At 44.7% G+C, this 143546-nt stretch overlaps 3 protein-coding genes and 2 pseudogenes across 11 annotated transcripts; 3 read left to right on the top strand and 2 right to left on the bottom strand.

Moving 5' to 3' along the window:
* The first annotated feature begins 9021 nt into the window (after window positions 1-9021).
* LOC150000558 (protein Shroom1-like) lies at window positions 9022-13415 on the top strand (annotated as a pseudogene). Its single transcript, XR_016513717.1, has 9 exons — window positions 9022-9176; window positions 9280-10241; window positions 10332-10387; window positions 10542-10741; window positions 10940-11048; window positions 11082-11503; window positions 11606-11738; window positions 11839-12104; window positions 12185-13415. The product of XR_016513717.1 is annotated as a protein Shroom1-like (transcript).
* A 17782-nt stretch (window positions 13416-31197) lies between these two features.
* Window positions 31198-58693, bottom strand: LOC150000557 (ankyrin repeat domain-containing protein SOWAHA-like; annotated as a pseudogene).
* A 368-nt stretch (window positions 58694-59061) lies between these two features.
* SEPTIN8 (septin 8) lies at window positions 59062-84588 on the top strand. Of its 7 annotated transcripts, none has more exons than XM_090288047.1 (10): window positions 59062-59347; window positions 69855-69975; window positions 71008-71203; window positions 71484-71670; window positions 72641-72802; window positions 73326-73422; window positions 73603-73771; window positions 73948-74080; window positions 74192-74382; window positions 83247-84588. In XM_090288047.1, the coding sequence occupies exons 1-10, from the start codon at window positions 59318-59320 to the stop codon at window positions 83410-83412; spliced, it is 1452 nt and encodes a 483-aa protein (XP_090144173.1). In that variant the 5' UTR covers window positions 59062-59317; the 3' UTR covers window positions 83413-84588. The 7 variants fall into 7 exon arrangements, with proteins under 7 accessions (XP_090144173.1, XP_090144176.1, XP_090144175.1 ...); XM_090288050.1 differs by having other exon boundaries at window positions 69852-69975; window positions 71490-71670; XM_090288049.1 differs by having other exon boundaries at window positions 69852-69975; window positions 83250-84588.
* Window positions 84150-87026, bottom strand: CCNI2 (cyclin I family member 2). The gene is given in 6 exon segments (XM_090290237.1): window positions 84150-84544; window positions 85923-85990; window positions 86531-86569; window positions 86572-86619; window positions 86622-86702; window positions 86849-87026. Coding segments are annotated over 6 exon segments (588 nt in total). The 3' UTR covers window positions 84150-84370.
* A 3959-nt stretch (window positions 87027-90985) lies between these two features.
* On the top strand, window positions 90986-135839 carry KIF3A (kinesin family member 3A). 2 transcript variants are annotated; one of them, XM_090288044.1, is made up of 18 exons: window positions 90986-91128; window positions 93549-93822; window positions 100516-100660; window positions 100802-100886; window positions 106958-107063; window positions 111911-112050; window positions 112415-112612; window positions 112925-113099; window positions 117019-117117; window positions 119408-119479; window positions 129519-129675; window positions 130072-130252; window positions 130449-130559; window positions 130905-131030; window positions 132785-132838; window positions 133165-133233; window positions 133785-133909; window positions 135732-135839. In XM_090288044.1, exons 1-18 carry the CDS (start codon window positions 91123-91125, stop codon window positions 135778-135780), a joined length of 2172 nt encoding a protein of 723 aa, XP_090144170.1. In that variant the 5' UTR covers window positions 90986-91122; the 3' UTR covers window positions 135781-135839. The 2 variants fall into 2 exon arrangements, with proteins under 2 accessions (XP_090144170.1, XP_090144171.1); XM_090288045.1 differs by lacking the exon at window positions 119408-119479.
* Window positions 135840-143546: the final 7707 nt, after the last annotated feature.

The following is a 143546-nucleotide window of genomic DNA, read 5'->3' as shown; positions in this document are numbered from 1 at the left end:
TGAATATATGTATTGATATGCAGTGAAAGTATAGATGAATATAGGAAATAATAAACAGAAAATTCAATTTGCTGATTTATTCTGGTAAGGTTGGTGAGGGAGTTATGATCTAGTGGGGTAAGATCTTGGATATCGGTCAATACCTATATTATAGTGTATAGCTACATTATAAAAATACTTTAGACCAATTAATCACCTTTTTCTTAATAGGGTGCTATATGTAAAAATGTTAATAATTTTTACAACTTCACTGTGTTGTATATAGTTACTATCCTTCGTTCCTAATGTAGATATTTACCCAATTTTGGATGTAAGACACATCATGTAAGAATGAAGAACATGTTATTAAAATGTTAATTATATGATAAGTTTATGCTTTCTCTCTCTGTTTTACAAATAGTGTGTAACCTATATAGTCATCCTCTTAAAAGCTTGCACCAAAGAGTATCTTCCAGTATGTGCAACCAATGGCCGAACCTATTGCAACAAGTATGTTTTCTGTCTTACCATGAAGTAAGACCCCAGTAGTAAGTATGTGCTCTTCCTCAGAAATAAACAATTGATTACAAAACCTTAGTACATCCATGTTGTTGATACACTTAAGCATAAAATACACAGGAAATAACTAATGTTGCTGTAAAAAACAAATGAACCTGTGTACCTTTCCTGGAAATTGCAATTTCTGAATGTTGTTTGTATTTAAGCTCTCAGAATATAACCACACTGAGTGTTCTACAGACATAGATCTCAATGCTTAGTAATTCATAATCAATTATTGCAACCAACACGATGTAATTCTAAAGCCCTGATGCTAAACAGATCTCTGCTATACTCTGAAAACCTCAATGAGCACACTCATGCTAGAAAGAAATGCCTGTGATGATCAACTCTGTCCCCTGCACTCCATGACAACCTTCCAGACCTTTCTGAGACTGCAGAGCATTCTAGGACACCTGCACCAAAACTTACTTCCTTCCCTCCTTCATCCATAAGACATTGTGGTCTGATGGCTCTGCCAGGCTTCCCTGCCTTACCCACACTTTTTTCTTGTAGATGTTTCCTCTCATAAAATCTTTACATCTGTGATCCCCGTCTGCCAAATCTTTCACAATTACTAATTCTCTCCTTTCTCAGGCCTGGGCAGGTCCCAGCCATTCAATGCACAGTTGAGCAAGTAAGAAGGGTCAAGGATTCCCACAGTGGGAGACGTGAGATGTGCAGGGCCTGAGAGCAGGGGGACCCAGCTGCTTATGGTAGCGTCCCTTCATCATGTCCCTCATTCTAATCATCTGCATTAAGAAGCACTTCGTACATTTCTAGGGAGGTTAATGGGTTTGTGTAGTAATTTTTCTTTCTCTGTTTCTCGGCAGAGAGAGTTGTGGCAAATTTAATTTGGCTCATTATGGTAAATGCTGACTTTAGATGGAGTTATATTCATAGGCATTTACTGTGATCCCATTTTCCCATAATTCTACAGCCAAGTAAGACTTTTGCAATCAGGATCTTATATTTCTACAAAACCCAGGTGATCCCTAATATTGGACACAAGATGGAATATTGGACATTCAAGATTCTTTCCAATTCTAAGATGTTGGAATATCAGGGGTTTTATTATCTATGATAAATTACTCAAAGACAGTTTGAAAAAGTATGTTTGCTAAGATTAAACTTAATGCAACTTACAATCCTAAATATTTTGTTTAATAAAATGTTACATGTTATTACCTTATTACAATCTTCTTTATTTCTTTGGTTGAGTAGTGGGTTAATACAAATGCATACTTTTGGTAATGAGATTTTTTAATTTAAAGAATTAATTTCAAAATATTGCATTACTTGGATATTTATTAAAAGTACAGATGCATGAGCTTTCCTCCTTCCTGAAGAGTCAGAAAATCCAGTTGTTAAGCTCAAGAACTTGAATTTCTAACAAGCACATCAGATTAATGTTATGATCATTATCCTGACAATATTGATTTATGGGGGAGGACCCAAAGGAAACCCAAAATTTATTTTTTAAATTTGTGTATTTATTCATACATGTTTAAACTTACTTACCTTCAAAGTAGTCTCCATCTGATGCAATTCACCTATCGAGACATTTTTTACACTGCCTTTTTTACACTGCCTTTTTTACACTGCCCAAAACAGGTTTTGAACCCGTTGATTTTTATGCCTTCTCATGCTTCTGTTGTTTTTTGTTTAACCTCTTCCACACTGGCAAATGTTTCCCTCTTAGGACCTTTTTCATCCAGGGAAAAAAAAAGAGTCACTTGGGGCAAGATTGGGTGAATAGGGAGGATGGTGCATTTTTTGGTCAAAAACTGCTGAACACAGGTGCACTTGTAAATCACCCATCATGAAATGGACAAATGCGTTCAAAGAGTCGTCAAAGAAAATTCACTGAATCTGAACGCAGCCTCTGATACATGGATAGAGATGGATTCCTAGAACACTCACCTAGTGGGAGAAGCCAGTACTACAAGGGGCCCACCATCTAGAAAATAATTACATTTTGGGGGGTCCCCCCTGATATGCCTAAAATTAAATGGATTGCAGAGCTTATACAAAGATAATGTTAGATTTATAAGGTTTGGAGAAAAAAAATTTTAAGTTAAATTTATTGGGGTGACTTTGGCTAATAATGTCACATAGGTTTCAAGTGTACATTTCTCTGATACGTGATCTACGTATTGTATTGTGTGCCCACCACCCAAAGTCAAATAATCTCCTGTTACCATATGTTGGGCCCCCTTTACTCTTTACTATCCCCCCACTTCTCTCTTGTAACTATCATCATGTTGCCTGTGTCTATAAGTCTCAGTTTTATATCCCACATAAGAGTGAAGCCATATGGTTCTTAGCTTTTTCTGACTGATTTATTTCAGCATAATATTCTCGAGGTCCATCGATACTATTGCAAATGGCAAGTGCCCTGACTGGGAATTGAACTGGCGACCCTTTGGTTCTCAGGCTGGTGCTCAGTCCACTGAGCCACACCAGCCAGGGCTAGAAGGCTCTTTAAAAGAACTCTCCCAAGCCTAGGAAAATACTGAGATAGGGAGATGCACAGGCATCTGTCTTCTTATGTAGTAGAGAAATGTGATACATATGCACATATCTCCATCTTCCCCATGGCCAATAAAGGAGACTCCTCTGGCCATGCAGCAGTTTCTTCCCCTTCCTCTCCAAGATTCTTTGGACTTCTGTAATAAAGGGACATGAAATGCCAATGTCCTCCAGGCAAAAACCACCAGGAAGACACTTGCAGTTGACCAAATTGTATTTATCGCCTGTTGCAATGAGGGGAAGCATGGGCCATCTTGATAAGAGAGCCCTGGAAAGCGCTTACAGGATTTGGGTTTGTGTTAGTGGATTTGGAGAGTTAAGGAAGCAGAGCTTTTCTCAGTGTTGGATGCTGTCAGGAAGCAAGAGCAATTCCACGACTGGGTATCTTAACAAATCTTATCTAGGAAGACAAATGGCTAGAGCAAAGCTAAAGCTATAGTTGGTAAAGAAACAGCAGTCACCCCTACTAACCGGGACAGAAAGATGTTTGGTCATTTTTGTGGCATGGAGAATGTTCATGGTTTATCTGTGGCCAGATCTGATCACAGAGTGGTTTTGTTTTTTGTCTTGAACCACCCTGGTTACAGAGGGCCTTGTCTGGTGTTAATGTCCTGTGAAATTGTTTAGGTGTAACAGAACACCAGAGCCTTGACAATGCATGTCAAGGGAGCTCCTAGCAACACCGAGGTCTAGGGGTAGCACTGGGCCAACTTCCAGAAGTCAGGTGCAGCTTTTCTCTTTCTCAGAAGAGAAGGGGGCAGGAGAGAAGTGTTGGGAAGGATTTCTGTTTTCCAGGAGTTGGGCAGAGGTTCTGCAGCCATGTGCAAGAGAAGTAAGGACAGTAAGGTGGACTGGGTTAATAAAAATGACTGGACACTGTCCACTTAATGGGTTTCACAAATATGTTTCTTTTTAATATAAAATTTAAAATAGGAATTAAAAACGAGTAGTTTTAAATCGACTTTTAGTTGCTGGGTTGTGTTCCTTCTCTTGTGATACTGCTCTGAAACCAACTATGTGGGTCTCAAAAGGGCAAGCTCTCAAAGCCAAGCGCTTCTGAGCCACTGTCGCAGAGCCCAGAGCTCCAGCTGAAGCGGATGCTTGGGTCAGGATGGCGTTGGAAGAAGGAGCAGAACCAGAAGGGCACCAATCAGAATCCAGGCTCGGATGCCTGCTGCCTCCACCTGAGGAGATCCAAGAAGAGTCCCCCAGGCTCCCAGAAAGCAGCAGCCTTGAGCCCTGGTCTGAGTTCTGGGTCCCAGTTATTCCTACCAACAAATTTTATCATCTAAGCATGCCAATATGAGGGACCTGGCCCCTGTCTCCAAGGCGTGCTGATTCTGTGGGAGAGTGAGGGCAGCTCACACCAACAGCAGAGAGACCTGGGAGCTGAAGGGGCTCAGCAAAGAGCCCCCAACCCCCTTCCAAGGAGGGCGCATTTCTTGGCAGAGTCAGTATTCATAGGATAGAGGTGTGCAGAGTGGGGATGGGAGAGACAGAGGACTTGGGAGGGAGGTGCGTGGAGCAGAATAGCAGACAAATGCAGAGCATCCTTTGAAGATAGAGGTGCCCAAAGGCCAGGACCTTGAGACCCAGACTCCGCCCAGCCTGTGACCCCTACCCAGGCCATAGGGCAGACATCTGCATACGTCCAGCACCTGAAGGACCCACCGAGCGCAGCAGGAGTGAACACACAAGTCAGCAGTCCCCGCTCTGGCCCCGGTGGTTGGCCAGGAGCGCCTAGACAACGCAGCGTGCTTAGTGAAAGAAATGAAAAGAAAGAGGGCAAAAACGAGGCAGGAAAGGAGGGGCGGAGCCTGCGGTGGGAGTCCAAAAGCTGGAAGAGTTTTGGAAATAGGGCATCTGCAGAGCTGGTCAAGGGATGCGTTACCATCCGAACAGAACTGTGCTCAGGGCCAGAGGCAAGAGTCCCAGGCGGCTCTGTTTTCTTAGCCATGTTTGAAAAGAAGGGGGTGGCAGTCCGGCGGCCTTGGGGCTCAGCCTGGGCCTCCCCGCAGAGGGGCTGGAGCGGCGGGTGGGGGTGGGGAGGGCCCAGGGATGAGGTCCGCGCGCCACGGGCGCTGACGGAGCGGGCAGGCCAGCGCTGTGGTTGCCCTTCCTCCCCCAGCGCTCCTGCTTCTCCGGCTCAGAGCAAGAGACCTGTGGCCGGCGAGGAACTAGTGCCCACCCACCCCCAAGCCCGGGCTAGACACTACGAAGGCGCGGGCGGCTCCCCGGGCAGCGCGGTCGCTTCGAGCTCCCGCCCCGGGTGGCTGGACATGGCGCCTCCCCCGCGGCGACCGGAGCCTGGAGGTGGGGTCCGGAGCCAGAACCCGGGGCTCTGATGTCGCTGCGCGGCCGCTGGCCCCCAGGAGCACCTCCCCGGCTGGAGCTCAGGTACGCGGCGAGGACGGGGGCCGGGGGGCGGGATCGCGCGGCGGCGGGGTCGGCCTCCCGCTTGCCGGAAGGCACGGTGAGCCCCACTGCGAGGAGAGACTAGGGGGCCACGGTAGCTGCCCGGCCGCTGGGCAGTCGGTGCGACACTGGGTACGGAGGGTTGGATTCCGCGCGTCCACTGGGGCCCTGTGCTGGTGCTCTTCGCAAAAGGCTAGGGGCGGAGATGAGACCTGACAGGAAGCGAGGGGGGATGGAACGGGCTGGGGGGCACTGGAGCGTTTGGGAGGCCAAAGACGGCTCCAGCCCCTCGGCCGGGGGGCCACCGGAGAATCCCGCTGCCCCCCAGCTTACCTTTCTGAGTCCTCCCTCCCCGACGGCAAACCTAACAGAAAAGGCCGAGCAATGAGCCGGACAGCAGCCAGCCGCTCTCCCAGCGTCACTGGTACCCCAGTCCGCCGCCGCACCGCGTGACTCTGCCGCCTGCTGTGGCCGCCAGTCCTGAGCCACTGTCTTTCCTCGCGTGCCTGGACTCAAAGCTTGAAGCCTCAGGTATGTGGTCCGACCACACCAGGACCTACTGCCCCAGATGCCATCAGCATCCCGAATTTCCTGCGAGGCACTGAGCGGGAGTCTCTGGAAGAGTAGGGAAGGGGCGCTGGGGAATGGGAGAGCCTTGGGACTTTCCAGAATGACTGCCCGGCCAGACCTAGTCTGGGGTGCTTGGATTCAAGACACTGCGAGGGACCCAGAAACTCAGTCTGGCAGGGAGACTGCCTTGCAGGAGTGTCCCCTCAGTGAGCCTAGTACTGGAGAAGGCCATCGGGAGGGGCGGCCTGGAGGACATCTCTAGAGAGGTCGAATGTGAGGTGGGCTTTGAGAGAAGTGCCACTTAATTCCTGACCATTGTTGGTCATGTGAGACTATGGGCCTTTCTGGCCCCCTTGCCTGGATCTGCCTTCATATGGTTTTACCCAGAGGAAGCTGTCTTCATCTGTTTCCCCAGCAACCTCTAACTGAAAACCTGGGCCAGCCTGTTGGCCTGGTCCAACCTCTCCCTGAAGCCCCAACCCACAGCCCAACTTCTCAACTGCCAGACTTGCCAGGGACACTGCAAAGCCCACAGGCCCCAGACTGAGTGAGCACTGGGCCCCTCCGCAGGTCCCATGTCAGCTTCCTCCTTCCTGAGCCTGGCACTGCACCTCCCAGGCCCCAACGCTGCACACTGAAGTCCTCTCTCTCTCCTTCCTCTCTTGCTCTTTCATTCAGGTGACACATTGCACAAGCCCTCCCCCATACCTCACAGGACCCCAGCTGGGTGGCTTTCTGGCAGGGCTTTCATGCTGCTGCCCTGCTCTGGTGAGGCTTTGGCAAGAGAGGTCTTTGAGCCGCAGCCTCTGGGCTTCATTGCAGGCCCTGGCTCTGCAGCCCAGCCCACAGCTGGCACTAACGCTGGTGCTGGGGCTCTTGGGTTGGGGCTGCCCCCAGCCACAGGCACTGACTGCACAAGAGGCTCCCTGCAGCCAGACAAGTGTGAAAACTCCTTACTCTTTGTGCTGAGGCTCCAAAACATAGTGAAGGAGCTGGACTCTTCTGGCGTGGTAGGTTCTGCAAAGGTGTGAGCCTCCTGCATGGGTATCAGCCCTCTGGGACCACCCCTGCAAAAGCATCCAGGGGATAAGTCAAGGGCCATAAGAAAATAGATACAAACCATATTTTCATTATCTATTCAATCTGTTTTTATTTGGTGAACTCGGAGTTCTGTCAACACAGTGGCTCACAAGTAAGAGAATTTACAAGGTCTTTCTTGAGGAAACATCTTTGTATTTGAACAGTCACCCATACTTGTAGATGCAGCAAGCTGACTGACCTGTGCAGGCATTGATGGTGTGAGCCAAGGTGACTGATGCTCCCAAGCTGGGGTCAGAAGGGTCAGAAGAGAGAAGACTAGTCTCTGGGCAGCTAGGATGGGTTTCCTAGAGGAGATAACTGTCCTCACAGGGCAGAGCTGCTACTTAGAATAGCTTGTCTTCCTGAAGTCAAGAGTGGAAGCCCTCTGTGAATGAGGTCCCCAAGCCTCAGTGTGAGGTCCAACCTGCACAGCTGGACTTAATGGGCATAAAGATGCCTGCAGGGGGTTGAGGTCAAGGTGGTCTGGTCCCAAGATGGTCAGCTGAGAGCCTCTCCAGGGAACATTGCAGGTACTGCCTCTCCCTTTAGGAAATGCTGTATCCTCTTACCTCTAATCTCCCTACCTGCCCTACCCAGCAATCTGTAGCATGTGGGGTCACAGGGAAGGGGGAGGGAGGGTGATCCTGAGCTCCAAATAGTGTCTGAGAGGCTCAGATGAGCCTGCTTTTCAGTTCCTGTACCAGCTGGGGGCACCTTCTTCTGCACTCCCCACCCAGCAGCTCACAGATGGCTGGCCCTCCTCCCAAGTCCCCATACCCCATTGGGAGCCCCAGTTTTCCAAGACTCAAAGCTGCTCTTACCCCTGACCCAGCCAGGTACACCCACTCAACTCTTACTCCCCTTCCCCCAGCACTGGGGAAGCAGAGACTTTTGGCCAGTCCTGCTCAAAGCTGTGCTTGCCTGCTTTTTTGGTTCCTAATAAAGCATGAGTATGCCTCACCCAGTCTGCCCACTTCCGCAGAAAAGACAAATAGGGAAGAGAGAAGAGGGGACAGAAGCCAAGGAGCCCTCTTCCTTCTCCCCCATCTACTCCTTACAAGTTGGCTCCTTCCCTTGCCATTCAACAAGCATTTCTTTAGCATCTACTACAGGCTGGGTACTCAGGGTCCAGAAATGAGTGAGCAGGGGGCCTGTCTTCAGGAAGCCCCAGGTGGGAATGGGAAGAAGGAATCACAGGCAAGCCAACAATTCCAACACAGGGTGACGAGGGCTGTGATGGGGGTAGTTTGGGACACTGTAGGAGATCCAGAAGGTCAGGAGACCTCTAAGCTGGGCTCTAGTAGAGGAGCAAGAGTAGCAGGACAAAGCGGGGTTGAGTTTGTCATTACCAGACAAAAAGCAGTCTCCAGAAGCAGGGACCGTGTTGTACTGGAATCTGCCAGTAGTTTGAGGGAAGGTGGGGGCAATTGTTTCCCACAGTGGAGTTTGGGCTGTGTTGGAGGCTTTGGGCAGTTGGGGGACCTGGGGGGTGGAGGGCACTGCCTTTCAGCAGGGTTTGCTTCTAGGAAATTGGTTCTAGCTGCAGTAAGACTGGAGGCAGGCCCAGATTCCAGGCAGGGCTCTGCTCCTACCAGCTGTGTGCCCCTGGGCACATCACTCCTCCCTCAGAACCTCAGTGTCCTCATCTGTAGCATGCAGATAGCAGTAGGGAAGAGCAAGGTAAATATTTATATAAATCATATAAGGCTGGAGCACGGCTTTGAAGCTGCCCCTGCCCCCTGCCCTGGCTCTTTCCCTCCACTTTCATGGCTCCCCAGTGATCTCAGAACGTTCTTGACCATTGTTTATCAGCTAAAGATCACATGGAGAAGCTAACAAAGCGCCTGGAAGAAACCAGGGTGGGACAGGGCTGGGGCTGTAAGGAACATGGGTACGTTCCCAGTGCTCCAGGGGATACCAGCCAGGAGAGTCCCAGCAGGGAATGAGCCGGGGGCCAGTTCCTTGCCCAAAGCTGAGGCCCTCAACCTCCAGAATTGCTCCCTGGGGTTGGCCCTATTGCCCACGTTATCCCTGATCTGGAGGTAATGCCAGCGCTTGAGACAATGTGACTAGAGAGGGGCAGTGTAAGCAGGCTGTCCTCTTACTCTGAGCTTCTCACCCATCGCACCATCTATGTTCTTTAAGGCCCCACGGAGTCAGCCTGCCCAGCGCTCATCCACGCAGCCATGGAGGCCCTGACCGCGCCTCCCCAGTCTCATCCACACGGAGCCTGGACCTGCAGCGGCTGTCCGTGCACGCCAACTCGGCCTGCAGCTCCTTTTCCGAGGCCTCGGGCGGTGCCGAGACGCACAAGCCATCCCCGGGGAGCGACCTCCTTCCGCACCTAGACTGGGACTACCTGCACTTGGTGTGGGGCGGCCCAGCCCTCCCGGAACAATGCAGCCCTGCACGTCTCCACGCAGCCCCGGCCCGCGGCCGCTGCACGCAGTGGGTCGTGTCCCCCACAGGTGCAGGGGGCCCCGGGGGCGCTCAGCAGGCAGGCCACCCACTGCTGTAGGTGCTGGTGGCCGAGGCGCAGGTCGCAGCGCGGTCCGCCGAGCCTCCCAGCCCTCCGGCTTCGCGGGCCGCCTACCGCCGGCGGCTGCGGGGCGCACAGCGTCGAGTCCTCCGGCAGACGTCCTTCCAGCGCAAGGAGCTCCGCAAGAGTCTGCTGAGCCCCGGCGGCGCGCCCGCGATCTGCTTCGCTTCGGCCACCCTAGTGGTGAAGGGGAGCCAGCGCGCTCCCGGGGTCCCGCGCCAGGCACCGCCGACCGGGGCCGCCTCGCCAACCAGCAGCAGAATTGGTGCTTCTCTGAGCCAGGAAAGCGGGATCCTGTGGGTCAGGGAGGTGAGATGGCTGGGTAATGCTCGGGTGGGGTCTGCTCCAGTTTTGGCCTCGCCAGGCCCGAGCCCCAGGAATTGCAGCATCCTGCGTTGGCAGAGTTCGAAGGTCACCAGATCAGATGGCTGCCCCGAGGCACAGGGGACCCAGAAACCCGGTCCTTGAAGCTCGACCACGCCTACAGGCCTCCTCACAGGAGACAGAGAGCTTCAGGGGAAGCTTCGTGTCCCCGGGGAGGCCGGGAGTGGTCATGCCCATTGTCCAGGTACGGAAGAGAAGGGCTGCAGGCTTGGGGTGGGGGTATCTGGGAGACTGAAAACTTGAGCCACATTTTATCCAACCTCTGCCTTTTCAGGCTGTTCCTCAAGGAGCAGAACCCCGCAGACCGTTATTTCAGACCAGACATTTCAGGTGAGAAACATGGATCACTCTTCGGACAAGGCATCTTTCATTGCTCTTGCCCAAGAGAGCAGAGCGCCTCATTCTGATGCTGTCTTTTGCAAACCAAATCCCCAACTTCCTTCCTTCCTGGTCACTGTGGTCAGTGTGGGGTATCTGCCTCCAGATTCTTGACTCAGAAGGAAGCTACAGTGGTGTGTCCTGCAAAGGGTCCCCAGAGCAGTCCCACTGACTGTGAGCACAGGGTCCCAGAGACCTGCATGGTGTCTGCCTGGCTCCCCTCCCTTCCTGATGATGATGTCTTCCTGGAAGAAGCCCCGCTGGTCAGGAGATTGCCTCTAGACTCCCACACACCCCCCGGAGCTCCCAACCATGTGAGTTCTCTTTTGCTTGTGGGCAGAGTGAGACACCTGCTTCCCACGCATAGTTACAAAATGCTGGAGGGGCACGGAACCATCTCCTAGCAGGAGCCCAGGAGCCTGGGTGAAGGGGTGAGGACCAGTGGCCCTTGGAGACCACCACTGGTCTTCAGCCAGAGCTTTTTCTAATTCAGTGTCTCTTCCACTTCCAGTGTCCATGCCTCCGACCTGCAGTGTGAAGCTGGTCAGGCTACAATCCTCCCAGAGCCCCTCCTCCACAAGTGCCCAGAGAATGCAGCAGCAGATGACCACTGGCAGGGGGTAAATGGTTCTGTAGGTGTCTCCAGGCCCACATGCTATAGCCCCCCTGGGACTGCAAATGGTGACATTCCAGCCATTGATTCCACTGTACTGCTGATGACTGACTTCCCTGCAGCTGCACAGAGTGACCTCCTCAAACCTCTCCCAGTGGATGCCCTGGGACCTCCAGGTAATGATACCCGAGAGTCTCCTGATGACACTGCCCTGGCTTGGGGCACTGACCAGTCTGGTTCCTGGCCAACAGGGCCTAGTCCCTGCCTGGAGGAGCTGGTTTAGGAGCTGGCCAGCCTGGATCCCTCTCTGAGTGACACTTTCACCCCCTATTTCAGCCCAGAGCCACCTCTGGATCTGCTGGATGGACTGATTCCTCTAGCTGAGGTCTGGGCTGCAGTGAGGCCAGCCTGTGGCAAGACTGGAGAGAGGAGGCTGCTGATACTTCTGAGCCAAGGTGAGTGAGGGGCACCAAGGATGCAGGAGATTCTGAGCCCCTGCAGTCAGGGGCATGACAACCTAGAAGGTCTGGCTTTATCCCTACATCCTACCTATCCAGCTCCACCCAGCTCCTGCCAACTTCTCAGAAGGAAACAAGGCCTGAAAACCTTACCACCCACCCTGTGCCTGACCAGCCATGTGGTGAGGATCTCCCTGAGCCAAATAGCAGCATCCAAGCTAGGAAAGTGAGTGTGGCGGGGCTGGTGGAAACTGGGTGGGGCAAGAGACCGGAGTTTGGCCTAAGAATCTGACCCCAGATTTTAAGAACCCACGCTCTCCCTGCAAGTGGAGCTAGCGGACCTCCTCCAAAAGATGCTGCAGAGCCTTCAGGCTGAGCAGGAGCAGCTGTAGGGGGCAGCCCCAACCTGGGCCAGGCGGGGGCTGCGCTGGAGGCCACGGTAGGCCAGGGCTGTGCATCCCGCGAGCTAGAGCGGTTCAGCCGATTCATAGCCGACCTAGAGCGTGTGCTTTGTCTTCTGCTGCTACTGGGCAATCGCCTGGCTCGCGTGCACCACGCACTGGCCCGGACGGGGACAGACAGCGACCCTGATGAGCAGGTAAAGGGTTCAGGCTGCGGTAGAGAGGGGCGGCGAGGCATGCTCGCCCCGCTCACGGTACCTCTCCCCGTGGGCTCCAGGCCTCTCTGTTACAGTGACTTGGGCTCCTGCAATGGCAGCAGGAGGATGCCGGGGAGCTGAATGAGCATGTGGCGCTGCGCGAGCGGGCCCTGCACGAGGTTCGGAGGCGGGCACTGCCCTCTGGGAGCTGCGCGCCTACAAGGGTGCCGTCCTGGCCCAGCAGCGCAGCTTGGACGAGCGGGTGCGGCTCGTTGAGGACCAACTGGACGCCATCAGAAGCAGCCTTGGCCATTGACCCCTATCTTCCAGGCCGGCCTCCCTCCCAGGGACCTGTCCTCCCGATAAATCGCTCTTCCCCGCTCTGCTTATTTAGTTACAGCGGTGGAGATGGGGAGCGCTGGCCCTGCTGCTGTTCACCCACGCTGCTGCTGATGACACTGGTTTCTTGGGTGCTTCTCCCTCCGGGTAGGGATGACCTAGACTGGGCCCTTCCCGGATGCTTCTTCCAAGTATTATCATGTGGCCTTACCCAAGTTTTGTGGATTATTTGGTAATTAATTTATGGATTTTGTAAACTGCAATATTCGCCCTTCTTGTGATGAGAGAGGGGCTTGATCAGAGTGGAGACGAGTCAGAATCTCAGCTGAAAATGCAAAACAGCCTCTTTTCCCTCTCAATAAAAATTGATGTGGGAAGTGTGTATGCCACCTGGAACGTATTTGGGAGGAAGGATCTTGTTTACTGATTACAGACACCAACCCTTTGGGACTACAGCAGGAGGAGGATTTGTTGGAGGGTTTCAGTGAGGTCTGGAAATCTATAGGAAGACTGGAGAACCAGGTTTACAAACAGTTGGGACCAGGGTATGCTGGGCCCTCAACTCCACTGTCACCAGTGATCCCTCGCTGTTCTGGTGACTGCATCACCACCAAAGCCAGGACTGATTGGCTGAGTCCAGGTGTCCTTGGCTGGTTTTACCCAAGCCCCCAACCTCAGTGGTGGCAGTGGGGTACTGCCTCCCTTCAACACTCAATGGAAAAATCCCCAAATGGAAAATGGGTTCAGATGCTTTACTGCCTAAGAACCCTGACAAATGCTCAGTACACTTGGACATTTGGGGACATTCATTTCAAGAGCTTTCTTCCCCTCCCACTTGTGTTACCAAAATTGAATTTATCCTGCTCTCCTTTGGAGACTCCCCTGGGTCAGCCAGGCTTGAGGAGGGCATTGAGGGATGGGAGAAGGAGGTGAGGCATGGGGGGCATGGAGACCTACCATGTGATGGCTCAGGACCTGGAGAAGCAGCTCAACCATCTGGGGGTGGGTTGGGGTTGGAAAGGAGGAGTTAGGGGCTGAAGCAAAGGACATGCACTCTCCTCTATTTGTGCATCAGCCCCATGTGCACAGAACCAATGTTAAGTTCTCAAATATACATGAGAAATTCTGCTTCAGTATTTATAGCTGCAAATGCCAAGGAGAAGAACATTGTTCATGCAAACCTTCAGCATATTTTTGGAACTTGGGCACATTAAAAGCCATGTGTATGTGTATTTAAAGCCAACTGACCCCAAAGTGAGAAATCTCTGCTTCTGGGCTTGTTTTCTGATTCGTATTGTCAGTAAGTGCAACTGACTGGGAATTTTAAATGGTCGTATTCATAGCAAATGCATTAGTTATAACAGTCGTGCCATTGAGCACAGAACAATGCTCACATTGTGCCTTTTTATAAAAAACATATGGGGCTCCTGCTGAGGCCGTTGTGGGTTCTAACATTATGCTTTGAACACTGGGCAGCGCCTCTGCTCCAAGGCCTTCTGTCTAGCAGGGCAGCTGGCTTCTAGATGCATTCTGGAGGGAATCTACTTATTTCTGACTTTTGCCCTGTACAGGCGCCATTGCATTCTCTGGTTGTGATATTCTTAGAAACACACTTAACAGGATCCATTAGGTCAATGGAAATGGTGTATTTCAGACAAAGCATTCCCAGGCCATCATGGGCCTGGGGGCCAGGGGAGCAGCATCTGCCATTGTCCAGTTAGATTGCACTTTGGCTCTGTGTTGAGTTTTTCCATGGAGAAATACAACGCTTCTCTGCTTGTCCCTACCATATCAGGGGAACCACTAAAGTAGATGGACACCAACTGCGCCATCCTTTCATGTTGCCTCTGTCTGCTTCCTGCCCCAGTTTATCTCCCTCCCACACAGTTATTCCTTCGAACGGACGGCAAGAATGAGCCACCCTAGGTGTTCGGTGTTGGTACCACAGACCAAGACTCGCAGGGCCCCAGGAACCCGATGAATTTCACCCTCCAGGACACCGCCAGCAGAGGGCACTGTTCTCACGATGAAAGCTGCTACCTACATTTGACCACGTGCAGCTCCCCCATCTACCAGGCTCTCTGGGGTAGCCACTGGGACTTTGGCTGGCCCTGCAAAGCATCATGGCTGCTGGGCCTGAAAGCTGGGGATGGGCCTTTTTACTTAAGTCGGAAAGCAATTCTGGCTAGGCAGCCCTGGGAAGGCTGGCTCACTTTGCTTTGTTGCTGGTTAATGAGAAGTGAGGGGGAGGGAAGCCGGGGTTGTTGATCTCGAGTATCAGTATCGGGAAGACTCTTAACTTAGTCCCCCAGGGTGGAACAGTGGGTTTCACGGTTCTCAATTGGGGTTTCTGACCCCACCTTTTGATATCCCTGCGTCCCCCGTCTGCTTGTCCTGCCCCCGCCGCGCTGCGGGCGGTGGTGCCTCCGGGCTCTGCCCTGGGCCAGCAGAGGCTGGGGTTGTTGCTAGGCAACAGGCAGCCCCGCGACCGCCTCCGCTGCTCGCCTCCGCAGCCCTCGCTGCTGCTACCAATACGGATGTGATTAGTGTAGTTTTACCTTCAGACTGCAAATTGGAAATGGAGTAGGGAAGTAATGTTCCGCGTGCCCCAAAGCGGCGCGCAATCTGCCTTGAACAGCGGGTTCCAAACACCACGTACCTCCTCGAGCGGCTGGCGAGAACCTAGGGGATCCTCACCCCTCAAGATCTCGGTGGTGTCCATTCACATGTAAATCGGAGGCTTAAGAGGGAATTTCGGCCAACTGTTGTTGAGGGCCGAAGAGGGGGGAGGTGAAAGGGGACTTTGGGGCTGGGAGGGGGGGGAGGCAATTGCTATAAAGTAACCTTAACCATCCTGCAGTTATTGTCACAGTTTGACCGCAGTTTAGACGGTCACGTCGGAGAGTTTACCTGTTGTCTTTGAAATTTAAATCAGCATCAACTCCCTACTAGGAGTTTTTTTTTCTGTTGTCTGTGTGTGTGTGTGTGCGTGTGTGTGTGCCTTGCTCTCCCACTCCCCCGTTCTCTTTCCCCAACCCCCCACCTTTCCCTCCCCTCCTCCCTTTCTTTCTCCCTCTTCCTTCTTTCCTCTTCCCAGTAGTCACACCTGAGGCCACCTCTGCTTCAAGGTTCAAGTGCAGAGGTGTGGCAATTCTGGAATGCCAAGGCAGGACAGAGGTCCAAGGCAAAAAAGCTATCTGGAGAGCAATAGGGTTTATTTATGGAACCATTTTAAATGGTCAAATAATTTCTTCCAGAAAAAGGCCCAAAAGAGGAGAGAGTGCATGTCCTGGGGGTGCCTAGCTTTATAACTGTGTGCTGGGGGCTGAACCGCGACTGTCTAGTTCTGGAAGGTGGGGGTAGGGATTCTAGAGGGATGTGAATTAAGAAAGACATTGTTATAGCTATTTTAACTAAGTGGATATTACATAAAGAATATGGAATAATTTCCCTTTGTGGGAATACGTTTTTCCTAGAAAAGTCGATTGTTATTTAGGTAGACATTTATTAACACGATAAAAGAATGGTGAAGTAAAGCCACCGATCAGCTATTTTGTTTTGGAGTGTAGCCAGATACCCCTGTGGGACCAGCTTGGCAGCCTGGTAATATTTCAGGTTGGTTTCCAGTTCACAAAGAGCTCTACCTACTCATTTCCTATGCAACTCTCCCCACAGTCTAGCATAGGTACTGCCAGTCTTACGTCCCACAGAAAAGGGTGATGGAGTTTGGAAAATTGGGTGACTTGCCTGAGGTCACTAAATGAGTAAAGGGCTGAAACTGAGACCACCTTGCTTTTCTATAATAGGACATTGTAATGGGAAGAGCACAGGTGCCATCCCTGACTCTGATCCTTACCTAGCTGTGAGGCCTGAAAAAATCATTTACAATTTCTCTAGCCTTTGGTTTCCTCACTTTAAAATCAAGATGCTAACAGTACCTACATTCAAGGTTGTGGTTAGTACCTGCAAAGTGTTCAGAACTGTGCCTGACACTTAATAAACACAGGTCATATATGCATTACCCACACCCTGGTCTTCATTAGGTAAGCAAGACACGCTCAACCACAACCTCCAACCTTCTGCAAAGGAAATATAAAACTTCATTAAAAAGCTTGCTCCAGACATGCCTCATGCATCTATTGCACATCAACAATTCTCCCCATTAAAAAGAGTGATTCTCTGCCCTGTGAGAATTCTAACCAGCTCAATTGCCTTAACTTATAAACAATTATTTGTGTGTGTGTCAGTTGGAAATACCCTTCCATAGGCGTACCTCCTGCTAGGCAACATATGTTTCTTGAAAACTTCTCATATGCACACCAATCCATAGTTTCCTGCTGACTTACCTTACAGTTGCAGAAAGTCTTGGCCTGCAATGAAAAAGCTGTGGTTTCTGACACCTGAGTTTTAGGTTTATTGATCCTAAACTCTTGCCAAATGTTTTAAATCATTGAGAAGGCTACCAGCACACCCTTGGCAACACAAAGATTTTTCTGGCAGTTTGAGTGACCCACCCCTGATTTCAGTGTTCAATAAACATTAGTTATTGTTATTACTACCCTACCGGTTTAGAGTTTGATCTTTCTCAAGGTGGTTCATAACTGTGTTTGTGACCTTTGTTACCCTGTCTTAGTCAAGTCAAGCCTCTCTTTTACCATGGAAAAACACTAATATTTTATTGTCTTCTAGACTTTCAGTCACTCAGATTGCTATAATTATTGCCTCCCACAATTTTACTGTAGAGGCAAAATATTTCATTTGCATTTTAAAATAATTTATGCAGATTAGATAGAGTTCCAGGCAAGGGAAATGGGAAGGGGCAGATCAGAGCTTACATTTATCTACAGTTTTGGCTACTATATCCACATGTGGTTGACTCCTTTTATTTTGCAGAGCTATTCAAACTCAGCAATAGAATGCTTGAAAGTGGCAGAAGAAAGATGAGGAGAGAAGGAAGAAATTAAGTAGATAAAAGGAGAATAAAAGAAAAATACAGTGGCAAAAGGGGGTGGGGGGAGCTGGAAAAAGATATGAGGGAGTGAATGTTAATGGATGGAGACTTGACTTGGGGTGGTGAACACACAGTACAATGTACAGATGATGTGTTGTGGGATTTTGCACCTGAAACCTACATAATTTTGTTAATCAATGTCACCCAAATAAATTCAATAAAAAGGAAAAATAATCATAAAAAGAAAAATACAGTGAGTGGCAAGAGCTGTCGAAGAGTCAGGGGAAGTATATCATCACACAAACAAACAAAATGGGAGATTGTTTATTTCATTGCTTAAATGAAAATATTCTTTGAAGGACTGCCTTAAATAATTTCAGAAGCCTCACTGATATATATATTCATATATGGCAGGGGAGCTCCACTACCCTGTGCCACAAAAGCTATTTGATGTAACCAATGATATGCAAACACAATTTGCAAAAGCAGAGCATTACCACCATTTGATATTTTAAAAAATTGAGCAAATAGATTCCACATCTTTACAATATAAAAAAAGCCAGCTTCTTGAACCTGGGAAATCTTGGCAATACCTACAAAACCTTGCAAAGGTCCAGAGACATTAATTCACCCTCTAAGATCACTAAGCAAAGAGATTTTGCATTTACTGTTTTGGAATAAATTGCTTGCTTTCAGATGGCTTTTAAAAATGGATATTGTGTGCTTTCTATTTGTATAGAACTTTCATGTAAAACAGTTGGTCCTTAATTGTATTCATTACTATTTTACCAGTTATTTTTCTGGTGTAATGCTATAACTTTTTTTTTTTTTAATGGTGGCCCCAATTTGAATATTCATCTACTTCACTGAAAGGCTCAGCCAGATTTGAAAAAAGCCACAGATTCAGAAACATGGTATGACAGTGCCAGTCACATAAATCACACTTAAACCAATTAAATATCCATCCCAAATCAAAATAGCCACCCACCGGTGCCAAAGACAGGTGTTTATATTTCACCAAAAAGAAAACCACTAATTAAAAGTATTTGCCCAAATATCTCTTTTCTCTTGCTGTTAAATCACCTTTATGTAGGGGACCGCCCTGTGTGGTTTTGGGAATTATAGCCCAGCTGCAAGCTAAGCCCCCCTGGGAGGTCTATAAGTCTTGACCAGAAGACTGTGAAGGCTGGAGAGGGACATGACCCAAAAGCCCATTCAGAGGGTTCCCATGGGAATTGGATTTAAAGAGTGCATATTCTGCTTTGAAGTTTGCTGTTTTTCTCATCTCTTAAGTTAGCTATAGACCCTGTGTGACATCAAGTACCGGAAGATATATAAAGCTTTGCACCTGATGTCCACATAGTGCCAGGATGCCTAATAGACAGTGATCCAGAATGCTCACTGTGTTCCTTATATTGTTATTGGTAATCAGTTTGAAATTTATTGATGATTTGTGTATACTGACTCTATATCCCCTGGATACCCTCCTTAATAAAAGGAGCTTGGGAGGTATGATCGGGGCTCTTTTCCCCTAGAGAGATCAGCTGCCTTTCTTCCTCCCAGACAAAATACAGTATTTAGGTTACTTATTGTCTCTCATCTGCAATCCTGAGACCACTGCTGGACAGTGAGTTTCCACTGAGCGGAGGGCGTTGGGGGCAACCCACCTCATCTGGCATCTGAACAGGGACCCTTAGAAGAAAGCAACACCTGTATCGGCTGTGGGGCTACGAGCCACGATTGTGGACAGCCATATCAAAACAGATGGGAATTTTGGTGCTTCGTATCCCATGGTAAGGGACAGCAGCACCAGGCTCTTTCTGGTCAAGTCATCGATCTAAGATAAAGGAGGGAGGATCTTTATTTCTACTGCCACATTTTGTGGTGGGGTTTTGGTTCCAGCTTCGTCTCCTCTCGCTCACTAAGGACCTCTTTGGCTTCTCTCATTTGCTAAATCGCCACAAAACTGCAGGCATGGGTCAAGCACTTAAAAGCCAATAGGGCGCTCACCACTGAAAGTTTGCCATGACAGGATAAGCTGGTTCATGGCTGGGTTAGAGTGCTAGGCTCCTGCCAGCTGCAAGAGAAAGTCCGTGCAATGGTAGGGACATGGTCATAAGTATTCACTGCCCAATCCCTGTGGCATCTCCCACTGGATAGGATTTTAAAGGAACGAGAGAAGCACCAAGCTAGAGACAGGGTTTTCTGTCTATGAGGGCTCTGACGATGACCGAGCTCCAAAGATAAGAGGCACTTCCACCCTCTGGCCTGAATTCTCTGGTGCCCTACCTGAGTTGGGACCCAGCAGAGGTGTCTGGGATCAATCCCCAAGATGCTCAGGGACCTCATAGGGAACTCCACTCACTGTAATATAATTCTTGGCTCATCTGGGGACGTGTGATATAAGGGTTGGTCACCTAGCACTCTGAGCCCTCCCAGTTGTTTTAGATGACCAGGAGAGAAACCAAGCCATGTAAGAGAGGTTGGGATGACCAAGGGGTTACACCCTTGGGAGTCCTCCTCACAAGCAGCACATTTTGATCCAGTACTGTTACTACCCACTAGTTTAGACATAAAAATAGTTGGTTCATTTGAAAAAAGGAGAGCTGGAACAAAACAAAACCAAAAAGAAAACCCATAGCCTGTGAAAGAATGGAGTCAAGGTTATCTAAAGAACAGGAACTTTACTTTTGGTTGTTACAACAGTTTATTAAGAGAACAGGATGTCAGATCAAAGAAAGGCATCTAATCAATTTATTACAAACTATCAAGGAATACCGCCCCTGGTTTCCCAATAAAGGCACATTAGACTTGCAGACCTGGGAAAAGGTTAGAGAAAAATTGAAATGGTTACAAGAGAATAGAACTCCTATGGGGTCCCAGAACTTATTAACTTGGAGCACAGTAAGAACAGCTCTAGTTCCTACTCATATTCAAAAGCCTCTGGCCCAAGAGGAGTTTGATTCAGAAGGGGAGTCCCCTGATCAAAAGGAAGAGGCAGAAGATAGTAAAACTAAAAATAGACCCAGTTTACCCTCAGGGGCTCCCTCGGAAGACAATTTGCTGAGGGACCTCTTTCACACCCCACCGCTCCCTCTGGCACCATTATGCACTCCTGTACAACTGGTTGATCAAGTTTTCTCCAATACTACCACTTCTATGCAACATTGCCTTAGGCAGGCAGCCAAGGCTAGAGACCTAGAGGCTTTATCTGCCTTTCCCATTGTCACTAGGAACCACGAGCAACGGCACCATAAACCAGTGCCTTTTGAACTATATAAAGATTTAAGCAGAGTATTAGAGACAATGGCCTTCATTCCCCATACGCAATGGGGCTGTTAACCACTATGACAGAAGGATATTGGATGGCCCTTTGTGATTGGCAGGCTTTAGCAAGAACTGTCCTCACGCCTGCACAATTCACTGTTTGGCATTCTGAGTACTCCAACAGATGTCGATGACAGGTAGCAAAAAATAATAGAACTGGAAACCCAGTAAATCTTAACATGCTTCTGGGAGTAAACCAATATGAAACTGCCAACCAACAAGCAGCATTAAATCCTCAATCTTTTATGCAGTGCTCTCAGGTGGCTCTTAAGGCTCTATGTGCTGTGCCTGAGGCAAAAGCAAGAGGTCAAAGTTCCTTTGTTAATATACATCAAGGAGCCACTGAGCCTTATTTAGATTTTATTGACAGGTTACAAGAGGTTATTCAAAAACAGATAGAAGATAAACAAAATTGACAAGCCTTTAACCAGGCTCATCAAGAAAAAAAGAGAGAGGACCCAAATAAATAAAATCAGAAACAAAAGAGAAATCACAACCGATACCACAGAAATACAAAGGATTGTAAGAAATTATTACGAACAACTCTATGGCAAAGAATTAGACAACCTAAAGGAAATGGACAAATTCCTGGAAACATATAGTCTTCCAAAACTGAATCAAGAAGAAGCAGAAAGCCTGAATAGACTAATAACAACTAGTGAAATTGAAGCAGTAATCAAAAAACTCCTGGCACACAAAAGCCCTGGACTGGATGGCTTCACAGGTGAATTCTATAAAACCTTTAGGAAAGAACTAACTCCTATCCTCCTCAGACTATTTCAAAAAATCCAAGAAGAGGGAAGACTCCCAAACTCGTTCTATGAAGCCAGTATTACCCTAATTCCAAAACCAGGTCAAGACACAACAAAGAAAGAAAACTACCAGCCAATATCGCTGATGAACATAGATGCTAAAATCCTCAACAAAATATTGCCAAACCGAATCCAGCAACACATTAGAAAGATCATACACCACGATCAAGTGGGATTCATCCCAGGGATGCAAGGATGGTTTAATATTCACAAATCAATAAACATAATACACCACATAAACAAAATGAAAGACAAAAACCACATGATCATATCAAGAGATGCAGAAAAAGCATTTGATAAAGTACAACACCCATTTATGATGAAAACTCTCAGCAAAATGGGAACAGAGAGAGCATACCTCAACATAATAAAGGCCATATACAAGAAACCTGAAGCCAACATCATTCTCAATGGGCAAAAACTGAGAGCATTCCCCCTGAGGTCAGGAACAAGACAAGGATGTCTACTCTCTCCACTCCTATTCAACATAGTCTTGGAAGTTCTAGTCACAGCAATCAGACAAGAAAGAGAAATAAAAGGCATCCAAATTGGAAAAGAGGAAGTAAGACTGTCATTATTTGCAGATGACATGATAGTGTACATAGAAAACCCTAAGACTCCACAAAAAAACTACTCGACCTAATAAGTGAATTCAGCAAAATAACAGGGTACAAAGTCAATATTCAGAAATCGAAAGCATTTCTGCACACCAACAATAAAATCTCAGAGATAGAAACTAAAAGAAAAATCCCATTTACCATAGCAACAAGAAAAATAAAGTACCTAGGAATAAACTTAACCAAGGAGGTAAAAGACTTGTACTCAGGAAACTACATAACACTGAAGAAAGAAATTAAGGAAGATACAAATAAATGGAAGCATATACCATGCTCATGGATGGGAAGAATCAACATTATTAAAATTTCCATACTACCCCAAGCAATTTATAGATTCAATGCAATCCCTATTAAAATACCAATGACATTTTTCACAAACCTAGAACAAATACTTCAAAAATTTATATGGAACCAAAAAAGAGCCCAAATAGCCACAGCAATTTTGAGGAAGAAGAACACAGTAGGAGGAATTACAAACCTTATATCAAACTATACTACAAGGCCACGGTAATCAAAACAATCTGGTGCTGGCATAAGAACAGACATATAGATCAATGGAACAGAATAGAGAGCCCAGAAATAAACCCAGGTCTATATGGTCAACTAATATTTGACAAAGGGGGAAGGAACATCAAATGGAGTGAGAAGAGCCTCTTCAACAAATGGTGTTGGGAAAACTGGACAGGGACATGCAAAAAAACGAAACTAGACCACCAACTTACACCATACACCAGAATAAACTCAAAATGGATCAAAGACTTAAATGTAAGCCGTGGTACCGTAAAAGTCCTAGAGGAAAAAATAGGCAGGAAAATTTCAGATATCCCACATAGCAACATTTTCACTGATATATCTCCTAAGGCAAGGGAAATAAAGGAAAGAATTAACAAATGGGACTACATCGAACTAAAGAGTTTCTGCTCAGCAAAAGTAAACATCAGCAGATGAAAAGGAAAACAACCATATGGGAAAATATATTTGCCAATGATACCTCAGACAAGGGATTGATCTCCAAAATATATAAAGAACTCATATGACTCAACACCAAGAAGACAAGCAACCCAATTAAAAAATGAGCAAAGGACCTGAACAAACACTTCTCCAAAGAGGACATACAGAGGGTCCATAGACATATGAAAGAATGCTCAACATCACTAGCCATCAGAGAGATGCAAATAAAAACCACAATGAGATACCACCTCACACCGGTCAGAATGGCCATCATCAACAAACAACTTGTGCTGGAGAGGATGCGGAGAAATGGGAACCCTGGTGCATTGCTGGTGGGAATGCAGACTGGTGCAGCCACTATGGAAAACAGTATGGAATTTCCTCAAAAAACTAAAAATGGAACTGCATTTTGAACCAGCAATTCCATTTCTAGGATTATATCCGAAAAATCCTGAAACACCAATTCAAAAGAACCTATGCACCCCTATGTTCATAGCAGCACTATTTACAATAGCCAAGTGCTGGAAACAACCTAAGTGCCCATCTGTAGATAAGTGGATCAAAAAACTGTGATACATTTACACAATGGAGTACTATGTAGCAGAAAGAAAGAAAGAACGTCTACCATTTGCAACAACATGGATGGAACTAGAGAGAATTATGCTGAGTGAAATAAGCCAGGCAACAAAAGAAAAATACCTTATGCTGTCACCTATTACAGGAAACTAATGAACAACACAAACAAATGAGCAAAATTGAACCAGAGAATACAACAAGGATGCCAGCCTGTTAAACCAAGCATGCCGTTGTCCGGGGACAGCCAACTGACCTAGAGTCTGCATGATCCTTCCCCATGTGGTAAGACCACCCTCCCCTTCACACCCTCACTCTTATTAGGGATTTCTGGACCCAAGGGTAGGTAGGACAACCACCATGTCCAGCTTGAAGCAGCTAGAGGAGCTCGAGACCTTCGCCCATTGTCCTTTATAAGATTATAAAGGGTCTTAAGTCTGAGAGGAAGGGATTGTTATTTTTTATTGTTAAAATAATTAATTAATCATTTATTTATTTAAAAAAAAGAAGAAGAATATATGAAAGGGTGAAGTGGGAGAGCTTGTATGTACAACCCATGGGCATGGACTTGGGAGGGGATTGCTCGGGGAGGGGGGTGCTGAGTGGAGGGGAGCAAAGGGGAAAAAATTGGAAATATTGTAACAATATAATCAATAAAATATACTTTAAAAAAATTGAAACAGAAAAAAAAAAACAAATAGAGTCCTGAGGCAGCAGAGTCCTTAGTACTCCAATTGGCCTTTGAAATGCTAATGAAGATTGCAAACCAGTCTTGGGCCCTCTCAAGCAAAACTTCCAAAACATCAGTGAGTTCATACAGGCTTGTCAAAATGTTGGCACTGAAAATCACAGGGCATTTTTACTTGCCGCAGCTATTACCAAGGCAACTACTAAAGCCCAAAAGGAAATCAAATGTTACGGCTGCAGCAAGGCTGGCCACCTTAAAAAGGACTGTAGTAGAAATCAAAAAGGAAACTCTAAGCCCCCAGAAAAGGATTGTCCACACTATGGCAAAGGGAAGCACTGGGCAAATTAATGTAAATCAAAATTTGATAAGAATGGTAAACAACTCCCTCCACCAGACAATCAGAGAAACTGGCAAAGGGGCGCAAGCTCCAGTGCCCCTAAGAACAACACGACCTCCCAAGGTGTCAGCAATCAAATGTTCTGGACTCAGGAAAATGCTGTGTCTCAAATTTACATGCCACCACAAGGGGGAGCGCAGAGCTGGACTTGGTCACCAGCCAGCAATTAATTCTTAAGGAGCAAAATCATATATATCTTGCTCCCACAGAAGTATGGGGGCCATTGCCTGAAGGACATGTAGGTCTTAATAATTGACTGATCTAGTCTAACCTCTAAGGGCATCATCACTCAGCCTGGAATCATAGACTGACTTCGATGGAAAAATTAAAATTATGATACAGGCCACTGGCTATTATATAATACCTGCCAATACCTGCATAGTTCAGCGTCTACTTGTTCCTCATATTGTCCCAGGAACCCAAAATATAAAGAGGTAATATAGGTTTGGCAGTAATGACAACCAATCCATCTTTTGGACTGTCTCTATTAAGCTACAAAAACCTCTGCTTGAAATAAAAATTAAGGATAAAACTTTTCAAGGACTCCTAGACACCAGAGCTGATGTTTCTGTTATATCCACCCAGTTTTGGCCACCTGAATGGCCTATTACTGAAGAAGACTTAATAATAAGAGGAATAGGGGGAGTGTCCCAACCTAAGCAAAGTGTATGGACACTCCATTGCTACGGCCCTGATGGCTAGGGAGGAAAAATTCAGCCTTATGTCTTACCGGACCCCCCTTAATATTTGGGGCTGAAATTTATTCATTTAATGGGGTATAACCATCAACCTGCCTCCTTTTCCCTAATGGCCACTGCTCAAATATCACCTCTTCCCTTCACTTGGCTTTCTAACACTCCCATGTGGGTTAGTCAGTGGCCATTGAAAGGGGAGAAATTAACACAGCCTCAAAAGCTAGTACAGGCACAATTAGATGCGGGACATATAGAACCATCCCATAGTCTGTGGAATACACCCCTTTTTGTAGTTCCAAAATAATCTGGCAAATGGAGAATTATACATGACCTCAGAAAAATAAATGAAATTACACAGTCCATAGGGGCACTCCAACCAGGAGTTCCTAATCCAGTCTATGTCCCCAAAGACTGGCCCTAATTAGTTATTGATTTAAAAGCTTGTTTCTTTACTATCCCCTTAGTAGAAAAGGACTGAAAGCGGTTTGCATTCTCTGTCCCAGTGATCAATAATTCCCAACCTCTTCAGAGATATCAATGGAAAGTTTTACCCCAAAGGATCCTAAACAGCCCAACCATTTGTCAATATGGATGACATTTTAATTGGTGCCTCTTCCCAAGAGCAGCTAGCAAACACTTTTAGACTTTTACAAGAAATTATTCCTCAAACAGGGTTACAAATTGCTCTGGAAAAAAATCCAACAATGTCAGCCTTAGCAGTATTTAAGCTATACCTTATTTAATAGAATTATAAGACTTCAGACTGTAGAGCAGCAGTTCTCAACCTGTGGATCGCAACCCCTTTGGGGGTCGAACGACCCTTTCAGAGGGGTCGCCTAAGACCATCAGAAAACACATATATAATTACATAGTTCTGTGATTAATCGCTATGCTTTAATTATGTTCAATTTGTAGCAATGAAAATACATCCTGCATATCAGATATTTACATTGCAATTCATAACAGTAGCAAAATTGCAGTTATGAAGTAGCAACGAAAATAATTTTATGGTTGGGGGTCACCACAACATGAGGAACTGTATTAAAGGGTCGCGGCACTAGGAAGGTTGAGAACCACTGCTGTAGAGGTTGTTCCTCCTACCCCTTTAACTCTTAATAATCTCCAGCAACAACTAGGTGTTATCAATTGGATATGACCCACTTCAACAGCTCACTCATCTTTTTAATACTCATAAAGGGGACCCAGACTTAAACTCAGTCCATACCTTATCCCTCCAGGCTTTAAAGGAATTAGAAATAGTAAATCAACACATCAGAACTAGACAATTAGAAAGAATCGATCCATCCTACCCAGTCAAACTTTTCTGTTTTCCTACATTATAGTCCCCTACATGTCTTCTTGGACAATTACAACTGCAGCTTATGGTTATTTCTCTCTCATCAGCCTCAAAAAATAATAACCACCTATGTCTCTACCCTCTGTCAATTAAAAATTAAGGGGTGAGATAGAGCTCAACAGTTGCTTTGGTATGGTCCCGAATATATTCACTTGTCCCTAACTCAAGTCTACCTGCAACAGCTTATTAGCCAGTCCCTAGACTTTCAATGTGCAGTAGCTGATTATATCAGAAAATTAAACATCAGTCTACCCTCAGATAAGTTTCTATAAAATATTCCTCAGCTAAATCTACATATCAAAAATTAAATTAGTCAAACCCCTATATCTGGGGCAAAAACCATTTTTATAGATGGGTCATGAAAAACAGGAAAAGTGGCTATAGCCTGGAAAGAAGGACAAAGTTGGAAAAATTGTATAACTCACAATCACTCCTCTACTCAGAAGGCCAAACTCTCTGGGGCCATTAGGGTCCTTCAGCAATGGCTGCAGGAACCCCTATACCTAGCCTGTGACTCTGGCTATCCTGTCTATACCATTCTCCATATTGACCAGGCACTTTGTAAGGAATCTATAGACCCTCAATTACTTAGTCTGTTCTTAACCCTTCAAAGTCTAATTGATAGGAGGACACACCCTCTATTTGTTACTCATATTTGCTCTCACTTGGGCCTCCCAGGCCCTATGACAGAAGGCAATGAAAGGGCAGCCGCTTTAGTCAGTATAGTAACAGCATTTCAGCAGGCAATTAGCTCTCACCAATTCTATCATCAAAATTCTCATGTGCTTCACTGTGAGTTTGGCATTCCCTGTTCTCAAGCAAAACAAATTATTAGAGAATGTCCTGATTGTCAAGCAGTAGGCAAAGCACCACCTAGCAGTGGCACTAATCCTTGAGGATTGGCTCCTCGATTAATTTGGAAAACAGATGTTACTCATTATCCTTCTTTTGGAAAGTTTAAATATCTCCATATTTCTATAAATATTTATTCTGGGGCATTACATGCCTCAGCACTCACAGGAGAATCAACAAAACATATTCGAGCACACTGGCTTGAAGCATTTAGTTTTTTAGGATGCCCCCAACAAATTAAAACTGATAATGGGCCAGGTTATATAGCCTGATATACTCAAGAATTCTTACAAAGATGGAACATCAAGCATAAAACAGGAATTCCTTATAACCCAACAGGTGAAGCCATAGTTGAGTGAACCTACCATACCTTTAAGAACCTTCTTAAAAAACAAAAAAGGGAGCGTATGGAATCCTCCCCAAAGAATCTAATCTAGCAATCTATACTTATAATTTTTTAAATTGTGATGACTTTCTTACTACTCCAATTGAAAGGCATTTTTGCCATCATGGGCCAGAAGGTAGGGAGCCCACCCTTTAGTACTATACCAGGACCCCCAAGGAACACAGAATTGGGAAGGCCTCGTTGATCTGCTAACCTGGAGGAGGGGATATGCCTGTGTTTCTACCTCCTCAGGACCTTCATGGCTACCAGCAAAAAGAGTGAAGCGGTATCATGGATGGCCCGCGCCTGTGGATCACCCAGTCGGATCACATCAGGTGACTAGAGGACCTGACCTACCAGCTATCACAAATGGCAATAAATGAGTGCCGACGCCAGAACCCAACTCGTTGCCGTCACCAGAGGGAGTGAGCAAGGGAGATGGGGGGAAATTCAACTCCTCAGGAATCTAGGAAAATAACCTGGGGAGACCTAAAAGCCCTTGAGAAATGCTGGGGCACAAGACACCCCTGAAAATCGTTTTTATCTTACTTATCTGTAGTATCCTCCAATTCTGTAAGAACATTTACCATCTTATTAATACTAAGCTGTCTTGGAGGTCTCGGCCTATCTACTGAACTAGAATATATATATTGGAGCCACATACTTGATCCACCAATTTTCAAGCTCCATATGTGGTAGAACTCTAAGCCTCCTCTGTCCAAAAATGATACCAATTTACTGGGGTCACCTGGCTTCCACCTGATGGACCCTTAGAGAAAAATCAGCACTGGCTACCTGGACCTGCCAATACTATGTATGTGTCTGAGCATTGACCTGTTTGCTTCTCTACTTTACCAGACACCTTGTGTCTACCCTTAATAAATACATTTTATGCTCATGCTATTAATAAAAGAGGAAGTAAGACCAACATGTCTATGGTTGGAACTATAGGACTTCTTAAGGAGCACCGGGATTCATCTAGCACGACCCCAGATTTGCCCCCTTTTGTGCCAGTTGATGGCCCCTCAAGAACCATTAAGTGGTCTCTATGCCAGAGCAAGGAGACCTCAGTTGCCTGAATCCCTGGCACCCCTTTTAGAGTAGAAAACTGCGGTGCTCATTGGGAAATTGAGGGCAACACTAGTCATGGCCTTGTCCCAGCCTTACCATATGATATCTATCTCAAGGTAGTGTGGTTCGGGGTTGGCACTGAGGCCCCAATTATTCACATTGTGTTTCAAAATCATAGTAGTCATTGGCACGTAAATACATGGAAAATAGGACCCCCTTTTACAGACAGACTCATTAGATCACTTACTGCCAATGAAGATCCTAAGTCAGGCAGAGGCAATTATTTATTATATTTGGTTCTTAAATAGAGCCTGGGTTACTGTCTGCACCTCCCATCCCTACCTATTTCTAGCTGTCCCTGGAATTCCTCAACTTAGTTATAATGCTTCCCATAATGTATATAATCTTCATGTTACTGCCGGCTCTATATATGCCAGCTGTCTTACGCAAACCAATGTTACAGAACTCAATTTAACAGCTGTCTTTATGATGCAAAGGCAGTCAGAAATGTGGCTGCCCATAAATGTCACCAAAGAATGGCAGGACCCTTGGGGTCTTGCCATGCTTAATCAAGCGCAAGCTGAAATTAGGGTTAAATGCTTTATACGCACTCTTATTGCTTGTATTATCTCTGCTATTGTTCTTGCCACAGCAGCCACTGCCACAATGGCCCTTGCGAGTCTGTCCAGACTGCTTATATTATAGGAGTCTTGTTTACTAATACCACCCAGGAGATGATTCAACAAACACATCGACCAGAAAATTTTAGCTCAACTCTTCACTACTGAATCTGCTGTCCTCTGGTTAGGAGACTGGCAGGATGCCCTAGTCACTAGACAACAGCTAACCTGCAATCCTGGATTCTCAAGACTGTGTGTCACCCTGTTAAAATGGAACTCTAGTCAACACTCCTGGGCTGATGTACAACATCATTTGCAAGGAGCTTTCTCCATCAATTTGAGAGGTCAAATTGATCGGCTACAGTTTGAGCTTCATCAACAACTTACAGACATTAAGCAGCTTACGGAACAAAAGGTGTTCCAAACCCTTGGTGATAATCTCTAATGGCTCAATCCTAAAAATTGGTTTCAAAGATTAAAGTTACGCATTTAAATAATAGGAGCCACTGAATGTTTATTGATTATTATTATAATTTGTGTCCTTCGCTGTTTTTTACAAATTATTCTTTTGTGATCATATACAGGGAAAGCAAGTAGCAAGCTTTGTAGGACTCTATCATTAGCTTTCTAAATAACAAAAAAGGGGGAAATTTAGGGGACCATCCTGTGTGGTTTTGGGAATTGTAGTCCGGCCGCAAGCTAGGGCCCCCCCAGGAAGTCTATAAGTCTTGATGGGAAGACTGGGAAGGCTGGAGATGGACATGACCCAAAAGCCCATTCAGGGGGTTCCCGTGGGAATCGGATATAAAGAGTGCATATTCTGCTCTGTTTTTCTCATCTCTTAAGTTAGCTATAGACCCTGTGTGACATCAAATACCCGGAAGATGTATAAAGCTTTGCACCTGATGTCCACATAGTGCCAGGATGCCTTATAGACCGTGATCCAAAATGCTCACTGTGCTCTTTATGTTGTTATCAGTAATCAGTGATTGTTAACAGTAATCCAAGTGTTTAAAACTTATTGATGATTTGTGTATACTGACTCTGTATCCCCTGGATACCCTCCTTAATAGAAGGAGCTTGGAAGGCATGATCAGGGCTCTTTTCCCCTAGAGAGATCAGCCACCTTTCCTCCACCCAGACAAAATACAGTATTTAGGTTACTTATTGTCTCTCATCTGCAATCCTGAGACCACTGCTGGACAGTGAGTTTCCACCAAGCCGAGGGCATTGGGGGCAACCCGCCTCACCTTTACTCCCAAGATGCACTCGTTTTCTAATACTTAGCATTCACAGTACAAGTAAAATTAATGACATTTACAATGGTTGTATTCTGTGTTCAAGACTCTCTGGAATCTTCATTGCCTAAAACGAGGTAGATAAACATTTATGGGTTTTGTTGGTTGAGGCTAATTTCCTTTTGATCTATTTTTTTTTAATTTTTTAAATTTATTTGTTTATTTATTTAGAGCGGAAGGGAGGGAGATAGAGAGGGAGGGAAACATCGATTGATTGCCCCTCATAAGGCCCAGCTGGGGACCTGGGCCACAACCCAGTCATATGCCCTGACAGCAACATTTTGCTTCCCCAGATGATGCTCAACCCACACCACCCAGAGCAATTTCCTTTAAATCTTGATCATTATTTTTTAATAGAATTCCAAAATCTTTACCAAAGATTGAAAATGTCCAAGCATTTTGCTTAAAAAATGGAAAAAATATAATTTCAAAAGGTTATTACAAAGTTGTTTTACCTCATTTCAATTTAAAAGTGGGATAAAAGTACCAATTACAAAACCGCTAGTATCTTAAAGCTGACAAACCATCCAGCCTCACACAACACTTAAAGAGACCCTTGAGACTAGTTCTGGCTCCAGAGTGTATAGATGCAAAGGCACTGGATTAGCTCATTAGGGGGCCAGACCAGCTGCTGCCCCTTAACCTTGAATCCTAAATTTCAGGTCTCCCTCAAAGTTTAAGCCTGACTTCTGGCGTTCTTCATAGGAAGCTCACTGAGATCTTGAATCCCATCTCTGGAGACAGGTCAAGCTTCAGGCAGAAGCTGGAGGCATAGGCTCACCTGAGTAAAACAGACTGCAGTGGGCAAGGTTGGAAATCGGATCGAGTCGAAAGTGTTGGGCCGCCGTCATGGGCAAGCTTAGACTGTGATGGGCAGGCCCAGTTAGATCAACCTCAGGGGCTGTCAGGCGGTGGGGGGCAGGCTGGGCATTAGACCAGCGAAGGGCCCCGGACAGGATCGAGGATAGATTTCTGAAAAGGCCGGCAAGCCACTGCGGATCTTTTTCTTTTTACTAGGAGCTATGGGCAAGGCACCCAAGAACTTGGTGAAGGAACCCGACTTCCTCAAGCCTCGAGCCAGGTTCTGGAGCATCAGGTCGTCGGCCAGGACGCCCAGAAACGCGCTGGTGGTGGAACTTAGGATGGTGGCGGCCACCTGCACTGGGCGCCGGGCCGCAAGGCTGCCACATCGCGTTCGGCAGAGCCTTGCAGGCCGGGGTCGCCCAGTAGACGGCGCAGCGCAGGTACTGGTAGGCCCGCCGCCCGCTGTGGTCACGCACGTGCACCTGTGCACCCAGGCCCACCAGCAGCACCGCGGCATCCTCGTGGCCGTGCAGAGCCGCCAGCTGCAGTGGCGTGTAGCCGCCCTGTGAGCGCGCGTTCAGGTTGACTGGCACGCCCCCCCGCTGCGACACCTCCACCAGCTGCAGAGCCATCTCGCGGTCGCCACTCTTGGCGGGCCAATGTAGGGCGGTGAAACCAGACATGAAGTCACGCTTGGCGGCCAGGCCACCGTCGCGTAGCAGCAGCCCGTGCAGCTGGTGGGTCCAGCGGCCACTGGCCACCCGCACGAGCCACTCGTGCTCAGCCGGCTCCAGGGGCACGGCAGACGGCGGAGGCGCGACGGGCACCTCCTCTGTGTCGGGGCTCTGCAGGCGCGGGCCGGCCCGCGACAGGCGCCTCAGGTGCGGGGAGCGGCCCGGGTCCAGGCCGAGGCCCAGGCCGGACGCCTCCACCGAGAGCCGCCGGAGCAGCGGCGGGCAGCTCCGCGGGCTCGGCTCCTCCGACAGCTGCCGGCGCGGCCCTGCCCCTCCTCTCGGGGCCGAGGCGCCGCGGGGCCCGGGACGCAGCGCACCGGCAGCATGCAGGGCTTCTGCGGAGGCGCGCGGCGAGGGGGCGTTGGCGGCCTCCGACGGTGCCCTAGACGGTGCAGCCACGTCTGCAGGGAGGCCCTCGGGAGGCGGGCCGGCCCCAAGGCTGGGAGCCCTGGGTCGGAGGGCCCCCCTGACTGCTGGGTCGGGGGGCGTAACAACGGCTCCCCAGTCCGCTGAGTGAGCTCAGAAGCGGGAGCCCCACGGCTGTCCCGTGGCTCCGATGGCGAGGCCGGGTCCTCAGGTGCTTCCGCCGACGGCTGCGCCGAGGCCAGGCACGCAGCCCCCGAGGCAGCGGCTTCCACGTGTGAGCGGGACGTGATCTTGGATGGCGGGGCGAGTCGCTCGGCGGCGCTGGGGAGGCAGGAGGGCAGCGGATCTGGTCCCTCTCTGGGCCTCGGCTTCCTCAGCACCACGAACTTGACGCCGTCGAACTCCCTCACCCTCGCCACGTCGTTGACGAACTGCTTGAAGCGGTCCCTGCGGGCGGCGCGGCCGCGCGGGTCGCCGCCATCCAGCAGCGGCTTGAAGCGGCTCAGCAGCTCCGAGGTGCGCGGCTTCCCGCCGTGCTCGTGCAGGAAGCCCAGCACCGCCGCCTGGCTCACCCTGGCGGCCGCAGCGAGGGCCAAGGTCAGTGCTGCCCGGCCGCCACCCCCCAGCCCCCCGCCACCTCCGGCCTCCGTTCCCGGCTGCTGGGGCAGGTGGACGGCCCGGCGCCCGCTGCTACGTGCCGAAGCCGGGGTTCCGGGAGTCACGTCCGCCTCGGCCAGGCTCACCTGATCGTGTCCACCGAGGCTGGACGGGCGTGTCCCCGCAACTGGACCGCGGTCAAGTCAGAGCCCAGCGCCTGGGCGTCTCCGGGAGCAAGGTACTGGGGACCGCGGCGCGCCCCAACGCCGCCGGCCCGCCGGCCCGCAGTCTCCGGGGTAGGTTTCTGCCTTTATATTTTGTCCAGTGGGCACTGGGCTCCATCCGCCGCGTTCGGTGCTAGTTTTACAGGTGACAGCTGCCACGAAGGCCTTGGGGGAGGGGGGCGGGGGGGCGCGGAAATTCTCCACCACCGCCCCACCCCAACGCAGGGATTAAAGGCGCAGTGCCATGCTGCAGCTCGGCTCCAGTTGCTAGGTGGGTGTGTTCCCCAGGGATGCCGCGGTCGACCCACGAGGCAAGGTTTTATTCCTTTAAGAAATATTTAACCACCGCAAAATACCGGGAGATTACTTAAAAGCAGTCATATCTTTAAAGACCATCAGTTGAATGCTTTTCATACTGGCTTCATGCAATTTACAGCGAAGATGATTTGCTGTGCATGGTAATGTATGTTACCCGAGGTTTAGAAAAGACGGTTTAAAAAGCAATTTTCTCATGATAAAACAATACATTTTCACATCGGAATAAAACCACAGGAAAACATAAAGAAGAAAAAAATCACTTGAAAATACCATTAACATTGTTTTCTTTTCTAATGTCTTTCTCTTTTTTTTTAATTTATTTATTTGTTTATTTATTTTTAGAGAGAGGGGGAAGGAGAAAGAGAGGGAGAAAAACAGCACTGTGTGGTTGTCTCTCATTCGTGCCCCCAACTGGGGGCCTGACGTGCAACCTAGTCATGTGCCCTGACTGGGAATCGAACCATTGACACTTGGCTCGCAGGCCAACGCTGCCATTAACACTTTGAAATATTTTTATTCTCCCCATACATATTACACACGTATATGCTTTAAAATAACGTAAAATTTGAATCATGCTATGTTTTAAAAACTTCACTTAATCCACAAATATTTGTTGAGTAACTTGTTTAAGCCAGTACCTTTTCAGGTCGTGATACATCAGTTAGCAAGGCAGATAAAAACCCCTGACCTAGGGGAGCTCACAGTTGGGGGGCTGGGAGGCAGCAGTAATATGGTGAATCTGAAAATTGCATAATATGCTAGATTTATACTGTGGAAACAATAAAGCAGGCTAAAACAGAGGAGGGGCAGGGTGCAATTTGGAACCTTGTGTTCAGGGTAGGACTCATTGTGAAAGTCACAATTAAGCAAGAACTTGAAGTGATCGGGAAGTTATACAGCTAGGCAGGAGAAGAAGGCACCACGAGGACAAAGGTGAGATTGATTTCTTAATTTACAAACACAATACTACAAATATATAACCATAGGCACCATACCTTAGTACTATAGTTAGAGCAAGACTCTGGAGGCAAAATTCCACACCTGAATCCTTGCTCTACTGTAGGCTACCAGCTTGACTTCTCTGTACCTCAGTTTTCCCCTCTGTAAAGGGGGATGATGATAATAATATAGTACTTACCTCATTAGGCAGTTGTAAGAATTAATTGAGAAAATAAACATGAAACACCTAGAACAGTGCTTGGCCCAGAGTAAACATTCAAATTATTATCAGAAGTATAGCCACTACTATTATTATTACTTGTTGAAAAGAAAAAGAGAATGGTAAAATGAGAACGATCCCCCCTTTCCCTAATTCCCAGAGGCCATTTCTGTCTTCAGCCCTGTTTCTAGAATGCATAGGATACCATCTTTTCCCCTCACTTTAATATTTTATTACAAACATTTCCCCCATGACAATATTCTTTTAAAAATTGTGATTTTTAATGATAGCATCACATAAACATAGTATCATACTTTGTTTTCTTATAGTGGATAATGTATAATGTTTTTAGTTTTTAATTCTTATGAACAGTGCTGCTCATATATAAAACCTTGTGCACATTTTAAAAATCAATTCCTTAGGATAGAATCCTATTAGTAGAATTACTGGGTCAAATGGAATTAATTATTTTAAAAACTATTGATACACATTGCTAAATTGTTTTCCAGAAAAGTTACAACCCTATGAAAATACCTTGCACCAAGTAGTATTTTTTAATTGGTCAATTTGAAAGATAAAAAAATGTTATCTTACCCTCATTTCTATAAAAAGTTAAGCTTTTTTCCCTCTTATTGTCTATTTGGCTTTGTTCCTTTGTTAATTGCTCATTTATTAATAGTTTCTTATAGTTTGGAAATTATTGAGAATTGGGAAAACAATATGTGCTACTAATCCTTTATTATTTGTGTTGTAAATATTTCCCAATTCATTATTTGTCTTTTAATTTTGTTTTCTGATAATGCTTTCATTTTCACACAACCAGTTTTTCATTGTCAATACTGTGTCCTTTTAGCTTAAGTATGTTAAGTATAAAATGAGAAGTTACATTTCTCATTTAAAGGAGAATATTTATGATCGATTTACCCTGTAATATTAAGCCATCTGCGTCTGAACGATGGCAATGCTCTTGCAAGAAGTCCTTGTGTCTTTAACATACAATGATTACTGCCAGCTGTCATTTCTGTCTAAATATTACCCCTTCTTTAAGCCCAGTTCAGATCCCACCCCTGTAAAGTGTTCTGCACCTGCACCAGGTATATCATCCTCTTTACTTCTGTACGTAATTTATTTCCACAAACATCTGCTGACTATCTTTGGGCACAAGGCAGTGAGCTAGGTACCCCGGGAAGAAGACACCTGTCTTTGAAGAGCTTACCATTTAGTGAAAGAGAGAAAAACACAATTAACTGTTAAGTGTCCAAATGAAATTAATGCTGCATGCACTTGCAGCGGGTCGATTCTAAGAGAGGCATGTGGGGAAGTCTTTGAGAGGCAAGTGTGAGAACAGGATGAGCAAGGAAGCTGGACTGTGAAGGCTGAATTCAGGGTAAACAGTGGCTAGTGTGTTTTCAGTTGAGGGTATGTGTCAGAGATACAGAAGAAGATCATGTTGGACAAGTTATCTGGGGTCATAGGTGGTAGACTTCAAATGCCAGGTTGGACTTTATCATGTTTGCGGTTGAATACCATTGAAAGCTTGCTTTCTTCTTTTTAATAAGTAACTTTAGTTATATTCTGATTATAAAATTAATAATGATATTTCCCCAATTCTCACTAGCTTCCAAACTATAAAAAGAATGGATCACATGTTATGGGACCCCTCTTAATATTGTGGGTTTATTCTATGAGGTTTTCTGTATGCATCCAGAGAGATAAACACAGCCATGAATACTGTTCTACACAGATGGAAGGGGACCATGCATTGCTTCATAACCCACACTTCTTTACTGCCTGCTGTAACCAGTTCCGGGGTGACTAGATGGAGGAGGGAGCCCTGGAGGACCTGATGGCGGGGTCCCCATGAGAGTTGCGGAGGGTCATTGAGCTAGGGCAGTGGGGGCAGAAAGACAGGGATGAGTGCCAAAGATGTTTCAGAAGTAGAATTTGTATTATATTGCCTGTTTTCATTTTTAAAACCACATTTCCTTCATTGCAATTTTCATTTCAATAGCCACTTTTTAAATATATTTTCTTAGCTATTTTAGGACAAATTGCTCAGTTCCTTGGAAAATGGTTTCCATGAATTCATAGGTAGTGGAGCCTCCATCAACTTGGAATTTTGTTGCTGTCCCCTCTCTCCAATGGGGTGCAGTGGGGTGACAATTCCCCTGTTCAAGATCATTATTGGTTTATGTGGTTTGATTCATTTTGACTGTGATCACTAAAAATAAACAAGGGATAAAATACTAATTGACAAGGAATTGCTGGTACAAGCAAAGTACATTGACAATGCTTAACAGCCTTCAGGCTCTGAGCTACACAAAGAATTGAGCCCAAGGTCACAGTTAATTGGCTGAGCCCAAACTAGCACCAGGCTCATTCCAAAGCTTGTGCTCATTTACTAGGTAAATGAGATCACCGATTACTTAAAATTGATGTTCTGAAAGTTAATAAATAAAGGGAAAAGCTCCTCAAGTTGAAATCTAGCTTAAACCTTTATACTTTGGCATCTGAACATACTGTGTTTTAATATTTTCAGTGATTGGTTTATTGTTTGAGCAACCATTAGGGCAAGGGCGCCAATGGCATTCAGTTCCCCGGGCTGCTTTTAAATTTGGTGCCCTGCTGTCATTGAGGCCATTGAATCAATTCGTCCAATGACCTGCAGTTGGCCATAAACTTTGGAAAAGTCAAATACAAAATGCATATTTCTGGCAAGGATTGAAGTTTATAATGTGTTAAGTATGGGAGACAGCAATTGGAAAGCCATTGTTCCTAGTTCAGTATCTTAAATTTGGAGGTGATCAGGGTAGAAGGTACTTATTTTTTTTTTAATCCTCACCCAAGGATATTATTGACTTTAGAGAGAGCGGAAGGGAGGAGGAGACATAGGGGGAGAGAGAGAGAGAGAGAGGCATCAATGTGAGAGAGAAACTGATTGGTTGCCACCCATATGTGCCTGACCAGGGATGGAATCCGTGGCCTAGGTATGTGCCCTGACCAGGAATCGAACTGCAACCTTTTTTTGGGGGGGTGGGGGGCGGGGAACAGGGGGCAATGTATGGGACAATGCTCCAACCAAAGGAGCCACTCAACCAAGCCACCCAACCAGGGGGGCATTCTGTATTTTTAAATGTCATATTATTCAATAAATATAAAACTAACCCTCCATAATCTGTTGTGTTATGTTATGCTATGTTATGTTATGTTACACTGTTACGTTGTTATATGGCATTGCCTATTCCAACCCACACTACCCTGTGAACCCCACAGAGAACCATAGTGGATGCCTATTGCTAGTGACTGTCCTGTCTTGTGCTGTCACAACAACATGAATGGTCTTCTTCCATTAGGCTTAATCCACCACAGTCTGGCTCCTCTGTCACCTGGTGTCTCACCAAAGCACTGTCATCAGTAAAGAAGACTAGTGTCTGGAGCCCCAGTAGGCCGGAGATCTAGGGACATGATGGGGATGGGCTCCCCAGAAGTGGCTGTAAAGGGACTTTGCTCAGATACCGAGTTTGCATTCAGGACTTCCGGAACGAATCAGACTTTGTTCCTGCTTACCAGCCAGGGGAAGGAGCAGAGCCTCTTCTTTCTCATGCCTGCGACTTTCTGAGGTCAAAGGGACTTTATTTCTAAATTTCAGTGACAAATATCAGATCCTTTGCCTCTGTAGTAAGCGGAGTTTTTCTATGTGTGATTGACTTTCTACATGGCTGCTCTGATTCCCCCAACCAGCTTGGTGACGGCAGGGAGCCAGTTGGCCTGGTCCACAGAGACATGGGGGGGGGGGGGGCTGTGTCCCGACGAAGGGAGCGGTAGCCAATGGCGCCCTTTGCTGCCTTCTGTTATCCCTTCTTGGCCCACTTTATTCTTAGAGATGAGTTTTGACTCAAAAGATTTTTTCCCCACACTAAGAGGGACATTTTGAGATTCCATTTTTCTTTCATGTGGGTCGGCATCTAAATTAGGAGAGCTTAGTTGGAGAGGCCTGCAAAGTGCTATTTTGACCTGCTCTTCAATTGTACAGTGGAATCCCTGCTTGGGTTGGGTGGGAAAATTGGGAACCCAGAGGCCAGACTTGCATTTCGTTATGGAGCATCCATGCAGGTGGGCTTAGGAATGACAGCACAATGTCTGGAAATAGAGGTCCACCAACAGCATCTGGCCTTACAGCTAGACAGGTGGAAATAGCTCAACTCTTCCCTCAGCTCTTGTACTAGCATACCTGTAGGTTTAACCTGCCTTCTGGTTGGCCACGTGGATAAAGGTGGGAAGAGTTCCTAGACACCAGCTTCTCCAGCTTCCTATTCAATGGTTCTAAGAGAACTAATGGTTCTCATTAACAGAGAGCTCAAACTAAAATTTAAACTAAGTTATAGCCCTGACCAGTGTGGCTCAGTTGGTTGGGCATCATCCAGCAAAACAAAAGGTCTCCAGTTTATTTCCCAGTCAGGTCACATGCCTGGGTTGTGGGTTCAGTCCCCAATCAGGGTGCATTCAAGAGGCAACCAATCGATGTTTCTCTCTCACATCCATGTTTCTTTCCCTCTTTTTCTCCCTCCCTCCCCCCTCTCTAAAAAATAAACAAATAAAACCTTTATAATGAGTTATATTAGAAGATTGAAAGTTACATGTTGATTGAGACCCTCCCTCCCAGAGAGAATGTGTTGGGGGAGGAGTCAAGTTTAAGTCATAGTTGGAGAAACCGAAGGAGGTGGAAGGTGAGGCGGAGGGGCTGCCAAAGGTTAGTTCCCAAAAGATACACTTGCCTGCTGCTTTGCATCTATTAGCTATGTAAACAAGGATCAGTTTTAATAACAGGCATCTGAGCAGTAATTTGTGACATTGAACAGTGAGCAAGAAACAGGAAGACTAGGAGTGGGGAAATCATCCTGAGTGGTACTACTTTGGCCTATCTGACTAAGCATCAATGAAACATTGGCAGTTTGAAATGAAAACAAGGACAATATAGGTCTCTTTCCAGGTACCTATCCCCAACGTGGCTCACGTACCCACGAGCAAGGTCCTCATCAGTTGGGATATATTTCTAAATGTTCAATAAATATTAATAATGATGAAGTGGCAAAAATTTGTTGCATAATAATGACCTTCATTGCTTTGATTTTTCTTTTTCAAGTGGGGTCACAGGGCATCATTGTCAATAACTATTCAATAGTTAACAAATGTGTTCAACAATTACTGATAATAATAGAATAGTAATAATTTGTTCTTTTTTATAATGGAGTCAGGAAAAAATAAGAAACAAAAAAAAAGCAAAAAGAAAAAATAAAACGGGGTCAAAGTTTTCTGTCTACATGCCTCTAATCTGAGTCAGTAAACAACCTGGCTATGTTACAATAGGTTAACATAGTTCAACAATTTTAAACCTCACCTGAGGATATGTTTATTGATTTTAGAGAAACAGAAACATCTATGTGAGAGAGAAACATCGATTGGTTGCCTCCTGTACACACCCTGGTGAGGGATCAAACCTGCAACCTGGGTATGTGCCCTGACCGGAGGAGAGTCAACCTGCAACCTGCTGGTGTACGGGATGCTCCAACCAACTGAACCACTGGGCCAAGGCCATAGTTCAAGAATTTTAAAATTCAAGAGGGAGACCATGGAGAGGGTTGCTTTTCTGGAATTTTCTGAATGTAAACTTCTGCTTACCTTCTTGGACATTAATTGGATGGAGGGGAGCATAGCATAGTCAGCAACATAAACATCTGTACTAACCCTGCAGGACTTCCAGGTAGAATGACTACAGTAAGAGCAGGGAACAAATATACAGAGGTGCCTGTGGGGCTTGACAAGAGTAAAGGCTCAGGGTCTCCATCTGGCTCCATACGATCACCGTTGGTGCACTGTCCCAGGGGGAGCAGGCTGGAAGTGGCAGCATGGCTCTTTCTGTGTGGCACCCTGGTCCTTTCTCTCTTCCTCCTTCTCCAATCTTTCTCGTCTTTAACAGTCATGACAGAATTTACTGGGCAAAATAATCCTTTCTTTTTTAACTGGAAAATTTTGTCAAAATGTCACAATGTTCTAATGTCCTCCGAGCTCAACATAACTGGGCCTTAGAAGCTTTCCAGGAAGAGACAATAAGACCACAGTCTACACAGAGCGTGTGTGTGTGTGTGTGTGTGTGTGTGTGTGTGTGTGACAGCAACGACAAAAACAATCATACTGATGTTGTTGGGGAGGGCTGGGCTTTTTCCTGCTGCTTCTTTGCAGTAGTTGTTCACTGTTCAGTCTAAATTTTTAAAGAACATTGCTTGTGTCTCCATTAAGAGGAATTGTTTAAGCCTCAAAGTTAACAAGTCCTATGTCCTTCTTGTCATTTTCCATCTAGAAGGTGTAGTAGGCTGAATGATGGGAATGCCATCTTATCTGGAAAAGGATCTTTGCAGATATAGTTAAATTAAGGGTTTCAAGATGAACACAGTCTGGATTATCCAGGTGGGTGCTAAATCTAATGACAAGTGTCCTTATAAAAGACAGAAGGTAAGGCACAGAAAAGGAGAAGCCAGGTGACAATGGAGGCCAAGAGTGGAGCAAGGCAGCTCAGGAACAGACACCTGGAGCCACCAGAAGCCGGTGGAGCTGGGAAGTTTCTCCCCTAGAGCCTTTAGAGAGAGTGCAGTCTGCCGACACCTTGATTTTGCACTTCTGGCCCCCAGGACTGTGAGAGAACACATTTCTGTGGTTTAAAGTGACCCAGTTTGTGGTAATTTGTTAAGGTAGATATAGGAAACAAATACAGAATGCTAGAAAGAAATGGGGGATTTATCCAAAATCACTAACCTGGAAGATTCCATCCTGAAATGGCTTTCCTCAGGTCCTAGGACTCGGATGGCCCAGGGCGGTGAAATCGGCCCTGGCATGTCTCAGCCAAAAGCCATGGTGTGGCTCCATGGTACAGAGTCCTGATGTGCAAGCCAGATGTTCAGAGCAAAAATCCCCTGACAGTGTAAGGTATCTAGACCCAGAGGTAGGCTCCCCATTCCATGTGACGAGATGGCAGGTTAGCCAAGCACTTGCACTTTGCGTAGGAGGGTGTTTGTTCTTTTCTTCCTTTCCTTTTTAATCTCCACCAGAGGATATGCTTATTTATTTTAGAGTGAGAGGAAGGGAGGAAGAGAAACTCTGATTGTTTTCCTTCCATATGCACTCAGGCTCAGGATCGAACTGTGAATGGAACCCACAACCTTTTGTTCCATGGCACAACGTCCCGTCCCCACCAACTAAGCCATTGGCCAGGGCAGGAGAGGTGTTGCTCGTTAGCTCATTTGCTGACCTGCTGGTCTGTGACTCCTCCTCCACCCACAACAAACTTGCACTTTCCCAGCACAGCACTCCACCACCACCTCTCCTTGCACTACCCAGCACCCCTCCCAAACTGTCTGCAGCATGGTGTTCCAGGTAGCTGTCCCAAGCTGAGAGCATTGACAGACAAGATTGCATATCTTTCGACTTCCAGTATAAAGAACCATAGGCAGCGGTTCTGATCCTCTGCATGATAAAACAGTCCCATGGCTGGGAAGACAGCTCTATCAACAGAGCAGGGTGGGAGGGTGTGTCTTGAGCCAGACAGAGATGTGTCTTGTGCTGGGGAGCCCAGAGGAGGCAGCACTTCCCCTTGGGAGGCTGCAAGCTTTCTGGGAGACAAAATCCTGGAGGTGGGTAATAAGCTGAGCTCTTCAGGCTGAGGAGGGAGGGGAAAGGCTCCTCCATGAGCAAAGGCATATACGTGGTATGTTTGTAGAAGAGCAGGAAGCTCCAGGTCATGGTAGAACAGGAGTGAGGCTGGGGAGTGAGTAAGCCCAGAAACAGGTTGGAGAAGGTGCTTGGTGCCAGGCTAATAAGGGCCACACACATCCTCAATGACTCAAACTGAACGTGTACAAACTGAACTGGTTCTCTTCTTGAACCTCCTCTTCCTCCTGCTCACGAAAGGGATCATCACCTACCCAGCTGGCAGAGACCTGGGTACCAGGTATGATATTTCGTCACCCTCTTTGGTACTTCTGGAATCCATCCAGCTCTCACCATTCCTATGCCAAGCCATTATCATCGCCAGCCTGGCAGTGTGCGGTGGTCCTCCCATGCCTCCCACCCCCTCGCTCCAGTCTTCTTGCTCCCAGTGTGACTGCACTCCATTCCTACCTGCAGCCAGTGGTCTGTTCAGAACACACGTCTAATCAAAGCACTGCCTGTCTGTGTCTGTGTAACCCTCTATTTTAAGTGGCTCACAAGACCCTTATAATACAGCCTCTTATTTAAAAAAATAAAAATTAAATTAAAAAAAAATATATATATATACATATATATGTATAGCTTATAATAGGATGCAGTAGTGCCCAGACATTCCCCATCCACAGGCTTTCTCCCTATAGAACTTCTTTGGGCCAGTTTTGGGTTTTGGTACTTCTGGTGGCTACCTCCATATCCCCAATATTATGCTTGTACTGAAGTTTCTTGATTTCTCAATCTTGAATATCCTAGTAAAAAAAATAAGGGTTTAGTTGACTTCTATTACTTTTTGTCTCTCTTTCCCATCCCCAGACTATGTTTAGTTCCTCCTTGGGTCTGTTTGGAAACCTCAGAAAATATACCTAAACCTTAATTTCTTGCTTCCTAAATCTTGAACAGCCTTACTGCTTTGTAAGACAGGAATGTGAAAGCTCCCATCCTACCTTCCATACCCCACCCACTCCTTGCCTACACATTGACCCACACATTATGCACTTTTATGACATTTATATTCCATTTAACTATAGTGAAATCTTCTGTAAGTTCTTTCTAAGTTGATTCTAAAGGGCAGAAAAAGTTTCTTGCCTTTTTAATAACCACGAAAAACAGTGTTCACTGTTCCAGTGCTTTTTCAGTTTGATTTATATTTGACCCCTGCTTTTCTCATCTTTTGTTTGTTTGTTTGTTTGTTTAACTGGGAGTGTGACTATTTCTTCTTCTTCCTCTCTCTTCCCCCCTCCCCCTTCTCCTTTGTGTTCTCTGAGTTTCCTGAGCCATCAAGCATACTATCCATTCTATTGAATTGTCCGTTTTCCCACAGGTCCCAACTCTCGCCAAGAGCCCTCTGTCTGTCCAGGCGGCTGCCCAGGAGTGCTGCCAGCTCCCAGCTCTCCTCCAGGGACTCCTCTTAACTGCTCTCCTGGGTTGGAGGCAGTGCTTCTGAATGTCCTGTCTTTCTATTTCTTGCTAACTGCTGAAGCATGCATGCTGTGACAGTAACTCCCTAAGAAAAGATGCTTAGAGGATAATTTAATTTTTTTAAACTTTTTGTTATGGAAAACTTCAAACACATATAAAAGGGAACAAAATAATATAATGAACCCTCATATATTCATAAGCAGCTTCAATAATTATCAGTTCATGGCCAACATTATTTCATCTGTACTCCTAGCCACTTCTTAGCACTCCCAGATTATTGTGAAGCAAATTGCAGATATCATATCACCAGTAAATATTTAAGTATGTAGCTCTGAAAGGTAAGGGCACACCTAAAAGTTAGCTGTATTTTCTTTGCATCATCAAGTAACCAGGCAGTGTTCAAATTTCCCTGATATATGTAAATGTTTGCTTGTTTGAATTGGGTCCAGTTGCTATTTGATACCTCTCTAGAGTCTCCTTTAATCTGTGCTTTCCACCATCTCTTTTTTTTTCCCTTGAAATTCATTTGTTGAAAAGAGAACTTTGTTTTTCTTGTCAAGCTTCTCACAACCTGGAATTTGCTGATTGGCATTCCTGTTGTGACAGGTGACATAGTTCTTTATCTCCTCTACTTCCTGTGAATCAGTAATTAAATCTAGTCTTGATCAGATTCAAACTGATTATTTTGGGCGTACCTTCAGAGTTGACATTGTGTATTTCCAAAAGGAGGCACTTGTCTCTTTTTTCTAATATGAATAGCCATTGATGATCTTCTCCTAGATCCATTATTTTCTTGGGGTTCCAATAGAGTGAAATTTTATCACTCCTTCACTTATTAGCTGAAAGATTTCACTATTAGAGAGAAATTTTCTCTCGTTTACTAATTAGTTACCCTGAGGTTTATATGGGAAAGCCCGAATAAATTCCCTTTATTTATCATTTTTCAGAATAAGGTGTCCCTAGCATCTCCCAAAGGAAACTGTGAGCTTTGTAAATTTTTACTTATGAAGTTGAACATATTTGTTTTGATTCATCACAGTTATTACCCCTAATGATGCTCACATCTTCTTTAGCCAGTGGAAACTTTGTTCAGTTGGTTTCTGAGCCTCTTCCTTGGTTCTTTCTTGATATTTACCAGTTTTGTCATGTATATTTCCTGTCCTAGACCTGGGATAAACCATTTCTCATTGTTACTGGTTGATCATTTTTCTAGGCCTTTTCAGTAGACAGAGCTAGAAATACATTTTTAAAAGAGAAACTACATATTAAATTCATGCTAAACATCTAACTTACTTAACCTCCTGGACCTTCTAGCTCCTTTCTCCCACACCCAACATGAGATAAGCTTTGCACCTTTTAAAATATCTGAACATTTATTCTCGCTTATGCTGAATCGACACCTTGGCTTGGGATAGAGAATTCTGGGTTGAAAATAGTTTTCCCTGAAAACATTGAAGTCATTGCTTCATTAACTCCTAAGCAATGAATGTTGCTAATGAGAAGTATAGTGCCGTTCCAACATTTTTTTTGCATGTGGCTTTTTTTTTTTTTCATTTAGGGGAGCTTTTAGGATCTGTTCTGAAAGCTCAGTAGGACATGTTTAGGTGTGAGTCTTTTCAAATTAACCTTGATCAACACTTGCTTGGGAAGGTGGATGGGGAATAATATTCAATATACAAGAGACCAAAGAGCCTCTGGCTTTTAGCTCCTCTCCCACCTCCATGGCATTTGCGGTCTCAGGAGTCCAGAGCCTGAGAGGGTGCCTGTGAGGGGTCTCACTTCACCCACTCTGCTTTACCCTCTGACAGTTATCCTGCCACTTTCTGCCTCCTAGACATTTGTTGAAATCCTTTACTACAGATATCTCCTTCTCTTCCACACTGCAGCAGCAACAAATGTACTTTAAATTTTTTCCTTACAATTATTGTAAGGTGGTCTTGAAAAGAAATGAGGTAAACATGAACTGGGAGTCTTGGCCTTGACCGTCAGTGCTCTCCCCACCCGACCTGTAGCTCTTCGCAGTTCCTGGAGTGGGTCCCGTTTGCTCTACATTCTACTTCTTCATCTTGGACTATTTCTCTTTCTCCACCTCCACCCCTCACAGACTTCCTGCCTGTCTATGCTCTTTCCTCGAGGTGGTCTCCTCTGACCATCCCCTAGATCAGGACCCCCTTACTTGTTTAAGGTTCTACTCCTGCTTCAGAGAAGTTCTCTGTGAGCCCTGGCCAGTGATTCAGTTGTTTGGAGCGTCATCCTCTATAGCAAACGTTGCAGGTTCAATCGCGGGCGAGTACAGAAGACAACTGGTCGATGTTTCTCCCCCTGGCTCCCTTCCTCTCTCTCTAGAATCAAGAAACATATCCTTGGATGAGGATTTTTTTTAAAAAGAAGTTCTCCGTGGGCAGCCAGCAGTCATTGCATGGCCAGTATGGCTTCTATGAAGCTGTCTGGTGGCAATGTAGGTGGTGAGCTGCAGAGAGCCGCCTCTGGGAGGCTGACTGGGAAGCTGTTGCTGGAGTGCCCAGGAGACAGGAAGGCCCTGGACGAGGCGGGAGGGTGAGGTGAGGCGGTGAGAGGCTGGCTGCAGAGATGCTTCTGGGGACGCAATCAGGATTTGGTGACCTGTATTATAGTGATGAGGGAATCTGACTATTCAAAGTAATTCCACAGTGTCTCTCATGAGAAGAAGAAAACGGCATTGGCTTTTTGCTGAGAGAGGAAGAAAGGGGAGGTACAAGTTGACTTTGGACGAGTTAAGTGTTTAAGTTAAGGGATGGGTCACCAGGAGGTGGCTGCTAATGAAGAGCCACAGCTCCAGAGAGACACGTGCGCTGGAGCTATAGGAGGTTTGAGCTTATAGATGGCGGCTGACTGAGGCTGCAGGTGAGCCCATCCCGGGAGAAGGTACAGAGGGCAGGAAGGAGCAGGAGAAGCTGGGGAATCTCAGCCCTGAAGGGGCAGATGAAGGAATAACCCATGGAGGCAAAGAGGAAGGAATGGACCAGGAAGCAGGAAAGCCAAGGGAGGAAAGAGTTTTAAGAATTAAGGACACAGGGCAGTGGCTACGTTGTGACATGGCCATCTCCTCGGAACGTGAATGGGAAGAGCTATAGGTACTGACAAGGATCAAAGGGCGCGTGTGATGTTGGCTAAACGAACCCAGCAACTTTATCCATGCAACCACTACTTATGGAGGACCTACTAAGTGTCCAGGCGTAGGGATTTATTAGTGAGCGAAACAGGTCCAAATCCCTGTCCTCATGGAACTCACGATATAGTGTGGGACACAGGTGACAAATAAGACAAGAAGAATGAAGTACAGGATGTTAGAAGGTGGCAAGTACTAAAGAAAAAGAATGAAGCAGTGAAGCAGGAAAGAGGGATAAGAAAGGTAGCAAGAGGTGCGACTTCCCAGAGGGTGGCCCAGGGAAGGCCTCACTGAGAAAAGATGTCCAGGGTGAAGAAGCAGCCACAGTCTATAGTCTGGGGGGCGGGGGGGGGGCACGCCAGGAAGGGAAAGGCAGGGGCCGGAACACTCAGGGGTGGCAAGGAGCCAGTGTGGCTGGAGCGGAGAGGGAGCAGAGGGCGCATATCACACCCAGTCTTGCAGGCCAGGATGAGGACCAAGGACCGAGGCTGTGCTCTGGGGGCAGTGGGAGCCACTGCAGGCCTGGGAGCATGGTACTAACAGAATCTGACTTGTACTGCCACAGAATCACTCATGGAGCAAGAACATTGGCATTGAAATTTCATGCTTTGAAAGCCCAAGGCATTGATAAAGCATAGAAGGAGAAAACCCAAAAGTCAGAGGTACACTCAGACAAGAATAAACATTTCTGTGGACCAGAAGCAGAACATAAATTCAGAGGCTCCAGCCACAACGGGATCTCCAGGAGTTTGGCTCTTGTGATCTTGTTACCCAAGGGCTAAAAATACTCCTCATGAGGTGGGGGTTATAGCCAGACCTACTGTGGGAAATCAAGGCAGGGGCGGGGCTGGAGGGATTGGAGCCTATAGAATGAGATGTAGTTTTTCATGCTTTTTAAAAAAATCCAGGCTCTGTGCATAAATTCTACTTTTGTTTATTCCTGCACAAATATTTGAAAAGGCATGCGTCCACCCAGGGAGTGGAGTGGGAGGCGGGGAAGGAGTATCCCGCTCTTCTGTGTGCTTCTGACACATTTGGCTCTTTGTCTCCATGGGTACATACAGTATTACACAGGAAGTAACAGGCATCCAGGGCACAGTGGGTGGAGTCAAAGCATAATGAAAAAGAAGCCATTGGGTTGAGGCATTAAGAGGTGGTGTCAATGAGAACAGTGTCCTTGAGTTGTAGAGACAAAAGATAGATGGATAAAAGACAAGAAACTCACAAGTGAGTTAAAAAGTAGACCACTCTTTCAAGAGGTCAGACAGGAAAGGGAGGGAGAGAGAGATAAGGGGGGGTCACAAGGAGAAGGGGGGGTCAAGATGAGCTTTATTAGATGGACAAGACTTGAGGAGATTGGCCAGATAAGAGGGCAGGAGAGGAGGGAGTGAGAGATTTCACATATGAGAAAAGGAAGAAAATGCCCAGGGGAAGAGGTGGGCACTACTGCCTTAGAGCCCAGAGGGGGTCCACACTGCACTGTGGACCCAGGTATTGGGCTGGGAGCAGTGGACGGTGGGGCTGAGGGTGAGGGCCTTAGAAGCTGGCTCACGCCCAGCAGCTTGGGTGACAGTGTGGCCTGTTGGCCCTGCATCTCCCCTGCCTGTACTTTTCTGACCCTCCATTGGACTGTGAGGGTGGGAACCAGGCCTGACTTACTGCCATGGCTCTAGCACACAGTAGGCCTTTAATGCTTGTTGGCTGAATGGACAGATTTTCTTTGTGAATGAGAGGCCCAGGCCCCAGCCAAGCATGAAGGGGGAGGGAGTGGGGGAGAGTGACTAATATCGTAGCAGCTGCCGTAGAGAATGGGCCGGGATGGCGATTAGAAACAAGTGCAGGATTTCCAGGCAACTCTGGGAGCTCTGCTGAGCAAGGAACATCGGGAGGCAGCACTGTCAGGCAGTGCAGGGGCATGCGGAGATAGCAGATGGGGTTTTGTAATGCAAGCTGACCTGCTGTCATTCTCTCAGCGGAGGCCTGGAGGAGTTGATGTAGCTCTCCAAGGCCCTGGCTTCATTCCTAGAGAGTGCTCTTGCCTTGGTGGGCCCATCCTTTGTGCTGTAGCTGCTGTGACCAGAGTAAATTAATGTGCAAGCCTCAGTCCAAATGCCACCCCCAGGGATGCCTTCTCCTGGCCTCTCCCTCCTCTGGATCCCAGGCAGGGGCTGCGTGAGTCCCACTGGGAAGCCTCGGCTGGAGGTATGGAAGCTGCCAGACCAGAGCCCTTGCTGGGAAGGCGGGAGCCAGGTTGATCCATCAGGCAGGCACACAAGGTCTGGAGACCTACAGAAAACCAAAGTCCGCGGCACACTGGGCAGGCGAGGTGAGCATGACAGATGTGAGGGGGACAGGTGGAGGCTAGCAGTGAGCGACCGGGGCAGGCTGCTGGCACAAGTGGGCTCAGGACTTGGGCTCGATAATGCTGAGGCGTGTGCCCTCTTATTGGACTCCCAACATGCTTCACTTTGCTGAGGGAAGATTCTTAAAGGGGTGAGTGGCCAAGTGCAGCTGTAAATGTTTATAATTAATAATATGTATGTTTGCTTTCCGGTTGAACCCTGAAGTTTGGCTGTATCCATACCTTGTTATCCTCATGCCCACAGTAAGTGCTCAGTAAATCTTTGTAGCACGAATGACTAACTGACCTCAGTATGTAGTCAGTCCAAGAACTTCTGTAATCAGAATAGCCTGGGCCAGCAGGACCGTGAGAAGTGAGCCAGTCCTTCCCCTTCCCTCCAAGAGGGACTTCACAGATGAGAACACATTCCAGTGGCCCTGCGTCTTCCAGGTATCAGAAAAATGGACTCTTATCTGAAACAAACTCAGTGTTTCTGACTAAGTGAACTCTTGTGACTTCAGGCCCCTATCCCACAGCCACTCTCTCCTCTTTCTAACAAGACTCCAATTTTGTTCAGCCACGTGCCCAACACTAGGGACCAAATCATTACTGTTTGTTGATGGAAATTATCTGTAGGCTTCCAAGTACTCCGCTGAACAAACTGTCCAAAAGTCATGAAAAGAAGGACCAATTTCAGATCACACAGCTTAATGATTTATTTTAAAGCTTGCAGTGAGAAACAAAGGGAAAGAATTGGGATCGGTGAACCCACTTAGGGTGAGGCATGGAAGTGTGGAGGGAGCACACTGGCCGAATCCCATGTCCCCCCTCCACTTCCCCCCACCAGCCTCCCACAACAGCATGGTTACAAGAACTAGAGCCAAGACTGAGCAAAGGTGCTCAGCAAACAGATGTTGCTTGGAGCCAACACACATTCTATGGAAGTGATACGTGGCAAGCACCCCAGCTGCAGCCACAGCACGTGGATCACCCTTTGGGCAGCTGGGGAAGGGCACCTGAGGGGTCAGGATGGGCTCATAATGAGGGTCACCAAGAGGGCTGATCTGGGGGTGACAACTATCAACCTGGAATTAGCATGATCCTCACTTTATAACTTGGTTTTTTCATCCCTTTCTACCTACAAGCAACACTCTTGTCTTCTTGTATCCTTTTTATCTATGCTCAACATCCATATGTTTCATCCTCTGTCTAGCATGTCTTGCAAGTTACCCACTTACTATCTATACTTAACATGTCTTAGGAATTTTGCCTGGTTTTTGTTTTTCTGGCCTTCCACAGCAAATTTAAATATTCTCCCTAATACAGCCAACACACATTACATTAGTCTGAGCTAGCTTATGGCAATCCTGAAACTTCTGTGTGGCCATGTGATTCGTTTCTGGTCAATGAGACCCCAGAGGGAGATTTTAGGGGGCATCTGGGGAAGATTTTCCTCCTTGACAAAAGACAAGAGTGATGCAAGGAAAAAGTCCTCTGTCCCCCTTACTCCCTTCCTATCTCTTCAGCACGTAGTAGACACTCAGCAAAAGGTTGGTTGAAGAAGTGAGTGAGTAACGCTGGTGTCCATGCTTCACATCTGGGACTCTGAGGTCATGCTTCGGGAAGGTGAAAGCAGGAAGGAGAAAATAAATTGTATGATGATTATTTCATAATAATAATAATAATAGCAGCTAATATTTATTGAAAGTTTACTGTGTCAGAAATGGTTCTCAGCATTTCACACTTAATTCTCAAAATAACCGTATAATGTGGAAATGATGATTTTCCTCATTTTGCACACGAGGAAACTGAGGCATAGAAGATCAGGTCACTTACTTGAGGTCACTCAGCTGGCACTTTGTGGCTCTGGAATTTGAATCTGGACAACATGAATTGAGTGTACCCTCTCAGACACTTCTAGTTTCCTCTTGCTACTGTAGCAACTTAGCGCACTCTTCGTGGCTTTAAGCAGCACAGACTTGTTACTGTACAGCTCTGGGGTCAGCAGCCCACACAGGGCTGACACTAAGGTGCTGGTGGGTCACGGGCCTTCTGCAGGCTCTAGGGCAGAACACTGAGCCTGTGCCCACATCTTGACCTCTTTTCGTTGTCACATCTCTGGCACTCCTGGTTCCCCCTTACGAAGACATGCGTGTTTACACTGGGACCACTTGCATAACCCAGGATAACCTCTCCGTCTCAAGCTCCTTAGCTTCATCCATCTGCAAAGTCCCTTTTGCCATGTGAGGGAACATGTTCACGGGTCCTAGGGATTAGGATGAGGACATCTTTGGGGGTCATTGTTCCAACTGCTGTACCACCCTGCCCGTGCAGGCACAATACCCTATAGCACAACAGGTGCTGGACCAACAAGGCCCAGGTTCTGTCCCACACCAAGGAATGGAAGGGTGTCCCCTCAGACCTTTACCAGCTTTCCAAAAAAGCTTCTGGTATGTTCCCCACTCCCTGAAGCACGTCCCTCCCCCAAGCAGAAGAGGAATACTTAGCAAAGCAGCAGTATGAACCAAAAAGGTGAGTGATGGGCGTTGGTGCTTGTTCATCCGTTCATCTACATTGATCGGGTCCTCAGTTCTATTTTCATTCCTCAGTCAGCTGCCCCATCCACGTGTGTGTTCTCTATATTGCTAATTTACTTTTATTTCTACTCTTTAATTCATGGTAAGAGTCATTTCTCTCAGCTCCCTTAAATTCCTTCCCCCGATCTCCCTGGTGAATCCCTTGGTTCCAGGTAAAATTCAACCATTCTGCCATCCGGTCTCCAACACAATGGTTTCCCGGGGTCCCTTCCCGCAGCAGCCTTTTCCAGACCCAGTTTGACTGTCTCAATAAGTTCCCCCTCGGGATGTGGTTTCAGACTTATTTTTAGCTGCAGAAGAACCCTCTTTAAAAAGAAAGACCAATATATAAAGCAGATGGCATGGAGATGTTTGGGAAGAAGGTAGAGCCCCCATCCCTGGCTGAGCCCCTTCTCTGACCCACTCTTCCTATGGCCCCTCTGGGCCCAGTTTGAAAACCTTGCTCTGCAGCTCTGCAGCTCTGCAGCTCTGCAGCCTCACCCCCTACCCCCCTGCCCTTTTTAAGCCTGACCTTGCTGACTGGCTTCTCCTCAGTTAACTGTCTCCTTCCCGGATGGTGTCCTTTAGCACCTTGGCCTGCATGAAGCATTTTGTTTTCTTCACTTCCCCCATGCTCTTTGAAGGTCACTTCTCCCCCCTAAAGCACAACATTTGCTCAACGTTTTAACTTCCTTGTCTCTTCCCAACACATTACCCTGTGGGGCTTCCTCTCACCTGCTTGCGTCTCCACCTGTTTGAGGCTGCAGGGATGGAGGCCATGCTGAATGGCTGGCCGGCCAGCTGCACTCCACTTACATAGATTGGAGCTCTCTGGTTACTGGACAGTTGACCTATTTTTTTCCCAGAGAATTCTTTTGATCACATCTACTTTGGAGGAGAGTAAATGCTTCGGTCTCAGGAGGCCCAGGTTTCAAGGTGCCTATTGGGCGTAGGTCGGGGCCAGGGGGGCAGGCGGGACCCTCTGACAAGTCACATGGAGTCTCTAGCAAAGTCGCTATCACCCACTGTCCTTGGCCCTCTGGGCGAGGTTTTGGAGTGGGGTTTCCTCCCTAGCAGGCAGTTCTGAACCATGGTGGTTGCATCAGGAGTCCCTGTGGACTCCGGGACCAGAGACTGTGAGTGTCTCTTAAATTTTCTGGCCTCTCTTTGGCATGGAGTCCCTTGTCAGTTGTTCTTTTCTCATTTGAAAGAAATAATTACTTCCATAGCTGATCTTGTATTTATAATTGTGTATTCTTTTTCCCCAAAAAGTCCTTCCAAATTCTATAAGCTCTGGGCCCCACAAAACCTGGATGAGTCCTTGGGAATTCTGGTCTCTTGGCTCTCGCAGGGGACCTGGGGACCCCTGCGTCAGAGGAGCATCTCCTGTGAAAGAGGTAGGGATTGTCATCTGCAGGCCTTCCCGAGGCATTCCTCTGTGTACAGGGCGCCCATGCCAGATGCTCCAGCGGAAGGCAGCGAGGATTAAGCTTTGATGTGCTTCCCATCCCATCTGTAGCATGCAGTTTCTACTGTGGAAGTCTGTGGCGGGGGACAGCCGGAGAGCCATGAGGCCAGTGATGGCTGCTCTGCTGGCTATCACCCCTGAGCAACACGGCTCCTCCATCCAGCCTTGGTGCAAACCCTGGCCACTCTTACTGGAAGAAGGAGTCAGAAAACTGTTCCTTCTCTCTGGAACAGCTTTCCTACCAGGCCAGGGCTCTTGGTCCAGGCCTCAACCTGGCCATTTGACTGGAATTCCTAAATCTCGCTTTTAAGAGTCATGTTCTGCTAGATGAGAAAGATCACCTGCCTGACTGGGACATTCGGGACATGTGAGTCCGTGCCTAGGACCCCAAAGACTCCTTGGATCTGCTCCTGCCCTGCTTTGTCTCACAGGTGTTGGTACAAGTCAGGCCTGAAAGCCAGAGACAGCAAACACTGCTTTAAAAACGTATAGGGGCACTTCCAGATGCAGATGGTGGATTAAAACTTCCCCACAGAGGCTCCCTTTCTCAGTTCCTAACAAAATAAAAGACAGTAGATAAGACCACAGGGGAAACTTACTGTCAGCAACCAATACAATAAAATTCAGATTTGGCATCCAAAGGAAGACACAGGAAGTTCTGGAGTGGTGAGTAGTAGCTCAGCCCTCAACGCCCAGAAATTGACAAAATCCTGAACATTCTCCCTAGTGCCCAAATCTGAAAGGAAACAGATGTGAGCCATGCCCTTATATTCTTCCTCTTCTGAACGAGCAGAGTTAAAGAGTATGTGGGGAGACATAGGGGAAGCAGGGAACGTGATCTACTGTGCTGACTCAGCCAGTGGAAATAAAGCCTCCAGAGCAACAGGCGTACTTGAGAAATTGATCTAAAGCCTGGGTTATCCCACTGCCTTGGGAAAGGTGTATAGTGTCCTCCTCTCCGACCCCAATCAGATGACACGAGCCTTGCACAGGACATTAATCAGAACCTCAGGACAGGTATTCCAGCAAAGACTACCTGCACTTTGCTTCTGCTGAGCTTTCCTCTTCCCTTCCTCCCCTCCAGACTGCTCAAGAGTGTAGAGGATCCAAACACACAGCCTCTCACTTTGCTCCAGGGGAAAAACAGCCTGGTCTCAAACAGTGGGGGTAAGCTCCCCCTCTCCCATCATGTTACAACAATATAGAGAAAGGTCTGTACAGAGCCACCAAGCCAAGATGACAAGAAATGGATACAAAGACATGGTGGCAAATTATAAATGATAGAGGGAAAGCAGTTGGCAAAAGACAAGGGCTCCTCCCTTCTCCCCAAAAGGAAATTCTTCACAACTTCACATATAAAATGACTTAGTAAGAACACGAATTTAATAATTTGGAGGCCCAAAGTTGGGGTGGTTAAAAAAGGGGGGAATTTACTTGATATCCCTGAAGAAGGGAAACCAAAAGTAGAGATAAAAGAGCATGTCTAATGCAGGAAGAACAAGACTAAAACTGCAGATTGAAAGACTCATTATGTTCCAGAAAAGCTTAATTCAAAATGTTTAGTACTAAGGCATATCACAGTTATGTCATTGAAGCATGAGGAGGAGAAAGGGGGGGAGGGGGAGGAGAAAAAAAGAAGGAAAAGAAGATTGACTTCTTTAGGAATACAAGCAAGAAAAAAAGTCAACTATGAAGGGGAAGATTCAGGCCTGCCACAGACCTCTTCCCAGAAGAAAAAAGGAGCTAAGCCTACCAAATTCTATGGGAAAGAGAGACCCAATAATATTATACCCAACCAAGATGATCTCAATGTAATGGCAACAAAGACATGCTTAAACAGCCAAAACCCTCCTTGAAAAAAACAGCTTAGCAATGAAATTCAGTCTAGTAAGAGATGAACTGAAACAAAGAACTTGCCAATGGAAAAAGCTTTGATCAAAGAACCAGAAGAGAGCATTGAATTCATTTAAATCTAGACTGTGTACTAAGTGTCAACCAAAAAGTTTAGGCTGTAAAATAGAACAAGAGCAAAAAGAGTTGCAGCCCAGGAGACAAATATAGAAAGCAACCCAAGCTTCTCTGGGGAGAGAACAAAGAAGGGCTGGGTTTATAACAGCAAAAACCGCAAAATGTAATTCTTTCATGCATACGAGGGTTGCTGTCCAGGTTAACAGGCATTGGTTAGTTCCAATATGCAAATGAGGAAGGTGAAAACTACAAGGAGAATGTGAAGTCCATATGGGTCTAAGCAGCAGTTCCAGAGTGTTTGACTCAGCTTTGAGCTGAGTTTAGCAACAGTGTAGCCACTGAGGCACCAGCTACCCTAGGGTAGCTCCACTACCCTAATAGCCTCCTGATTCAATTTTAAGTGACTTTCTTCATAATGCTTACTCCATGTTTTTCATTATCACAATCCAATTGCATAACTATGCGGTTATATTTTTATAGAACAGATAATGATTATCATAAATCTGGACAATGCAAAGGTAATAGTAGCCCTGGCTGGACGGCTCAGTTGGTTGGAGCATGATCTTTTGCACCAAAAGGTTGCAGGTTCGATCCCTGGTCAGGGCACATGCTTAGGTTTTAGGTTTCATCCCTGGTGGGGGCGTATATGGGAGGCAACTGATCAAGGTTTCTCACTCTCACCTGACTATTCTCTCTCACAATATTTCTCTCTCTAAAAGAAAAAAAAGATATAGTATAAGTAACAAAAGTCAGGAGGCAGGGTCAAGGGAGATGGAAAAATGGAAAGAATCATGGAAGCTAAATTACACACACATAATTGAAATGTGTAATTTAAAAAATGACTTTAACCTCTCAATGTTTTGCACAATTTTTGTTTAGCCTCAGAGGTATCTTTTAGGAAGTAATATCTCTTGTGGTCAAGACACATTATTTGAAGTTCAACTCTTCCTTCAGTTTCACTTCAACTTCTTTTAAATTCAAGTAAAATTAATGTTAATACTTTTTATTAAAAGAGTATATATATTGCCCTAGTTGGTGCAGCTCAGTGGATTGAGCACCAGCCTGTGGATCAAAGGGTCACCAGCTCGATTCCCAGTCAGGGCACATGCCTGGGTTTCAGGCCAGGTCCCCGGTTGGGGGTGCACAAGAGGCAACCACACATTGATGTTTCTGTCCCTTTCTTTCTCCCTTCCTTCCCCCCTCTCTAAAAATAAGTAAATAAAATCTTTAAAAAAAAAAAGAGCATATGTATTATGGTCCAATTCTTATAAAAATATCTCTCATGATCTCCTATCTGTAGATAAGCATAGGAATAGGAAGCTTTCTGGGATGGTGGAATAGAATGATCATTTTTGTAGTTGATTCTGAAAGGTGGTATACAGCTGATTATTTTCTTGTCATTTTTTGATATTTTAATTTTCCAATAAATAAACATTTTTAACTATCTTAAATTTTTTTTCAGGCATTTTATTGGAATAGGATAGATAGTCCAGAAACAGGGTTAGCAGAGATTGCTGCTCTCTCTCAATGTTGACTCTCTGAACATCTTCTGGACTTTTTAGCTGTACACATGATGGCTAGAATAAAGACCCCATCTCCCAGCTCTGGCCAATAGGATGTATGCAGACTTGCCATATGGCAACTTCTTGAATCACTTGAGAGTGTTTGCTCATTTTCTCTTGATCACCTTTATTTCCTCCTGCTGCTCAGAATGCAAAAGTCATCATGTGGGACAATGAGGTCAAGGCCCTTCAAACCAAAGCAATATATGTACTATAATTGTTCTCATCCTGCAGACGAGGCAAAGGGAGGCTTGCATAGTTTACGAAATTGCCTAAGGTTACAAGCAAGCGAGCAAGGAGTGAAGGCAGGATTCAAACCCAGGTGGTTTGCCATAGGTCCCGCTCCCTTACCCACTGCTCTGCCCATTTCTTGTAGATAACTATTTAAAACACAGCATGTGGAACACCATGATAGGGAGAGAAACAAAATGAAAATAGAAAGGTCCAGTGGAATGTCAGTTCACCTTAGGGACAAGCCCCGCCCGCCCCTTTGCCTGGGACAGAGGGGAGGGGAAAGCCATTGCAGGTGAGAAGGTCAACTGCCTGAAAGACAGCGGAAGGGCAGGTAAGGGGATCCTCTTAGAGCCAGGTGTGTGAAGTCCAGATATGTTCTCCAGGCGTCTTCAGCCAGCACAAAGATTCTGAGTAGGAGGGACAGGCCGGGTTGTGTCTCAGGAAGACAATGGGGGGCCAGGTGGTGTGTGTAGGGGTGTGTGTGGATGGTGGATGAGGCCAATGGAGGAAAGTTTGCCACATTCCCAAAGACTGAACAGAAAAGCCGAGGGAAGGGAAAGAAAAGGAGGGGCTTTCAGAGGATTAGGAGCTGGAATTTTCATATGGATAATGGGTGAAAAGGACTAGAGCCCCTGACAGCGTCAGCTTGGCCAGAGGTGTTAGTTTTCTGAGTTTTGTGCACGGGTTGGGGAGTGAGAATAGCAGAGAGAATGTACATACATTAGCAGCAGTGGTCCTCTTTGCCCAGACTCCATTAAGACGCTGCCCCAAACCCTTGGGGCAGGCAAGATGATGGTCACTTGCAATCTGATGCCTTGACTGTCGATCTCGGCTTTTCTATCGCTCAAATCCCGGGCCTGAACTGCGCATCCTGCGCGTTCGTTGCGCAAGGAGCGAAGGCTGGTCCCTTGCCCAGGAAGGCCGCCCGGCCGGATGCGCGGGTCCCGCCCTGGGTCCCGCCCTGGCTCTGGCCAGAGCATCAGGTGGGGCCCAGGGCACCAGCTTTACCAGGCTGAGGCGGCCTCTCCTGAACCCGACGGGCCGCAGTCAGCCCATCGACACTCTGGCTGGTGTTCCCAGTGCGTTTGCAGGCTCTGACGTGGTGGAGACTGCTTGGTAGGGGAGACCCCTGGGGCGCACGGGGCACCCCACTCTCCACCACACGGAACCGGCTTCCTAGGGCGCGGGCCGCAACACTCCCACCCAGGCTCGGCCCCAGCCTCCCAGGGACAAGCGGCAGGCCGGCAGGCACCGACCCCCCAGGCACTGCCCTCCCCGGCCCCCCAACTTGCAGACTACAAGTCCCAGCAGCCCCCGCAGCTGGCACTTCCCGCCTCGCCGCGGAGACCCCCGGCCGTCCAAACGACGGAGCTCGGGCTGAGCTCGTGGCCCGGCCGGGCGGGGAGGCCGGTCCCGCGGGCGGGGGCGGGGGCAGCTCCGCGGCTTCTCCCGCCGCCGCCGCCGCCAAGGGGAGTTTCCAGGAAGTGGCCATATTGGATCCATTCAGCCGCAGCCGCCCGGGCGGAACGCGTCCCGCAGCCGGCTTGTCCCCGTCGCGGCCCCGGGTGCTCGCCGCGGCCCGCCCGCCCGGTGCAGAGCTCGCCATGGCGGCCACGGACCTGGAACGCTTCTCGGTGAGGGCCGTGCTGGGCCGCGGCGGGCGCGGGCGGCGCGGGGCGCGGGGAGGGGGCCGCCCTGCAGCTGGCGGGTCGCGAGCCGGGCTGTCAGCGCCGCGCGGTCGGGCCTCGACGCCCGGCCGGATTGGAGCAATGGAGCGGGCTCTTCGCAGCGCCGGGGGTCCTGGGGCGTCAGGCGGGGGCGCCTTGCCGGGCGGCTGGCGGGGTCGCCCCCCTTGGGCGCAGGAGAGGCAGGCCCCTTTCTCGGAAAGGAGCAAGGAGCAAATAAATACCCGCCTGGCTCCGGCCAGGTGCGAGTACAGACTGGGACCCGGGGGCGGAGAGGAGGATCCTGGATACTCCGACCCCCATCTTCCTGGGTATTTGTGCACTGCCAGGGAGATTCCTGCCCGCGCAGGTGCTGTTGGATGGGCACCACCCGTGAGGATGAAGCACCAGGGATCTAAGGGGGTCCCCAAATGAGCTCAGGGCAGGGGCAGATTGGGTCCTGAAGACCCTGGGCCTGCTTTCCCTCTGGCCCCCTGCCCCGCAAACAAGCGACGGAATCCTGGGTGCGATTCCAGGCAAGTCCGGCCTCAGTGGTCAGATCGGAGGCAGCCATTCCCCAGGAACTGCAGCGAAGCCAGATTCAGCCCAGTGGCCGTTGGTCGGGGGCCCCAGTTCGGGTATGCTGTCTGCAGGACTAAGGGCTCTGGTGGTCCCTGCAGGGGTCCCTGGGCCCGAGCCTGCCAATGGCCAACTTCCTAAATGTTTTTCCAATCGAGCCATAGGAGGGGGACCTTTTAGGGGTTGTGTCCGCATGTCCTCTGGTGTCCAAGGCTGGATCTGGGTGTGTCTGGGAGGCTGGGCTGTGACAGTGAAGGAAGCTGTGTCCTCTTGCCAGCATGTGAGGCCCTGGTCCGCGGGTAGGGGGAGGGAGAGCCCAGGGCTGTTGGGGGGGTTGGGGAGAATGCCGAATATGTGACTGATAAGGAATTGGTTCTGGGCTAAATAAGGGAGCTAGGACTTATGTAATAAATGCTATAAATACAGTCATCTGAATTTATATATGTAGATTTTCTCTTTAACCTGAAAATACATTTGTTGGTCTACTTTGGAAATAGGCATTAGTAAAGTGGGAGCTCTTGATTTCATAACTTTTAGTCTAGGGTGTTTTATTTCCATTGGGGAGGGGGCTGTGTTGGTTAAGAAAGTTTAGATACAGGAGGAGCAGATTCAGAGGTTGATGGGTCAGATATTCGCCTCACCTCTGCACTGTGCATTGGAACTTACGTACCCAAGGAGGACAGAATCCTAACACCCCCTGAGGAGCAGGAAGCCCGGAGACCTGTGAGTGTGTGTGTCTGCGCATTTTTTCTGCCCAGCTGAGCAGAAAGTTATGTCTGGGTCTTGTCTGTCTCTGGCCAGATGCGGCTCTAACAGTTAGTTGATCTTGCAGGTGGGAGCAGTATGTAGAGTAACCAGAATCAGACCACCTGACTTACTGGCCATGTCGGGCAAGTTATTTAACCCCTCAGTGCTCTCGTCTGAAGAAGAGAATAAAAATATTACCTCCCTCAAAGGGTTGTTGTGAGGATTCAATGAGAGGGTCTGGCACACAGTAAGACGTGACAAATGAGACATGATGCCCAGTGCCCATGTGGAGGCGAAGCCTGGCCCTGCATAAGAAGGCAGCAGAGAACATGTTTGTTCCCTCATGAGGGGCTCCCGTCACTGCATGCCCAGAGAGTGTCCTCTGAGGCTGAGCTGAGAGGCCCTATTGCACTGCCAGGCCAGCTGGAAAGTCCCCTTCCTTTAGATCTCATGTTTGCTCTCTGTGAGGATTTGGGGTGTCAACCCCACGGTGAGTGGAGGCACAGAGGGCATTGACCCAGGTCAGGGAGTGCAGCCTGGGCTTGCACCTGGGCGCCTGTGCCAGGTTAAGCTGGGTGCACGGACGCCTTCCATGCCCTCTACACTCGGGCCATCCGACTCCTGGGAGGACTTGGACAGGGTTGAATTTAGGTGGAGACCTTGGGTGGGGTTTTGGCCTGAATTTAGGAGACTGGACTCCATTCTCCTCTCCTGGCTTATCATCCTGGGAAAGTAATTTCTTCCTTTAATCTTTGCTATAAAATGTGCACAACCATGATGCTATTCTTCAAAGAGTGCGCTGAGGGTTAATTGCCGTCCATAGCATATTTGGAGGTAGGCTTAGGTGTCTCGTCAGCCCCAGGGCTGACTTGGATGTGAAGCAGTGGCCAGGAGGCTCTGATGTCATTGTGCTGTGGCAGGTCTACACGGCCTTTCAGGCTGGCTCGGTGGTCACACTGGTTCTGGAGGGCTGGGAACTGTCCCCACCTGGAGAGGAGATGAGTACGCAGAGTTGTACTTTGAGGTCCGTATGTGCTGAATTCCTGTTCCCCACATAGTGCGATGTAAACACCAGAGTCTCAGCAGCCTTTGTACAGTGGCTCTGCTCTGCTCAGCCCTAGATCAGCCATTGGGTCATGGTCGACATCTGGACGAGCGTGTCTGGGACAGCCATCTGAGGAACTTCTGTTGCATCTTGCCCTCCTCAGGCAACCCAGATTTCTGTCCACTCTTGCTCCACCCTCCTTCTTACTGGGTCCCAGTCTTGGGGGCTTACCCTTTCTTGCCCCCAAGAGCCAACTCCTGTCAAAACCTCCTAGAGCAGCATTCAAACTCTGTGGTGAAGGAGGCTTTAGGGCTGGAGACAGTAGATCTATGAGAGGGATTGGGAAGAAACGAACAGCATGGCAGCCTCACACCTGGCATTCTTCCCAGCCAGTCATCACTGCCCCCCCCCCCCCCATGTGAGCTTTATCCCCAGCACCATCTGTCACTTCCGTTGTCACCCTTGTAATCTTGACACTTCCCCAAGAAGCAGGCTATCCAGGGAGTGCCTATTCCCCCCCCCCCCCCCCCCCCCCGCCCCAAGCTAGAGCTGGTGGGAAGAGGCCATGGGAGGCAGCCCTCTCAGCCGCCTGGGGCTCTGTTACAGAGCAACGGCTCCCTGTCCTGTAAAAATGGCCAGGAACCTCCTTGCTGAGCTGTTCCGAAGGAGAAATGAGAGCTGAGTGAGATGGACGGCTGTGTAGCTCTCAGTGCCTGAAGGTGTTGAGGGGTCATAAGTGATCCCCACCTTCCCCTGGGAGGTGGGTCTGCCCTGCTCTCCCTCGTGGGCATCATACCATTCTGTGGGTGCCCGTGTTAGGACGGTCTGCCTCAGGTCTTGATGGGTCAGAGCAAGGAGGCTGGTGGGAGGCATTTGTGGCACAGGATAAGGAACTAACCAGGGTGGGAACAGAGAGGGTAGCAAGAAGGAGACTGATCACCATGCCCATGAGATGGGAGGATGCATGAGGACAGGAGCCCAGGACCTGACCTCTGTCAAAAGTTTGGATAGCAGGGAGGGCGCCGGATGCTTTATGTCCATCATCTTGTTGATACCAGCAGCCTGTAGCTAGGTGAGGATGCAGACTCTGGTCCTCAGCAAATTTGGACCCGAGACCCAACCTCAGCCCCTGGTAGCCTTGAGATGGCAGAGAGAGGGGATCCCTCTGAGTTTGGAGCCCTAAGGTAGGCCAGGTGGAGGCACATGTTTGGGACAGTAACTACCACGAATGTCTCTGTGGCTTGAGTCCAGCTACTGGAAGCAAGTAGCTGCAGGATGACAGAGCAGAGAGCCTGCTGAGGGCTAGAGGGCCCTTGTAGCCAGTTCAGCCTTCCTGCCCTGTGCTGCTAGCTAGGGTCTTGGGATCCCCAGGCTTGGCCCCCAATAACAAGCTTTGCCAGTGGAGCTGTGCGGGCAGGATGGAGCCACATCTGCCTGAGGAGAGGATGCCGCCAAGGTCAGCATGCTCTTGTGCTAGCGCTGCCTCCGCAGGGATCCTGGGAGGAGCCATGGCTGGGAAGAGGTGGTGGAGGGCAGGCCAAGGGGCATCTTGGCTGCACTGGCCTGGGTGTGAGTCTGATCCTCTGTCTGGTGTTGGGTGAGTGGGTCAAGCAATAGAGAGTATAGCGGTGCTGCCCTGAGCCACCACTGCCCCACATTGGTGCCCATGTACTCCTCCATCCCTTCCCCGCGCTTATCTCCATCCTGGAGTAGGGGGGTCAGGGTTGCCATTGCTGCCCCTGTGTGCCTTTCCCTGCTCAAAGCAGTGGGCTGCCCCTGGAGTTCCATTATCTTCCAAGGCCAGAGCACCTTCCCACACTGCTCCCTGGTAGGATGGACCACTGCCTCTCAGGCAGCACAGCAAAGCCCAAGAATGTGAATGTGTCCTTGGCTGGGGTGGGATGGGTGTTCGTCCCTTCTTAGAAACCTGATGTTGACAGAAGTATGAAACAAGCCATCCCAAATTACTGAGCGGCAGCTCTGGCTATCTGCTTGCGTATTCTCCCCAGGTTCCTGTTGCTGCCCCAGAGAGACACTTTGGCTCCCAGGTGTCCTTTTGATTTGGGACAGGTATATCCTGCTTCTGGTCTTCCCTCCTGGTCCAAGTTAGCCACATTCTCACCCCAGCTCCCACACACACATCGCTTTGGTTATTTCCTGTAACCTTTGACCTGGGCTCAGAGGCTTGCTGTGGAATCCTGGGACCAAGCCTGAGCCTTTCCTGGGAAAATTCCTGGGATTCCTATCGGACTCAGGGACAGTTGTGCTGTGACCATGGGCTCTGGCCAGAGGCCTCTGCCCTGGCTATTTCAGGCCCAGGCTGCTTGGAGGAGCTAGAGCAGGAGGTAGGTGGTTTGTGCCAGAAACTGGTGGAGAAAGCTCCCAGTGGAGCAATGACTCCTGGGTCCATTGCTCGACTTAATCACTTTCCTGGGGAGTGGGCTTCCTGCCTGGTTGGCGGGGTGCTCAGGCCAGTGGGTGCCAGGCGTGGGAGCCCGGGGACCAGGAGTGGGGAGAAAAACATCGGGAGTCCGAGCACCAGAGAACTCTGTGGCAGGCCTGAGGTAGGGATTCCTGGATTCCGGAGCCGGATACACTTACGATGGTGTATCCCCTCTGCTCCCACCCCAGCAGCCAGTCTTGTTTGGGAGGTGTGCTCTTAGGGGTCTTTATTCACCCACAGCATCCTTGACTCTGTTGGTTCAGACATTCAGCAGATTTCCAGTTCCTTCTGGATAAAAGCCTGATTTTGTGTAGGCAAGCTGTGAGACATGGTTACTCTCCAAATCCCACCTCTCCTGTTGGTGAAGGGATTTGGTCTCCTTTGGTCTCCTTCAGGAGGCTCAGATAGAGTGTTTCTCAGTCAGGAAGAGGACACCCTCGTTATCCCCTGGGCTGCATAATAAAACAGCATTCTCTGCTTTGTTCTGGACGCAGGACATGGAAGAACGCAGCTGGCCCAGGCACTTATTATTTTGGTTGTTGTCTTTGATGTGCCAAAGAAATGATGGAACTGGAGCCTGGAGCCTAGCTCAGGAGCCAAACGCTTGTGAGTGATTAGAGAGGGAATAATGACCCCGTGGAGCCTCCCACTGTGTGTGAAGAGCTCAGAGCTGCCAACTCTCTGTCCTGGAGCTTTGAGGGCAGTTAGAGCTCCTGAACCAACACCCCAGGGAGCTGGGTGTGTGAGAGGGCCAGAAGCAGCGGGACACCTTTCACTGGGTTCCCAGTTAAGTTTTCAGCCCAAAGGCTCCTCCCGTGGAGCAGTCTCCTGGAGGTCTCCAGGCCCCAAGAATGGAGACTGGGTGTATTGTCCTTCTGTGTCACTCCCCTACCAGACCCAGGAGGTTGCTGGCTGGCAGACGATGGGCCAGGCCCATGCCCCAGACTTGATGTGTTGGGCCCTCATGCCCTCAATTTGTATTAGTTTCCAACCTTTAAAAATGAGGGGGTTTCACATAAACATCTAGATTCCTGGCTTCTTACAAAAAATGAGAAGATTTGGCAGTACAATGTCTGTGTTCCCACAGTCAGCTGGAGTTGCAGAATCACGGCCACCATGGACCGAGCCCAGGCTCTGCAAGTCCCCACTGTTCCCACTTCTCCCTGGGGGACCCCACACTTGGCCATGTCAGCGGTGCAGTGAATTGTCCAGAGGCATGGGAGCTGCCTTGTTTCACCTTCATCCGGATCCTGGCTGCACCTTCCTGAGCAGTGTGGTCTTGGGCCAGTTGCTTAATCTCTTGGTGGCCTCATCGGTACAATGGAGATAATGTGACGCCTGCCTCGTAGGGCCGACGTGTGGCCTAAGTGAGATAGAGTCGTGCCTGGTGAGCACTCAGTGACTGCTGGCAGTGGCCGCTGTTGCTACTGTACTGTGCACCTCCCCATTCACAGCACCTGCCTGGCCTCTGCAGCCTTTTGAGTGTAGACAGAATTAGACTGGCCCCGGAGGTCAAGGACCTGGCGTCCTCATCATTTCATTGGCAGCCACCCCGGTGTCTGGCACACAGCAGACGTGCCCAGTGAGTGTGTGGGGAGTGACTGAGTGAATGGGGCTGGGAGACTTGTACGAGCAGGAAAGCCAGAGTCACATGCAGAGTAGGTCATGGCCTGGGCCTACTGCTGTCATGCCCCCGCTGTCCCTGGTTAGTCCTCCAGCCTCTGTGTACCTCACTTTCCCTACCTGTGAAACGGGGATAATAGGTGTCTGCCACACAGGGTGGGGACAGACTGGGTAGGAGACTGTGTAGGGTCACGTGGCTTATTGGCACCAGGGGTCCTCAGCGACATCCATTCCTTCCTTTGTTGTAAATCCCGAGACATTTTCCTTTCCACACTTTTCCTTCCCTGTCCTGCCTCCCCTTGTTTTCTCCCCGTTTTTCTGCATCCAAAGAGTTGCACTTTGGAGACTGTGGCAGCCAAGATGCTTTCAGTCCCAAGAACTAGATAGCTCTCCTCCACTAGCTTACACAGTAAAGGGAAGACATGGCAGGGGTTGAGGGAAAAGCCCAGAGGGAGGGCAGACGCTGGCTCTCTCTTTTCCCTATGACTTTCTTGGCTCTGCCACCGTCTGAGTGGGCTTCAGCCTTAGGCTAGCCAGCTCCCCTAATGGGCACAAGATGTTCATGAAGGCTCAGCCTGGAATCATGCTGATTAGCTCAGGATGATGAGGCCCCACCCCCAGAGTTGCCACTGTGGTTTTACCTGCCAGCTTGCATGGCTGATTGTGAGGTAGCCAGTGGGAGACACAAAGGTGCTAGCTGAGATGTGCCAGGGATGATGCTTTGGAAACTACTGGCCTGGGGCAGGCCCTTGGAGCAAGCAGGGCACCTTGGACCAGACATTGATGCCACATATAGGATCAGGGAGGCTCGCATTGGGGACTCAGTAGAGTGGGGAGTTCAGATCAGTCTTCTGAAACCAGCGAACAACACTGTCCCTGGCAGGACCAGTGGCCGCTGTCCTATGTGTGTATGTGTCTGTGTACACACACGCTCTGGAGACCAACGCTCCAGTGGTCCCTGAGGACCCTGAGCAGGCAGCAGCTGCCCCAGGGCTCTGGCCCTGGAGTGACAGAGTGCAGCCTGGGCGACAACCTGGGGATGAAGACCTTCCTGCACCCCACAAACGTCCCAGAGAGGAAGGACCACACTGTGAGAGGGAAGGCAGGCGGGGCTTGCTGAGCCTGGAGAGGCGGCTCACGTGAGAACCCCACCCCCACCCCCGCTTTTAGCTTCGGGAGCCTGGAACCATGAGGAAGTGGGGGTTGCTCAGAAACGGGGTGGTCCCAGATACTGCGCACAGGTGCTCTGCGGCAGGGTGCGCGTGCCAGCTGGCAGGGAGGGTGTTGGCGGCAGGCTACGGGACGTTGGATTGCCTCCTAATTGTGTCGCCCTCAGAAGAAGAGGATGAATCAATGCAGAGCCTTCTCTGCAGGCACAGCACACCTTAAATTTTGGAGATTTTCAGTCTCGCCTGAAAAGGAAGAAGCTCTGGACTAACTGTCCTGTCCACCATTGGGTCATCCAGGCTGCCACGAGCAGGTAGAACAGACTCGATACTGCAGCTCTGTGTGAGGTGAGCAGAGAGCCTGGGTGCAGAGGCGGCGGAGGACTGTGGTCAGTGATTTATAAGCGGTAGTGTCGTCTAGCATGGTTGGGCACAGTGGCGGGAAGGAAGGAAAACCTACCTCCCCCAGCCGGCAGCCAACTTCAAGGTGCTTATTGAAGAGATGGGGAGCCAGGATGCATTAAAAAATAATAAAAAGGGCAATAGTGCACAGAAGTGGGGTGACTGCCCTGTGAGAGGTCTGGAATGTGGGTGCACGTTGCATTTTGAAAGTGAATTCAGAGGTAAGCAGCTAGGTGGGAGCTGAGCACGTAAGGAAGGCCTCACACCCTGCAGGGCTCGGAAAGCAGCGCTGGGAGTTTGGAGCTGACCCAGCACATCCCATGAGCCATTCACTGAACTTGATGTGGGCACCAGTGAGAGGAAGCTACCTGCGTGGCCTCTTTGTGGGATTTTGTTTGCAGCCCTGGGGGGATCTGGGCTTGGGTGGGAAGGTTGTAACATGATGGCCTGGGGACAGGGGATAGGGAGAAAGGGTCAGCTAGCTACAAGGATAGAGGCTTCCTTGAGAGAGGATCATTGGAGAGAGCAGGTTGAGGGACAACCCTGACTTTTTGAGGGGACAGAACAACTGCCCAGAGGGGCCACATGAGGTCTAGGCTGCCAACATCCACACTAATGCAGAGCCGCAGGGCCACAGGGTCTGAGCGGGGGTGGGGTGGGGTGGCATGATCAGTGGAGAAGAAAAGCCAGGGGCTCAGGCTGGGAGGAAAAAATGGTTGGGGGGGGTACAGGCTGGGTCTGTAGAGAAGTCAGGGAGCTCTTGGGCTGTGGAGACCCCTGTGCCGAAGGGCCGGGCGCCGAGACCCTGCTCTCTGCTCCTGAGCCCTCTCTGCCATCTGTCCCTATTGGGTTGGCCAAAAAGTCTGTTGAGTTTTTTCTGTAAAAGACACATTTTTCATTTTCACCAATGAATATTGTTTTGGATATTTTGAGTATGTCGATTCTCTTCCTTGTGGCATAATGTTGATTGTTCTCAATTAATGTCTTGGTTTGATCACTATCAACTTCAACCGGTCCATCCAACCATCCAACCGTGGAGCAGCGAGAAACCTCCAGCTCGAAACTTCGCAAACCACCTCTAACACGTCCGAGCAGTCACGGCACCTTCTCTGTGCACTGCACAGACCCTTTTTGCATTTTAGTTGCATTTGTATATTTCCTGAAATAATGAAGCAAAATATGCCAAAAGTGTTGTGTATTTTCTTTCATCTTCAATATTAAAGTGGCTGCCCAAAAATTCATCAATTTTTATGTTTTTTTTAAATGCATGCTAATGTGACAGTTGTCACAATACCATTTAACAGAATTGTTTCAAATGAAGTTAAAGACAACTAAGTACTTCTAGAGCCATCATACAGAAAAAACCTAACGGACTTTTTGGCCAACCCAGTACCCTGGCACAAGGCTGCTGCCGTCCTTATCAGTAACTCGTGGGGCGGCCTCCAGCTGGGCCTGCTTTCTCCCTTCTGATGCTGTGGGCAGCATGAGACTCAGACCCACTGCCCTTTCCTGTCCCTGCTCCTTCTAGCCAGCAGGGCAAGAGGGCTAGAAACGGAGGAGGCATGTTTCTGCCCAACATGGAGCTGACTGGGGCCTGCCCACGAGGGAGGCCAAGCCCTGGGGACTTTCCCTCAGAGAACAGCCTTTTACCCCCATTCCCAGGGAAACCATACAGATTGGAGTCTGACTTGACCCTCTGCTTCGGGTCCTGGTGTTTTCTTTTTATAGTGCTATGGGCCAGCTCTGGGGGCCCCAGCTTGCTGGGACCTGCTGCCGGCCTCTCTGCTAAGGCCAGATCTCCACATTCTCATCTGAATCCTCTGCCTAAACAACCAGGGCTGGGCTAGGGTCCCTAGAGAGCCCCACTGAACCAAGAAGGAGGAGGAGGTACCAGGTTCATGATGCCCTGAGACCCAGTGGTGGGTCTGAGTGAGCGCCAGCCTCTTCAGCAGGGCACACATGTCCAGTCCACGCTTGGGTGCATGAGGAGCAAGGGTTCACGCACACATGGAACTGAGTGAGGGGGTGGAGCCAGACCTGCTTCTGTCTGAGTCCTGCTTCAGTAGGGGGGTCTAGGAAGTCTTGGAGGGGACTGACCCCAAGAACATAGTGCTCTTTAGTCTTGGTCTCTTGAAACCCTGATTTAAGATATGGGGACCTTCTGGGACCTCCTCCGGGACAGGAGGACAGGTGAGCCCTCAGTGGTAGCAGCCAGGAGGTGCCCCAGGCCCTGGCTTCCCTTGCAGCCCAGGTGGAGCAGAGCTGTGGGTTTAAGGGCCTTTTCTGAGATGAATGCAGGGGTGTGAGGCCCATTGGGCTTCCTCTGTGGAGACTGGGCCTGGACTTGAAGCTCTGGTGTGTCCTGAGATTTGCTGCAAATTCAGATGGGGGGGTTAGACTCAGGCTTATCCTCCCGCAACTTGGCCCCTCTTCCCCAGAGGGCTCATGGCCTTGTTCTGTTTCTCTCAGCAGAATGCGGAGCCAGAGCCCCGGAGCCTCTCCCTGGGCGGCCATGTGGGCTTCGACAGCCTCCCGGACCAGCTGGTCAGCAAGTCGGTCACTCAGGGCTTCAGCTTCAACATCCTCTGTGTGGGTAAGTGTTGTGGCCTGGCTGGGGGGCAGCCTCAGGCCGAGGACCGATGAGAGCCTCCTGGGAAATGGGGCGCATGCTGTCCCAGCCACCTGCTGAGCTGCAAGGGGACCTCCCAGCAGATTGACACTGTGTAGGGTCAGGATGAGGCTTTGGGTGGTGTTTCTGTCAGGGTCAAGGACAGAGTTGAAGCCAGGGCCTGACTCAAGTTGCCTTGAAGAGTAAACAGGATTAGATGCATGAAGGTGTTTTGTGGACTAAGAGTGTTTATCACAGAGGTTTAGGTTGTTTATTTAAAACACACTGATCGTGTTCCTCCTATGTGTCTAGGACACGGTGGCAAACATGATTCTTCCTCCATCATAGTATTATGTAGTAAGAGTTCCTGCACATGTCTGAACAAATATAGCCCCACACAGGGAAGCTCTGGGAGAATCCATGGGCCCTGGGGTCTGGGGCTCCCAGAGGCACAAAGAGCTTGGCCAGACCCTCCACAGGTGACTGAGCCTTAGCATCTGCCAGCTGTAGGTGCCCCTTGGGAAGCAGCCTGTCCTCAGCCCCCCAGTTAAAGCTGCATGTTGCTGGGTCCATGCAGAACAGCTGGGCAAGCCTCTGTTGGCTTCAGACCCTGGCCCTGCAGGCCCCCCATGACCATCCTGGACCTGGAAGGGATGGCGTGCAGGGCAAGTGACTGGGTCGATCCCATGGAGGCCAACAAAGGTCAGTGTGCAGCAATGTCTCTCAGCTGCCTGGCTCCGCCTTGTTCCCCTCCCTGACAGAACATCTTATGCATTCTGCATAGCCATGTCTCCTGTCCAAGCCAGCCCTTTGGCTCTTTCTTCCACACGTTACTTCTGAGGCCACTGAGAAAGGATGGCTTCTGGAGACAGGAACAGGGAGGGATGCAATGGGAGGCCCACTCCTCTCTGCTATGGACGCTGAGCGTGCCTGAGCTTCACGCAGCCTAGCCAGCAGCCAGGGACAGCCCCAGCTCCGGCCTCTGATGTCCCTTCCCCTCCATTCCCCGCTCCTCAGGGGAGACTGGCATTGGCAAGTCCACACTGATGAACACGCTCTTTAACACGACTTTTGAGACCGAGGAAGCCAGTCACCATGAGGAGTGTGTGCGCCTGCGGCCGCAGACCTACGACCTGCAAGAGAGCAACGTGCATCTCAAGCTGACCATTGTGGACGCTGTGGGCTTCGGGGATCAGATCAATAAGGATGAGAGGCAAGAGGCGGGAAGGGCGGTCGCCCCCCAGCTCGTGCCCACCCCACCCCTGTTGGCCTTGGTTCTCACCCTCTGCCTGAGCATTCCTTACTCCTGTCTGTCCCCACGGGGGGACAGGGGAGGGCCTGTCGGGATAACTGAGGTCCTGAGGACCCTTTGGGTGTCAGCAGGCCGGGTCCAGGCAGGGATTCCCAGGCTGTTTGTTTTTAGGGCGAGAAGGCCAGTGGGCAGGCTGGCTTGGCTCCAGGCCCCGCCTCCCAGGTGACGGAGCTGTCTGCAGTTACAGGCCCATCGTGGACTATATCGACGCACAGTTTGAAAACTACCTGCAGGAGGAGCTGAAGATCCGCCGCTCGCTCTTCGACTACCATGACACAAGGATCCACGTGTGCCTCTACTTCATCACGCCCACCGGCCACTCCCTCAAGTCCCTGGATCTGGTGACCATGAAGAAACTAGACAGCAAGGTGTGCCTCCCGGCCACCCCCAGCTTGTTCCATGGGCCTCCATTGGGGCAGGAGCGGAGCATGGACTGGCTGCATGTGACTTTCCACTGTGGTCTCCAGGAGCTCTGCTGGTTGGAGTTTGCAGATAGTCCCTTGACTTGGTCCTTTCTCTTTTCTCTTTGTCCCTCTTGCTCCAGGGGCACAGCGCACTCTGAGCTTTCTTTCTGGAGCTCTGTCCCCTGGGTCTGGCCCTGAGCCCCTTCCTTCCAGCGGAATTCTTATTCTCAGCCTGCTGGCTCCCGGCCTCCTCTCCCTTCTCCTAGAGTTCCCTCCCCGCTCCCCGACCCCTGTGATCCTCTCCCCAGAGTGTCCCAATTCTCTGTTCATTTTCTCTCTCTCAATTCCTAGTTCCTCTGTTCCCTTCCCCTGCCTCTCCTGCTGTGGAGTTCCCTGGGGTCCTCCTGAGCCCACTGGGAGGGGGAGTCAAGGCCCACAAATGAGAATGTGAAAGGGGCGTGAGGATCGAGAGGAGAACTTCATGGGATAACAGGGAGGGCTTGGGGTCCTGCAGGGCGTGCTACCCCACAGTCACCCGTCAGCTCACCTGACTGCCCTTCCCATCTTGGGGGTAAAGCTTGGACAGCTAGCCTGGGAGACTCCTGAGGTCTTCCTGTGGCTACTGCTGATGAGTCATCTTCCCTGTTTAGGTGGGTGCTCAACCCTCCGCCAACAGTGTGTCAGGTCTCAGGCTGGTTAGGACCCTCAGAGAACTCTGGGTCAAAGCTGGATATGCCCAGGGGACTCATTTGGGGGCTGGTTTGAGGGAACCATAGGAAGTGCTGCTACCACCCATCTGAATGGCCCCAGGTGGCTGGGCTCAGGCCAAGCTCGTCTTTCTGGCTTCCTACCCCTCTGCCCAGAGATGTGGCCTGGGCAGGGCTGTCCACAGGGAGCAACTAACATGCTGCCCCCTCTTCCCTGATCCCGGCAGGTGAACATTATTCCCATCATTGCCAAGGCTGACACCATCTCCAAGAGTGAGCTCCACAAGTTCAAGATCAAGATCATGGGTGAGCTGGTCAGCAACGGGGTCCAGATCTACCAGTTCCCCACTGATGACGAGGCCGTGGCAGAGATTAATGCAGTCATGAACGTGAGTGCTCGGCAAGGGCCTCAGGGCTGTGGGGCCAAAGGGCCTGGACCCAGTGCAGATCTCTGACAAGCCCTGGGAGACTCCCATTCCCCAGGGCTCCAGTGCTACCTTCCCCAGGAAAGACTGGTGGGTGTCTGGGAACGAGCCAAGTTCTGCGTCCTGTGGACAAGGGACGGGAGGAATGAGGTATTGGACTGGTGGTGGGGCTTCCCCAGGTTTGAGTTTCACGAGATGTGGAGTCAGGCCAGGGACCTAAATACTGTGAGGGTGAGCAGACAGGAGGCCAGGGCTGGCAACTCAGGGAAGAGCCAGGCCCACGGGTCCTTGGAGGGAGCTTCTAATGACCCCTGGGGTGCTCAAGAGCTGAAAGAACACCGTAGAACATGAGGAAGGAGGAGGGTGGGTTTAGCCCACTTCCTTGTTTGGAGGTCCCAGGATACTTCTCTAAAAGACAGCTGGAGAGTGAACGTCTGGCCAGGTCTCGGTCAGCCCTGTGCTCACACACCCTTGGGCCCGTTTCCAGGCACACCTACCCTTTGCCGTGGTGGGCAGCACCGAGGAGGTGAAGGTGGGGAACAAGCTGGTCCGAGCACGGCAGTACCCATGGGGAGTGGTGCAGGGTGAGTGTGGTGGGGGGAGCACAGCCCCCTGTCCTGCCTTGCTGCCTGCAGCCCCTCTCCTGTGGCTTCCCCGTGGCCCTATTGCCTGTCCTACACCTGGAGTCTGCCACTGTCCCGTGCCCTGTCCTCCCGCCCACTGTGTGCCTGCCTGCCTGATGCCCTCATGCCCTCTGCTTGCAGTGGAAAACGAGAACCACTGCGACTTCGTGAAGCTCCGAGAGATGCTGATCCGGGTCAACATGGAGGACCTCCGCGAGCAGACCCATAGTCGGCACTACGAGCTCTACCGGCGCTGCAAGCTGGAGGAGATGGGCTTCCAGGACAGCGACGGGGACAGCCAGCCCTTCAGGTGCCATCCCGGCCGTGGCCAGACTTGCCATGGTGGCGTCTGTGAGCCAGGGAGGGAGGCTCTGGGACCCCGGCGTCCTCTTGCCCCCTGAGCCCACGTGATTCGGTTTCTCTGGCTCTGCCTGCGCCCTCCCACTGTAATCCCACCCTTGGCCCCTTTGCTCTGGGTCTCCACAGCCTGCAGGAGACATACGAGGCCAAGAGGAAGGAGTTTGTGAGCGAGCTGCAGAGGAAGGAGGAGGAGATGAGGCAGATGTTCGTCAACAAAGTGAAGGAGACGGAGCTGGAGCTGAAGGAGAAGGAAAGGGAGGTGCGTGCTGGGCTGGGTCCTGCAGGGAGGCCAGAGCCTGTTGGGGACGCCTGAGGGCCCAGCCCCTCCCCCGCCCACACGGAACCCTGGGCTCCCCACTTCTGCTCCCAGCTCCACGAGAAGTTTGAGCACCTCAAGCGGGTCCACCAGGAGGAGAAGCGCAAGGTGGAGGAGAAGCGCCGTGAGCTGGAGGAGGAGACCAACGCCTTCAACCGCAGGAAGGCGGCCGTGGAGGCCCTGCAGTCCCAGGCCTTCCATGCCACCCTGCAGCAGCCCCTGAGGAAGGACAAGGACAAGAAGAAGTAGGTGGTGGCTTTCTGCCCTGCGCTGGTGCTGACTCTCTCCTGGGCCCCACTCTGTCCCCCTCAGCTCCTTCATGGTGACTTCTGCCCTCTGCCACTCGCTGTTGACTGTTTTTCTCTCTCATTTTCACTTCCCCTGTTGCCTCCTTCTTGCTCACCTTTCTTTTTCTTTCACTAGTGATCCTGCTATCTCTCCCTCCCTCCCTCCCTCTCTCTCTTTCTCTCCACCCCCACCCCATCATGGTGCTGAAGGCTGGACCACATGGGTAGGGAGTATCCCCTGAGAGTGTATAGGGTCTCAGGCAGGTCTTTCAGGCCAGAAGAGAGACAGGGCCTGGGAAGGTCAGCACTTCCTGAGAGATCCCAAAGCTGCTGTGGTGTCTGCTTGGACAGCTGTGCTGTTCCCCGCAGCCCCCGAGGCAGGGGCTGCAGGACCCCTGGTGGCTGGCAGGTAGTGACCCAGCTAGCACAGACCCCCCGGGCCCAAAATCAATGCCTGGCTGAAGGAGGGACAGCAGCTCCTGGAGCCGCCCCTCAAGGGAGCGGAGGTTGGAGGCATCCCTCCTGAGCCCAGACTCAGGAGAGAGTAATGGGGGGTGGAGAGAATTTCCCAGCCGCCAGGAGTCGGTCAGCAGACCGGCCAGGTAGGGGCAGTGCAGGGGCGCTTTCCCTTGGCCATCTTTTCATAGCCTGTTTCCATCCTTTCTGCTGGAGTCCCATGCTCTGGCTCCTGCCTGGAGCCCTCCCTCCCAGACCCATTTCATTCAGTGCCCCCTCCCCATCCCACTGGAGGAATTTTGTCCATTCCTGCGTCTCCCAGGCCCTGGCCTTCTTCCTTTCCTGCCTGCCTAGGAACTAAGCAGGTGTGCCCATCCTGGCCCTCATTCTTAGGCTCTGCAGGATCCTGTTTTCTCCTGAAATGTGTGGGAATGGGGGGGGGGGGGTCTGGCTTCTGGCACTAGCAGTCTTCTGTTCCCTAGTCTCGCATTCCCTAAAACACACACACCTGTGCACACACATACATGCACACGCACCTCTTTCTCTCCTGCCCCACCACATATGCAGGCTCAGGCACACACCTGCCTACACACACCATCCCCAGACATACCTCCCCATAAGCACAGATACGTCTAAGGAAGTGAAACGTAAAGAGCTTCTCCCTGGGGTAGGCTGGGGACAAAACCAGGCATTTAGGAATTGGATGCCAATTCCCATTCCTAAAGCTTGTCCTCTGCTTTGGGACAGACCCTCCTCTTTTCTCTAGTCTTTCCCCATGCCAACTGTCAGGACAGATGAGCCCCTGCCTGACCCCAGGGAGGTCCCCAGCCCCACACATCCCTCAGCCATATGAACTTGTCCTCTGCTTTGCTTCTGCTTCCAGCCCTCATCCCCGACCAGCTCTTGGCTTGGTGAGTGTGGGCACTCTGTTCATTGGAACCTGTGTGGATTTCAAGCCAGCAGCTCAGAAATCTGTTCTTTTTTTCCTGGAAAGGGGTACGGAGGTCTATGACTCCCAAAGCGGCTCTGTCCTGCTCCCTGCCAGCTTGGCCAAGGCCATTAAAGAGAAGTCAGGCAGAGTCCCCCTTGGAAATAAGCCTTGGAGAAACCACTCAGAAACGAAGGCAAGGAAGGACCTATAGCCAGGCCAGGGTCCGAGGGCCAGCGGGTGGGTTGCAGTCCGGCTCCCAGGGCACAGCACAGCTCCCAGGGTTGGGGCTCATCTCTGGCATCAGGTCCCCTTGCGTGTCGTGTGTGGCCTGGGCCTAGGAAACAGGTCTTTTCTGTTTGCTGGACATGCCAGAAAGCTTCAGTCAGTTTGGTCTCTGGGAGAGAGCTCTCTCCTCCCAGGCTGGCCTTGCAGAGGTCAGGCGTGGCATAGGCAGGGTGGCTGCCTCCCACCTTGCCCTGGGCAGGGTCATGGGGTAAGTTGAGAGAACATTTGGAGGGGGGTAGTTATGACCACTTAGTTGAATGGTTTTGATTGGTTTTAATCCATTTTTGTTAAATTACTTCCCAGTCAGATCTTGACCCTCAGCCTGGGATGCCACAAACTGAAGCAAATTCTCTGCCTTGCCTGTGACAAATGCCAAACTGACTGCCCTTTCCCAATGTCCATCTTGCTGTCTTTTGCTTCTGTTTGATTTGGTTGTCTGCGTATCTTTTAATGTGTCTGTTTTTGTTCTGTTTGTTTTATTTTTATTTTTCAGTTAACGCACGCACAGACTTACATGTCAAGAGCGGACTTTAGCCTTTCATGTGTTAAGTTGCTTGAGTTACACCTTGTGACCCTTCTCCCATAACATGGTGTGAGGATGGACTGGGAGCCGGTACAGACTCCAGTGTTTACAGCCTTGCTGTGTCCCCTTCCCCCACCTCCAGGCCTCCTGGGCCTGGCAGGCCACCCCTGTCTATGCAAACAAGACAAAGCCATGAATGCTGGAATCCAAAACTGACGAGGTTTATTTTTTTCAGAGCCAGTGGCTGGTCTTCCATTTACAGTGTCACTATCCCCTGACGGAGCAGCCACCGGCCTGCTGCTGTAGCGGAGGCCACGCCCGCGGTGCTTGGCCTCATTGTTCAGCGTCAAGATGGCAACTCACGCGGTGCCTTAGGTGTGGCCATGTGGTCTGGTGTACATGCTGCAAAATGTGCCCGATTGCCCTTCGTTTTAATTTTTCTAACCTAGAGCTTAATTGCAATAATAACTTTTAAAACACTTCTAAATTTTTATTTTGGCACGAGCGTAAACACAAATAATATCCTCTCCTGTTATTTTCCTAAGTAACACAGATTCCCTGATTTTTAAAAACTAAAAATATCGCTAAGCCTTTTTTATGTAAAAGTATCCCTATAATACATAGGGAGAGGTGGGTAATAAACATCCTGTAATGACAGTGTTTGGAATTTCTTTATGATGCAAGTGGAACACAAACAAGACCACGCCCAGTGCTTTCACTGTGAATGTAAATGGAACAGCAGCCCAAAGCCCTTGTCTCTGTGCCCCTGGTGCCACCTGTAACAGGGGCCATCCGTGTGTGTGTGTGTGTGTGTGTGTGTGTGTGTGTGTGTGTTAAGTGTTTGACTCCTTCTAAGACCCCAAGCCAATCCTGCGTATCCCAAGTGCACAGAGTACTCAGCTGGGAAGATGTTTGCACCTCGCAGTCCCTGTTCCCTTTTTCCCGACTGAGTCACAGGGCAGAAGAGGAAGGTGTCTGATGTCTGTGGACAGTTTAAGAAAAAACTGCCAGCAAAGGAGCTTTTTCTCTTCAGCTGCATTCTTAAGGGGTGGTTTTAAGAAAGGACTAGTATCGCTGATTCTTCCATGTTCCTGTTGGCTGGCAAGCTGCCGAGAGGATCAGGGTTGAAAACACAGCCCGATAAAATGGGAGACAAGAATGAATAGATGACAGGAAGGACTGTGCTTCATGTTGATGAAGCTCTGTGCTGGGCATGCTGCAGAGTGACACGCAGCCCTCCCTCCCCTTGAGGACAGCTCAGGCTCGGACACTCCCTAGCTAGAAGCCTTCAGCAGCTGCGCCCATTGATTTGGGGGTGATGGTTTGTTTTTCATGTCCTCCTTCTCTCCCATTGCTTGCTTTCTGGATTTGCAGGACCAGGGCCTGGCTTCTGCCTGCCCTTCTGAGGTAGTGCACCATTCAGAGTGGGGCGGCTGCATGGGCCTTTGCACGGGAGGAGTCTGCTCACCAGGAGCAGAGCAGGTGTTATTGATGCTCAAAGTGAAATTTCTCCCAGTGTTATTCTATGCCCCTGGGTAGGTCAGATTTTGAAGCAGTAGAAACTTGAACTATCTGAGAAGGCTTCTTCAAGGAAAACATGAATGCACAATTAGGTACAGGGCCTTGGAAGGGACCTTGAAGATTAAGCTTCGTTAGCCTCCCAGCACATCCACCTCTGGTTGTGGGTCACTGTGGGTATCCAAACAGGTAAATCGGCATATCTAAGGCTGATGTGGATTGGGAGAGGCTTGTCTTTAGGGTAATTATATGTCTGAAAGTATATAAACTTGGGCAGAAGTATGACCTGAAGATAGCCTCTGTTGGCTAATGTATCTGAGGATGAGGCTCAAGGACCCGATGGGCTCACTGGTTATATAAGAAATGAGAACTCCTGGTTCATGAGCCAGTTTGGTGGTTCTGCCACCCATTCATCCACCATAGCCTGCGGGCTGCCTCCAGGGTGTACTGGGAGCCCAGAATTGTGGCTGGTCACCTGCCTGAGGGAGATCTCTTGGGGTGGGAGGGAGACCTGTCATGGTTGCATTTTCTGGGGCCTGAGCTGCCTCCGAGGGTCCCATCAGCTTTCGTGAACCTCATTATACTTCTCTCCCTGTGCTGTTTGTTTTTGGAATTTTGTCATTTTTAGCTGAGTCCAAATCAATCCTTTGTGCAGAAGGTGAGCTTAAAACCTGCCATTAGTAAACAAGCCAGCCCTCATGGAACGTGGCCCCTGCCTGCAGGGTCTGATCTGCCCTCCTTTTCCTCCTCAGTGTCTTTGGTCAGCATTATTTAGACTTAGTGGAATCATGCTGGCATTTACTATTGTATCTTTAATGAATCAAGTTGGTTTGCAGTATGATCACCGTATAATTTATTGTTCAAACTGAGAGGTTTCAGGTGAAAGGATATGCTGTTAATTATCCAACTCAACAGGCATAAGCCAGAACTGCCTCAGGCAAGCCAGGAGGTATGGTCACCCCAGTTATGGAGGAGGGAGCCTAGATGGTTTGTAATGGGGCAGGCTGATTATATGCATGCTCGTATGTCTATGTGTGGGTTCCTTGTGAAGCTGGGCTCATATTACTGGGCTTGCTAGTTTGTTATGTTAACGTGCTTTTCTAAAACTGCTTCCCTCGTTAATTCATTTACTCCTTCATTCATTGACTGTTTTTGTTCCTTGCCATTCACTTTGTACTCGTTTTTTTTTTTCCTTTCATTAAATTTTGCATTTATTTTGAGTTTTTTGTGGTGTCTTTTTTGGACAGTAGTTTTTCTGATTTAACAAGTTTCCTAGCCTATTAATCTGCTATGACTATGGTAAAATATGGCTTGTCTTTTCTGTGAACTTTGTGGGGTGGGTCAGCTTCTATAGAAATTATAGGAATCATGCAGGACCTGAAGGAGGCAAATCCTGCCCTTGAAGTGTTTGAATCCTTGTGGAAGAGGCGTGGCATGGGCCAGCTAACATCCAAGTTCCTACTGGGTGCCAGGCATAGCTCTAAAGGACATTACATGCCTTAATCCCTCTAATTTTCTTAATAATTTTATGATTAGGTATCATTTCCCCCATTTGACAGCTAAGGCACAAAGAGGTTAAGTAATTACCCGGGGTCACACAGCTAGTAACTGGAGGCATTGGGATTTGGATATTGGTAACCTGTACCCTTAATTCCTGAGCTATAGCTGTTCTTTGGCAACCTCATGGGTGGTGGGAGAACAGTGGGAATGAGCCAGTGTTACAGTGTGCTATCTGACAGTGTGGGTTGGTGGACCTGAGATGGTTTTATAGAGATGGGATGCCCTGGCAGGTAGGAAAATATTTGGTTTTGGTTGAGGAAGGTAGACTAGCAGTGGAAGGAAGTGATGATGAACTCATGGGGTCCATTTGTGGACGAGCTTTCTCTATTGGGCACTACACTGATCTCTGGGAAGGCCAAAATGAGGAAATGGGGACTAAAGTCAAGGAGCTGACAGTCCAGCAAGGGGACTGGTATGCAGATATCCCTCAGGAAGGTACAGCTCAACTCTACCAACGGGAGACAGGGAACGGGGTGGAGGGGAGGCAGGGCGGGGAGTTTTCAACAGGCTTGAAGGACAAGGGGTGGCTAGGAACCAGGGGGGAAGGGCGTTGCTGTTGGAGGGAACGACACTGTACAACTCAGCTCACCCATTAGAGGGAAGTAACTTTTGGATGAGTTTAAGAAAGGTAGGTGCATGGTGCTCACCTGCCCTGCACTCCCCTTAGCCTGTCTGAGCCTTCTCCCACCTCCACTTTTTGCAGCCACAGTCCCTCATCAGTCCCTGTCCTTCCATGGTGGGGATGAAAGGAAGATGGTTGTGTCTGCATTTCTCCCACCACAATGATCCCCAAGCTCTGAGCTGAGGTGGGATGTGAGTTTCTAATCTCAAAAAAAAGGAAAGAAGGAAGAAAGAAATGTTAGAGGATCGTAGAATGGAACCTAGGACCAAAACACAAGCTTGAACAGCATAAAGTTTTTTTTTAACTCACAAGTGGTACTTTGGCAATATAGAAGTTTGTTTCAGCAAGGAAGAGGAATGTTATTTGCAGAAAAATGGAGCAACAGGACTGTTCCTTACCCCAATACTAGGGCTCACAGGTCTAGCTTCTCTCCTTTTTCTTTAAAAAAGTCATCTTTTATTTTATTTTTTTTTATTTTAATCCTCACCCGAGGACATGCTTATTGATTTTTTAAAATTTTTATTGGCGAAATAGAAAGAGAGGGAGGGAGAGAGAGAAGGAGAGAAATATCAGTCCATTGCCTCTTGTACTCAGCCTGACCTGGGACCAAACTCACAACCTAGGCATGTGTCCTGCCTGGGAATCAAACCTACAACCTTTTCATTTATGGGACAATGCTCCAGCCAACTGAGCCACACTGGCCAGGGCCTACCTTCTCCTTTGAAATTCAGAGTTTAATTAGCTCTGGGGACCCAGCTTACATCCAGACCTACCTAGTGAAGAAAAGGTCCAGGTGCCTCCCACCAGTTCAGGGATAGCCTGCGCTTTTGTGGGCCCTCAGCATGAGCCTATCCCTGCCCACTTCAGTGCCTACTTACAGTGGAAGGAAGGAGGCAGAGGATAGTCATGGCCACTGGTGAAGGCCGTGGCCGTGGGCTCCATGCAGCCCTCAGCATTTCCATCTGTGCTGGGCTAGAGGACAGTTTCTGATAGGACCCAGAAGCTGGTATACCAACTGTGTCTGATTCAAGTCTAAGTGCATGGTACCCAATATATGTCGAATCAAATTCAGATAGGGTTGCAAGAACTTCAGATTTATTTTTTACAAAAGCTCCAGCAAGCAAATTTGTTCCAAGAAAAGGTCAGGATTGGTCCTGACTGCAGTGCAGACAGTATTACGATATATGTGGGCCTTGACCGCTTTGCATCCAGTAGCAGGTCCTACTCCCCACAGCTCAGCACATTTACATAAACTGTTCACATGAGAAAGACTTCCCAAACCACCTGAATGTGTGGCTCAGTCGTTCACATCCCGACACTGCTTACACAGCGGAGACGCCAGCTGGACCCCACTGCTGAAAGAATGGCTCAGTAGTGCCGCAGCTGAAGAAAGGCAGCTGGCTTCTCCCTCATGGCCACGCTAAGGACCCCCTCTCCCCCTCCTGGCAGCATGGTGGTCTGGGCAGGCTCAGCCTCAGAGCCTACTCCTCCCGCAGCTGCATGTCCCACCACCCTAATCATGGGTCACACCTTGTAACATCATTCTTCAGCATAACAATTTAGTTAAGCCAACCAACTCCTTTGCTTAGGAGTAACAACGGGAAAGTATTCTTAAAGCTTGGTCAAATTACCATACATTAAACAAAGTATCCTTCATAATGCAGTCCTTGTAGAAAGAAGACATGAGTCATGGCCCAATCAGGGGCAATGCATCTGGGGAGACTGTCCTGTTTTTGTAGTGGCAGGCAGCCTGGCTGGGGCCAAGGGCTGCATATGTGCGTGGTATAAGCCTGGGAAGCTGGAAGGACCTGGCCAGCTCTGGTGGGTAGAGCAGCATGAACTGTTCAGTCAAAACCAGCCCGGCCCTTTGGTCTGAGCACGGCCTTCTTCAGGCCTCCTATTTTAGCTGTCTTGGGGACCCTTGCTGAAGAAGCAAAGTGTTTATTCCCTTTCCCCAGGAGAAGGCCCAGGGGAAAGAAGGGAGCAGAGTCATGATCTGCCCTAACCTCTAGTGACCCCAGCCTCCCCCCACCCCATTTTCTTCTAAGGACCCAGGAATTTTTTCTCAACTGTTCTTCTAGGGCCTTCTTCCTTGTTACAATATCGATAAAGCCTAGAATTTTGAGGAAGCCAAGCAAGGAGAGGTTGCCATTACGCTCTGAAGGGCACTGGGTAGGGACACCAACTGGCTGGCATGTGAAAGAGGAGGTTCTCTGTGCAGGAGGAGGACTAAAGACTTCTCAGCTGCTGCTTTACCAGTACCCTGCAGTGGACCAGCTTACCTGACACTGACCTGTAATTACAATAGAGTGCTCACCCTTTATGCAGAACCACTCTCTATTCTAAGCAATGAGCAGTCGAGTGTCAAAGAGTTAGCATGGAGCAATTTCAGGAAGGTCCAATCACAAAACTTGAGCACATTAACCTTACACCTCAGGGACATCCATCTCCAACTCAGTAAACCTGTCATGAGTCTAACTATGCACTTCATCCTACCCCATCCATCCTGAGGGACTGTGACTTCCCTCACTCCCTGGATGCATGCAGAGGTTGAGAGGTCTGAAATGTACACTCCTCCATATTGCTCAGGGTTGCTTCTTCCTGAACTGGACACGTCCCTCCATCCTCTTGGCTACAAGGGCTGCCACTGAGACAAAGCTTCCCTCGCTGTCAGAGAAACCCACCCCACCTGGCCCAGGGAAGGGACCATGTATCCCAAGCTAAAGTGCAGAGGGCGTGCCACGTGTGGCAAGCCTAGCCCCGAGGCAGACTCTTCACAGAGTCGTCACAGCCAGACCATCTTCTGGAGTCCACAAGGGCCAAGAAGGACCATGGGTACCCTTTTGGAAACAGATTGCAGCAGCTCTCAGAAGAAAACTGAGAGCTTGGTCTGGGGCAAAGTTGATGTCTATCTGTGCTTTCTTTAGCAGATCAGATATAGGAGCACACCAGTCGGGCATGAGCCTCTCCAGCTCTAAGGTGATGATGACCAAGGCCAGTGTGGAGCCCTTGAACTGCAGCAGTTGGTGGCCGGCCATACAGTGCTGCAGCTGCTTGGTCAGGGACGCGACGTGGAGGGAAGGATTCCTCTGAGGCAGCAGCTCCACCACGTGGGGCCAGCCCATGACCACCACGGAGTGGAACTGGACATTGTGGTTTTTAATGTTAGAACAGAAAACCCCATACTTTTCATATATCAATGACCAAAATGCAAACAATTTAAATTTCCATCAGGGAACATCAAATGTTGCCCAACCCCTTCATTTCCATCCATGGCCCCACCAGGGGCTTGAGGCTAATGCCCATTCAGTGGTCAAGCTGAGCTTCCACCTTGGAGAGAAAAGGCAGTCTGCTCTGTAACATGGCCTTAAGAGGCCCAAAGTACCTAAATAACAATGTTTCTATTCTGAAAAGTAGAAGAGTGCTCTTCAAGATTAAGGCAGCAGGAAAGTTACTTGTATTGGCTTGACATGAGAAAAAAAACTGCAACTTGGCCACAGTGGCCAGTTTTCATAATGAAACAGCCCTTAGTGATACAATCCTCATGCTTCCTAACAGACCAAAATGCCATGACATTTCCACATTACATAATTTTGCCTTACTAACAGAATCATATCCTTAAGGATGACCATCATTCTAACTAAAACAAATAGACTAATATGATATTTTTTAAGTGCCAGATCAAGATGGTCTAAAGCCTCAATAAGGATTGTGCGTAGGTGAATCAAGACAGCTAAGTGAATGTGTGTAAAGTGTAGCAGAAGCAGACAGCTTTTTATGTACAGTATTCATAGAATGGAAAGTTAAATATTTTTGCAGTGTGTATTTAAGAGAAACCATAATAATGCCGTCTAAAAATCTTTGTAAAGTTAACTTAATGTCCTTGAGCAGTGGGAGTCCGGTGGAACTGTGTTGGATTTAAGATACATTTTCACTGTTCCGTGTGTCATGAGCCTTGTGGATCACCTTACTGTGGTGCATGTGCAAGGACGTGTGCACGCTTGTGCTTGGCCATCCTCTGTCGTGAGCTGTTCCCAAGGCACAAATGAGTCTAGGGTAGACTCTGCAAAATCCTCTTATTTATTATGGTCAAGAAGTCCAGCGGCATCCCCATTTAAGGGCCCCAGTACAGTTTGTCCAAAATAGCCAGCTCCATCCTCAGCAACTCATTTGGGGTATAGCCAGAGCCGTAGTGCTTCATGAAGTCTTTTATGCGTGGAATGAACTGTAAAAAGAAAATAAAGAGGCCAAAAGCCCTGTATCATGTCATGGTAGCTTTTGTTTTCTTATCCGCGGGGACTGGACATTCAGGAGCCCAGTCAACTTGTCTTCAGTGACCTGCCTGGAAAATACTTCTGAAGGAAAAAATAAACCAGATCTAGGCTATCTATCAAGTCTTCAGGCAGCTGTGACAATGTGTAGTCAATGTCACATGGTCACCCTCTACAAACAGCTTTTAATTCCCAGGTGCACTCCAACTCACACCCAAAGGTATTTTGGAGACTGGGGCTAAGCCATGTTCCCTCTTTAGCCACAGGAACTCACCCAAAGCCTTCTAGGAGTTGCGGACTCTACCCATGATTACCTGTGGTAGAGGAAAAAAGTAAGCTTTTGAGTTTCATGGTCTGCACCAGACAGCCTCAGTTTTGGCAACACCATGGCTGTAAACACATTCCATTTATCCTTGATTTAAGGCAATTCAATTTTAGAAAAACTATGACTTTATCCTAGAGGGACTAATAAGGCTTGTCTCTGAGTAAACATTCAAGTACCAATTGCATCAAAGACTTGCCCTCCTTTTTTTTTAGATAAAGTATTTCTATAACTTCTAGAAATAGTTTTCTTAAAAGTCACTTACTTGATTTTTAGTTGGACAAAAACATCTTTTGGGGGCAGAAATTATATTCTCATAAACAAGATTTAAAAGCATATTTATTGAAGGCTTGGAATGACACAAGTGGTTTTTTCAGCCCCTCTCAGATCCTGAGATCAGCCAAGGGAGACGCTGTGGAAATGGCAGTGCTTCCACTATCCCCAAAGGGGAGGGAGTGAGGTCGGGGAAGGGTCTTGGGAGAAGTCCTTCTGAAAAGAAGCCAGAGTGAAACTTAGAAGGTCAAGCAAGCCTGGAGCACTTGTGAAGGTTTCTCCACCACCCCCTGGCCCTCTCCAAAAAGAGCCCCCGAGTCCCTGAGGACCAGTTTCATTGACACAGCCAAATTTTAGCGTCTCAAGAAGCTTTCTTAGATGTAGTTTCTAGGGGTGGACATTAGGCCACATGGTTTGGGAGGCCTTTTTCCTAGCTCAATAGCAGATGCCTGTGCTTACTGGGAGGTGACATCTGGCATCGACCAATGAGGCTAGATCTCCTTGCCAGGAGGCCAGACCTCTGGGTTTGCTGGGCCAGGAGAATGCAGTTGTTCTGTTTCTCCACCTGTGGGCTCCAGGAGTCCGACAAGCCTAAGGAGGGGACAGCAGAGACCCTGGGAAGTTAACAACTTTTTCAAAATGGCCACCATTTCCAGGTGCACAGGAAGCCTGAGTGCTCCAGTGTTACACCCTTTACCTGCCAAAGCAGCCCAAGGTGGGCTTCCAGGGGTGCACACCTCCTCTGCTTCCTTCACCTTTTCAGCAAGTCTCAAGGAAGTGACGGGGACAATGCGGAGTAAACCCTCTTATCTGCAGCATGGAACAAACACTGGAGTAGAATACGCGTGCCAGAAACAAACTGTAAACCTTTTGTGATTTTTTCTTCAAGAAATTGTTTTTCTTTTATTTTTTGTAAAGACTGATTGTATTCCTCCACAAATAAGTTAGTCCCTGTTTTAGATCTGACCACTGGAAACCGTCCTGGAATCAGAACCACAGATGACTAGTCAGTAGTCTTTCCTTTGTTCGTGGACTGGCTGAAGGGAAAATAGGACACTTTCTCAGGGACCCACAGTCTCATCCTGACTCAGGTGGAGCTGGACAGGTCCAGACAAGCACACCCTACCCTATCACACAGGAAATCCTTTCCCAACTAGGTCCTCTCAGGCTCCCCAAGTCCTCCCCTGACAACCACACAAGACAGAACGACAGACGGGGGGTGCGGGGGTGGGGGGGTCAGTGGAGAGGTTAGTTCTGAGCTTCCGCAGTGGCTCATCTCCCAAGCAGCAATGGGCAGCAGAGGTCAGTTTCCTCTCCCACTGTCCATCACCATCCGTCAGAGGGCTCCCTACCTTTACTGAAACCAGGAGGTGGCAGAAGATAGAGCCAGGTTACAAGTGGCCTGGGAGAAGTGAAAGATGTTCTCCAGCCAAGGAGCTGCAACAAGACTTCCTGGGAAGTGTCCCCGAACTCCACCTGCTGAAAAGGAAGGTGGTTGGTGGCGGGTCTTGGTCCACCTGTGGCAGGAGCCGTCTGCTTAAGGTGAGCAGCCCCTTCACCTCAAGTTGCGATAGGATGTAGCGCCTCCCTGTCGCCCAACGGCTCAGCGATGTATCCCCATTCCCGCACCAGTGTTCGTCCTAAGCAGAGTTCCGAGACTCACACAGGGCCTCTTCCCAGGCATCTGCTCGAAAGGCACCCCCGCCCGCCCCAGTGAGAGAACCAGCGAGTCCCACGTCGTGCTTAGTGCTGGGACGCACCTGGGGAAAGTCCCGGTTTCCAGGGTGCGGCTCATCGGAGCGCGGGTGCAGGTGGGGCCCGGGCGCGTCCCGTAGGCGCATGAGGTGGGCATGCAGGTGCTCTCTGGAGGGCCCCGCTGCGGGGACCGGTACCTAGGGGTGGCCGCTCCGCCACAGGCGTGCCTCACGGCCAGTTTCAGATGGGCGACCAGCTGGCGCTAGTCCACGATGCCCGCCAAGTCACAGCGGGAGAAGGAGGCTAATGGCCATTTCGTTCAGATGTCCGCCAGGACGCCAGACCGACCTTACTTCCTTCGAGGCCGCCGGCTGTGGCGGGGACCGTGTGCCCGAGGCCATGGTGAGCGGCGGCTCCCACGTCTGGTTGCGACTTGGCCCAGCTTTCTATAATCAAGCTCCCCGGCTTCGGCTCTGGGCCGCCCCGGGACAGAGCATGCGATCTCGGCAGGCCCACCCCAGCCTCGCCAGTCTCGCCACTCCGTGACACTTGCTCCTGCAGTGAGGGGCACAGACCTGGGACACGGAGGGACAGAGTGCGCAAGTGGATGAGGAACCCTTCTTACTCTGCTCCCACCCGGCGCTCAGCCACTGAGTGCCTCTTCCCTGCCTGAAGCCGGCGCCCCATGCTCAGAGTCTCGACCCTGGATCGGGCAGCTGGTAATGGTGCCGGCACTGGAGGACACCAGCCACAGACCCTGCTTCTTTCCTCAGTAAGACAGGCTTGGGAGTAGTTCCTGACTCCCTGTGTGAGCTCATTTATGCGACTTGACCTCCGAAAGTGTCGATTACCACTTCCCTCTTAAAAAACAAAACAAAAAAACTATCATCTCCCACACAAAATCGTTCATTCATGCACACTTTTTTTTTTTTTTTTCCCATTCAGTAGTATTTATTGAAGGGCTGCAATGTCTTCGGTGCTGGGACATAACAGTGAATAAAATAGACATGAACTTACATTTTAGTCAAGAAAGACAGACAATAAACATGAGAATACATGGAAACCCCACCCCTGGCTGGTTTGGCTCAGTGGATTGAGCGTCGGACTGCGAGCTAAGTGTCGCTGGTTCGATCTTCCAGTCAGGGCACATCAGAGAAGGAAAACTCTGACTCTAAAAAACCTCCGCTGCCTTGCGGCATACCTCTTCAGGGGAAAGGCTAAGGGAGTAAACCCCGACAGAAAATCCGGAGCCGGAGTCCCTAAGGCGGTTTGACGTTGTAGTCAACACCGGCAACTCCTGCGGCGCACCTGAAGCCAAGCTGTATTGACTCCGTCTTTCCCTTGGACCCTTCAGCTGCGAAGAGAGGGGGGGTCTGCTGCATGGGCAACAGCAGACCCTCCATATCATCCTGCCCAGGCTCTGTAGCTTCAGCTTCACTGGAGAGGACACTCCAGTGTCATCGCAAGATGTCGATTCAACACGGGAGGAGACAGATACCGTGTCACTCCCAAGTCGGACTGCACAGCCATTCTCGGCGGTGCAGATAGACTCTTAAGAAGCTACACCATCGTCTCTCGAGACGGACGGCTGCCGACGACGACATGGAAACCCCATAATTCCACTCCTAAGTATATGCCCAACACAAATGTGTGTGTGTGCACCAAAAAACACCTACTAATGTTCAAAGCAACACTATTTTTAAGAGCCCTAAACCGGATATAACCCAAATGTCCATCAGTAATTAAATGAAATCGTGTCATTGTGTCATGTCATGACACAATGCTCCATCAATCTCAACACATGGGAAGTTCAAGCAGACGACCGCCTAGCCTGGAGGCTCGCGGTCAGGCAAGGTACATCACGCGCAGAGGCTGCGCGCAACGAGGAGGCGGTCCAGAAAAGATCGAGGCGGAAGCAGCGTCAGCAGCGCAGCAACAACAGCCATCTGCCTTCACCTGTACCAAGTGCGGCAGGGATTGTCACTCCCGAATCGGACTGCACAGCCATTCTCGGCGGTGCAGATAGACTCTCAAGAAGCTACGCCATCGTCTCTCGAGACGGACGGCTGCCGACGACGACGAATTAAATGAAATGAATTGTGGTATATTCACACAATAGTATATTCATACAATGGAATATTATTCAGCCGTAAAAAATAATGATTGATATATGCTACAATAGAAATGAAGCCTAAGAACATTATTCTAAGTGATAGAATTCATTCACATAAGGCCGCATATTATATAATTCCATTTATAAAAAATGTCCAGAATTGGCAAATTTATAGAGATAGAAAGTAGACTTGTCTGTGTAGGGCTGGGATATTGGCGAGGTGGGCAGAGCAAGGGGAGTAGCTGCTATGAGTATAAAGTTTCTTTCTGGGATGATGAAAATGTTTAAAATTAATGTGGTTATGGTTGCACAACTCTGTACATATAGCAAAAACTATGGAGTTGTACAATTTAAATTGATGAATTGTGTGATATGTGATCATATCTCAGTAAAGCCAGGCATATATATATATATATATATATATATATATATATGAAATGTATGTCATGTATGGTGTATCAGATGGTGTAAGTACTATGGAAAAAAGTAAGAAGGGGAGCTAAGATTGGGGTTGAAGGCTTGAATTTTAAATAGATCATAGTAGTGCTCACTGAGAAGGTGATGTGTGATCAGAGACATTCTGAAGGTGAGGGGATCAGGCAGATAGATATCTAGGGGGAGAGCTATCCAGTGTCTGGGCTTAGATCTAGGCTTCGTCACTGTCCATATGTATGACCTTGGGCAAGTTACTTAATGGCTCAGTGCCTCAGTTTTTGAATCTGTAAAATAGTTATTCCTATTTTATATTAAAATGACCAATGGTACCTATTTTAAAAGGTTATTATTTGTCTTATATTAGTTTTTAAAAAGAAAGTAAAGCACTTAGAACAGTACACTGGAGCTAAGTAAAATGCTTTACAGTTATTTTTATTAGCTCCTCCTGCAAGTGCAAAAGCCTTTGCATTCTAAGACAGAAGCATGCCTGTAATGCCATGAATTGAGGAGACCAGGTGGGGCTGGTGCAGAATACTGAACAAGGGGGAGGGTTGTAGGACATGGGGAGAGGGTTTGTAACTTTAACTCTGTGAGATGAGAAATCATTGACAGGTTTTGAACAGAGGAAAGACATTATCTGATTCATGTTCTAACATGATCATGCTGGCTTCTGTGTTGAAACAGACTAAGGGAGATAAGGATGCATGCAAGAAAAGTGGTTTCTGAGCTATCGTAGTAACACAGGTGAGACATGGTAATAGTGGTGAAAAGTCAGATTCTGGTTCTGCTTTGAAGATAGAGACAACAAGCTCTATTGAAAGACTGGATATCGTATATGAGAGAAGACTGGCTTTGACCCAAACAATCTTCAGAATTCAGGTTACATTTATCGTAATGAGGTAAGTTTTTTGACGTTTGGTGGGAGGGTTGGGTACTGGGGAAGGGATGGAAATCAACATTTCAGTTTTGGACGTAAAAACTTGAAATGCCTATTACACATCCAAATGGAGTGGTGTTCAGGAAAGAGGTTCAAATAAGAAAGACGATGGATGGATCATTCGTTCTTTCACAAATATTTAGTGAAAACCTACCGTGTGCCAGGTCCTATTTTAGTTCCCATTCTAGGTTTTGGAGATACTTGTGAGAATGTCAACAAAAGCTTCTCACGACTTCGCCTTCTAATGGTGAGAGATCATAAGCAAGAAAGCAATCAAGCACAGTAATGTATGTAAAATCTTTAGCTCTCCAGATGGCGCACAATGTACAATTGTTATTGTTTTCTCTTTTTAATATTGTAGCATTGCAAGCGCCAGAAGATGAGGCTTGCGATGTGAACGGTTCCTTTTCTCAACTGGCGACACCCAGGTTTCCCCGCCTCAATACCCGCCGGAATTTTAGCGCAGCGGAATGGCAGTACTGCGCAGGCGCGGCCTGAGTCCGGCGTCCTAGGAGACTGACTCCAAAATCCTCCGCGCAGGCGTAATTCAAAGGGCCGAGGAAGGCGGAGGCCGGGGGACGGGGCGGGGCAAGTTCAAAGTGCGCCTGCGCACAGCGCATTCTCGCCCAGCAGAGCCGCAGTCTCGAGAGCACCAAGGTGGTGTGTCGGTAATCTTCGGCCAGCCTCTCCCGCGAACCCGGCGTCGTAGGACTGCACCCTGGGCGGAGACGCCCACCGGGCACGGGAGGGAGCCACAATGCCGGTGAGGAGAGCGGCTCAGGCACCGTGGTTCCTCCTCATCTCGGCGGCCTGGCCCGGGGGCGCGGTCGTTGCCATGGAGGCGCGGAGCAAGCGGGTGGCCGGGGTGGGGTGGGGTGGGGCAGGGTCGGCCTTGCGGCCCTTGTGGTTGGGGAGACTGGCGAGTGGGCCTGGCGCGCGCAGTCGGCTGGCTGGCCTTGGGAGGGACCCAGAGCAAGCTTTGCTACCTTCGTCGCTGCTGCATCCTGTAGGGCCTGCGCTGCTTGACATAAAGGCGCTGTGCCGGAGGATGCGCTCTCGCTCACAGCCCTGCCCGCGGGGTTGGGCATCTGGGAGCTGCCGTTCGGTTGGTTTTTGATGCTCCGCACCCGTAGGATCTCCACGCGGAGCCAGGCTCCGGAAGGCAGCAAAGCAAGGGCTGTCTGCCCCTACTCAGGCCCCTGACTCGAGCTGTCACTGCGCTTGTGGCGCCCTCGCGTACAGTACAAGAATGTAATCCCTAGGTGTCTGTGTGTGTGTGACGCGGTCGGTAGTGGGTGCTGGTTTGTCTTATGTGATTTGTCTTATATGATTTGTCTTATATGATTTCACAGGTTTTTATCGTGCATTTAGTAAGGAGGCGTCCGTAGTCCAGTACAGGGGTCATGGAGAACGCCTGAACCGTGGCCAGTTACCTGCTTGTTATGAGGCGTTGGACAATTATTTCATCTTTCCGGGCCCTTAGTTTCCACATAATTTAACTTTTCTTCATGGCATTGTTACAGGATGAAATAAGATACTGCTCAGGAGAATTGAAGGACAGCACTTGACATTTAACATTAAACGCTCAGTATTTGTTCCTTGTTGTTGCTTTCAAGTTGTTTATCAATTAATTGGACAAATATTGGGCACCAGCCACATGTTAGGCATTAGAAATTGAGCAAATCTCTATTTTGAGCAATATTGAGCAAAACCAGACTGGTTCTTAAACTTGGGAAGAAAGATGCTTGCCTTCTTGGGCAGAGGCGAAAACCAAACACGTTTAGAGACAAGACACTTAACATTAACGGAATCACTCGCGGTGGCATACAGTAGATAGAAGTAGATTCTGGTGAATTGTAAAGTGTTGCCATGTAGGAATGATGGCCTACCAATGTCAGATTATCCACTTTTTTCAAGAAAATCTGAAATTGCTATTTTGTAAAAATTATCAATTTTAGCAACTAATTCAGAAGATTTTTAAATACTCTGAGCCAAACAAAAGACATCTGTGGGCTATATTCAGTCCCTTGACTACCTGTTTACAACCTCTGGTGTAGACAGAGAGTAAGACAGACATTAATGAAATAATGAGCAGTCAAAAGTGGAATTATAACCAGATGTAGAAGACAGAGTGAGAAAGGTGCTCTCTGGGCCTGTGCAGGCATACCTCATTTTATTGTTCTTTGCTTTATTGCTCTTCACAGTTGTGTCGTTTTTTATTGTACAAATCAAAGGTAAGACCTTTCATTAGCAAAATGAGTATGACTCCGTCTATTGCAATACTCACTTGATTACATTACTCAATTTATTGTTGTGGTCTGGAACTTAACCTTAAGGATCTGCGAGGTATGCCTGTACAAGAATTTGACCTATTCAGGGAAGTCTGCCCAGGTAGAGTGTGTATTGAGTCAAAATCTGCAGTATAAAATGAAGAGAGGGAGGAGTGTTCTAGGTAGAAGGAATAGCACCTAAAAAGGCCTGTGGTGAGAAGGACACAGTGACAAGAAGAGGCCTAAAAGAAAGCCAAGCAGGGTAATCTGTGAAGTAAGATAGGAGAAGTATAGATGTGGGCCAGAGCCAGGTCTTGCAGACCACCTTAAGGATTTTTTTAAAAATATTTATTTATTTTTAGAGAGAGGAGATGGGAGGGAAAAAGAGAGGGAGAGAAACATAGTTATGTGAGAGAAACATCAATTGGTTGCCTCAACCTGTCTGGCTACCCAGGTATGTGCCCTGACTAGGAATTGAACCAGCAACCCTTCAGTTTGTGGGATGATGGCCAACCCACTGAGCCACACCAGTCAGGGCTATATTCTTGATTAAAGTTGTTAATTATGTTCACATGTGTTTTCCTACAAGTAGGAAACTCAGAAAGTCAAGGACTTTTGTGCAGAATGACAATAATGTGCTGGTTCATTTCTGCTTGAATAACATTTACTATAAGTATAAATTAGATTTTCCCTTCCCTCATTTGTATTGTAAAAGAAATTTCTTTTTAATACCTTTTAATAAGCTTTTTCTATGTAGCTATAAATCTTTTTTTGCATTTAACAAATACTTATGGAGTGCTTATATGTACAAGGCACTGAGATGACAAAGTAGCCATTTTCAAATTTTAAATTTAATCTGTTAAAGGTAAAAGGAGATGTTCTTTTCATTATTTGCAAATATTTTCTCCACCAGATCAATAAATCAGAGAAGCCAGAAAGCTGTGATAATGTGAAGGTGGTTGTCAGGTGCCGACCCCTTAATGAGAGAGAAAAATCCATGTGCTACAGACAGGCTGTCAGTGTGGATGAGATGAGAGGAACTATCACTGTCCATAAGACTGATTCTTCCAATGAACCTCCAAAGACATTTACTTTTGATACAGTTTTTGGACCAGAGAGTAAACAACTTGATGTTTATAACTTAACTGCAAGACCTATTATTGATTCTGTTCTTGAAGGCTACAATGGTGAGTACTTTATATAGTTCACTTTTTTAAAAAACTCTGTCAAGGTATTATTAGTACCTCATAAATTCACCCACTGTAATTATAGTTTGATGAGTTGTAGTAAACACATACAGTTGTGAAACTATCACCACAATTCAATTTATTACCCACAGAATTTCCTTTAGGTCCATTTGCTGTCCAAGGCAGCCACTGACCTGCTTTCTGTTTATGGTTTCGACTTTCCTCAAAATTTTATGTAAATCAAATTATACATTATCTCATCTTACTGATTTTCTTTCACATAGCATAATGTTTTTGAGGGTTCTCCATCTTGTAGCATCTATCAGTAGTTTGTCCCTTTTTATTGCTGAATTATATCACATTGTATCAATATACCATCTTTTATGATATTTGGCTATTATAAGTAATGCTGCTACAGACATTCTTTTTAAGTCTTTGTACGGATACTTTTTTTTTCTTTTTAAGTATATTTTATTTATTATGTTGTTACAGTAGTTCAAATTTTTTCCCCCTTTGCTCCCCTCTGCCCAGTACCCCCCTTCCCTCAAGCAATTCTACCCGCTTAGTTCATGTCCATGGGTCCTGCATATAAGTTCTTTGGCTTCACCCTTTTCTATACAATTCTTAACTTCCCCTTGTCTGTTTTGTACCAAGCGATTATGCTTCTTAGTCCCTGCACCATTTCCTCATCCGTTAGGTTGGCTATCTCCTTGTCGCTTAGTTCTCCCACTTGAACCTTGATCCGTCCCCCCTTTTGGGCCATACTTCTCTGTCTCCTCATTCTGACAGGCTCCTGCGTTTGTTTGTCTCCGCGTCCCAGGTAGAGCTGTCACTCCTGTTATGTTGTAAGGGGCGGAGCCTTAGGGATTCATCAGTACAGGGTGACCTGTTTCACCACGTTGTGGCGCTGTATGTGGGGGAGAGGTCCGAGAGGGAACAATGCCACCTACCCAGCACTTGCCCCTTTTCCAGGGACCTCTCCCACTTCCACACCGGACTGGCGCCCCTCCAGTCGCTGCCCAGGCCATTGTTCCCAGAGTGGGTGAGTTTGCAGACGTTCTAGGACCGTGGGTGTCCTTTAAACAAGCAGACTCTGCTGAGGCCGGCAGTTTCTGCCTCCACCCCTACCCCCACTGGTTTGCACAGTCAGAAGCAATGAGGCTTTATTTTCCCCGGTGCTGGGACTGTGAGCTGTGAGGTCCAGTGAGGAGCTGGGAACATTTCCCAGGTGTCCCTCCTGACTTTTTAAAACATGTGACTGCGCTTTCTGCCAGCCTGCTGCTGCCGCCACCACCATCACACTCTGGCCTCTCCATCGCTCCTACCTGTCTGGATGAGTATTTCTTCTTTATATCTTTGTTTGCTGGACTTCCATGCAGTTTGATTTTCTGGAACTTGTGGTTGTTTCTAGTTTTGAGGTAGTTGTCTTCCTTCTTAGTTGTTGTACAGATACATTTTAAGGTTTCTCTTGGGTAAATACCTAGGAGTGGAAGTGCTGGGTCATAGGGTTAATATTTGTTTATATTTTGAAGAAACTGCCATACTTTTTCGCAGTGGTGACTGCACTACCTCCCCCTCTCCCCCACCAGCATGGTATGAGAGTTCCCACTTTCTTCACATTCTTGCCAGTGTCTATTTATTTATTTAAAATATTTATTTATTTATTTTTAGAAAGAGGGGAAAGGAGTGAGAGACACATCAGTGTGGAAAAGACATAATCACTTGCCTCTTGCACACCCCCAATTGGGGGCCCGGCCCCCAACCCAGGCATGTGTCCTGACCAAGAATTGAACCAGTGACCTCTCGGTTTGCAGGCCGGCACTCAGTCCACTGAGCCACACCATCCAGGGCTTCCCAACATTTAGATTATCAGTCTTTTTAATTATAGCCATTCTAGAGGATCTGTAGTAGTATCTCATTGTTTTAACTTGTATTTCCCTGGTGACTAACAATGTTGAATACTGCTGACTCTTGAACAATGCAGGAATTAAAGATGTTGACATCTCACACAGTCAAAAATCTGCATATAAGTATTACATATTAGTCATTTATATGTCTTCTTTGGTAAAATGTCTCTTAAATACTTGGCCCATTTTTAAATTTGGTTGTTGGTCTTCTTATTGCATCCTGCTCTTTGTATATTCTAGATTCAGATATTTTGAAAATAGTTTCTCCCAGTCTGTGACTTGTGTTTTTATTCTCTTAATGGTGTTTTTTTAAGAGAAAAAGTTTCAAATTTTGATTTAGTCCAATTTATCAGTTTTTTATTTTATCGTCATGCTTTTGGTGACCTAGCTAAGAAACTTTTGCCAAACCCAGGACCACAAAGGTTTTCTCCTATTTTTTTTAGTTTAAATTCTACTTTTCAATTACAGTTTACGTTTAGTGTTATTTTGTATTAGTTTCAGCTGCACAGCATAGTGGTCAGATAATCCTGTACTTTATGAAGTATTCCCCCTGATATTTCCAGTCGTCGTCGGCAGCCGTCCGTCTCGAGAGACGATGGTGTAGCTTCTTAAGAGTCTATCTGCACCGCCGAGAATGGCTGTGCAGTTCGACTCGGGAGTGACACGGTATCTGTCTCCTCCCGTGTTGGATCGACATCTTGTGATGACGCTGGAGTGTCCTCTCCAGTGAAGCTGAAGCTACAGAGCCTGGGCAGGGTGATATGCTAGGGTGATATGGAGGGTCTGCTGTTGCCCATGCAGCAGACCCCCCCTCTCTTCGCAGCTGAAGGGTCCAAGGGAAAGACGGAGTCAATACAGCTTGGCTTCAGGTGCGCCGCAGGAGTTGCCGGTGTTGACTACAACGTCAAACCGCCTTAGGGACTCCGGCTCCGGATTTTCTGTCGGGGTTTACTCCCTTAGCCTTTCCCCTGAAGAGGTATGCCGCAAGGCAGCGGAGGTTTTTTGGAGTCAGAGTTTTCCTTCTCTGATGTGCCCTGACTGGAAGATCGAACCAGCGACACTTAGCTCGCAGGCCGACGCTCAATCCACTGAGCCAAACCAGCCAGGGCTGATATTTCCAGTACCCACATGGTAACATACATAGTTATAATATTATTGATTATATCCCCTATGCTGTGTAAAATTTCATCACTTTTGATAGGCATTAATGAGAAGGTGTTAATAAAGTTATCTCTAAGTTACTCCTTTTGTGGTTTGCTAAAGAATTCCAATTTGTTTTTATAGTTGAAGATCTGGCATGGAATAAAGAAAATATCAAAACTCTTCAATTTTAAGTGGGTTGTAGGCTACATAAAGCAATTTCTGCTTGAATGGAAGTCCTATTGAATATGTAAAGCTTACAGTGAATATTGACAGCATCCATCTATTCAAAAAATAATGTTTACTGTTCATGGTACTTGGGGACAACATTAAAGCCCTGTCTTCAAAAAGCTTAGATTCTAATCTGGTAAATAATATGATAAAAAGTAAATTTTATTGTATGATAATTAATAAGTGCAAAAGGGAAAAATAAAAAGGAAAGGAGAATAGGAAGTTTGGGGAAGAGTTCAGAATTTTAGACTGGGTGGCCAAGGACGTTCTCTCTAAGAAAGTGCCCCAAGAGCAGAGCTCTGAAGAAAGTGAGGATAGGTGAGAGAAGCACAGTCTAAGCAGAGGAACAAACAAGCACAACGCCCCATAAGCAGAAATGTGCCTGGTGTGTTCTAGGAATGGGAGGAGGCCAGAGGAGTTAGCATCAGGTGAATGAGTCCAAGTACGTTAGACTAGGTCAGAGATGTAAATAGGCCGAGCAGCTCATGTGGGTGTTGTAGGCCAGAGAGAGGACCTTGGCACACCCTTCCCTGTGCATGAGATTCCTCTGTGTTTTTTATCTAGATTCTGTAAACATTTTAGGTCTTACATTAAGGTCTGTGATTCGTTTTGACTTCATTTTTATGTGTGGTATGAGGTAAGAGTCTGAGTTCTTGCCTTATTTTTTTCCTTCTTGCCTATGGATATTCAGTTGTTCCAGCACCAGTTGTTGAGAAGATTATCCTTTCCTTTGGAATTAACTTGGTGCCTTTGTTAAAAATTAATGGACCACAAATGTGTGGGTTTATTCTGGATTATCTGTTCTATTTCATGTCTATCCTGTTTGGATTACTGTGGCTTTATGTTTTGAAATTAAGCAGTATCTGGTCTCTAACCTTCTTATTCTTTTTCAAAATTATTTTGACTTTTCTAGGGTCCTTTGCATTTTTGTATAAATTTTAGGATCACAGTGTCAATTTCCACCAAAAAACCCTGGGATTTTGTTGAATTGGTATTCTGACAATATTGAGTCTTCCAATCCAGAAACATGATATACCTATCCATTTATTATGTCTTCTTTAATTTCTCTCACCAGTACTTTTATAGTTTTTGGTATCTTGCAGTGTACAAGTCGGGTTTTTAGTACATTCATAGTGTTGTGCAACAATCACCATTATCTGTTTCCAGAACATTCCCATTACCCCCCAAAAGAATCTTTGTGCCTGTATTAGTAGTTACACCCAATTCTGCTCACTTCTACTCTAGCAAACTCTTAGTTTACTTTCTGTGTGTGTGAGTTTGCCTGTTCTGGGCATTTCATATACATAGAATCATATACTATGTAGTTTTTTGTGTCTGGCTATTTAGCATATTTTCAGTGTTCATTCTTGTAGCATGTATCAGTACTTCATTCATTCTTTTTTATGACAAAATTATATTTCATTGTATGGATATAGTATAATTTGTTTATTCATATTTTTTGTCCCATTCTTTTTTCTCCTTTTCCTCATTTTATCCCGTATTTTGGATTAATCGTGTATTTTTGTTATTCCATTCTGTCTTCTCTGTTGGCCTATTGCAATATATCTTTGTTTTATTTTAGTGGTTGCTTTAAGATATATAGTACAGATCTTTACTATATCACAGTGTACCTTCAAGGGTATATAACTTTATGTATAATATAAAAATTTTACACTATACCTCTATTTCTCTCCTCCCAAGCTTTGTGCTCTTGTCATATATTTTACTTCTACATGTTGTAAACTCCAAACCACATTGTTATTATTTTTAAACTGTCAGTTATCTTTTAAAGAGATTTAAATAATAAGAAAAAATCTTATATATTAATGTCCCCATTAGTTATCATTTCTAGTACTCTTTATTCTTTTATGTAGATTCATATTTCCATCTAGATCATTTTCCTTCTACATTACAAAACTTCCTTTAACATTTCTTAGAGTGGGGGTCCACTGGTCATGGTATTCATTTTGCTTTTGTTTATGAAAGTATTTTCACTGGCTATCGGATTCTAGGTTCTTAGTTTCTTCTTTAATACAATACTTTAAAGATATTGCTGTAGTCTTCTCATTTGTATTTTTTTCTGGCCAGAAATCTCCTTTCCTTTTTATCTTGATTCCTTTATATATAACATGTCTTTCTATGTCTGGTTGCTTTTTACATTTTCTTCATCATCACTGGTTTTGAGCAATTTGATTATGATGTGCCTTGGTGTGTTTTTCTTCATGTTGCTGTACCTACAGTTTATTAAGCTTCTTAGATCTCTGGATTTGTGGTTTTCATCAAAGTTGGAGAAATTTCAGGCATTATTTCTTTAAATATTTTTTTCTGCTCCCACTGTCCACTTTTTTGCAGGACTACATCAATGTGTATATTAGGCTACTTGAAATTGTCCCATAGCTCATTGATTTAAAACATTTTTTTTTCTTGGTTTCATTTTTGATTCCTTTTGTTTGTATGTTTTCTTTGTGATCTTTTCTTCTGCAATCTGTAATCTACCATTAACTCTATTGTATTTTTCATCTCATGCATTGTAGTTTTCATCTCTAGATGTCTGATTTGGCTGTTTGTTATGTCTTCCATCTAGGTTCTTCTAAACTTCCATTCAAAGTTTTCAGTGAACTTCTTAACATATAGAATGTAGTTTTTATAACTGTTTTAGTGTTTTTGTCTGCTAATTCTAACATTTGTCAGTTTTGAGTTGGTTTTGATTGATTGATTGATTTCCTCATTATGAGTCATATCTTTTTACATTTTTGAAAGCTTGGCAATTTTTTGTTGGATGCCAGGCAGTGTGACTTTTACCTTGGGTCTTTGATTTTTTTTTTTTTTTTTAATCCTTATAAATATTCATGAGTTTTGTTCTGGGATTTGGTTACTTTAGGATTATGGGGAAAATAACTACGGTTTTCTTGTACTCTACCAGGCATCATGCTGGTCTCTTGAAGTAAAGTGTTTCATTTAGTTCTTACTATTCATGTAGGGTAGTTACATTTTATCCCCCTTTTACCTTTGAGGAAACAACCTCTGGGTAGAAACTTGTCTAAGGTCAAGTGGATTAAAGTGGCAGATACGTGGATTCACATTGAGTCTTTCTACTACAACCTTTTCCAATTTAGTGTCTACATAAATAATTAATATACACATTACGAGAAATGTTTTAAAATAATCTACAATGTAAGATTTTACATTTAGGGTTTGGGGTTCTTTTTTATTAATAATTAGGAATATCTCCTTGACTCTAGTACTTTAGTAGTGCTTTGCTCATGTGCCACAGAGTACATATTGTGATTGTTGAAAATAAAGATGAAATTTATACAAGAATTCAGGAAAGTAATTGCACCACAGTTTCAATGGAATTAATTTTAAGAGCTATTTTTCTGTAGCATTAAACTCTATTGATTCTCTTTGTTTTCAGGGACTATTTTTGCATATGGACAAACTGGAACAGGCAAAACTTTTACCATGGAAGGTGTTCGAGCTGTTCCTGAACTTAGAGGAATCATTCCAAATTCATTTGCTCACATATTTGGTCATATTGCAAAAGCAGAGGGTGATACAAGGTAAAAGAGTTTTTATTTTCCAATATTGAGAAGTATAAACATAAGAAAGGCATAAAGGTACAGATTTTATAAACACATTTTAAAACTGTTCTTAGAAAAATTTCACTGTTTTATGTTTTTAAAATGATGTTTTATTTATAGATTTTTGGTTCGAGTGTCTTATTTGGAAATATATAATGAAGAAGTTCGTGACCTCTTGGGCAAGGATCAGACACAGAGATTAGAGGTAAGGATAATTGAAATTGGAGTACTTTCCAAAACAATAGAATGTTTACTAAATTAAGATCCTTGTGGTACAAAAGGTACTTTTAATATTTCACTTATTTTTTGACCGAGTAATGTGATCACATGGTTTAAAAAGAAAAATATTGTAATCATGCATCAAAGTCTTGTTCCTACTGCATTTGCCCCATTTCTCCCCACCCTAAAGATAATCACTTCCAGTATCCTTTTAGTGTTTCTCTGTAAATACAAACAAATGCATATTTATTTATACTACAAAAGCAGCATAATATATGCATTGATCTTCATATGGATTCACATGCAGTTGTAAGAAATAATACAGAGAGATACCATTTAAACAGATGTACCCTTTACACAGTTTTCCCCAGTGGTAAAATTTTACATAGTACAATATTACAACCATGGTATTGACATAGGTACAACCTACAGATCTTATGCAAATGCCCTCAGTTTTTCTTGTACTGTTTTGTATTCTATGCTATTTTATCACCTATAGATTGGTATGTCCACTACCATGTCAAGGTACTCTCACTGTTCCATCACAAAGATGCTTTATGTTGCTCTTTCGTAACCACATCCACCTTGCCTTCTGTCCCCTGCCCTAACCCCTGGCAACCGCTGATCTGCTTTCCAATTCTAAAATTTTGTCTTTTCAAGAATGTTATATGACTGTAACCATACAATATATAACCTTTTGGGATTGGCTTTTTCTCATGGTATAACTCCCTGGAGATTCATCCAAGTTGCTGAATGTATTTATAGTTCATTCCTTGTTGTTGCAAAGTAATATTGGTTGGTATATGTCTGCACCATAGTTTGTTTAACCATTCACCTGTTAATGGACGTTTAGTCAGTTTACAATTTTTGGCTATTATGAATAAAACAACTATGAACATTCAGACAGAGATTTTTATGCAAATGTAAGTTTTCATTCTCTGGTATAAATTCCCAAGAGTATGCCAGAATTTATTTTAAGTCAAACATTTTTAAAGCAGCAAAAATATAGGTATTAAGACTAATGAATGCGGTCACAAATACTAGTGTTTTCAGTCTTTCTTTTACCTGAAGGGAAAACCAGACTTTCTGATTGAGAAATTCTGGTTTGTACACTTGGGTAATGGATTGGCACCAAAAACTACTTTCATCATGCACCTTAGGAAAGGGAAAGTGAGATTATGTGCATAAATACGAGATAATCACAAACTTTATTAGTTGATACATTACGCTGTTAACTGACAAGTAATGCTGATTCACATTCATTGTTTTTTAAATTGAGAAATAATTCACATAGCATAATATTCACCCTTTTAAATTGTACAATTTAGTGGTTTTTAGTATATTCACAGTTAGACAACCATCACTACTATCTGATTCTAGAACATTGTCATTACCCCAAAAAGAAACCCCACAACCCTTAGCTGTCACCCACCCCTTCTCCCCAGTCCTAGTCAATGATTAATCTACTTTCTGCCTCTATTGATTTGCCTATTTTGGATACGTCATAAAAAGAAATAATACAGTATATGGTCCTTTGTGACTAGCTTCTTTCACTTAGCATAATCTTTCATGGTTTATCTACGTTGTAGTAGGTGTCAGTACTTCATTTCTCTTTGTTGCTGAATAACAATTCATTTTATGGATATACTACAGTTTATTGATTCCTTCATCCATGATCATTTTGGTGGTTTTTACTTTTTGTCTATTATGCATTTTTATTTTTATTTTTTATTTTTTATGTTTTTTTAAAGTATATTTTATTGATTGTTATTACAGTAGTTCAAAATTTTTCCCCCTTTGCTCCCCTCTGCCCAGTACTACCTCCCTTCCCTTTAGCAATCCCACCCCCCTTAGTTCATGTCCATGGGTCCTGCATATACGTTCTTTGGCTTCACCCTTTCCTATACGATTCTTAACTTCCCCCTGTCTATTTTGTACCAATCGATTATGCTTCTTAGTCCCTGCACCATTTCCCCATTTCTCCCCCTCCCCACTCCCAGCTGATAACCCTCCAAATGATCCCCATACCTAGGATTCTGTTCCTATTCTGGTTTGCTTAGTTGGATTTTGTTTTTATTTTTAGATTCAGTTGTTGATAGTTGTGAGTTTGTTGTCATTTTAGTGTTCATAGTTTTGATCCTCTTTTTCTTTAAGTCCCTTTGACATTTCATATAATAATGACTTGGTGATGATGAACTCCTTTAGCTTCACCTTGTCTGGGAAGCACTTCATCTGCCCTTCCATTCCAAATGATAGCCTTGCTGGATAGAGTAATCTTGCTTGTAGGTTGCTTTTCATCACGTTGAATACTGCTTGCCAGTCCCTTCCTGCCTGCAAAGTGTCCTCTGAGAAATCAGCTGATAGTCCTATAGGCACCGCTTTGTAGGCAACTCTCCACCTCTCTCTTGCTGCCCCCAGGACTCTTGTCTTTATCTTTCACCTTTGGCATCTCAGTCATGATGCATCCTGGTGTGGTCGATTCTGGGTCCAGCTCACCCTGGACCCTCCGTGCTTCCCAGACCTGTATGTTCGTCTCCTTTGCAAAACATTAAGAAGTTTCCCTCATTTTTTTCAATTCTTGCCTCCTCATTCTGCACTGGTTGACTGTTTTTTTCTTTTTTATGTTCCAAATCATTGATTTGAACCCAGGTTTCCTTCCCTTCACCATTGGTTTTGTGTGGATTTTCCTTTGTTTCACTTAGCATAGCCTTCACTTCTTCTCTAATGTGTTTGCTGTACTCAAGCATATCTGTCAAGCCTGTGAGCATCTTTATCACCAGTGTTTTGAACTCTGCGTCTGTTAGGTTATCTACCTCCTCATCTGTTAGGTTCGCTATCTCCTTGTCTCTTAGTTCTCCCACTTGAACCTTGGTCCATTTCCCCTTTTGAGCCATACTTTTCTGTCTCCTCATTCTGACAGGCTCCTGCGTGTGTTTGCCTCTGTGTCCCAGGCAGAGCTGTTGCTCCAGTTGCGTTGTAGGGATTCGTCCTCGGGATTCATCAGTACAGGGCGACCTGTTTCACCACGTTGTGGCGCTGTATGTAGGGGAGGGTCTGAGAGGGAACAATGCCACCTACCCAGCACTTGCCCCTTTTCCAGGGACCTCTCCCACTTCAGCACCAGAGTGGTGCCCCTCTATCCGCTGCCCAGGCCATCGTTCCCAGAGTGGGTGAGTTTGCAGAGGTTCTAGGACCTTGGGTATCCTTTAAACAAGCAGACTCTGCTGAGATCAGCAGTTTCTGCTGCCACCCCAACCCCCACTGGTCTGCACAGTCAGAAGCAATGAGGCTTGATTTTCCCTGATTCTGGGACCATGGGCTGCAAGTTTTGGTGAGGAGCTGGGAACGCTCCCCTGGTGTCCCTCCTGACTTTTTAAAACATGTGACTGGGCTTTCTGCTGGCCTGCCGCTGCTGTCACCACCACACCGTGTCTTCTCCACCCTGGCCCCGCCCTTCCTACCTGTCTGGATGAGTATTTCTTCTTTATATCTTTGTTTGCTGGACTTTCATGCAGTTTGATTTTCTGGAACTTGTGGTTGTTTCTAGTTTTGAGGTAGTTGTATTCCTTCTTAGTTGTGGAGGGAGACGCAGCGTGTCTGTCTACACCTCCATCTTGTCTGGAAGTCTTGTGCTTTAATTTTTAAAAGTTTATTTTATTGCCCAAATTATTAAAATAAAAATCATTTGGAAATAACATCTCTACTTTTGTGCCAGTAATTATAGATCAGATTTATTCTCAGCAATAGTCTTGTCAATGGTTTTCAACTGTGTTAGTCCCAGTGCCCCCCATTTGTAAAGATTGTATTTATTTATTTTTAGAGGGGAAGGGAGGGAGAAGTGAGGGAGAGAAACTGACTGGTTGCCTCTTGTAGCCCAGCTGGGGTCTAAACCTGCAATCCAAGCATGTACTCTGACTTGTAATTGAACTGATGACCCTTTCTTTTGTGGGTCCATGCTTGATCAACTGAGCCACACCAGTCAGGGCCAGTGCCCCTGTTTTATGACAATATTTTGTAATCCTTCTTTGACTGTCCTGAAATAAAATTCATAGATGATAAAATAATCAACATACTGCTCAATTATAATATAAAGGAGAATAAAAGGACTTAAAAAATAAAATGTTAGTACTTCAATATATAAAATGCTTAAAAGTGACCACCCTCTGACATAATGAAGGAGTCAGAGGCATGTATAATCAATCATGACTGCAACAGCTACAAATGCACACTGTTTCAGATATGTTGACCTGATAACAGCTTGATTGATGTTACTGTCAATGACATGGTCTTTGAGAAGAGTGATGAGCTCTTGATAGGGTACTGAGCAAAGTAAGGTTAATTTTTTTTTCAGAATTCCTGCATTACTATATTATTATTATTACCATGGAAAAGCATTTTGTCTTTATATGTAAAATGGAGTTAGGGCCTAGACCTAAGTAAATATAGTTTATTCACCTGTAGGACATTCATTGGTAGCACATTCAAAATTTTGTGGGGCACTTTTTCTTTGATTGAGACCATCCCACCCACTGTAGGATGCTTAGTATCCCTGGTCCCTATCTAAATACTAATAGTGTCCTCAAGTGAACCAGAAACTCCCCCACACATTTCTAAAACATTCAGAGCAGAGCAGTAACTGCCCCCATTGAGACTCATTGTTTTAGTGTTATAAATTGTATTTGGTATAGCAATTTAACTTCTATGTTTTCATGAGAAAAATTCTTTGATTAACTTTACCACCCTTTTTTTTAACTTCTATAAATTTGGAATCATATTCAATTTTTTCATCTTTCATATCTAACCACTTTATCTACACTTAATTGAGTTTTGAATTAAGATCATATTTGATTGAAAACAGCCTTAGACTTTGCAGACTGATGTCAGTTTGAAGAATGTTTGTTTTCAGTCTGCAGTATGATGAGCACAGAAAGTGAGAATAATGTTTTAAAGCTTTTATAGCAATTGGGTGTTGCTGTGGCATCTAAGTGCGTTATTTTTGTATTTTTCAGAAATCCCAGTTTGCCATACACAAGTTGTTCTTTACCATACATTTTCTGATAAGTATTGAAATAGACCAGTTATTTTCAAACCTTTAAAAACATTTAAAGTATTTGTGTGTGCCCTTATAGCTTTTGTCTTTGGGACTGTTTTCTGAACTTTTATTTGTTGTCTTTGTGAGGTCTTACCACCGGTGAATGGCTCTCCCCACCAGCATCCACAGGCCTCTGCCTCAGTTTTACTTTTTTGTGTGGACTTGTGGAGGTGACTTCCGGGCCTTCCAAAGTGAATTTTGTATTTCTAACACTTATCTATATGTATTTTATATAGATCTTTCCTAAATATGTCCTTCAAATTTGGTAAAATTTCATAAGTTTACTCACAGAAAGGTAATATTTTTGCATGGGTGCCATAGATCTGAGTACTTCACTCAATTGTTTGAAATTGTCCAGCAACTTCAAATTGCTGTTAAGACCAACAATCGCTTATTTCTTTTCTCTGCCTACCTCTCTAGCCAGATAGTAACCACACCCCCTGCCCCCTTCCCCATCCTTCCTACTCTTTCCAGCTACCATGGCTTTGTTTATTTTTTTCTAAGTGCCTAGTTTTTTCTTATTTTAAGATCCTTGCATTTACTCCTTCCCTCCTACCCCAACCCAGACTAGCTACCTTCTATTTCTTTAAGTCTCAGCTTAAACATCATCTTGGGGAAACATACTGTTCCTACTTCACTAGCTTAAGTCTCTGTAGTATTTTCTCATATTGTCTTATATTCTTCTAATGCATGGCATTAGCACAATTGAAATAAAATATCTTGTGTGTGTATTCATCTGCACATTCTCCCTGTAGATTTTCACTTCCACAGGTGTAGAGACTGTCTACCTTGTTCATTACTGTATATTCAATATCTAGCATGTCTCATAGTAGATGTTCCGTAAATAATTGTGTTCAATAAATAACACATTTATTTAAATATTATTTATAGATAGTAGGTGTTCAGTGAATAGCTGTGGGAAAATGATGAATATATGTGTAAAGTCCTCTAATTTTTTTTTTTAGGTTAAAGAAAGACCTGATGTGGGAGTTTATATCAAAGACTTATCAGCTTATGTAGTGAATAATGCTGATGATATGGATAGAATTATGACATTAGGCCACAAAAATCGTAAGTATGGTACATAATTGAGAGTAAACATTTATGTGTTGGGGAGGCTGGTTTAGAAGCAAAACTGGTGTGGCATTTTGTCCCACAAAGACTAGATTTTTAAGTTTCTTAATTTCTTTTTTTTAAAGATTTTATTTATTTATTTTTAGAGAGAGGGCAAGGGAGAAAGAAAGGGAGAGTAACATTGATCAGTTGCCTCTAACATGCGCCCCAACTGGGGTCCAGGTTGCAACCCAGGCACATGCTCTGACTGGGAATGGAACCAGCGACCTTTCACTTTGCAGGACAATGCCCAACCAACAGAGCCACATCATTCAGGGCTGGATTTTTAAGTTTCTTGAAAACCCTTCCTTTTTGGTTATTTCCTAGGTAGTGAGCACGTATAGATGAAAGATATCACAGACTGCTTTCTGCGATGACCAAAATTTTGTTTCTTAGTAATAGCATCATATCTTTGAAACTCTTACATAGCTGTTTCTTGTTAGCTATAATGATAATTTGGTAACATTTATGGAGCACTTATCATGTGGCAAATGCTTGTGCTAAGTGCTTTATAAAAATTATCTCTTTTAATCCTCATAATAGACTGACGTTATTAAATTCCTATTTTATGAGGAAACCAAGCTTTATTTAAATAAGTTGTCCAAGTTTATACACTACTTAATAAGTGGCAGAATGAGTATATTAACCTAGGCCATGAATCAGCATAATCAGGCACTATACTTCCTCCCTTTTATTGACAAGAAAACAAAATTAAATAAAGTGGGATTTTATTTTTGGAATTGTTTCAGTTTTTGTCTAAATAAGAAAGAACTTCAGTAATATTTAAGACACAGATGTCCCAGGCCTAGTACTAGTGATGTTGCTAACACCAATTAGATTTGAGGTGAAAGATAAAAACATAGGAAGTAAGCATTTCTTTTTCCAGTTTTTGCGACTACACTGTAAATCAAGCGAGCTCAAGGAAAGTAAGCAAAAAATGTAAAAAATCAATTGCATTCTTAAAAACCAAGAGTAGAAAGAAAAAGACCAACTTTTTAACAGGAAAATGAGCAAAAGATATCTACGAATATGTTATTCACAGAACTATACACAGCGATAAGCATATGAAAGGTTGTTCAGCTTCACAAACAGGAAAATTGGGGAGCTGTTTTCCCCCATGGGTGTGAGTGAAAGGATCTCCAGGTTGGTGAGGCTCTGAAGACCTGGGCACTGGCGATGGGATTATAAAATAGTGCAGCTTTTTGAAGGGTGGTTTGACAGTATCTGTTGAAATTTTAAAAATTCATTGCTTTTGACTCACTGTTTCTAATTGTAGATATACATTCTAGAAAACTACTTTAAGTGTAAGAAGTGCTTTATTGAAACATTATTTGTAATAAAAAGTTTGACACAAATAACTATAAACAAAACATTGGTTATATAAATTATGGTACAAAAATACTCTGGACTATAATGAAGCTCAAGATATATTAAGTGAAAAGAAAGCAAATGACAGAATAGTATTACTGCATCATTCTATTAATATATGTATAAAAAACCAAATTATTAAACTATATATTTGGACATTGTGTGTGTGTGTCTACATGTGTGCATGTGTAATACACAATGAAAGGACATTCAGTAGTGGTTAGCTTTAGGGAAGGGGAAGTAAGATTGAGGAAAAGGGATGTTGGAAGCTTATATATATATTTTAAAGGTATTTAAAAATTTTTTATACCAGGAATATGTTCATGTACTGTTTATTTAATTTAAATAATTTTTTAACGTAAGATTCCATTTACAATAGTGATCAAAACCTCCCATTAATTACTTGAGAATGAATTTTGTGAGATTTGTTCAAGGAGAACTCAGAAATTCTGATGAGAGAAATAAAGTGAAACAAAGATGAAAAGATTTGAAAAACCTAAGAGAGCAGAGAGAAAAATACTCTTTAATTAATAGGTTGAGTTTAAGAATTAAACACTTAGTACAAATATCCAATATAAAAATTCCAACATAAATGTAAACTTTATCATATAGAAATATAGTAAAATAACTATCAAGAGGGAAATAGCAGAGGGGAGAAATGGGAAAATAAAAGCTTTTATTCTAAATAGATGAAAAATTTATACAAATATAAAATTACTACCCATATTGTACAGGTGTCATAGTATAGAAATAGTTAATTTTACACTTAAGAAAATAAGTTGTCAACTCACAAACAAATAAGCAGCCTGCCTACCAACTAAAATGCGAACAAACTATTTCAGTTCATTTACCTCATGGACATCCTTGTAAATTGGTTAATATTTTTATAGTACAGTGTTATCAGCCTTTAAACCAAGTTTCTTTCTTTAAAAATTATTTTTTTGAATAGGTAATCCATACACTTGGTATAAAATTCAAAAGATATGAAAGTATACACTGAAAAACAAGTCTCTCCTACCCTGTGTCTCAGTTACCTAGTTCCCATCCCCAGTGACAACCTCTGTTAGTTCCTCATGTGCCCCCTCTAATGTCGTCTGTGTGCCCACGCTTGTTGTTTTTAGGGAGTGTCCTCTTTCTTTATGAGTCTGATAATAGCATACTTTATCCACTTAAAAGTATTATTTTAGAGGTCATTTCACATTAACACATACCAGTGTATATGTAAACATTTTAAAGAATGATGTACTATTTCTTTAAATAAATCTATATACACAATTTATTTACCCAGTCTTTTATTGATGGACTTTTGGGTCGTTTTCAATCTTGCTATTATGAGCAATATTACAATAAATATTTTTATTGTACATATACATGAGTTTATACACATGCAGGCATATTTATAGAATAAATTTTTCCATACCCTCTTGGAAAACATAAATATTTTTATTTCAAAATAAATATTTGACAAAAATTAAAGCTTTATAAGTCTTTTTTGTTTTACTTCCATTATGCGCCTGTCAGTAGGTTGGAGCACTGAGTCTGCTTGATTGTTGCAAGCTGTGCTGTCCTCGGGATCGTAAGATCCAACGTGGGTCACACTTAACAGCATGTCTTTTTCATTTCTTGGTTTTCATAACCAAGAACACAGTAAAATTACTATCATAAATAGCATGCTTTACTTATATTGCAAATACAATAGGTATTAATATGATCGTTTCAAATCACATGTTCTCTTCCCATCCAAATTGAAAAACATTGCTTTAGTATGATTTGATATCACATAGCTATAAAATAATTTCTACCCTTTTACCAAGTAATTCCAGTTTGGAAAATACATTCCATGGAAATAATTCTGGAGAGAGAGAAGGCTATCTGCTCAGAGATGCTCATCTTAGTGTTCCTTTTGAGGACCCAAAATGGGAAACCATCCCAAATATCTCTCGGTAATGGGATAACAAAATCAAGGTTTAATCGTTTTTTGTATTTTGGGGAAAAATTATAAATTCATAATTTGATTTAAAAGAAAGTAGAAAATATAGTATGGAGTCACAAGTCCTTGCACTTACTTTCAGTAATTCTTTATCTTCTTTCATCAGGCTTTACTTTTGTTTTTTTTGTTTTTTAATTACAGTTTACTTTCAATATTATTTTATATTGGTTTCAGGTGTCCAGCATAGTGGTTAGACAATCATATACTTTAACTAGTCCTCCCTCCCCATATTTCCAGTACCCACTGGCACCATGCATAGTTACTGCAATATTGACTACATTCCCTATGCTGTACTTTACATCCTGTGGCTGTTCTGTAACTGCCAATTTGCACTTCTTAATCCCTTAACATTTTTCACTCAGCCCCCAAATGCCTCCCCTCTGGCTACCATCACTCTGTTATCCACAACTATGGGTCTGTTTCTACTTTGTTTGTTCATTTATTTTGTTCTTTAGATTCCACATATAAGTGAAATTATATGGTATTTGTCTTTCTCTGCCTAACTTACTTAGTTAGGCTTTACTTTTCTGTATCAGTGCAATTTACATTCTAGTTATCTGACTTTCAGTATAGCCATATGCTAATAATGAATAATGTTTATATTTTAATGTTTAAATTCTGAAATCAAAGCTTCCATGGAGAGTTTTGCATGAAGATATTGTAGAAAGATAATTTTGACATTGGGTAAAATTAACATATACTGTTGTACTTTGAAGTTTAAGGGAAAAATCAATACATGCATATTGTAAAAAAACAAAACAGACCCTTTACACAATATATTCATGTAAAATATTTATACACTCAAAACTGCTTAGTATATTTTGAATGAATGGTTTTGTGTTATGGAAGTGGAATTATAATATATATTCCTCTCTTTTTCAGTCATATGTTATGGATATTTTTCCATGTCATACAGATCTGTCTTATTTTTTAAAAATCCATAGTATGACAAGTGTATAACTGATTAACCACTGTCCTGTTGGTTGTTTCTGATCTTTTGCTGCTGTGAACGATGCTGCACTGAATATCCTGGCACCAACGAATGCATATGTACAAGTAGTTCTGTGGCTTACATTCCACATGCCCAGGATATAATACTTTTTAGAGACAGCTTAAACAGTAATAATTTTTTGAATTATTTAACATGTATTTTTATGTAAATCGGTTATTTTTGTAGCCAGTAATACTTGGGGTTAAAATTAAGTATTTTGTCCTAAAATTGCCTCTTGAATATGAGAAACTTACAAATTCTTTTGTTATCAACATAAATTGTCAAACTTTTAGTAACAGCTAAACTCTCCTATGCTTTTATGGTTTAGCCATGCTCTCTGCTTTTTGGCTCCAATGAAATTAAGTATTTTAAGCCATTCTAGATAGTTATAGTTAATAGCTTTTAAAGACAGTCCCTGTTATTATACTTCTTAAGGGTTTCCTTCCTTTTTTCAAGGTTCTGTTGGTGCGACTAATATGAATGAGCATAGCTCCCGCTCCCACGCCATCTTTACAATTACTATAGAATGCAGTGAAAAAGGTGTTGATGGTAACATGCATGTCAGGATGGGGAAGCTCCATCTGGTAGATCTTGCTGTAAGTAATAGGGTACTACTTAAAGAATAACTCTTGTCATTTATTTATTTTATAAATGAATAAAAATTCAAGTGAAAAGGTGTGGTTTACATATGGAATATTTTGAACCCATACAAAAGTAGATAGAATAGTGTGATGATCTTCCGCGTGACCATCCCCAACTTCAACAGTTACCACTTCATGGCCAGTCCTGCTTCATCTCTACCATTCCCCACTTCCCTTCCTGTATTATTTTGAAGTGAATTCCAGATATTACATCAGGTTTTGTTTTTTTTTTAACTGTTAAATTACTTTGTTTTTAAGCTTTGGAAACAGTAGTCTATACTTTTAATTTTAGCTTTATTTCTGTCTCTGTTATTGCTAGGGTTCAGAAAGACAAGCAAAAACTGGAGCTACTGGACAGCGCCTCAAGGAAGCTACAAAAATCAATCTTTCGCTTTCTACCCTTGGTAATGTGATATCTGCTTTGGTTGATGGAAAAAGCACTCATGTGCCTTATCGTAACTCTAAATTGACTCGTCTTCTTCAGGATTCCTTAGGAGGAAATTCAAAGACCATGATGGTAAGACTTAATTTATGATATTATAGTTATCATTAGGCAAATTTAAGATTTCCTGTTTATCCCATAATATACATAACATTTTAAACACTATTGATTAGTTTATACTATTTGACCTGTGGTTATTCGTCTTCCAGTATACCATGTGTGCTAGCCTATTTGGTGGTGTTTGGAAACCCACGTGATTATACTCTTCTTTTTTAAGAATACCAGTGTAGAAGTATGCTTCAAAAATTCTCTTCGATATCTTTGTAATGGTAGTATTAATTTTAACTGTGTCAGGCATTCAAATGTTTCATATTCCTAATTCTACAGTGTGCAAATATTGGGCCAGCAGATTACAACTATGATGAAACTATCAGCACGTTACGGTATGCTAACCGTGCTAAGAACATTAAAAATAAAGCTAGAATTAATGAAGATCCGAAGGATGCTTTGCTTCGTCAGTTTCAGAAAGAAATAGAAGAACTGAAAAAAAAGCTTGAAGAAGGTAACTTTTCCCCAAAATGTTGATCTTAATGCTGGCTAAAAATATGTTACTTAACCACTAAGTGTTCTAATAAAAACCGCCTATTAAAAATTTCTTTTTACCTCTAACATTGATATTTAAAGGAATATTTCTGCTTGGTAACTTGGTACATACTTTAGCATTTTCATATTAAGCTCAAGTAAAATTACATAATGCTTGTACATGTGATTAAAAAACTTTACTTAATTTAAACCCCCATCTTAATCCCAGTGACCTTTCGTAGATTTCACATGACCACTTATGAAATAATGAAATTTTTTTTTTTTTAAAGTAAAGGTGGACACTGGCCCTACAGTTGCTTATGCCTCTTTTTTTTTTTTTTTTTTTAAGATTTTTATTTATTTATTTATTTCCAGGGAGGGGGGTAGGGACAGAGAGAAATGAGGGAGAGAAACATCACTGTGTGGTTGCCTCTCTCACGCCCACAACTGGGGACCTGGCCCACAACCCAGGCATGTGCCCTGACTGGGAATCGAACCAGTGACCCTTTGGTTCTCAGGTTGGTGCTCAATCCACTGAGCCACACCAGCCAGGGCGAAATAATGAATTTTTATTGTGTCTGTGTAAGAGCAAGTCCTACCATCTATTTAGGTGACTACAACCAGAGTTCTCTGTGATAGTATTGTTTGAAGCACAGAAAGCTATCACGGAGTCATGGGTAAACCAAGTTTACTTTAAGTAAAAGTTTATTTCATGGCCTTGAAAATAGGGTTTCATACTTAAATTTGAACATGAGATCCTCTTTTGGAAATTCTTTTCCAAGAAGATAATGTTAGAAGGTTAGAAAGTTTGAAGACCTTGTTCGTGAGATTGAGAAACTTGCCTACTGTCACTAAGTGCACGGGGACTCCCTTGATGCTGAGAGCTGATTGGCACAGGGCTCCATTGCAGACCAGGTCAGCATGGGGCTTTGGACCTGTCTTTTCAGTCTGTGGGGCGACTGGTTAGATCAGATGTGAGATCCAGAGGTGCCAGCATCACAAATGTTTGGAGAAGATGTTGATTCAATAAACTTGAGAGATTATTGAGGAAAAGCAGTAGTAATTGGCCTGCCTCTTAGATAATGAAATTTGATATTTCAAATGTGACCACTAGGTGGTATTTATAATCAGTATGTTTTAAAGATTTGAAATTTCTTAAATTTTTTAATGTTAAGTTCATATCTTTATCTTGCTGACTTAAGTTTTTACATTTTTTAATGTTGTAAAAAATCTATAACAAAGTTTACCATTTTAACTATTTAAAAAAAATATTTTAAGAGAGAGGGGAAGGGAGGGAGAAAGAAACATCAACCTGTCGTTGCCTCTTGTGCAGCCCCAACTGGGGACCTGGCCCGCGACCCAGGCATGTGCCCTGACTGGGAGTCAAACCAATGACCCTTTGGTTCACAGGCGGGCGCTCAATCCACTGAGCCATACCGACCAGGGCAACCATTTTAACTATTTTTAAGTGTATAGTTCTGTGGCATTAAGTACAGTCACGCTGTTCTATAATCATTACCATCATCTATCTCCACAACTTTTTAGTCATCCCAAAATGAAACTCTGTACCCTTTAAACATTAACTTCCCATATCCCTCTCTTCCTCAAGCCCCGGTAACTACTATTTTACTTTCTGTCTCTGAGTTTGACTGTTCTAGGTACTGCATATAAGTAAAATTATATAATGTTTATCCTTTTGTGTCTGGTTTATTTCACTTAGCATGATATCCTCAAGTTTTATCCATGTTGTAGCATGTGTCAGAATTTCCTTCCTTATTAAGGCTGAATAATATTCTGTGCTATGTACATACCACATTTTGTTTGTGCATTCATCTGTCGATGGGCACTTCAGGAGCTTCTGCCTCTTGACTGTTACGAATGTGGGCATACAAATACCTGTTCGAGTTCCTGCTTTCAATTTTTTGTGTGCATATACTCAGAAGTGGAATTTCTGGATCTCATGGAAATGCTGACCTTATTTTTAACACATTTTATTTTATATATGCTCTTAGGACATTTGTTGTAGCACAGTCGACAAAGTTAATAGAATTGATCATATAAACAATAAAAAGTAGGCAAAAATATTACAAGAATGCTTTTTAAACTTTATTTTGAGATAATTTTAGACTTATAGAAAACTTGCAAATATATTGAGAGTTTCTATATTACTCATTACCTAGCTTCCCCTGATGTTAACATCTTATGTAATCATAGTACAATTATTGAAACCAGGAAATTTATACTGATACAAACTTATTAACTACAGATCTTATTTAAAAATTTTTAGGCCATACCAGTAAAATAGTTTTACTTAATTTTAAAAGTCATCGGTGTGAAGATCTTGTTTAAACGTGGATAGCTTTCCTCCTGCCCTTTTCCTGTAGTCCAGTATCCAGCCTAGGATCACATGGTTCCTGTAGTCATCATGTCTTGAGTCTCATCCAGTCTCCAGCTCCTCAGGCTTCTGTCTTTCATGATCTTGACGCTTTTGCAGAGGACTGGTCATATATTTGCAGACTATTCCTCAGTTTGGATTTGTCTATAGTTCTCTTGTAATTATTCTGTAACATTTCTCTACTACAAATCTGTTTATTTTATTTTTTCCTTTGTTATTAATGTGCATCTTGTGTGGAGCTACTTTGAGACAATTCAAAGGTTCCTGTTTCTATTATACTTTTTTGCCCTAATTTTAGCATCCATCAAGGGTTCTTGCCTGAAACAGTAATTCTGTGGCATTTTACCCATTTGGTGACTTTCTCTTTCCATACTATGTCCTTCTGATGTTTAGTGTTTGGAATTCTGTTGTATGGAAAAGCAGTCCCTTCTCCGCAATTTATTTATTTATTTAATTATTTACATGGGTCAGTATGGATTCATGGATATTTATGGTTTATAATACAATAATAATAAATATATATGTTTGCTCAAATTGTTTCAGCTTTGGCCACTAGGAGCTCCTGCAGGGCCGTTCCTTTATCCTGTCAGCCTGCTCCCACAAGTTCTCCGTTTGTTTAACACTTCCTTATTTTCTGGCATCACAGATGTTTTGGGCTTATTTTGTATATTCTCTACCCCAAACTTAAAATCTGCTGTTTCTCCTTGGTTCCTTTCACTGGAGAATGGTATTTAGAAACCAGGATTTAAGTATTGGGTGTCATTGTTTCTAGGCCTAAAGAACAAAATATTTTTTAATGAATTCCTTATCCCAAGGCTCTGTGATCTCTTTCCATCCTTTATTTACAGGTTTAAATATTATCTTGGTGTGATTAGTGTATGTTTTATTTTTTTACCCAATTACTTTTGTTTTCTTAGACGTTTCATATATGGATAGTGATATTTTTAAATAACTACTTTGAAGGCAACATAGTACTGATCTTAATTAATATTAGTTTAATTATTATTTTTATTTGCTTTTTTTTTAGGTTAACATAATCTTTGTACAAATAAGTCTTTTGAAATATTTGTTGTGATGTAGTTCTAAAAGTGGGATCACTGTGTTAGATGACAGCTTTATGGCTCTTAAAAATTTCCAGGTTGAATGAATTATTTAATATCTTAAACAAAAAACTAAAGAGAAAATGCTTCCCAAAAGTGATCATACTTTTAAAAGACTGAAATAACTAACATGTAATTTTTACATCTACTTAGAACTATACTTTATTATTTGAAATTTTAAATGGATAAGAATTCAACGTCTCTTTAGGAAATTAAAAAATAAAACTTCTGTATACATCATGTCTATTTCTGAGGTTAGTATATCTGATACACTGTCAAGGAATTTTAGTACAGGGGTTGTTTAGGGCAGTAAAAACTTAATGAAGTAAGTTGATACAGGCATTTTCTAAATAACCAATGACCTGGCACAGAATAAAAATCATTGTTTTTAATTTCTGTTCAAGGGGAAGAAATATCAGGCTCTGATATAAGTGGGTCAGAAGAAGATGATGATGAAGAGGGTGACATTGGAGAAGATGGAGAGAAAAGGAAAAAAAGAAGGGGTAAGTTCATTTTAGTTCTAGAAATTATCTGGGATTGCTACTTAATGACGGTTTAACATTCCCAAGGAAGTTGAGTGCATGCCTTTTCTTTTGCCCTTTTTAATTACAGTAACAGTTCAGAGAGAGTCTGACATACACCTAGTTAACTTTGCATTATTTTTTTCTCCTATATTGATCTCCAGTTTATAGTTAAATTAGAATAGCATATGTTCTTTTTTTTCAGAATTTAGAATTGTAAGTCATTGGTAGTGGATATACCATTTTAAAATTTCATGTAGATTTTTAATTTTATGTGGGGACTTTTTTCTGCATTAGGAACCTAAACTTCGGAAATTAGGATAATGTGGAGTTTTTCTCAAGCACAGTTAGGCCTTAGAAGTCATTGAATTTTTAAATAAATTTGTATAAGGATTCTATTTTTTAATTTAATCTGTTATAGAATATGCTTTCATTTTCACCTTGTTACATGCCATTTGTTGCAAAGTATGAATTAAAACTGTTTATTGTGATAAAGATGTAGATAACATGTAAAAGAGAGAGACACATTATAATGGCCTACATTTCAAATCTTTTAGCCTACATATTTATTTCAGAACTCTCTTCCATTAACATGGATCATTGTTTTCAAGCTGGTGCATATTTTGCTTGTCTTATTGAAATGGTCTGAATCAGGGCAAGCTCTTCAAGTGAGCATCTCTTGGCATCATCACCTAGCTGCCTGCCCCACCCTTCAGGGAGATGAGGGTCACTGAAGGAAATTGAATATTGAAGTAAAAATGATCTTGCTGAACATAAACCCATCACTGCTTAATCAGGACTTGTAAATTTACAAACTGTAAAGATTTTATAACTTCAAATGGCAGGAAAAGCATGATTTAGAGCAGGAGTTGGCAAAATAGTCTGCTGGTCAAATTCAGCCTGCCACCTGTTTTTGTAAATAAAATTTTATTAAACAGGCGTGCTTATTTGTTTATGTGTGATGTATGGCTGGCTGCTTTCACATGAGATTGTGTGGCTCATGAAACCTAAACACTTATTTATTTTTTTAATCCTCCCCTGAGGATATGTTCATTGATTTTTCAGAGAGAGGAAGGGAGAGAGAGAGAGAGAGAGAGAGAGAGAGAGACAGAGAGGAGAAACATCAATATAAGAAAGAAACATGGATCAGTTGCCTCTTGTACACTCCCCGACTGGGTATGCGTCCTGACCAGGAATCAAACCTGTGACCTTTTGGTTTACGGGACGATTCTCCAAACTAACTGAGCCACCTGGCCAGGGTGCTAAATACTTACTATCTGTACCTTTACAGAAAATGTTTGCCAAACCCTGATTTAAGAATTGGTTTTGTGTTCATACCTATTTTTCACCCATTAAACTATTCAAAGCTAAAGCAGATAATAGATATAGTAAAAATAAAATTTTAAATAGCAAAAACTGCTGTTTCATATGTTAAAATATTTAATAGTAAAATACCTTTCTTTCGGGCTTAGAAATTTTAAAATGTTCAGTGAGCTTTTCAAAGTTTTGCCATGGAATCTTAAAACATACATAATTGTATCTGATAGTTTGCTGTTTTAGAGGGAACAAGTAAAATTGGAGACAAATCAATCAGTCTGTAATGAAGGGTAATTTATCATTTCTGTGATTTTATTCTATTTTATTTTTTAAAATTATTTATTTGTTTATTTATTTTTAGAGAGAGGGGAAAGGAAAAAGAGAGGGAGAGAAACATCACTGTGTGGTTGTCTCTCACTTGCACCCCCAACTGGGTACCTGACCTGCAACCTAGTCATGTGCCCTGACTGGGAATCAAACCAGCGACACTTGGTTCGCAGGCCGACGCTCAATCCACTGAGCCACAGCAGCCAGGGCCATTTTTGTAATTTTAATTGTGCATGACTTCAAATCTTAGGACTCAATTCCTTTAAGTTGTCAACCTAAGTGGTTTAAATAGACTTAAGTGTCACCAAATAACATTGATTTTTTTTTTTTTTATTCTTGTCATTCCAACCTTCTGAATTACTGTGTTTTAGGTGAATAGTGGGGTTTGCCCACAGTAGATACTTAAAGGAACACCGTTTCTAATTCCTCTGCATGGCTTTGTTATTAGAGAGTATGGGCTAGACTACCAAGACTGGTTTTAAGGGAAAGTAAGTTTTGGTTCTTTAATACAAAGCTTGATTGTCCTTTAAAATTCTCTCTCTGGAACTGAATTTTTCTCTGTGTATGTGTCCCTTTTCTTGTTTCCTTTCTCTTTGGTTCTTGTTGGGCTCATTTCTTTGTCTTCCAGGCAGTAGCAGCAGCAGTAGTTCAGACTCCACATGTTCTGTCATAGAGAAACCTCTGGATAAGTTCTTGCCTAGTGAGTGGTAGCTCTTAAGTTCTCTAACAGACCTTTGGCTTTTCCATGACCCATGGGCTTCATTTGAGAAATGCTGCACTGCTCCCTGTCATGACTTAAAGAACACATGTTGGACTTCTCAGTAGAACAAAGCATGTGATGATCCCTCCCCTTCATTGCTTCCAGTAACTCATGATTGTTAAAACATACGTTTAAGCTTATGCTTGAGACAATGGAAGAGAGATTCATGCTTTTGCGATTGAGATAATGTAAAGAGAGCTAGTAAGCTGTATGAAAGAATACTTCTTATGGTTCCTTTTCATATTTCATGACAAATTTCTAATCCTAGTCAGTATATGGGACATGTAGTGACAAATTGTGAATTTCTAAAAGTCCAAATTATCTTTGGAAGTACACCAGTACCCATTATAACATGTCCGACAGTCATACAGGTTTTAGGCTTTGATATCCTGCTCTTAAGGCAGCTTAAGAGTAAAAGCTTCCAAATCAAAGAAATGTCAAGTTTGAAGCAAGAGAAAATAACCTGAACGGTATTTTCTATTAAATGGCCATTTATCTCTATTTCCAAATTACCTGATTGATTTTAACAAATTTTCTAATGTATGATTAGAGAATTCAGATCCGCCAGAAATTGTTTATGCAGGATCTGTCAACTTACTTTAAACCTAAAGACTTTTTCTTAAACCTTAATTAAATTGAAAAGTAATATTAATGTTATTTATATTTTATCTTCAGAAGAAAGGCGAATTGATGTTTTCTTGTACTAGCTTGCAGCTTAATGTCTTTTAAAGCATTGTCTATGTACTTACATTTTGAAACTAATAGCAAAAACATTTGGTTATTTTTTTTAATGTTTTTAACTTTCTGGCGGAAAAATTCCAAGAATATTAGAAATTGTATTCTTTATTGACAATTCTTAAATTTTACCAAAACAATTTTGGAGGATAATATAAAATATGTGACATTGCTTAAAAACCATATAGAAGTATTATTTTGTATTTTAAACTGTGAAATACAAGAACATATCTGAGTAGGAGGAATTATAGTTTAGCTTTCTGTTTTAAAACTTACCTTTACCCTTAAAGACTTGTTATAGGAAAGTATGTTATGAAACGTGTTGTACTTTGTTCAGTTCAAGCAGTTTTAACTACTGTTTGTGTACCTAGCACAAAACTTTTAAGTTCTTCTGTTTGTGATGTGGGTGTGTTGAAGTACTGAGACAGTTGTCCCAGCATGTGGTTGCTGTGTGTGACTTGTATATATATATACCTTCCCTTTAAAAAAATGTGAATGACTTTTTTATTTAGGTGTTCTTTGCTTGAATCATCAATTGATTATTTACTTCTATAGAATCATTATTGTAATTATCCTTAACAATCTACTAATGGATTGAATGCAAGTTTGTTATTATACAGGTGTACTTCACTTTATGCAATAAATTTTTTTTCCTGAAAAAATTGCTTTTAAATCAAGTTGGAAAATAAAATGTATTGGGAGAGCTTGCTTTTTAAAAAGAATTCTTAATTAAATTCTTTTGTTAACCAAATAATCACTGCAAATTACTATAATTTGGGGTTGAGGTTTTGGGGTTATATTTTCTTAAAGGGAGGCACACCTGTAACAGATCCTTACAGTGGAAGAACATTGAATTGGGAAATTTTGAAAATGGACACTGTGAATTTTGCTGCTCTTAACTTATTAACTTAAAATTGGCTTTGTTTTCTGTTTTGCTCTTTAGAATACTTCCCAGGTCTTAGCACTTTCCCAATTCCATGTCTGCTGTTATTATTCCCACATGGTGCTGAATGGTGGTTATATTTGCGGGAGTTTGGGAGTTAATGTGGGCTCTTGAGATTATTTTGAATTGCTATCTTAGGTTAAATTAATCTCCCTATTATCTTTGCTTAAATTACATCTCCAATTGTGTTGAATATGCTTTTCTTTTTACATGAAACTGCTCTATTTCAGTTTTGATAATGATTTGATTATTTCTATGCTTATGCTATAAAATAAATGCTATTATACAATTTTCTTTGTTTTACATAAGAAATAATGTTCTTCTTTTTTCCTCCTCATCTCTGTGCATATGCTTCCTGTCTGCGATTTGCTTACTACTTATTGAAAGATCAAGCAGGTTGGTGTGATTGATTTGCACTCCACATGGTACAATTATTTAAACTATAAAGAGTTTTGTCATTTAACTATATTACATTTTTTAAAATTTAATATTTTTTTACAAGGTAAGTATCCATTTTTGCATTTAAAAACATCCTTCAACTATAGCTTTTTAAAGAGCTTCCTTTTTTCCTAAATTGTTGTTTTTTAAAATTTATTTCAGTTTTCATTCAGGAAGATATTAGGAACATTTTTATTTTCAATGCTCTTTTTAGGGGAACAATTCAGAAATATTAGATCTGCTAGACCTAATTAACAACATAGACAAAATAAATACATCACTAGAACTAGATGGGATAATTGTTTTTTCCTAAATTCTTAAAGGCCTGTTAAGCCAAATTTTAGAAATACAAATATAAATGATTTCACAGTCAAGCATTATTTTCCTTTTTTTTTAAGTATATTTTATTGATTATATTGTTACAATAGTTCCAATTTTTTCCCCTTTGCTCCCCTCCACCCAGCACCACCCCTCCCCCAACAATCCCCTCCCCCAACAATCCCACCCCCAAGTCCATGCCCATGGGTCGTACATACAAGCTCTCCTGCCTCACCCTTTCATATATTCTTCTTCTTTTTCCTTAAATAAATAATTAATTATTTTAACAATAATAACAATCCCTCCCTCTCAGACTTAAGACCCTTTATAATCTTATAAAGCACAATGGGCGAAGGTCTCTAGCTCCACTAGCTGCTTCAAGCTGGACATGGTCGTCGTCCTACCTACCCTTGGGTCCAGAAATCCCTAATAAGAGTGGGGGTGTGGAGGGGACGGTGGCCTTCCCACATGGGGAAGGATCGTGCAGACTCCAGGTCAGTTGGCTGTCCCCAGATAACGGCGTGCTTGGTTTAACAGGCTGGCATCCTTGTTGTGTTCTGGGGGCTACAGATTTGGCAACAGGGTTAAAAGACATCATTCAGTTCATAACCACTAGATGACAAAAGGCAGGGATTAATTTTTCAATGTCCCACATTAGGGAAAAAAAGGGCTTCTTTGGAGGAAGGTGTGCCAGGCACATCACACATGTCCAAAACCCTTTTGCCCATTATACTTAGTTTGGGCTGAGGGAAATATTTTAGGTTCCCCCCCACCCCCCCTCAGACCTCTGGGCCCTTTCTGTCCAAACTGTTAGAATAGAAAAGAGAAACCAGTTTTAAAGTGAAGTCCACAGACTACCCCATACTTCACCAACCCAGCCACTTAGTTCAGCCAAACCGTTGAGTCTCAGGAGGCAGCACTACAGACAGGATTAAGTGAGGCCTGTAGGTACAATCACTCAGGTAATGAGATTGTAGGCTTATGCCCTTTGAAAACAGAAAACACATGTTAATTTATGTAACATAACCCACATACAAGTCTCTAAATCTGTAGGACTGTCTTATCGGAAAGACATCCAGTTGCAAGGCATTTGACATTCTTCTTGCCTGTAAATTAAGCATCTTTGATAATGCCACAGACATAGTTTAACTTTCAAATGAAAACGAACTTTAAATGAAACTTTAAAGACGCTTAGCTGCACTACTTTATAGTCTACCACTGAGCATTGTGATTTTCCTTGAATCGCGATTTTTCTCCCTAAGATTACCCTCCTTGTCCTTAAAGGGACTGCATTAAGTCCATTTTTAATTTATCCTGTTCATTTGCATAAACACAACAAGAGCAGCAAATGATCACTTATGATCTTTAGTTCTGCTTTGCTGGAACTTACGCAAGGAACATTTAGGGTAGGCACAGAAGCAGAACCACATACCTGCATTTAGGGTAGGCACAGAAGCAGAACCACATACCTGGCATTCAGCCTTGCCTGTAAACACCTGTCTTTTCCAAGTCCTTCTGGTTTTCCATTGTGCCTTAAGGTCCCATCTAGCCATCTTTCAGGAAAACAACCTTCATTCCTTCCCTGGAAAGATCGCCATGGACCGCGCATCCATCCAAAGTACCAGGCCTTTTATCTCGTGGACTTTTATTACCTTTGAAAGTCAATCCCAGTTCATCAGGGCTTTTTGGTAATAACCAAAGCCCAAGCATGTCTCCTTTAGGCATGACATTCCAGTCAAAGTCTTAGTTAAAAAAAACAAAAAAAAAACAAAAAAAAAAACCTCTGTTAACAACTGGTCTTATTAGTTTTATGCAAAGAAACTTATGTCCTTACTTGTTAAGAATGCCAAACTCTGGAGGGATCAGATAAGGAGAAAAATATACAGTGTGAAGGAAAATCCTTGTCCTTCTAATATTCACTCAACTTGCATTTCTATTCTTTATATTTTCATTTTTTTCCCCCAGTAAAATTTTTGTTTGTTTTACCATTACAGTTGTCCCACTTTTTTCCCCCTCTTGCTTCCCTGCACCCTCCCACCCTTCTCCCACATTCAGTCCCCACCCAGCTGTCCATGTCCATGGGTCATTTATACATGTTCTTTGACTAGACCCTTGCCCTTCTTACCCCCTTCTCTCTCTCCCATCTCCCTCTTTGTTACTGTTTGTTTATTCCTTGTTTACATACCTCTGGTTCAATTTTGCTCATTTGTTTTTGTCGTTCATTAGTTTCCTGTAATAGTTGATAGCATAAGGTATTTTTCTTTTGTTGCCTGGCTTACTTTGCTAAGCATAAATCTCTAGTTCCAACCATGTTGTTGCAAATGGTAGAAGTTCCTTCTTTCTTTCAGTACTTATTCATTGTCATTTTCCCCCTTTGTACTCATGTTCCTCTCTGTCTCTCTCTGTTTCTTCATCTTCTTAAAGCAGACCCTTTAGCATCTCTTGCAATGCTGGTTTGGTGGAGATGTATTCTTTTAGCCTTCTTTTGTCTTGGAAACTCCTTATTTCACCTTCCATTTTGAAGGAGAGCCTTGCTGGGTAGAGTATTCTTGGTTGTAGGCCTTTGTTTTTCATTGCTTGGAATATTTTTTGCCATTCCCTTCTGGCTTGTAGTGTTTCTGCTGAGAAATCTGATGAAAGCCTTATTGGAGCTCCCTTGTATGTTATGAGTTGTTTCTCTCTTGCTGCTTTTAGGATTCTCTTTGTCTTTGAATGTTGCCATTTTAATTATGATGTGTCTTGAAGTGGGCCTGTTGGGGTTCATCTTCATTGGGACCCTCTGTGCTTCCTGGACTTGCGTGACTCTTTCTCTCCTCATGTTAGGGAAGTTTTCTGTCATTAGTTTTTCAAAGAGGTTTTCTATCCCTTGTCTTCTTCTCTTTCTGGAATTCCTATGATATGGATATTATTATGTTTCATGTTGTCCTGCAGCTGTCTTAGAGCCTCTTCAGTCTTGTTCAGTCTTTTTTCATTTTGTTGCACCGTCTGGGAGTTTTTGTCTAAGTTGTCCTCCAGCTCGCTGATCCGATCTTCTGCTTCCTCTAGCCTGCTTTTAATTCCTTCTACTGTGTTCTTCAATTCAGAGATCGTATTCTTCATTTTCTCCTGGCTCTTATTGATAGCTTCCATGTCCTTTTTTATGCTGGTGTAATTCTCAGTAAGTTCCTTGTAGTCTTTCTGGAGTTCCTTGTAGTTTCTGCTGAGCTCATTGAGCTTCTCCATAACCCATGCTTTCAATTCCATATCTGATAGTTGGCTCCTCTCTATAATTTAGCACTCTTTCTGGGGATTCTACCTTTCCTTTCGATGGGGGGTTGTTTCTCTGTCTCCCCATTTTTGTGACTCCTATTGTTTGTTGGTGCTTATTAGAATGATCTGCACTTCCTGGATCTGCCCCGGGTGGCGTCAGATCCTGTACCAGTCTGGGCCTAGGCAGCCTGTTGGAGGCTTCCAGGGATCCACTGCCTTTGTCTGTCTCCTTTAGTTGTTAATCTCTTTAATCTGTGATTAGCTGTCAGGCTTAAGGACCGTGGGTGTGGCAGCTTAATTCCTGTAGGCAGGGCCTTTGCTTCCCCTCAGGCTGACGCCACTTGGAGGGAAATGGTCTGCCTGCAGTGTGGGGATGAGTCAGCACTGGGACCCCGTGGGCTGCTCCCCCAGTTCTCCCCTCAAAGCCACCACACCAAACTCTCCCCAAGCGTCTCCAGTCCTCTCTGCTTTCCCTCTGCTTGATCCCAGGGTAAGTGGGGCCAAAATATTTTCGTATGTGATCTGCTTAAGAGTTCTTTTTCTCCAGGTGTTTCTCTCCGGCTAGCAAGAAACACTGTGGCTTTTCGCTTTTCTCAGCTGGATACTATTTTACTTTCCACTCTGTTGCTGTAGGCTGGGAAGCCCAGCTGGGGGTTTAGACCCTGCCCTTCTCAGGGAGAATCCCGGCTGCTGAGCTGTTTCTCAGTCCCTTCGGCTGCCACCCGTGTGAGCCCAGCCAGCCCTTCCGCGTCTCCGCACTCCCTACCGGTCACGTTGTGATGTAGCGGCCTTTCCTGTCTCTCCGTGGTTGTAAGACTTCTCTCCAGCTGGTGTTCGGTTGGTTATTCCAGATGATTTCTCCAAAATTAAGTTGTAAATCCAGACTAGTTCTGGGAGGAGGTTAGTATAGCTTCCACTTACTCCTCCGCCATCTTGTCCCCCCCCCTTTTTTTTTAAGTGAGGAATCAGGTTACTTATGCCCAATGGGTGCTCATGTAGTGATAAGGAAATTAATTCAGTTAACTTCCCTGAAAGCCTTCTTTTTCACTTTACCTTGCCAAAGTTCCCCTTCACAGTTTTGGATAGAGCACATGGCACAGGGCAATTAGAAATATTGCCACTCCAGTTTGGCTTAATTAAATACTCTATGATATTAACATTTTACAAATTTTTTATCTAGAAATTTGTGCTGAATTCTTCATGCAGTATTAGAAGCAGCATTTTTTCTTTCTTTTTTTTTTTGTTTTGGTTGGCTTTGCTGATTAAGATTTTTTTCTTTTAAAGAGTTTGTTTTTAGAGAGAAAGCAAGGGAAGGAGAAAGGGAGAGAGAGAAACATTAATGTGTGGTTGTCTCTTGCACACCCCCAACTGGAACCTGGCCCGCAACCCAGGCATGTGCCCTGACTGGGAATCGAACCAGTGACCCTTTGGTTTGCAGGCCAGTGCTCAATCCATTGAGCCACACCAGCCAGGTCTGATTAAGATTTTTTTAAAAATCAATGTAAAAGTGACTTTAGTGATCTCTCACTTTTAAATGCCTGGTTAGGAGAGTTGCTACATACCTACATTTAGCTTAAAATATTATTTGGGGAGAAATAGAATTTACTAGAGTAATTCTGATAATAACATATTACTGAAATATTAGACTTATGAAACTGAACCTATTTATATATGCATGGTTATTTTTTTTTAAGATTTTATTTATTGTTAGAGAGAGGGGAAGAGAGGGATAAAGAGAGGGAGAGAAACATTGATGCGTGAGAGATACATTGATCTGTTGCTACTCACATGCCCCCAGCTGGGAACCTGGCCCACAACACAGGCATGAGCTCTGAACGGGAATCGAACCAGCAACATTTCAGTTTGTGGGGTGACGGCCAGCCCACTGAGCCACTCCGGTCAGAGCTTCATGGTCATTTTTATGAAAATATTCCAAGAGCACAATAAGTTCTTTGTTGACAAAATATCAGTTTGAAAATATTGCCTGAATGGTTTTAAATAAATAATGCAATTTAAGCATAGTAATTCATCAATAGACATGTGCTTTTATATTTCTGCATATAAATATTTTTTACTGCCTCATAATGTGTTTGTAACTGTTAACTAAATAATTAGAAGCCTAGAAGCCTAAAAAATTAATGTACATATATTGATCAGATCATTTCTTCTATACCATTAGTATCCATGTCTTCATACATAGTTTTTTTGTCTTAACGTATTTGCCTTTTTAAAAATTTTTTTAATTCTGAGATGGAAAGGAAGCTATAATTTATTATGCATACACTTACTTTATAATTGAACTTACACTTTTCCCCTTCAAAATTCTAAGAAATAGTACTACCAATGGGAAATTCTTTATCTTTTAATAGTATAATTCAGAACATTAAATACAGGTAACAAAGAAGCCAACAGAATCAGGTCTTTCGGAATGCAATGAATCACACCACACCAGAGCATGAATTTGGATCAGTGCTTTTATTTATTCTTTTTATTTAACTTATTTGTTTAATGGCTTAAGTTTGCTTTGGGCTTATACTTCTATAGAAATGAAAGGTACTATATTTTAAACCCTTGGGTTTTTAAATATAATTTTATCCTAAAGAATTAAAGCCTATGCATGATTCTTTGCCTCATGGTTCCCGAAAGAATATATTCAGATATATACTCATATATCTTCATTAACATTATTTTTTAGTTCTCTTTCTGTAGTAGCAGGAGGGATTAGCTTTTGGGTGGAGACATTAACAATTTAAAGTCTTCTGCTTTACACTCTTCTGTGGTCCTTTGGGAAGGAAGTTTAGAAAGACAGAAAGCTCTCAGGAGAGCCTCAGACCAATTCTACGGAAAGTTTGATTGTTTTTCTGCAGGAAAGTATGTTTCAAAGAAATGGTATTACCAGAAATGAATGATCTTTCATTCAGTTTCACAACCAGTTTAATATACTAGTTTTTCTTTTCTTCTTTTTGATTTTTCACTTTAGTTTCATGACTTGAAAATTTAGTCAATAAATTTTATTGAATACTGTTTATAACAATGTAACACTTTTATTTACACTATTATTTGTATATAAAACACTCTACTTACTAGACATTATAATCAAAATAATCATTTGGAAGCTGTATTTCCAGCTTGATTATTTAGTAGTATTTTTACTTATATTTGACACATGTCATATTTAATCTGACTTAGAGAGATTTAGGATCCTGCATTTGACATAATGAGTTATTTTGGTTTTTTGTTTAAAATATGCATGACATATTCTTGTATATTTTGTTTCCTAATGTATATTCTTTGGACAACTGGTATTTAAATATGTAGGCTGAAGGATTGAGAGATAGAAATGAATTATCAGTCTCACTATGTGACTTCACTTTAGTGTAGTTTACTTGGTTTTATCCATCTAAACCTGATTTATTAACATAAGAAGTGTTAAAGTTTGTTTTTCAGTACTTTCTCAATGGTCATTCTGAAGAAAACTTACAGAAAGACTTCCTAAATTCTAGCAGTAATTGGTTTTTTCTGGTTTTTTATCTTTTAAGTTTTTACTATGGACATTTTTAATCATACATGAAAGCAGACAATAAATAATGACACTCCATAAATAAATAAATAAATAAATAAATAAATAAATAAAATATGTCATGATAGCTCAGCAACTATAAAGTTCCTGATCAATTACTGTGCAACTGTTACATAATTAGTATGGAATTTTTTCCTTTAAAAGTATATTATGAAATAAAATAATTTCCAGTGATTTTATTTAACACAAATTTTATAAACTCTGAAGATATATATCAAAAACTAGCTATAAGTTCTGTGTGATACTTTTATCTGTTCATTTTATATCTATATGTGACTTTTACTTATTCCCTTATTTTAATAAATTTTGGGGAGGTACTTTGAGAAACCACTTGAGTTTTGTACCTGGTAATCAGAAAAAAGTAACTTAATAGTCATATTGTTTTTTTGACCACCTACGTTATTTGGGGATGCACAGATTTTTCGTTTTTTGTTTTGGGCTTTACTGTTAATCTTCCTTTGTCTTTTTCTTCTGCTCATCTGTTTTGCTTCTCTTTTAGTTTTGCCCTTAGAAATCATTGCACAATTGGAAAAGTTTGAATTTAGCAATCAGCTTTAAAGTTCTTCTAGAAATATAAAATATTTATTTGATTTCCTTAAAATGTTAAAATTTAATTTTGTGTTATGGAGGAATGTATCTTTTCTAAAAATTAAAAGACTATCCGAATCTGAAACATCAACTCTAAAGTGATTGTTGTAATTAAATGACTCAAATAGGTAAAAAGAAAGTTTCCCCAGATAAGATGGTTGAAATGCAAGCAAAGATTGATGAAGAGAGAAAAGCACTTGAAACTAAACTTGACATGGAAGAAGAAGAAAGAAATAAGGCTAGAGCTGAATTAGAGAAACGAGAAAAAGATCTTCTTAAGGCCCAGTGAGTATTACTGAATTGATATGGATTTGTGATTTAAATTTCTGGTACTTTTCATAGGATGTATAAACAAGAAAATTGAATAGTAATTAAATCTTGATTTTTGTCTTCAGATTAGCTGTTTTTGGATAGAAGCGCTCATTGTATATATTGTATTTCTGAAACTTACATCTATTTTGATTAATTCCTTTCTATGTGGAAGAAAAAAACTAACAGTGAATTTGAATTAGTTATAGATCAAATCATAAATTAATGAACCTGGTGGTATTATTTGATAGAGATGTTACATAATTCTTATTTTGAAATTTTGCATCCTAATTCTTATCAAATTTTGGTAAATGATATTGGTAGAATAGTAGGTAATTGATGGATATAGAGTATTTCCATTTCAATCAACAGACAAGAGCATCAGTCTTTGCTGGAGAAATTATCTGCACTGGAGAAGAAGGTAATTGTAGGTGGTGTTGATTTGTTGGCAAAAGCTGAGGAACAAGAAAAGCTTCTTGAGGAATCTAATATGGAACTTGAAGAAAGGAGGAAAAGAGCAGAGCAACTTCGCAGAGAACTGGAGGAGAAGGAGGTAATGTGACTTTTTGGTTTTGGTTGACATGTTTCTACTGAAAAGCTAAATATCTATAATTTTAATATTATTTAATATTAAAGCAGATATATAGGTTGTTTTGAAGATAATGGTTACTAAACATTTATATTATTTGTTAAAGAAATTTGTGATTTAATGAAGAAATTATTCTGACACTTATCAATTTCTGTCATAGCAAGAACGCTTGGATATTGAAGAAAAATATACCAGTTTGCAAGAGGAAGCACAGGGCAAGACCAAGAAATTGAAGAAAGTTTGGACTATGCTGATGGCTGCGAAGTCAGAGGTTGGTCTCTTAGGACTTACTAAAGTAGTTCTGAATTTTTTATAAAAGAATTTCTTTGAGTAAATATGATTAAGAATCCTAAAGGAATCATAATACATACTTACAATTTTAAAGAAATAAAATTTTCTCCTTTAAGTGAAATTTTTAATTTTAGCTATTAAACAAAATTTCCAAACTTAACTAATAATGTGGAAAAGACGGTGCTAAGTGGCATCTGTCCATTGTTTTTTGTGAAAGAACTGTATGCTCTTCCAGGGATTCTTAGATCAGTGCCCTGTGTCTGAGTGGACTGCTTTCTATTTTAAATCTTGTTTGTCTTTAATATTTGCATTGATTTTCTCGTAGATGGCTGATCTCCAACAGGAACACCAGAGGGAAATAGAAGGCTTACTGGAGAACATTCGACAACTTAGCCGGGAGCTCCGACTTCAGATGCTTATTATTGATAACTTTATACCTCAGGATTATCAGGTAAGAGGGAAGTGCTCTCATCTAGATATTGGGTCATTTGGCTGGGGTTAAGGAATAAAGAAGTATAATTTGTCATTTAATTGGTGGTAGATATTTACATTTCAGTTGTCGATGATAAAATTTTCTTGAACTAATGCCATAACATTTCACTTCAGCTGTCAACTTTTTTAAATACATAATTCTGTTTGAATATCTAAGTATCTAAATAAGAATGTCTCAGCTCTTTAGAGAAATCTGGATTCGTGTACTGCAGGCAGGTCCTCAAATAACATCGTGTTGGTCATTGTGGTTTCATTATATCATTGATGAGGGAAAAAAATTGATTCCCAGCTGGGGTCAACTGTCTGTGTGGAGCTGGTACGTTCTCCTCAGGTCTGTGTGGGTTTTCTCGGGGTCCTCAGGTTTCCTCCCACATCCAAAGACATGCACATGAGGTGAAATAGCATGTCTACATCGTCCTGGTCTGTGATAGAGGGGGTGGGAGGGGCAGAGAGAGAGAGAGAGAAAGAGAGAGTTAGTGTGTGGGGGGGGGGGTGGGGGGGATGACTGTGGTTGAAGGGCATCCTGTCCAGGACCGATTCCATCTTGCACTCCCAGCTGCCTGGACAAGCTCTGGCCTCCCGTGAATGTCTTTCCCTGATTATTTTCCCCTCAATGAGATAAGCAGGTTGGAAAATCATCACCTTAATCTTTCTTAATGTCTGTATATCTTACATTTATTTCATTGTTTAGTATTAGTAGTTTGGGGTCTTTATTTAAAAGTTTGGTGATGTTTTTGACCAGAAATATAGAAACTTAACTCTTGTTTATATCAGTTGGCCTGTGATAAAATTGGTTTCATTACACATCATTTCACCTGAAGAACCTATCAGTGACAAATGAGGACTCGCTGTAATTGCAATCAGAACCAAGGTATAGGTGCTGTTATTCATTCAGCGTCCTTTATCCTATAACTAGAATAAGCAGAACTCCTGTCCTAACTTTTTCTCCCTGCTATGGGTGCCAATTATGTATGTGTGAGTAGGGTGGGTAAAATATGTGTAACATGGAATTTACAATTTTAAGTATTTTTAAGAGTATAGTTCACTGACATTAAGTATTTCACAATCTTGTACACCCATTACCATTGTCCATCTCCAGATGGATGCTGATTCTTAACACTAGTACAATACCATATAGTTCAAGAATCTCAGCCTCTATTTTTCTTTACTTAAAATGTTCATCTTTCCAGTACATTTTAGTAAACTTTTTAACATAATGATTTTCTAAAAAATTTACTTCGCATTTCTATACAGCAGTAAGACATTTGTCTACAATAAGCCTCAGGATTTTTTTCCTTTGGACATTAGGTGTACAGAATTGATCTTTGGTTCTTGGTATACTCCTTATTGATCCTTAGATGGCCTGCCTTGATTTATTTAGTTATTTTAGAGTGAACTTATCACCCCAAACAAAAGCTAGGACAATGACAGTAACCCACCTCCAATCCTTTTGCCTCTTCCAACTCAAAGTAACCTTCACCCAGAATCCAGTGTTCTTCATTTCCTTGCTTTATATTTTTTATAGTTTCATTGCATTTACATATAGTTCTTAAAAACATATATTTTTAAATTTATAAAAAGTGTATCATGCAATATATAATGTTTTGAGACAGATTTTCCCCTTAATTATAAAGATTGTAGTTTCATGAATATTTTCAGTATTTTAAATGTTATTAAATATTAAAAGTAGACTATCTTTGACTCTTTCAAAAGGAAATGATTGAAAACTATGTCCATTGGAATGAAGACATAGGAGAATGGCAGCTAGTGAGTATCACCTTCATCCTTTCATGAAATATGAGTTGTAGAGTACTTCCTGTAGACTAGGAATCTCTCTGGCTCCAGTGGGGGGACTGGTGGCCCAGACGCTAAATCAGATGACAATCAGAAGGGTGGAGAAGCTGGTTTTCTAATTACTGGTATTGGAGCACACAGACTGTTCAGTGGAAATGGCTGGGTCAGGGCTGCAGGACTGAATGGCCCTGGGACCCATTCTGTCCCAGCATTCATTAGCATCAGTGTATCTCACTTGCTAATTCACAGTATGCATTGCTAATTAAAACAATTCTCTTCTGCCTCTTTTCTTTTTTGAGAAATGTGTTGCCTACACAGGAAATAACATGAGGAAGCAGACTCCAATTCCTGATAAAAAAGAGAAAGATGTAAGAGTGCCTTTTTTTTTTTAAATTACAGCGTTTCTTTATGGGACTATGGGTCACTAAATTATGTTATCAGCATGCTATCTATTAATCAGCTGTGCTAAATGAGCAGGCTGCTCCTTTGGGAATAGAGGCTCCAGGAGGTGACTGTTTATGAGGGCGCTGCTCCCCCCCCCAGTGCCCCGCAGGCTGACTTCTGCCACAAGACCAGCGTGGAATCTCCTTGGACTCACCCTTTTCACCACCTTTCTGGGTCGTGGGGTTGTGGTTGGCGACTAGAATGTCCTTTTCAAAACTAGTCCTAGTCTGAGGTCCAGCAAGGGAAATACCAGCGTTAGGGAAGTCGGCAGCAGTTTTGCGTTACTCCTCAGGGATTTCCAGTGTCGGGGCTCACTTGCCAGCCCTTGCTGAATGTGGGTGACATAGATGGCGTCAGAGGTGTCCGTAGAAATTTGTCTGGTCTTGTCTCCCATGGCTTTTTTCTAGAGTTTATTCTGTATTTTCCCCGAATCTGGTTTAAATTCTTCCCTCTGGTGCTGGTTTCCTTTCCTTAGCCATTTGAGGTGGACCTTTCCCACGTGTATCTTGCCTACACGGAGGAGAGCCTGCGGCAGTCCTTGATGAAACTGGAGAGGCCACGGACTTCCAAGGGGAAAGCAAGGCCAAAGACAGGGAGAAGGTAAGGGCTGTCTTCACATCTAGTAAAATCAAGGCTGTGAGATATGCTAATTAGAAACATTTAAAAGAAATTTAGTTAAGATAAATATTTTGGCTGATACATTTAAATATCAAAGTTCTTAGGTAGTTATGATTTGAGTAAATAAAATCTTAGGTCTTTCAACTTCTTTAGCTGTCTTGAGTAATAGAATTTATTTGTGATGTATTTTGTTCTTTCTAAGTCATGTACTATCTTAATTCCTTAATTTTTATACTAATTCTTCTAGTGAGATGCTAATTAATTTGTCAGGTGAAATTCCCAACTATTGTATTCAGCTGATTCATTTTCTTCTATCATAAACATTGTCCCAAGAACTTTGATTTCCTCAGTCACCAGTTAAAGAAAACTTCGACCATCTTTCCCTCTCCTTTGGGTGCTGGTTTTGACTGTTGGGTAGGCTATATCATAACAGGATACAAGAGCCTGGAGCTTATTTCCTCTCTCTCTGCCCTACAGCAAGTACTGTTGAGCTTATTTAAACTGATTGAGGCTCCTTTGAGTATGAAACTTTTGAGTTACATGTAGGGCGAGGTTGTATGGGTTTAATGTTTTTGTGTTGCATAGCCTCATAGACATAACCTAACACTTATAAATTTGGGATAGTTGAACTCAGGGAGGAGGACTGAGTTGCATACTAAAAGTGCACAAATTTTACATCGTTAGCATCTAGGTGCCAGGGGTTAAAAACTCCTCTGACAGCAGAAGCAGCCATGCATATGATATTCCAGAATGAAGCATAGCAGTTCTAGGAAATATGAATCTCTCTAGATCTTTCACTTTTAATAGAAGTATTTTCCTCTTAACTTGGAAGTTAGTAGGAAAACTAACCGTGCACATGTTTTGATGAATGTTAAGACAGTTGACCTCAGCATAGGTGAAAAGTAGGCAGCGGTGGGGCCTGGGGCAAAGTGGAGAGTAATCTGTGTGAAGTGAGTGGCTGCTGCGATGCACCCTTCTTATTTCAAAGGAGAAGCCAGAAATCTAATTATTTACATGAGATCTCTACATTTTTAGTCACTTTTTAAATAACTATCTGGATCTAAAACAAACAAACAGACAATTTAATAAGTTATTTGAATACAATTTTCAGAATGCTCATTTAAAAATATTTACCTTTCTGGTTTACCAAAAAACGAAAATACATGTGAGCCAACCTTTTAGATAAACCCACCATCTCTGTGCACCAGAATTAACCTGCTGTATTAGGAATGCAATAGATGGTCAAAAACAGAGACAAATATACACAATAAATGGTTTACTGCTATTACACTACATGATAATGTTTAATGTGATGTTCCTCATTAGAAATGCATAGTTCAATGTGCTAAGCAAAATTGCAGTAAACACGGTACATTAATGTAGCATGTCCAGGACACGTGCATCTGTGATGTTGCTTCAGATGATGTGGTCTCTGATTTTCACTGAATAAACCTTCCCCTTTAGCCCATCCCGGAAGAGGTCATCAGGGGTTCAATCTGGCAGGCATGTGGCCCGCTTGGCCTGGCTGTGTGTTCTAGTCTGGGTTTGGGAGTCATCATCTACTCAGTCCCTCACTGCTCTGGGTAGGGGCGGAGTGCCATGCTCTTGCACCTACTCCAGGTGACCTTCACCTAGCCTGAACAGGTGGGCATGACTCGATCTCTTAACACGGTCAAACATGTCCAACTTCAGCCTATTTCTAGACTCTGTTGCCCCCTTGTTTTATCTACTATGTAATGTAAAGTGTCTGCATTTCAGTCTTTTAGGAAAGTCTTCATGTTTTCTTTTTCTCTTCTCCAAACAGAAAGCGTTCTGCAAAGCCTGAAACTGTAATTGACTCCTTACTTCAGTAAATGTTATGGACTTAAAGTCTCAATAAAAGTTAGTGATATCCTCATGCCTGGACAAAATATTTCATTAAAACTGAAGACTTGTGTAATTTCAAATAATGGAAGCTGTAAATCATGGAGTAAGACTAGAACTAGTAATTTGTCTGATAACTTTTAGTCTATACATGAGTTAATATATTGAAATTGCACAATTGGTAATTGTTCAAATATTCATATTACTCTTCAATTTATACAATACAGGGAAGTTGGGGGAGCAGCTCCTACTATAGAGAGTTGCAGTTTAAATGTATTCATAGATCTGCTGGTAATTTACTCAACTACTGTATATTTACATAACTGGATATTCAAAATAGAAAAATGTTTGTCCTGTTTTGCACACAGACAGCAGCAGTTCTAATTGTCCTGTGTTGTGCTGTTACAGATGAATGTATGGGCTGCTTAGCTAAGAAATGATTCGATCCTAGCATTCACCCGATCTGTTTGAATATGTTCTAATTTTTCTACTGTCATTTACTGCATTCTAAGTACTAGATGATCTGTAGAACATTTATAATTTGACAATCAATCTTTGGTAGTATACATGTTTGAAAAACAAAACTTGAAAATATGTTTCAGCTAGATCTCTCTTGAACTTTTTTGCCGTTTTGAGTTTAAGTCAAATACACTTTTTTTTGTCTGATTTCATATTCTCTTGAAAATTGAATTTGTACCTAATTAAAAAGGAGTCACAGTTGCAGAAAATTAAGAAGCTAAATACTGGTCACTAAACTTTGCCTATATGTGAGTATTTTTAAAATTTTGCTTTGAAGTGTGATTAATGGATGCTTTCCTTTAAGTTCTAAATTTTGATGAAAATTGCTGTGTATCTCCCAATTGAGAAAGTCTCCATTTTCCAGAAAACACAAAGCAAGAAAAATAGCTTTTAATTCTTTGCCTTTAAATTACTGTTTTGTTTTTTTCCTAAAAGAAAATATTCTTCCATTGAGAAATCCAGTTAGACCACCTTCCTCTAAAAATAAAAATAATTTTATAGTAAAACCAGTTGTAATAGATAGAATTGTGATTTTCTTGTTGGCTGCTTACAAAATTTTTATTATTTTTTTAATGTTCTGCTACACCTATACCAATTAATATATCTTTTGTGAATTTTAAAATAAATTAGTACTAAGTTAACATTATTTTAAGAAGTTGGGTGAAATACTGGTTTATCTTTGCAAAGCTGTATATAGAGTGGGGGTACGTGAAGGTGGTGTACTTGTGAGGTGGTAGTAAAAACGTGTTCATAAATTTAAAGTACATTCCGAAGGTGTGTACTGAATGTCCTGTGTAGGGTGCATATTCGGTAGTTGATACTAATTGCATTTAACTGGCAGCATTTTCTTTGTAATGTGTAAGATAGAAGTTTATAACTTTACTCTTTGAGGCACTGTTTACGTACTGTGAAGATTTGAGGTGACTTTGTGTCTTGTAAGAGCTTTGTGTGAGCAGAATGTCTTGGCAACAGTTAGATGCGCCTTTAACTCTGTTAGTAATTACTCTAGAGAAATCTTCTTTTTAAAAGTTCATGTTTCTGGCCTTTAACCATCCAGTTAATAAGAAAGGAATAACGTATACATTAAGCTCTAAAACACTACAGAAAACTTAAGTCAGTATGTTAGATTTTTTCCTATTCCACTCCACTGCAGTAACAGAGAAACCTATAAAAAGTCAAAGCATGGAGAAATTTTAAGCACAGGCTTCCTTAGCAGGTTTTTTTAAAGCATTTACATTAGAATTGATACACTTGATTATAGATATTGAGGCAGGCCTAAATAATCGTATGAAAACATGGGACACTGTACAGCTATTCATTTAGCTTCAGTCATAGAGTTCTGTGGTTTCTTCACATTTACTGTGTCTTTGTGCACAAATTAAATATTTTGTAACCTCAGTGTAAATTTCACATAAGAATATAGATGAGCAAACTTGCTCATTATATGAAATAATCAGATTTAAAGTGTCTCATACAAATAGGTCTTTGAATGGTAACTTTCTTTTTCTTTTAATTTAAAAAAATATTATTTATTAAAAGGAGGCTTAGTACAATGTTATTTGTGGTATATTCTTTAATATACTTTGTAATTATATATACTAATAGTTAGGATACCCCATTTTTGTTTAGATTCTCATCAAGCAGAAGAGTAATCAGGGGGAGGGGCTGCATCTCTGTGTTTGTCCTGCAAGTAGAATCCACTTGATAAGCTGTGTCATCTACTTTTCTAGGAAAAGGGGACCTTTATTTGCAGCAAGAAATTTAAGGTCACTTTGGGATGGGGGGTGATGTGCCACTTTATCTGTAACTTTTTAAAAAATTATGTTTTTTGGGTTGTTTCTGTGTTTTGTTCCTTTACAGTCTTTTAAAAATGTCTTTCCTCTTAAATCTTAGGGCTGAGAATTAAGGAATTGGTAGGATGTACATTCAAGTACACTAGTGGCTGCCCGATTTCTTAATGAATACATTTATTTTCCTTTTTATTATCCTTGATTTAAATTACTAGAAGAAAACATAGATCTTCCTAGTGCCTTTGAACTTATACAGTAGTCTGAATAGTTTAAATCATTAACTTCAGTAGCATCACCACAATAGTGTATACTGGCCAAAATTACAAATTATACAATGACTTTGTTGCATTAATTTCAAAAGCCACACTTCCATTATATTTTATGTATAAATTGTATTTGTTCAAGTTGTACATATTGGTATTGTATATACGTGCAGCATGGTTAAATAAGAAATAAAAATGTTTACCTAATGCCTGTAGTAGTGATCTGCTTCTTTACTGAGCTCTTTTTGTGTTTACGTCCATCCTGATATTAACAGGCAGGTCTTTTGTGCTTGGCACCTCGGTGTCATGTGGTCAGAGAGGTCTGTTTAATTTCACCCCCAGAGACTCATACTGGTGTGGATCTTTCAACAGAGATGTTTTTAAATGTGCTGCTTGCCCTGGCTGGTGGTTTAGTTGGTTGGAGCACTGTCCTGTGCACCAAAAGGATGTGGGTTCGATCCCCGGTCGGGGTGTGTACAGAAGGCAACTGACTGATGTTTCTCTCTCGTATAGATGTTTCTCTCTGTCTCTATGCCCCACTTCTCTCTCTGAAATCAATGAGAAAATAGATATCCTAAGATAAGGATTAAAAATACTTTTATTCAAGTTTTGTTATCCCTTTCAGTAGGTGTTTGAGAACAGAAACTTAAAGAAGTGTATATGCAGAATGTCTGGCTAAAAGATGAAAGAAGACATTTCTAAGTGGTGGCAATACCATGTTCTCCTTTAAAAATTATTAATGAGCTTAAAATATCTCTAAAACCATAACATTGCTTGGATTATTGCTAATCATGAGTCCTTTTGACAAATATTTATTGATTACTAGGCACTGTGCTAGAAGGCCTTAAATTCACAATGGATATCCAGAAGTTTTGGTTTGTTGGCAAGTTTCAGAGGACTTAACTGTGCCTTTTGCGTAGGTGGGAGACTCCTCTGGCCAGCTTGTGACTTGCGCTCTTCCTTCTCCTGGCTGCTAGCTTACGTGAAATGCCAACATGCATACAATGTGAAGACAGCAAATAGTGCTGCCTTCGCAGCTCTGTCATCTCCCCAGCTGAGTTTGGGAGCCATGGTACTCACTTTCATCAAGCAACATGTTTTCCATCCCACCTTCTTTCAAAGACCCTCCAGAAATCTTTTTTAATACCAAGTACAAACAAAATCAAAAGCAAAAAAACCCAAGTGTCAGCCTAAGGGACCACAGTTAACCTGTGCGCAAGGAACAGTAAACTTGGCTCTGAAGCCACAACTTAAAGCAGGTGGGAGGAGCCTTCCGAACGCATTTGTTATAACATTATCTGAATGTCACATTCTTTAGCCATTTCATTTGCAAAGCAAATCAGATACTCAGTCCTCCTTCAGAAGTTGAACAAATGTGTGGGAAAATGATTACGAAGAGGCTACTTCAAAAAGAAGCTGTTTCCTCTCCGCGTTTCTCTTGGGCTTCCTGTGACCCAATCTTCAAGCCACTTTTATCAGCGTTATCAGAACATCACTTTGTCTTAGCCAAACACGTTTATGGCTCTGACTAAAGAATATGACAGATCAGACATCCTTCCCCACCTGCTCTCCTCCCCCATCCCTTTCTTGAGGGCTGGGGAAATTTTAGTTTTTAATCAAAGGCTTTATTGCTCCAATGTACAAAGGAATTTAACTGGGACTTTACAACTGAATACAATGTGCCTCAGAGTTGATACCAATCTTAGCAAGAGGATATTGCCTAACCTAACTTAAAAGTGCCAGTCATTACAGAAATACCACGCTGACCTTGATTTCTGTTCCTTTGCAAGCTCTGCCCCTCAGTCCTCAGGGGTCCTGGGGAAGGACTGTGTCCCTGCCCACGCTGAGCAGCAGGCCTTGCAGAGCTCACAGCCTCGCTCAGGAGGGAGCAGGGCCCTGGAAGTGGAGGGGTGAGGGCTGTAGTAAGGAAGGTGACCAGGGAGCCAGGCCTGGGGCTCCTCCCCAGCAGCTAACATGCGCCTAACCCGTGTCTCTGACCAAAAGGTCAGAAAAGGCTGCTTCTCCTCGGGGAACTGCGTTGGAGGTGTTCAGGCTGTCCATCCCATGGGGAAGGCATTCCAGCCAGCAAGGAGGGAGCTGAATCTAGATGCCATGTGCGTTGGTGACATGTTTGAAGCCCGGGCATAAGGGGTGGGGACAGCTGTGCCCAACAAAGAAAGAGATGGGCCAGGACCCCACAGTGAGTCTTCTGTAAGCAGGACTTGAAGTGGGTTGCTTACACTGCCTGTGGGTTAAAGAAACAGCTGCTGGAAAGACTGAAGATTAGAGGGGCCGACGGGAAAGCAGATGCTGTCGCATTGTATCCTGGCGGCTGCTGCTCCTGCGCCTGAGGAGCCAGCCACCCGCCCTGTCCCCTTCGCGGACTCCCTGGCCCTCCTAGCTGGTACCTCGACGGAGGAAACGTCTGGATCTTCTCTTGCCTCACACTGCCTAGCAGGTACCTGGTGTGCCATCAGCACACAGAACATGAACAGGTGCTTGTGTTTGGTTTAATGCTGGTGACTGGGACCAAGAAGGGACCAGGCCACTTAGAGACTGAGAGCTGAACTAGGAAGAAGTGGATAGGAAGGATGGATTAGAAGAGAAACACTTTAGAGCGTTGAAGAGAGAATGTCTGAGTGCTTGGGGCAAAGGCCAGTTCAGAAAGTGCTAGGGCGACAGGAACCAGCATTTCCACCAGGGAACGGGGACCCTAGTGAGCTGACAGATTGAACCAAGAGATCAGCCCGAGGCCAGAATGAGTGCTTGCCTCACCCTCTGTGGAAGCTGTAGGAAGCAGGAAGCTAAGCTGAAGTGCTGTGTATGGCATCGGTCTCCAGGTTCCTCAATCTCGGGTGACTTGGGCACCCTGAGAGGGTGGCGGACATGAGTGGGGTGGAAGCAGGGAGAAAACAGGGACAGGTTACTGGCACGGACATGCCTATTCATGGTAGCAGCAAGAGAGCCCCAGCACACTTTTACCAGAGGCCAGCGTTTCTACCTGGGGCCCAGGGTTTCACTAAGAGAGTCAGCCATAGATGTGAGTGAAACGTGTTTTTCTTTTTTTCCCCTTGCATGGGTCAGGCTTTGTTTGTTTGTTTTTCAATTTCAGTTTACATTCAGTGTTTTCTATTAGTTTCAGGTGTACCACATAGTGGTTATGTTACAGAGCGAAAGGGGGTTCTTTCATGTGGCACCCAGGTGCAAAACCCAACAACCAGTGTTGAAGAAAACAGGTCTTTATGTACAATATTCCAACCTGGGAAGGGCAGTGAGCACTTCAGCTCAGAGCCCTGCTCTCCCACGGGACCCAGCACTTTCCTTGCTCCCCAAAAGGCTAGAAGCCAAAAACATGCCCCGGAGTTCCCCATCCCTTATCTGTCAGCTGCCTCCTTCAGGATCTGGGGTGCGATGTCATCAGCCTCCGTATAACAGTCCAGGAAAACATGTGCCGTGTTGCACTGGATCACGCATGGTTCTTCCTCTGCTCTTTCAAAGCTGCATGATGTTCTCCCTTTCCTTTTAAAGCGGCATGGAGATCCTAGCTAAAATGTCTGCCGCCTATTTTTAAACCCCTGACTGCATTCTCTGATGCAATGGGTGTGGTAACCAGTTCTGACCATTCACAGAACCCTGCTCAGGCCCTGTATGCTCTCTGCACCATCCCATGGTCCAAAACCCCTCCCATTGGCTGGGGCCTTGGAAGTATCAAAGCCATTTGTGTAACAAAGCCTAGCCACTAGCCACAGGCATGTGAAGGCATCTTAAAAGCTGTTTCCTTTCCCCATCCCCCAACCTGCAAGCTCTGGGGATTTTTGGAGACCCCCATCCTGTAACAGACAATCCTGTACTGTACAAAGTGCACCCCCAATATTTCCTGTACCCACATGGCACCAACATAGTTATCACAGTGTTACTGATGTATTCCCTGTGTTGTACTTCACATCCCCATGACTATTTTGTAACAGCCAATCTGTACTTCTTAATCCGTTCACCTTTTCACCCAGTCCCCCAACCCCCCTCCCCTCTGACAGCTGTCAGTCTTTTCTCTGTAGCTATGAGTCTGTTTTAATTTTGTTTAGTTTGTTCTTTAGGTCCTACATACAAGTGAAATGAAAATTTTCTTGAACAAATCTTTATTTTTTCCCCATTACCATTTAGTCCCCTTACATTCCCCTCCCCCCAGCAATCACCGCACTGTTGTCCGTGGGACCTTTTTCCTTTTCTTGATCTCTCCACCCCCTCACCTTCCTCCCCACCAGCTGTCATCTGCTCTCCATCTGTGAGTCTGTTCCCATTTTCCTTGTTAGTTCAGTTTGTTCATTAGATTCCACATATGAATGAAATGATATTGTATTGGTCTTTCTCTGAGAAACGTCTTTTCTTTCATTAATTTATTCAATAATTATTTATCACCTACTAATGCCAGTTAGAATATAGTCAGAGGTAAATGGTAGAGGGAGGGGCTCCAGCTTCGCTGTCAACGTCACCCATTCCAAGCACAGGCAAGAGGTGAGTCCCATGAAGCAGGCATGGGCTGTGGCTAAACTAAGTTTCCTAAATGAATGTGCTTAAGTGACAAACACTTCAACTTTTACTTAACCCCAAAGTTTCTTCCCTCGTTCTTTTTATGTGTGTCCTCAGTTCAGGTTGCCTCACTCCCACGGTAAACTCAAGGGCTTCCTGTTGGGGGCTCCCATCCGGAGCCAGCCCCACCTGTCTGGAAGCAGAGAGCCAGTCGCATCTTAACTGTGGCAGCAGCTCTCACGACAGGCCTGCCTGGAGCCTGCGTGTGTCCTTTTTTCCGCGGCCCATTCTAATTGAGTTCTTCCCAACAGCCTTTGTTTTACCACTCCGGCCTCACGCACACACTGTAACCCACAGCTCATATCCTGTGGCAGACTGCTGCTCACCCGAGCCATTGAATGCAAATGAGTCTCAATCAAAGAAGAAAGGAAACTAAAGCGATCAGTGTGGCCTTAGAAGGCTCCATGACTCTTGGTTACTTGTTGCCCTTGGCACACTGGTATTTTATGTGGGCAGGGTGAAACTGGCTGTGGTCGGGGTGAGACTTGAAGCTTTTGATTTGTTCCCTTATTTTGAAAGGGTTAAAAAGATGTTACATGTTTTGGTATAAATTTAGTACTAGTATTCATTGTCACATATGTGTAAGCGAGGATGAAA

Source organism: Furipterus horrens, unplaced genomic scaffold (assembly GCF_987537825.1).
Source record: "Furipterus horrens unplaced genomic scaffold, mFurHor1.1.pri manual_scaffold_10, whole genome shotgun sequence".
Classification (NCBI taxonomy): Eukaryota; Metazoa; Chordata; class Mammalia; order Chiroptera; family Furipteridae; genus Furipterus; species Furipterus horrens.
Note: the sequence above shows the minus strand (reverse complement) of the source record. Positions and strands in the feature narration are given on the sequence as shown.

Coding starts and splice junctions, on each gene's coding strand:
- KIF3A (XM_090288044.1), top strand. Junction 112,051..112,414: donor TCCATCTGGTAGATCTTGCT/GTAAGTAATAGG, acceptor TGTTATTGCTAG/GGTTCAGAAAGACAAGCAAA. Junction 133,234..133,784: donor CTGATAAAAAAGAGAAAGAT/GTAAGAGTGCCT, acceptor TCCTTTCCTTAG/CCATTTGAGGTGGACCTTTC.
- SEPTIN8 (XM_090288046.1), top strand. CDS start 59,318: ATGGCGGCCACGGACCTGGAACGCTTCTCG. Junction 71,204..71,483: donor CAGATCAATAAGGATGAGAG/GCAAGAGGCGGG, acceptor AGCTGTCTGCAG/TTACAGGCCCATCGTGGACT. Junction 73,423..73,602: donor CCCATGGGGAGTGGTGCAGG/GTGAGTGTGGTG, acceptor CTCTGCTTGCAG/TGGAAAACGAGAACCACTGC.